The sequence below is a fragment of the Lutra lutra genome, chromosome 13 (assembly GCF_902655055.1).
Source record: "Lutra lutra chromosome 13, mLutLut1.2, whole genome shotgun sequence".
Classification (NCBI taxonomy): Eukaryota; Metazoa; Chordata; class Mammalia; order Carnivora; family Mustelidae; genus Lutra; species Lutra lutra.
Window position 1 is genome coordinate 23,032,349 of NC_062290.1, and position 144,179 is coordinate 23,176,527.

The 144,179-nt window shown below is 39.0% G+C and overlaps 2 protein-coding genes and 1 pseudogene across 2 annotated transcripts; all 3 read right to left on the bottom strand.

Annotated features, from left to right (window-relative positions):
- Positions 1–57,982: 57,982 nt before the first annotated feature.
- LOC125082942 (spermatogenesis-associated protein 31D1-like) lies at positions 57,983–59,459 on the bottom strand (annotated as a pseudogene).
- An 18,020-nt stretch (positions 59,460–77,479) lies between these two features.
- LOC125082943 (spermatogenesis-associated protein 31D1-like) lies at positions 77,480–79,061 on the bottom strand. The gene is given in 2 exon segments (XM_047698872.1): positions 77,480–78,375; positions 78,378–79,061. Coding segments are annotated over 2 exon segments (1,368 nt in total). The 5' UTR covers positions 78,850–79,061.
- Positions 79,062–79,200: 139 nt separating this feature from the next.
- On the bottom strand, positions 79,201–94,100 carry LOC125082944 (spermatogenesis-associated protein 31D3-like). Its single transcript, XM_047698873.1, has 2 exons — positions 94,053–94,100; positions 79,201–79,785 (listed from the first exon to the last, which is right to left on the bottom strand). Exons 1-2 carry the CDS (start codon positions 94,098–94,100, stop codon positions 79,201–79,203), a joined length of 633 nt encoding a protein of 210 aa, XP_047554829.1.
- Positions 94,101–144,179: the final 50,079 nt, after the last annotated feature.

Below are 144,179 nucleotides of genomic sequence, written 5' to 3' on the forward strand. Positions count from 1 at the left end.
AGGGCACTCCAGAAGTCCCAGGCAAGAGGGGTGCTGGGAATGGCTGGGTTTGGCTGATGATGTAGCTGCTAAGGAGCCTAGGAGAGCCATTTTGGGATGAGATTAGATTCTTGACAAGAGGCATCAGCTGTGGGAAATGATGCAGAAAGCGCTTATGTAAAATCCCTGCTGATAGAGGTTGCTACCACCCAAAACAGATATCACGCTGCTGGACTCTGTGGCAAGCACTTTATTATATAAGCTCTAAGGGAGGTCTTATCATCTGCATTTAACATTTGAGGAAGTGAAGTCTCCAAGAGGTCAAATGGTCTATGCCCAGTTGAACCAGAGTCAAATTTGAATCCAGGTCTCCCTGGCTCCAAAGTCCATGCTTCTTTTTTGCACTGCAGAACCTCCCTGGTTAGGTGGGTTTTGCCAACCAGAATCAAGGCAGGGCTTTGCAGGAGTCCTTAGTTGCTCAGAACCTTACAATGGGAGAACAGGTAAGAATGCTGGCTGGTGGAATTTTCCTGTTCCAAGCTCTGCAGCCTATCCTATTCATAGCCTACAGAGAGCATTATACTTTCCACGAACATCCATTCCTCCCTGCCCTGCCAGGCATTACAGCTCTTGGGAGAGAAGGAGCATTAACCTAGCCAGGGAAGTTTGATGGGCTGCAGCAAGGTCAGCTTCAAGGGTAGGCGATCACTGCAGCCACACAGTGCCCCTTGCCCATAAGAGCCCTGCACCTAGGGTTTAATGCTCTGCCATCACTGTCTTAAAATTCTTAATAATTTTATCTTTGAATTTATGTGGTGTAAGTGAAATCTAGTGGGACAGCAGAGCATGTGCTCAGGGGTTGGAGCCTTGGCAAAAATCCAGTGTCTCCTCAAGCTTCCTCGTGCCTCCCTACAGTGGGTTGTCTTCTGCTTGCTCCCTGCGCTCAGACTGCCCAGGCCTTGCCCAGCCTCCCTTCTCCATAGTGCTCTCCACCTAGGGAGTCAGGTATTTATCTTGTCCTGTTTGGAGATGGCAGGCCCTTGTGGGTTGCCCATATGCCATGGGTTGGGGCAGTGGGCCTGTGGGAGGTAGATACTGACTTTTCTACCTCTGGCTGGGGCCCTACATTTTCCTTTTGCACTGGGCCCTCCAAAATATGTAGCCAGTCTCGAGCCACTGTTTTCTATGGCTGGAATTCAAAATGATTAGAAATTGAACACATTTGGGCAGGGTGTCTCTCCTTTCCTTCCCAGAGGCCCAGGGGAAGCAGTCTCAGCCATCTTCTGCTCTTCTTTGTCCTCCCATGTGGCTCCCAACACTAGAACTACTGCCCTGTTACAGCCTAGGGTCAACCTGACCCCAGGCATTGGGAGCAAACTTTCTCTTCCTCTTTTTTCTCTCCCTAGTTCTAGTTTCTCAGGATCTGGCAGGTGAAATTTGGATCAGCCTTTTGGTGTAGTGGTGTGATGTGAGACTAGGGTTTATGCCTTAGAGGTGAAATAAATGTAGCAGTTCTCTAGGAGTGCTTTGTTTCAAGAGTACTTCAGCCTATTTAATTAAAAGTAGCCTTAAGTAAAAGGAGGCTTCCACAGGGTCCAACTTAATGGAGTTTGGGGTCAGATTCTCCAAATAATGAATTGTTGCTTTGCTTTAGCTTTCTTTGTACTTAGGGTACTTGTTGACAGGACAAAGCCCTGAGCCAAGGCAGTATATTTATACTGTTGATCTCTGGCCAAACATCAAATTAAGGCCATTCTGGTATTACCTAATGTCACCTCAAGCCCAGTGATAAGATGGGTGAAGATAGAAATTTGTGATCTTCCAATAAGGTTTCTTTAGTGACAAAGCAATACATTTTTTTCTTTCAAGGACACTTTAGAGGCCAAGAATATGGTCTAGAAACTGAAGCAGCTTTAGCAACCTTGGGTTATAATCCAATCACAAATCCCAACATGGTAGAATAAATGGTAAAGAAAGAATTAGGAGGTCATGCAAACAGTATTCAGGTGAGGTCACAGTGTCAGTAATGACTAAGTCACGTTTTTCATACAGGTGACAAATTATAATACCATAGCTCTTGAGACCTTGAAGCAGTTCAGAGATTATACATTTCAAAGCCCTCAATTTTCAAATTAAGAAACTGAGAGTCTAAAAGGTGGGAAGACATATATTGTCACTCAGGAAACCATTGTAATAATTGGTATCTGAAAAATGCGTGTCTAGCCCTGAGGGCCTATTCTTCCCATTATTACATATCCATAGATGTTTATTAGCCATGGTGGATAATTATGTCTAACAAAGGTAAAATTGTGTCTAATGTGAGATGACATTTCTTATAAAGCTTTCTAAATTAGGACTAATCTCTGAACACAGTATAAACGGAGAGGAGTATATATGTATGTGTGTGTGTACTCACACAGATTTGTGCCCTGCTTTGTTACATGAGCATTCTTTATTAGTAGGTAGAATTAGGTGATAGGCCTCGTGGAAAGTTTAGGGATTCTGGAAGGACTTCATATTGCCTTCTCAAACTTTTCACCACATGTTAGAAAATGTTTAATATCCTAAAATTAGAAATTCAATTCCCTAAACTAAAGAAAAGGGAGCTCTGGCCTGGTAAAGTGTAATCAATTCAAGCTTGAGACCCACAAACCAGAGGGTTCAAAAGGGCTTTTCCAGTCTTTGCCTGACATTGGGCTCTGTTATATCAGTCTCTGGAGAGTAGCAGCCTATTTTGTGAGAAAATATCCCTGTATCACTCCCTTCTTCCCTCCCTCCATTCTTCTCTTCAATTATTCATTTATTAATTTATCAAATATGCTTTAAGTCCCTCTAACTCTCCCTGTATGACAAACACTATTTCTTGTCTCTGAGTAACAAACCCAGCTGATTTATTCTGTTTAAGTTTTCCTACCAAGAGCATTTCTGTGAGATTTAGAAGGCAGGAGAGAAAGAGAAGGCATCACTATGGCAGTAGCAATGGGAAAGTAGGCTCTGGCAGATGGCACAGGGACACTGGGTTTCACCAACATTCTCCTGATGATCATCCATTTTTGTGTCACAAGCAACTGAGATCTTTGGTGGCAGCTTACCTGCATTTCTGGTACTTCTAGACTTCCTCAAAGACAGCAGAGATCTCTCTGACCTTAACTCACCAGCCATCCTACTCATTGGGCAACCTTCTAATTCCCTGTATTAAATTCATTGCTGCTCAGAATGCCTATAGTGTTTTCTATTTTCCTGAAAAATTCTGAGAGAAATAGCCAAGCACCAGGCAAGGAACAAAAGATACAAACCTGTCGACCTGCTCTGTTCTCAGAAGCCTTCCCTTAAATTGAATAGAGCATCTTGCCTGTCTTATATGTACATCGGTCATTGTCTTGCCCTAGGTAGTCACACATAATAAATCTTGTTCATTTGTTAATGGCTCAGCTCAAGTTAGCCTTCCTGAGAGCAAATATCCGTAGGGAGGAGAGAAAAAGGTAAGGAAATTGGCACACGATTGATGGGGAGGAAATACTCTTAAGAATAGAAAGACAAAATTTGGTCCTGTGTAGTTTTTCTGATTTTTAGAACATAGAGGTTGGATTCTATCCTCAGAGGGCTTGGATGAACCCTACTGATTTTAGTCAGAACAGGACAAGGGAGCAGGATAGAAGATCTTAGGAAGCCTGGTATCTCAATATGAGGTCTTTCAGGAAGTCTCCTAATGTGATGGGCTTGCAAAGCCCCTCACTTTTACCTCTATTAGTTACTCAGGTGATGACTACACCCTCTTTCACCTTTCACCTTCTAAAATCGCCTCTCTTTTTAGTAGTTGGCTAATAAGAAAAGATGCTATGAAGTCAAAAAAGAGGTCTTGGCATTCCATGTGCACTGTCACACAACTGAGCCTTGAGCTTGACTCCTCTGTCCTTCACAAACCACTAGAAAACTCTGTGGCCATGACTCTCTGGGTCATCTTTCATTTGGACAACTTTTGGCAGTATACTGAATGAGAGGAGGAGTAGAATTAAGTGGACAATATTTGATAAAAATTAAAAAATCCTTTGAAGTATAGAGTTAGTCTTTTTAAATATTTACTCTTCCAGAGAAAAACAACATTTCTCTAACAGTTCCTCAATTTTTATCAGGTTTTATAGATTTTTCAGTATTATTATTGTTGTTGTTAGCTATAGATATGGAGTTTCTAAAGAATTTGATACCCAAGAAATAACTCCAGTATGTGTACATATGGTAGCCATTTTAAATGCCTTAGTTGAGTTTAGAACCTGGGGGAATTGAAGAACAATGGATCTAGCTGTAGAAGTAAACAGTATTGCAATTTAAGAGTCTCAGTCTAATCAGGCAATAAATGTTGTAAAGAGTGTGTAGCTTTATGTCTCTCCTGTTCCTCAAACTTCTAATGTAAAGGAAGAGAACATAGAAACCATAGTTGGGGGAAATGACTTGCAGGAAAATCCATGAAGCCGGTTAAGTAACAAGAGAGTCTTATCTTTGATAGTGTCTGGAATGTTAAATCTTTTCTATTAACTGGGTCTGACTTTCATGCATGTTTCTAAGGAGGCTGCCTCATTACTGCCCAGAAAAAAAAAAAAAAAAGATTTCACTTTTTTGTTTATCTAGGCTAGTTAATCTTTCTTTCCCCACTACTTACTTAGTGCTGATTCTGGGCACAGTGTTTCTCTGTGCAGTGTGAGGAAACTCTCAATAGATTTATAATTAAGTGAGAAAGTGAAAACATCACACCTGAAATATAAAATAATGATACAAATATTTTTGTCATTAAGTACATTGATTAATTTAAAAATATTTCCTGAGCTTTTACTCTGTACAAGGCAGGCATTTCTTTTTGTTACCTCCCATTTTTCTCCCGATTCACTCTTCTCTGCTGCTTCTGGATGCACACAGATTATATCCATGCAAGTTTCTTTCCTTCTGGCTTCCTGTTAGATTGAGCCAATGGACAACACTGGCATGAGATCAGGATGGGAAAAGAATAAATATACAGTAGGTATCTTCCTGGCTCCTTTCTTCCTGGGTCACCCTAGTTGGGCTGCTTTACTCATGAAGCTACCCTATTTATGTTCTAGTAAATACCCTGACCCTTTAAGGTAATAATGGCTCCCCACTATTGCCAGTCCTAGAGTACTACACTATCTTCTATTAAGGAGAACATAAACCCTGCCTACAACTTTGTGAATAGTCCCTTAAATTAAATATAAATGACCAATTTTAATGTTCTGTCTTTCCTTTCTGGACCTGAGCTCATACAAAGACAAATCAGACAGATATCTGGCCTTCAAGGAAAAGACAAGCCATATTTCAACATAAATATGACAAGATAGAATTTGTTAAGTATGACAAGGTAGAGATTGTTAATATAACAGCAAGAACAATAAACTTGAAATTAGGTTATATAGATTGTCACCCTTGCACTTCTAATTACTTGTGAACACTTGAGCAAGACATGTTACTTTTTGGATGTCAGTTTCCTTAGGTGTGTAATGAAAAGGATAAACTAGATGTGTTCAAAAATTCTGTCCAATGTCGAGGTTCTGTGCTCTCTTTGAGTGCTGTAAGGGAGTACCAACTAAATGCTACAGGGAGTGGTAGCTACAGTGCCATGGGAACCTGGAGGGGATATTTATAAACTGGCACTAGGACCACTGAGAACTATGAGATTTCTGCAGAAGAAGAGTGCTATGATGAAGGAAAGCTTCATAGAGTAGCTAGTAGACAGATGAGATTAGAAAATCATTAAACTGGTGAGTAAGTGTTGACAAATCATCCTATGTTAAAGCAAAGTCTATGGAATTTTTGCCATTCCATATAGACAGAATCTGACTTACCTATGGGGGTTATATGTATATGATACCTGGTGTCCCCTGAGTCATCTCTGCAGAGACCTCTGTGTCCACTTTAAGATATCTAACATCAGCACTCTTCCTGCAAAGCATGTACTTCTGTTGCTTCTAGATTTCCCATATAATCCCCTCTCCATCCCATCTCACATGTTACTGGATTTCCCCAAACCTCCTAGACAGTGTAAAGATTTCTTTGCTGATAATGACTCAGATTCTTCCAGAAGTGAATTTGAGACTCTCAGAGAGCTTCACTGTGTTTGGCAGAAAGAGAGGAAGAGAGTGTGCTAGAGGTAGACTCCTGGAGACTATACTTGTGTGACTGCCAATTAAGTTGCCATTTAAGAAAACATATAGAGCAACTACCACTTCTTGGGCACAATGATAACCAATAATTTAAATCTAGTAAATCAAAGAAAAGGCTAATAATAGCATCTTAATCTACTGTTGTAAGCACTGTAGTATGGCACTGACACTGCATCTGCCTGGGTTATGATGGGAAACCAGAGAACCCACATAACTCTACTGGGTGGTGGATAGGCTAGGAAGGAATCAGAGAAAGCTTTCTACAAGAGACAATGCCTAAGCTCAATCACAAATGTCTCAGAGTTACTTTCACAAAGGAAAAGAAAGATGTCTGCTTCAATGAGAATAGGATGACTGTAGCCTTCAAAGTATAAAATAACAAGAGTTGGGTCTGAATTGTATGTGTACAGGTATATCAGGTGAACAGTGTGGCTTGGTGAATTAGGAGTATAAAATAAAAGTGGAGGAGTATCCTATTTAGGGTTAATTGAGCCTTCATGGTCTGCCATAGAAACCTAACCATCCAAAATGATTTATTTGCTGTGAAATGCATCTTAATATATACCAAGTCAATCTACGCAAGAGAGTGTCAGTGTAGCAGGTGGGTAAATTGAGGTTCCCTGTGCAGCATTATTTCCCACACATTGTCTGGCAAGGGGCCCTGATAAATGACAATATAAAAACTCCACATCTTTTTTTTTTTTTTTTTTTTTTTTTTTTTTTTTTTTTTTAAGATTTTATTTATTTATTTGACAGAGAGAGATCATAAGTAGACAGAGAGGCAGGCAGAGAGAGAGAGGGAAGCAGGCTCCCCGCTGAGCAGAGAGCCCGATGCGGGACTCGATCCCAGGACCCTGAGATCATGACCTGAGCCGAAGGCAGCGGCTTAACCCACTGAGCCACCCAGGCGCCCCAAAACTCCACATCTTTTAACCAATGTATGATGAAATGATGTAATCCATCCATGGATGACTTGGGAATCATACTGTCTTGCCAAAGATGGGGAGATTGATTCCTTAGTCCAAAAAAAAAAAAAAAAAAAAAGTCTGCATGTAGAGGAGGCTTGGTAACATGCTATTGCAATTTTCTCTGGGTTGTAGAATTGTTGCTGTTTTTACTCCCCTCTTGTTTTTAATGAGCACCTGAGAAATCCTCTGCCTCCCAGGGCTTTGTAGGAAGGGGAGGGGGGAAACAGACTTAATGCTATTCTGAGTCTTTAGACACATTTACACATCCTCCATCTGCTTGGGAGGGAAAAAATTCAGATTCCAATAACAAAAATTGTACAGGTCTTCCTTGAGGCAACAGAAAATGCATGTGATAAGGGAATAGCCATGAAATGCAAAGGCGTATTTAGGTCTTAACGCGTATTGACTGGAGCTGCAAAGAAGATGTGAAGGGTGTGTGAAAAACCCCAAATAAAAGAGCTCGAGTAACATACAATATGGATAAGAAAATGTGCTTTAAAGGAAATGCAACTGTCACAAACGAATGTGGTGGGTGGAAAAGAAGGGGGGCCAAGGGAGGAGACGTGTATGACAAGAATGAAGATAAGTAAGTCTCTTACAAGCTTGGCTCAGGGAAACAATACTCTGCAATTATTGGTGTGTATTACATCATCCAAAATATAATCTAAAATGCAAGAATCCTGAATTAGATCTTCCTTCTACCCTGCCAACAATGAGGCAGATTTCAGTCTTATATCAACTAAAACCCATAATCAGGGTGAAAGGTGATGAGGACAGCTGCCATACGCACTCCTGAGAGGAGGCTGGAGACCGCAAAACCTTGCAGTTCCCTGTCAGGCTGGTACAGCGCATGTTGTGCCAACAATCACATTCAGGGTAGACATTTGGTGGGAAGTATAGGAAATGTGTGTTACCGCTCATGAAGACCTTCTGGGAGGAAGTATTGGATGAGTTTTGGGTTGGTTTACAGCCAATCTGGTGGACTTGTGCAGCACATTGTGAAATGTCACTTTTCTATTTAAACTCTGAAAGGGCATTGGTTTCACATGTTTACCAGTTGTCATTTTTCACTCTATTCTACAGCGCAAGCCCATCTGATTCATAGCGTATACCTGTGTGCTGGCTATATAAAACAATCCTTAAAATGGTACCCGCCCAAGTGTTTAGGATCTTAAAGACATTTTTAAAGTCCCTCCTCTCCCTACCCTCTCTCCATACACAGCATTTACGCCATAGGTCTAGAAGATGTAAGGAATGACCACTCATGTGTTCCATCCTTTTGGGGATGTGGGTTTTTATGATACTTTAGCAGTTGAGATTCATGTCATACCAGAGAAATTTCCATCAGTCCACCCCTTGGCTTGGTGAAACACAGCAGGGCCAGTACAGAAGGAATATTTTGGCCAACAACCAGCCTCCACAAACAAAGGCCATGCCTCACCTCCTCACATCATAGGTATCTCTCTGGAACTCCCTTGCTCATGACTCCCACTTGCTTTCTGCCATGCATCCTGCCAACACCACCAGCACAACTCAGCCACTATCTAACCTTCAGCCCCGACATGCTGAGTGTTCTTGTTTCTTACACAGCTTATAAGGGACAAATTTAGGCGCACATGTTCTAGTTTACTTGGCTTCTAAGAGCTCCAGTAACTGGATACTGTCTACACTGACAGGTTGGTACTACATTTCTCTCTGCTATTTGGGTGGAACTAAGGAATTTTCCTGACATTAAATGTATGTTTTCCGTGTAGGCATGGGGAGGGTTTTGTTGTTGTTGTTTTGTTTTGTTTTTTAGTAGCATTCAATAACAAAACATTTATAGTATTCTTGATATGTACCAGCACTATAGTTTATAATTATAGCACTAGTTTATAATTATAAACTATTTCTGAGGAGCCAAGAGTATGTTAGGGAAGATGGATACAGGTGGTTATAATTCAAAGAAGATTGCTCTCAGGTCAACCGTAAGAGACAAAGCATTAATGGAGACAGCATAGAAAAGGAAGCCATGATTTCTGGCTGGGGTATCAGAGGAAGCTCTTGGGGACACCTATTTTGAGATAGACCTTGGGGGATAGATGGAATTTCAGGAGGAAAAACTGATAAGAATGTGTATCCAGGTGGAACATGTAGGCACCAGGATAGGCAAGAGCATGAAGACAGGATATATTTAGTTTACAACAACTGGGATAAATTTGCTGGAAACAGAGGATGCAAAGAGAAGAAATGGAGTAAAAAGGATAAGTTGGGAACATTTGTCTTGAAACATACTGAGTCAGAGAGTAACACTATCAAGACATGGAAGCTTAATTATTGGTGATTAAGATGTATGGTGGTTCTCAACTGAAGATGATTTTGTCCCCCAGGGACATTGCTCAACATCTGGATACACTATTGGTTGTCACAACCACATGAGAAAAGGGAGAAGAATCTAGTGGATAGAATCTATGATGCTGCTACAACAAAAAAAGCCTCCTACAATAAAGAATTATCTGTTCCCATATGTCAGTGGTGCTGAGGTTGAGGAAATGTGAAATGGAATAAAAGGGAAGTTGATAGCTTAAAGGGGAAACAAGAGTTAATGCACTATTGAAAGGGTCCAGCTGAGAGGAAGAAGGATCTCAACAAGATAGTGGCAGTAAAAATAGAAAAAGGGAGAAGGCTGAATCAAATATTTAGAGGTAGAATCAGGAAAAATTTGCCAATAAATTGCCTCTGGTGAGGAAGAAGAAAAGAATAAAAAGAGAATTCAAAACTTTAAACTATTTCTTTGGGGGGTGGGGAACATGTTTAGGAGCTTCACAGAAGTAAAGCAATCAGCAAGAACTATCTGGCAGGAGAAAGCAATATATCCTTCTGTTTTATAACAGAAATTTGGAATCATAAAAATCTGGGTTTAAATCCCCACTTTTCCACTTACTAGTTGTAGGCTTTGCACAAGTTTTCTTAGTTCTCTGGGGTATTTTCACATTAGTAAAATAATAATAATACATTTCTCTCACAGATCACCATGAAAATAGAATCAGATCATGTCTATAGAATACATTGCCAAGTACATAGTTTTGCTATAAAGAAGTAGCTATTTTTCTGCCACTGCTGATGTTGTTATTTGACCAACATTAATGCCCCCAAAAGTGGAAGCCACCAGATTCAGTGATTTGGAAGACATTTTGACAGATAACTTGGGCTACATGAAAGTTCTACCCTGTTTTTAGACTGGAGGAACTACAAGGAAGTGATCTTTAGTGTTGTGTCTATGGCCTCAAGTATAACTCTTGGCAATGACAACTCTAACTGAAGAAATGAAGACCAGAGTTGTTGGAGAGACTTGAGACTGCTCACATGACCTAATGATGGGAGAAGACTGACCAAATGAATGTGCTGAGTACCTACTCTATATAAACCCTGGGAGAAACAAAACACCCGGCTACATTATTTGCATGATGAATACAAAGGAATAACAAATTAATCATAAATATCTTGTTATGGTCAATGAGAGGCAAAGATAGCACTTTAAATTACTTAAAAAGTAACTGGACTTGACTTTACTTTTTGAAAATCTAATGGACTCCAAAGTTTTTCTTCGGTATAGAAATGTTGCTGTGTGGGGCACCTGGGTGGCTCAGTGGGTTGAGCCTCTGCCCTCGGCTCAGGTCATGATCTCAGGGTTCTGGGATCGAGCCCCGCATCAGGCTCTTTGCTCAGTGGGGAGCCTGCTTCCTCCTCTCTCTCTGCCTGCCTCTCTGCCTACTTGTGATCTCTATCTGTCATATAAATAAATAAAATATTTTCAAAAAAAAAAAGAAATGTTGCTGTGTTAAAATATATTGCTATATTAAAATTATTTGTTATTTGGAATATGTAATATATTCTACTTTTTTGTCTTTCTGGTTGACTATTTTTATTTCTCAAGAAAAATAGCTTCTCATTTGCTATTCTATCACACATACATATGTTTTCATGTGTTTGAGAGGAAGAGTACATCTTGCCAAAGGAAACTACTAGACCCACCCTTGAGAGTTTTATAGGTGCCCCATCACATTGACCTGTGAGTAGTGGATATATTTTCAACAGATATAACGATTAGGGTGACATGTGGACTTCTAAATGTGTTTGGATTAGCTGGCTCTTTTTCAAACTCTGCATTTGTTGCCTTCATATTGACGTCTTCCTTCTGCCAACATTCTCCAAGATTTCATGCATTTATTGGTTGTATTATAGACTGCCTTTATAGTGATAGATTTTTAGGTACTTCACAGAAAATGGATATTTAGTAAAAGAAAATAGAAAAGTTAACAAGCAAGGAAAAGACCTAAAGAAAAGAAATGGGGAAGGGCTGGGAGAAGGACATGCTATGTAGATGAAAAGGGAAACATAAGTAAGAGGGAAAACAGAGCTAGGTGCTTGGGTGTAAGGTCCTGTTATCTCCAAAATGGACCAGGTGGGTTCTGAAGGTGTTGAGGATACTCCACAGATACTTTCAGTTCTTCTAAGAGCAGTGTTCCCTCTTTAATTTGATCATCTCTTAGTTATTGTGGGGGGTGTGTGTGTGTGTAACTGTTTAATTCTTTAAGGTTTAATTGGGTACCTTTGTGTTAGCATGTAGTTGGAAAGTTATGGCTCAAAGTAATAACTGAATTAGTAGGAGTTTTTTCATCTTTTTACATTTACATAAAAATGTATAAACAAAATAAATACATTTTCCCCTGGTTAAAAATCCTTAGCCATGGAACTAACATTTGCCAAGGGAGACTTACTGAGAATGTGGAAAATGTTCAGCCAGCCCATTTCTTCCTAAAAATCTTCTGCAGAAGGTGACAAATTCTCTTTGTTACAAAACATCATTTTCTTTGCAATGCCTATGATGCCATTCAATAGTTCAATATTGGCATATAATAGGATTTTCAATAAGTATTTTTGAACAAATAAATGAATCAGCTTAAAATTAAGCTTGTAAAATTGTTAAGGTGGGCATCTCCCAATATTTTAAACACCCCATGAAAAAAATTCTTTGTTGTACACTCACATATCTGAGAGTGTACATATGCATATATATGCACATTTATGCATAAGTATTCCTATAATTATATGCATGCACACACATATTCTGGACTTCTTTTGAAAGGTTTATGTGTGATGATACACTGTATATAAAGTGTGTCTTTATGTTGCTACCCATTCAAGGCATGTATATCAACTGTACATATGTTGTACCATATGGCATACCTTCAATGCCCATCTCTCAGCTTTATCCTGAGAGTCACTAAAGAAATGCCTCCTGAGATAAGACAGTCTTAAAATAGGTCAGAGACCTCAGGAGTCATTTTTTTTTTCAATGATAAATCACATCATAAGGAAAAAGCTGCAAGTGGGAAATACTCTTGCTAAATAAGCCAGCTTTCATAAGCAAAATTCAAGCTACTGAGACTTCTCTTTCTTGACATACTGCTTTCATAAATACCTTTCCTATAGCTTCTTACTTCAGTTGGTATGACCTAAGGATTGATAAATTTATATCTCCCAGAATCATAGAAGATGTAAATTTGAAGGGCCCACAGAGCCTGCATAATGTTAAGCAAATACATTGAGCAGATACCATATTTTGTCTTCAATACAAGTACATTTAGAGGAAAATGTATTTATAGATATATTAATATTATTCTAGTTCAGACTCCAAGAAAACCAAGTTAAAAAAAATGCTATGTGACCACTTAATAATTCATTTCTTTAATCATTTAACATTATATATTTCTCAGTGACAATCTACTACAGTTTTTTGTTTCCTTCCATTTCTCAACCACCTTGCTATGTAGATATTCTTATTTTGATTTTATAGATGAGTAGACTAAGAGATAATGAGGGACATTTAGTGATTTACCTAAGATCACTCAGCTAGTAAAAGGCAGAGATGATGTTCAACAAATATTTTTAAATTTATAAATAAATGAAATAATAAAGTTGCTTGGGAAACATCTTCCGGTTTATCTGATTCTTAGGCCTAATGTCTGCTGGGTACATTGTACTGATAATTAATACTATAACCATCCTTTCAGATGCTAATTAGCAGAGAAGGGACTGCTAATTTGAAAAGCCCATTACAAATTTTAAGAGTCTGGCTTTTGATAGGCATTTAGCACATGTGACCTCATTAAATATTAAAAACTGCCGAACAATAAAGAGACTCGATATCCCCAGGTTGTACATGAGAAAAGTATACTCACTGAAGTTTAGATTTTTGTCTAGGCTCACATAGCTGGTAAATGAATTGTATTTTTTAAAAAATGTCAAACTAATGGCTGTCTCATTCTTTTTTTTTTTATTTTTTATAAACATATATTTTTAACCCCAGGGGTACAGGTCTGTGAATCGCCAGGTTTACACACTTCACAGCACTCACCATAGCACATACCCTCCCCAATGTCCATAATCCCACCCCCCTTATCCCAACCCCCTCCCCCCAGCAACCCTCAGTTTGTTTTGTGAGATTAAGAGTCACAATGGCTATCTCATTCTAATCAGTTTTGTAGTATATCATTCATAAATATAAACAACTAAGGAGCATCAAACACTTAAGGAAACTTCTTCTGAAACAGAAGAGACCAAAACAAATAAATAAAACAAGGGAACTAAGAAGAAACACAGGCAAAGAAAAAAAATTTGATTAAAAATATCTAACATGATATGTCATCTGTAAACATCAGGGATGTTTTTCATTGGAATCCTTGTTTGTACGATAGGTGTTATCCAAGGTTATACTCCTCTAGGGAGGTCCAAGGAAGGATCCAGGAACCATACCTCCATTCAGTGTTACTGCCTGCTTTGTGCAAATCAGTTCCGTAAGCTACCAGATCAAAGAACTTTACATCCTCTAGTAGTATTTCTTTGTATATTTGTATCCATTACTTCATCACCTATTGTAACTTCCATGCTGGTTGAAAGATAAAGTCCTAAAACTCTCTTCAAAAATAGAACTAAGGCATATGCTGAACATTCACTATGTGCCAGGCATTGAGCCAGGTGGTAGGGAAAAGGAGAAGCAAAATCCCTATCTCTGTTCTGGAGAAACACCCTTGAAAATGTTAGGGGTTTGTTTTATTTGTTTTGTTACTATCAATTTTATTATAAAACTTCATGTTTCATAAAAGATAAATATTGAAATAAAAAAAAGCAAGATGCTCAGCTGGGAAAGAGGAAGAGAAAAGGTAAGATGAATTATGGCGGTCCTGACTGGAAGGAATTTTGGAAAGGAAAATAATTTTGAACATAATTCACCAAAATTATTCCAAATATATTCCCATGAATGATACACATTTCAATGTTGAAAGGATCCATTGAGTCTTTAATACATTGATGAAAACAAAAAACAACAAAATGTTTTATCATATAATTTCTGAATATTGAAGAAAAAGAGAAGAATTCTAAGTTTGCCAGCAAGAATGAAATAAGTCACACCAATAAGACCAGGAATCAAAATAAAGTTGTATCTCTCAATGATAATTGGAAATTTCAAGAAAACGATAGGGTTAAAAATGCTGAGAGGAAAATTATTTCTAATATAGAATTCTAAACCCAGTAAAGATAGCAAAGATGTGTGTGGGTATAAGAAAGACATTTGAGGAACCAATGCAATCGGAAAATTTACCTGCCATGCCCTTTTTCTAGGCAAGCTATGGAAAGGATGATATAAAGAAGGAAAAGAGGATTCAGGAAAGGAAGAATTCAGCCTAAGAGAGAGGGATGGGGAAATGTCAGGACAATGACTGTCCAGTATGTGTGGAAAGAATCAAGTCTAGGTGAAGCGAGAGGGCCAAAACATCTAGAAAGAATATCTCTGGGAAAATGAAAGGAACTCATAGATCACCTGATGTAAGAGCAAGGTCCGCAAACTATGGCTAGAGCCAAATCCTGCCCCCTACTTGTTTTGTAAATAAAGGTCCTTTCCCATACTCAGGCTCATGCATTTATATTGCTGCAATGTCAGAGTCAAGTAGTTCCAATATGGACCATAGAGTCCACAAAGTCAAAACTGTTTACTGTCTGGCCTTTTACAGAAAAAAAATATTCTCTGGCCTTGTATTAGATTTTTGAAAGATGATTCACACTCTTGGGATGTACGAACGCTAGATATTTGAAAAAACAAAACCAAAACCTAACAAAACTCAGGACAATTATTAACACTGGAAAATAAAATGTTAAACAAGAAAGTTACTAGCTTTGGGTGTTATTGAAAATTGTGGCATATTTGTCATGAAAAGATGGTATCGAGGTGGTAGTGAGGTAGTAAAAAAGGTGTAGATGTGTCTTGGGGGTGGATATGTAAGGACACTGAAGACACTGAAGTCCTTATGTCCCACAGTAGGAAGTTGAACAATACCTAAAGCAGCAAAAACAAACAAACAAACAAAAACAAACCCAAAAACCCAGTAGGGATACTATGTAGCAATATGCAGGTAGATTTCAGGAGCAAATACTGAAAGTGGTTGCTTTTAGAAAACAAGAATCAAGGGTGAGTAGGTAAGGTGACTGCTGTTTTGCAGTCTTTTTATGTAAATCATGCACATATACAACTTTGCTAAAAATACAAATTAAATTAGAAGTCTGGCAAATGGCATTAGAGAATCATGAAAATGCACCAAACCTGGATAGTGGTGAATTATTTGGATCTTGGTATGAGGCACTGCGCTTTTGCAAACATCTGTATTTGAAGGGCTCCTCTCATAGAAAGAAAACAAAGGACAGAGAGCATTGCTGAGGGCTTTAGGTGTGGATGAAATGACACAGTTAAGCTGAAGAATCCCCAGGTTGACAGCATTCAATCCAAGGCAACTTCCGCTGTACACATGTTCTAACATATGGTAAATTTTCAATCTCTCATCTCTCTATTAGTTTTCATCCTCAGAGTCACTGAGGGGCCATTTTGCAGAAGGAGAATCTACCAAAATGGATCAGGGACTTGGTGGCAAGGAATCAATCCATTTTTTTTTTAACATGGAGAAAGCATATGATTCACTTTCTGTAAACAGAACAAACACAGCTCCCGTACCCTTTGAATATATGAGACAATTATTTAAGTAACTTGTCACTTTTTATATTTTGAGAATATTGCATCTGTATTTTTATCTGTATATTTCTATATTTTTGGTTTATGCAGCCAATATTCTTGATCAGAGAACAAGATCACTCATTTTAGTTTATGTGGTTTTAAAAAATAAAAGTGGCTACATTATAGCATAAATACATTAGTCTCATCACAAGTGAAAATGAGGCACCGTCATATGCCAGGTTTGTGATTTTTCACAAAGAGCCAGGTCATGAGGAAATTAGCTGTGAGTAGCTGCGAATCATTCTGTGTGAACAATTTATATTTGGAAATGTGTGAGTAAACCTGCATGTATGTATATACACATAAGTATACACATGTGTGAACATACGTACAGACACACATAAATAGTGTGTGTGAGACTCTAGGAACAAGATGTGAATAAATGGCTTCTTTTACTATAAGATGAGGCCATCCTTAGTATTTCTATAAGGAAAAAATTAAATTTAAGCAATAAATCAGTGGGCAGAAAAAACATTACAAGTGAGACTGGCTTTCCTTTTTTAAACCCTACATGAAGCTGCTCTAGGGCTGTGAGCTTCCAGAATAGAAAAGGAGTCTATACTGGTGTCCCCAGAGGGCATTCAAGAGGTCAGAACAATAACTGGCTTTTCATGTGTATTGTGCCTGGACTTTGTTACTCTGGTAAAATGTCTCTGTAGCCCAACAAAGTCTGGCCGTTTATCTTAAAATCTGTGGAGTGGACCGCAATGCTGTTGACTAGAGTGAATGCTCATCCTGCTTTCATCTTGTTTCACACTCCCAAGGGCTCGTCCAAGCATTGATTTCCAAGGACGATTTGCTACAGGTTAGCCTTTTTTCTTTTTTCTCCTTTGAGGGAGTGAACCAAAAGAGAGCCCGTGTATAATATCCTGCACCCACGTCCCCAGTTTGGAGAGGGAGAGCCACCCATAAACTGGGGCACTGGTTGTCCGCTTTGAGAAACTGCGTGTGTCTCCTGCATGTGCATATGGATGGCAAATTCTGAGGCATTCTCTGCCTTTTCGACTCACAGTTGATGGCAGGGAAGAGTTTGTGTGTGTGTCCAGCAAAAATTCCTCTGCGTGGTTTGCTGTCATTGTTTCAGTGCTAAAGTGAAGTAAATGTGTCACCTAGTCACTGCTTATGTAAGGGAGTCATGAACTCAAAGAGCCTGGCAGTGAACAGTCAGGCAGGATTGCGGTTTTGCCTTGTCATAGGGAGACTCATTCAAAAGTGGGAGGAATGTATTTGCCAATACAATGTGCACCTTCAAATACCCATTGTTGACCTAAACTTCGTAGGCCTATGCTCAGTGGAGGGCATAAAAAAGACATTTACAGAGCTCATTGAAAACTGGCTTTAGGCAGCTTTTGCCACAGCAAAAGCAGCATATTAATCACATCGGTGATCACAATGCCTTCTGCACAGGGACAGTGGATGTGTTTGACTGAACTGCAGGGTAAATAGCAGAAAATATTAAGCTTGCTGGGGACTTAGCTTCAAGGCTGTTCCCTCCTCCAGTGTAGGAGTTTCTGAATCCTACCTGAATTTCTGTTTACCTGGAGTACATAATTGAAATCGCAGTTCAATAACTTGTTGATTCAATCAAGCGACAGACTTGATATTCTAATCAACTAATTATGCATTGGGTATTCATAGTGTCTGAGAATGGGTGAGTATGTAGTAGCTCAAAACACATCTCCATTCTAACGTTTTAAGTCCTTTGTACCTTGTAGCAATCAGGACATCAGAGCAGTTACTGAAATAGTGGTGTGTCCACACAAGGCAGGTGTTCTATTTTAACGAGATATGTATCTTTTAAATTTGGAAATTTAGGAGAGCAGCAAAAGGACACATGGAGAATTAAGCCCTCCTTATGAATGACCTACATACACTTTACTAATAGGAAACTTAGATGTAAATATTTGCCATCAATTCCAATTACACGCAATGTGGTTCATGTTAATTATGCATCCTCCATGTGAGGGAGTCGGAGAAGACTAATGAAGCCAGGGTGATAAGAGAATGTGTGGTCCTGGGGCCCATCCCAGCGTGGTCTGAACCCACCTCTTGAAACACCCCAGCTCCTGATGGCTCTGCATTTGACCACCTTACCCGCTTCTGCATCACCCTCTAGACAGTGCTGCACAGTGCCACTGCCATTGGTAAAGTTCCTAAGGAGCTTACCCCCTCTGTCAGCAACTGCTCAGAGCAAAGAACTTTCTGCCTCATTTGTACCGCATTTCTGCTGCAGTGACTAGTTTTATTCCTGAGAATCCATATAAAATAGAACAAAGGAAAAGTGGCTTATGAATACCTTCACATGCCTTGTATTTTTGCTGCTGTGGGAATAAAATCATTTTGTGTGTGTGTGCGTGTGTGTGCGTGTGTGTGTGGTATTGGCGGACGGACTCTGGGCTGTTACACGTGCTCGTTAGGTCATTGGTGAATGAGTGAGTGAATGAATGTTTCTTAGTAGATGATTCACTTTTTCTTTTACTATTCAGATACCTCCTTTGGCTTCTAAGGTTGAAACAAAAGGCCTCATCGTGGGGCTGCCTGTTTCTTTTAGGCCTCTAATCTTCATATAGCCCATGATGACTTCTTTTTGTTTATGTAAATATTGCGCTGGATAATTTGAAGGGTATGAGGAAATAGTCTAAACTGTGACCTTGTCAGCATTCAGGATATTTAAAATGTGTCAGAAAAGCAAATCTTACATGATGAAGCAATGAAAACAAAGCCGGAGGCATTATACCTCACAATTTCAACTATATTACAAGGCTATAGCAATTAAAACAGTATGGTGGTAGCATAAAAACAGGCACATACATCGGTGGAACCAAAATGAGAGCCCAGATATAAACCTGTGCACACATGGTCAACTAATCATTGACAAGAGTGTCAGGATCGTAGAATAGGGAAAGGAGAGTCTCTTTAATAAGTGGTGTGGGGAAAACTGAACATTTGCTGAGAGTAGATCATAAGTGTTCTCACAACCAAAAAAGGAGAGAAAAAATAACTATGTGAAGTGTGAAGGATATATGAATTAACTTGAACGTGGTCATCATTTCATAATGTACACTTTATATACATACCAATTTTATTTGTCAGTTACTCCTCAGTAAATCTGAACAAAAGTACTGAGGAACAGGGCCCTGGCAGACACTGGAATAGAAGTCAAAGTACAATCAGTGAGATTGGGTACTTTAGGGGAAGTCACATGACATCTAAGTAGAGTATTGATGTATAGGCAGGATTCAGATAACCAGGCAGGAGATAAAAAAACTTGTCAAGGTGAGAAACAGCATAGAAATGCCTGCCAAAGGAGTAGTATTGCTCACTAACTCTTGCAAAGACTTCTCTGACCTCCTCCCATTCCAAGTACCTTGCCTTCCAAGTTGGATGAGATTCCTGGGGAAGTTGGATGAGATTTCCAGAACTTTCTGTAAATGCTTCTATGATAACATTTACGTACCATATTCTCTTTGTTGTCTTAAGTTCTTCACCTTTGTGTGCCCAGTACCTGCCTTGGTATCCAGCATAACGTTGGTAGTCAATATACTTTATGATGGGATGAAAAGAAGATTGAGTAATAATGCATGGGAGGTCAAAACTAAAGGGCTTATAATGAGATAAAAGTTTAGAGATTAAACTTCATGAATTCAAAGCTTACCATAATTTCTCATTTGGACAGAATAAAACAGAAAGTCTATAATATTGACTGTAAGGATGAATATATGATAGCAATATAGCCTCCTTCTCTAAAGTTGCTACCTGTCATTCTACATAGTACTGTCTCCATTCCCAACACAATGGCCTTCCAGATGTCTCTTGAACTCACTAGTCATCCTCCCTACCTGGGGCTTTTAGAATTCATAATTCTGGGGCTCCTGGGTCTCTTAGTCAGTTGAGCAGCTGCCTTTGGGTCAGGTCATGATCTCAGGGTCTTGAGATCGAGTCCCAATGTGGTCGGACTTCCTGCTTAGTGGGGAGTCTTCTTCTCCCTCTCCCTCTGCCTCTGCCCCCTCCGCCACTGCTCATTTTCTCTCTCTCTCTCAAATAAATAAATGAAATCTTTAAAAAAATTTTAAAAAATGGAATTCTTAACCCTTTGCCTAGAATGCTGTTCTTTGTTATTGGCATGGCTTGCAGCTTTATTTCATTCAGTATTGCTCAAGCACCCGCTTATTAGAGAGTCCTTTTCTGACCACCCTATCTGAAATAGCTTCTGCTGATCACCCTGTTCTTTTGCCATGTTTTTTGTTTTTCCCTAGTTTTTCTATTTATTGTCTGTCTTCTCTCCCTAAAATGTAACTTGTATGACAGCAGACTTAATGCCTAGCACATCATAGGCACTCAGTAAATATTTCTTAAGTGAATAAATGAAAGAAAAATAAAGAAGCAGGGCTAGATATGATACGAGAGCATCGTCATGAAAGCATGAAGTTTTGAGAACATCTTCATGAAAAGTGGTGGTTTATAAAGTTCTATCTTGCAGTGGCATACAGAGTGGTTGGAATAGGAGGCCCTAAAAAGCAGTATGGCTAATTAGGACCCTTAAATCAAAGGAAAGACAAATACTATACAGTATCACTTACATGTGGAATCTTTAAAAAGAGAGAGAGAGAGAGAGAGAAAGCCAAACTCACAGAAACACAAAATAGTAAGATGGTTGCTGGGGACTGGGGTTCAGGGAAAAAGGGAGATGTAAGTCAAAGGGTGCTAAATTTCATTTATAAGATGAATAACTTCTGAGCCTCTAGCAGGGCCTGGCCCAGCAGGGAAGCTTTGGAGCAGAAGGGGAGTGTTTGGTCCACTCAGGTAGGTGACGACTAGTAGGTCTGATCCCCTTGGCATTTTGGATATACACCCTATCAATCTTTTTCCTACTAAACAGGTTGGGGACCTTTCAACAGTCCCAATTATCAGAAGGTAGTCCCCTCTTCTCCAATGTCTTTATGTGCCATAGAGCTACAGAATTGTCCCATTAAATGCCTATCCCCAAGCATGAAATTTGCATGCAGGAAGCACTTAGCTCATTTGGAAGGAACTCTGAGGGCTAGAGTGGACACTTAGCAGGTTAGGCAATCATGAGCTTAAAGAATTATGTTCAGTTGCAGTAGGCAGATTTGAGTGCACTTCTGGAAAATAATTTAAATCTTCCCTCTCACACTAAGATGTACACTCCTCAAACCTTCTTTCTAGCAATCAGTCTCAGATCTGAGATTCCCTGGATGATAATAAGCCCAAGAATCTAACAGGTAGTCAGAGGATGTGGAAGGAGGTGCCGGAAAGTCCTTTTATTTTAGGTACGTTAAGCTAGCTCAACTCACAGCCCCTTTGACCACTGAGCCTGAAGAGAGATTTTGAGTCTCTTGTACAGTAATTCCAGTTTGGCCCTTATAAAATACTTTGTTTTAAGCCAGCTTGAAAGCAGTACAGGGCAAGTAGATTACGCATTTACTATCTGTACCTCACTGAATTTTCTTTTAAAAAGAGTCCTGGTTTGGCCTTCTGTGGGGTGTTTCTTTTTTCATAAATAAAAGACACACGGAAAGAAATGTGACTACCTGACAATGTGAAAAGCACCCCAAGTGGATTCTGCCGAAGAGCTAGAAATGACAGGTGAGCACTGTGTCTTAAAGTCACCCCAGGGGATTCTCTCTCTGATGTGAAGGAAACAGCAGGGTCCCTCCTTTCTGATTTAGTCTTTGACAGGCTGCTTTTCTGACAGTGGCTGCAATGTACTAAGTGCTGGATTGGGAAAAGGATAACGGCTGAAGGGCGCCAATTGCCAACTGTGGGGAAAGAAGGGGTCCGGGGAGCTACTGAGATGAAATATGCAAGAGGTCGAAGCTGGAAAAAACCTCTCAGAAAGCTGTCTTGCATTTAACTTTGCCAATGTCAGAACCTTTACTTGGATGGTAATGTTTTTGGAATAAATGGAGAGACTGAATTATAATGCATCTCTTCGTAGATGTAGTTTAGTTAAAGACTAACACTCTCACGGATATAAACTTAGGAGATTTAACAATGGGAGCTAATATGCCTTTAGTAGGTTGACAAACAATAAAAGCAATTATTTACCGCATGACGTGTGTGTGTGTGTGTGTGTGTGTGTGTGTGTTAACTATTTAATTCTGTCTGTGGAGAAATAAGAAGATAAGAATCAAGATTCTTCTCCAAATGGTCAGGGAATATATCATAGCTCATACCAAGAAAATGTAGGAATGGAATTTTCCACAGTTGTCAGAAACACATATACACAGACTACTTACTTCAACCACAAAAATTTTCAGAACAGAAATATAGACATCAGAGTTGCAACGGAATGATAGCTATAACTCTAATTTGTATCTAATATCTTTTTAAGGGCAGTCTAGAGAGAACAAATGAATAGATTTGCACCCTTGAGTGTCTTAGGTCAACACTTTGAGACACCGCTCTGGTTCCATTTCTTTTTATAGATTTAAGGCATTTTTTTCCCCCTCCAAACTACTTACCTTGATACTGCGAATGAATTTATTTACCCTAGAGTGCACAGCTTATTCTTAGAAAACAGTGTGCTTAGGTTTCTTCAACATAGCTATTAGCTAACTATTTTACTGGATATATCAGGGTTTTTTACCCCATAGGTTTCCTTCAAATGGGAATCAGTGAACTAGATGATATATTTAAGTGCACAGCCAACAGATGGTCAGGCTGAGATGAGAACATATGGTTGAATATATTGTTTGGTTCAATCTTCCATTGGCACAGAAGGCATATCCATCTTAATATTCCCCTTTAGCACCTGGGTAAAGAGGGTAAAAGATTTCCCTCGATTCTAGGAAATTTCTATGGTCATCATTGAAAGAACTTAACTATTTCACATCCAAAAAATAGATTTGAGTTGGGCATTTTAAAACACCAACCACAAAGAAAGCCTAGTATAAAGGCTTTTTTTCCTTCTTTTAAAAATCAACTTACTGATTTAGACTTTACATATAATAAAATTCACTAATTTTAGATATTTCAATGACTTTTGACAAGTGAGTAGTCATATAACCACCACTAAAATCAAAATATGAAATAGTTCTATTATCCCAAATTCTCTTATTCCCCTTTCCAGTCAATTCCTTCTCGTTACTTTAGCCCCTGTCAACCTGTGAAGTGTTTTCTGTCATTATGGTTTTGTCTTTTTTAGAATTTTATGTAAATAGATACTATACCATATGCAGTCTTTTGAATCTGGCATCTTTCACAAAACAAAATGTTTCTGAGATCCATCCATGTTGTTGTTTGTCTTTTTTTATTGCTGGGTACTTTTCCATTGTATAGATATACAGCAGCTTGTTTATATATTCAGCAGTTGGTGGGTACTTGGGTTGTTTCCAGTGTGGGTCTATAATGAATAAAGCTGCTAGGAACATTCATGTACAAGTATTTGTGATGATAGATGGAGAAACATGTTTTGTTTTGTTTTTTTCCAGCTCCCTTGAGTAAATACATTAAGAGTGGACTTGCTGGGTTGAATTAATTTTCTTTTTTTCTTTTTGGTCTTAAGGATTTTTAAAATGTGCTATGGTGAGTGCTGTGAAATGTGTAAGGCTGATGATTCACAGACCTGTACCCCTGGGGCAAATCATACATTATATGTTAATAAAAATAATTTTAAAAAATAATAAAATTGTTATGAGAATAATCAAAAAATAAAAAATTAAGTTGTAGGATAATGTGAAAAAAATTGAGGTGAAATTCACATAACACAAAATTAACCATTTTCAAGTAAGCGAGTCAGAAGCATTTAGTATATTTACAATACTATGCAACCACCAGCTCCAGCCAGTTCCAAAATATTTTCATCACTCCATATTATTCATGAGTCACTTCCCATGAACTCAACAACCACTAGCCGCCTCCTACCTGTTTTCTATCTCTATGGACTTAACCTAATCTGGTTATTTCATATAAATGGAATCATTAAAATATGTGACCTTTTGTGTCTGGCTTTTCTCAACATGATTTTGAGAATCGTCTCTGTTATAGATGTATCAGCATTTTACTCCTTTCTGTGGTTGAATAATATTCCATTATATGTTTATCCATTTATCTGTTGATGGACATTTGGGTTAATTCTGCTTTGAGGATACTGTGAATCTTACTGCATTAATGTTCATGCACAAGTATTTGTTTGAGTACCTATCTTCAGTTCCTTTGGTTATATACCTAAAAGCAGAAATGCCAAGCCATACGGCAATTCTGTTTAACTTTTTTAAGAACCACCAAATTCTTCTGTACTTTATTTTCCAACTTTATGTTCCCATAAACAATGTAAGAGGGTTTCAGTTTCTCCATATTCTTATCGATATTGTTGTTTTCTTTCTTTTTTTTTTTTAATTTTTACCTTTCTAATAGGTATGAAGTAGTGTCTCATTGTGGTTTTGATTTGCATTCTTTCAATATTTCCTTCATGTATTTTTTATTGTTCGGTGTACATGGTCATAATTTTTATATCTTCTTTATAGTTTTACCCTATTATCAATATATGACTTTCTGAGTATCCTGTAACAATTTTGACTTGAAGTTGGTTTTGTCTGGTAGTAATGTAGACACTCCAGCTTTCTTTTGGTTACTGCTATGGAATGTTTTTTCCATTCTTTCACATTCAACCTATGTTTTGGTTTGAGGCCTAAATTGAGTTTCTTATAGACTGTTTGTGGGTGGATCATGTTTTTGTATACCCTCTACCAGCCTCAATTTTTTAGTTGGTGATTTTAATGCATTTACATTTAAGGAGATTACTGTTAAGAAGTCTTTCTTTCGGACACCTGGGTGACTCAATCAATTAAGCCTCTGCTTTCTGCTCAGGTCATGATCCTAGAGTACAGGGACTGAGCCCTGAATTAGGGCTTCTCCCTCTGCCCCTCACCCCACTCTTGTGCTTGCATATTTCTCTGTCTCTCTAAAATAAATAAAAAAGCTAAAAAAAAAAAAAGGTTTTCTTTTACCATCTTACTCTTCGTTTTTATATGTCATATCTTCTTTTTTTCTTCATTTCTTCAATACTACCTTTTTTGTGTATGTTTGGTTAATTTTTTCTAGTCTGTCATTTTGATTTTCTTCTTATTTCCTTCTATGTGTATTTGTTAGTTATTTTTAAAGTAGTTACCAAGATAATTTAAATTAATATCCTAAATTTAAATAGTCTAGTTTTGAATTGATAACAACTTTTCTTCAATAGCATATAAAAACTGCTCCTTTGCACCTCCATTTCCCCACCCTTTGTATTGTTATTGTCACAGATTGCATCTTTGTACCTATGTGCCCATTAACATTGACTTATAATTATTGTTTTATGCATTTGTCTTTTAAATTGTATAGGAAACAAAAAGAATTCTAAAGCAAAAATATTACTAGCTTTTATGTTTACCTATGAACTTATCTTTACCAGAGCTCCTTATTTCTTCATATAACTTCAAGTTATTGTTTAATATTCTTATATTTCAAATTGAAGACCCCCATTAGCATTTCTTGTAGGACAGGTAGCTAGGAACAAACTCCCTTAGTTTCATATATTCAGCAAGAAACAAATGTTTATTATTACAAAGCACTAAGTTTTAGGAATATTTTTAAAGAGGTGGAAGCAATAAGGGTCCATCAATAGATGAATGGATAGGGAAGATATGGTGTATACACACACACACACACACACACACACACACACACGATGGGGAGTACTACACAGCTATAAAAAAGGGTGAGATTGTGCCATTTGAGACAACATGGATGGTCCTACAGGGTATTATGCTAAGTGATATAAGTCATACAGAGAAGACAAATACTGTATGATTTCAATCATCGATGGAATCTATAAAAACAACAAATGAATAAAGGGGTTTCAAGAGGTAGGGGTCTGAGAAAAATGGGTGAAGGAGACAGGACGTGATAGGCTTCCAGTTATGGAATGACTAAGTCAGGGGAATAAAAGACACAGCATAAAGAATACAGTCATGTAATAGGACAGGTGGTATCTACACTTATGGTGAACATAGCATAATGTATGAACTTGTCAAATTACTAAGTTATACACCTGAAACTAATGTAATATTGTATGTCAACTGTACTAAAAAAAAAAAAAAAAAAAAAAAAAAAAACAACCAAAAACACATTATGCAAAAATTGGTAGTAAAAATGAAATACAGCCATGACATCAACCTAAAATATGAAGCACTGTTTTTGGAATGAGGGAACTGTTTAAAGTGGCCTGGGAATGGCAACCCAGGTTACTTGGGGTAAGACATTTAGTAAATGTTCCTTCTAATTAATTTGTGACATTAGGCATGGAAGTTTTGAGGCAGGTTGTTGATAGGATGACTTGATTGTTACTAGTTTTATTTGATATGGTGCCAAAAGAAAAAGAGGATCTCAGGAAAAAAAAAATTGAAAAAGAATAGAGAATGCTCAGAAAATCTAGAATTTTTCAGGTTGAGTAATGAAACTCTTTCAAGTCTCCACCAGTTAAAGATAAGATTAAAAAATATTTTGAGAACAAGAGGCAGTACCAAAGGCTAGGGACCTAATCAATACAGACATTGGTAATATGTCAGATATAGAGTTCAGAATGACGATTCTCAAGGTTCTAGCCGGGCTTGAAAAAGGCATGGAAGATATTAAAGCAACCCTCTCGGGAGATATAAAAGCCCTTTCTGGAGAAATAAAAGAACTAAAATCTAACCAAGTTGAAATCAAAAAAGCTATTAATGAGGTGCAATAAAAAATGGAGGCTCTCACTGCTAGGATAAATGAGGCAGAAGAAAGAATTAGCGATATAGAAGACCAAATGACAGAGAATAAAGAAGCTGAGCAAAAGAGGGACAAACAGCTACTGGACCACGAGGGGAGAATTTGAGAGATAAGTGACACCATAAGACGAAACAACATTAGAATAATTGGGATTCCAGAAGAAGAGGAAACAGAGAGGGGAGCAGAAGGTATATTGGAGAGAATTATTGGAGAGAATTTCCCCAATATGGCAAAGGGAACAAGCATCAAAATTCAAGAGGTTCAGAGAACCCCCCTCAAAATCAATAAGAATAGGTCCACACCCCTTCACCTAATAGTAAAATTGACAAGTCTTAGTGACAAAGAAAAGATCCTGAAAGCAGCCCGGGAAAAGAAGTCTGTAACGTACAATGGTAAAAATATTAGATTGGCAGCAGACTTATCCACAGAGACCTGGCAGGCCAAAAAGAGCTGGCATGATATATTCAGAGTACTAAATGAGAAAAACATGCAGCCAAGAATACTATATCCAGCTAGGCTATCATTGAAAATAGAAGGAGAGATTAAAAGCTTCCAGGACAAACAAAAACTGAAAGAATTTGCAAATACCAAACCAGCTCTGCAGGAAATATTGAAAGGGGTCCTCTAAGCAAAGAGAGACCCTAAAAGTAGTAGATCAGAAAGAAACAGAGACAATATACAATACCAGTCACCTTACAGGCAATACAATGGCACTAAATTCATATCTCTCAATAGTTACCCTGAATGTTAATGGGCTAAATGCCCCAATCAAAAGACACAGGGTATCCGAATGGATAAAAAAATAAAACCCATCTATATGTTGCCTACAAGAAACTCATCTTAAACCCGAAGACACCTCCAGGTTTAAAGTGAGGGGGTAGAAAAGAATTTACCATGCTAATGGACATGAGAAGAAAGCAGGAGTGGCAATCCTTATATCAGATCAATTAGATTTTAAGCCAAAGACTATAATAAGAGATGAGGAAGGACACTCTATCATACTCAAAGGAACTGTCCAACAAGAAGATCTAACAATTTTAAATATCTATGCCCCTAACGTGGGAGCAGCCAACTATATAAACCAATTAATAACAAAATCAAAGAAACACATCGACAAGAATACAATAATAGCAGGGGATTTTAACACTCCCCTCACTGAAACGGACAGATCATCCAAGCAAAAGATCAACAAGGAAATCAAGGCCTTAAATGACACACTGGACCAGATGGACATCACAGATATATTCAGAACATTTCATCCCAAAGCAACAGAATACACTTTCTTCTCTAGTGCACATGGAACATTCTTCAGGATAGATCACATTCTTGGTCCTAAATCAAGTCTCAACCGGTATCAAAAGATTGGGATCATACCCTGCATATTTTCAACCACAATGCTCTAAAGCTAGAACTCAAAAACAAGAGGAAATTTGGGAAGAACCCAAATACATGGAGACTAAACAGCATCCTTCTAAAGAATGAATGGGTCAACCAGGAAATTAAAGAAGAATTGAAAAAATTTATAGAAACAAATGATAATGAAAACACAACGGTTCAGAATCTGTGGGACACAACAAAGGCAGTCCTGAGAGGAAAATATATAGCGGTACAAGCCTTTCTCAAGAAACTAGAAAGGTCTCAGGTACACAACCTAACCCTACACCTAAAGGAGCTGGAGAAAGAACAAGAAAGAAACCCTAAACCCAGCAGGAGAAGAGAAATCATAAAGATTAGAGCAGAAATCAATGAAATAGAAACCGAAAAAAAAAAAAAAAAAAACAATAGAACAAATCAACGAAACTAGGAGCTGGTTCTTTGAAAGAATTAATAAGATTGATAAACCCCTGGCCAGACTTATCAAAAAGAAAAGAGAAAGGACCCAAATAAATAAAATCATGAATGAAAGAGGAGAGATCACAACGAACACCAAAGAAATACAGACAATTATAAGAACATACCATGAGCAACTCTACGCCAACAAATTTGACAATCTGGAAGAAATGGATGCATTCCTAGAGACATATAAACTACCACAACTGAACCAGGAAGAAATAGAAAGCCTGAAAAGACCCATAAGCAGAAAGGAGATTGAAACAGTCATCAAAAATCTCCAAACAAACAAAAGCCCAGGGCCAGATGGCTTCCCGGGGGAATTGTACCAAACATTTAAAGAAGAACTAATTCCTATTCTCCTGAAACTGTTCCAAAAAATAGAAATAGAAGGAAAACTTCCAAACTCATTTTATGAGGCCAGCATCACCTTGATCCCAAAACCAGACAAGGATCCCAACAAAAAAGAGAACTACAGACCAATATCCTTGATGAACACAGATGCAAAAATTCTCGCCAAAATACTAGCCAATAGGATTCAAAAGTACATTAAAAGGATTTTTCACCACGACCAAGTGGGATTTATTCCAGGGCTGCAAGGTTGGTTCAACATCCGCAAATCAATCAATGTGATACAACACATTAATAAAAGAAAGAACAAGAACCATATGATACTCTCCATAGATGCTGAAAAAGCATTTGACAAAGTACGGCATCCCTTCCTGATCAAAACTCTTCAAAGTGTAGGGATAGACGGCACATACCTCAATATTATCAAAGCCATCTATGAAAAACCCACCGCAAATATCATTCTCAATGGAGAAAAACTGAAAGCTTTTCCGCTAAGGTCAGGAACACGGCAGGGATGTCCGTTATCACCACTGCTATTCAACATAGTACTAGAAGTCCTAGCCTCAGCAATCAGACAACAAAAGGAAATTAAAGGCATCCAAATCGGCAAAGAAGAAGTCAAACTATCACTCTTCGCAGATGATATGATACTCTATGTGGAAAACCCAAAATACTCCACTCCAAAACTGCTAGAACTTGTACAGGAATTCAGTAAAGTGTCAGGATATAAAATCAATGCACAGAAATCAGTTGCACTTCTCTACACCAACAACAAGACAGAAGAAAGAGAAATTAAGGAGTCCATCCCATTTACAATTGCACCCAAAACTATAAGATACCTAGGAATAAACCTAACCAAAGAGAATAAGAATCTATACTCAGAAAACTATAAAGTACTCATGAAAGAAATTGAGGAAGACACAAAGAAATGGAAAAATGTTCCATGCTCCTGGATTGGAAGAATAAATATTGTGAAAATGTCTATGCTACCTAAAGCAATCTACACATTTAATGCAATTCCTATCAAAGTACCATCCATTTTTTTCAAAGAAATGGAACAAATAATCCTAAAATTTATATGGAACCAGAAAAGACCTCGAATAGCCAAAGGAATATTGAAAAAGAAAGCCAAAGTTGGTGGCATCACAATTCCGGACTTCAAGCTCTATTACAAAGCTGTCATCCTCAAGACAGCATGGTACTGGCACAAAAACAGACACATAGATCAATGGAACAGAATAGAGAGCCCAGAAATGGACCCTCAACTCTATGGTCAACTCATCTTCGACAAAGCAGGAAAGAATGTCCAATGGAACAAAGACAGCCTCTTCAATAAATGGTGTTGGGAAAATTGGACAGCCACATGCAGAAAAATGAAATTGGATCATTTCCTTACACCACACACGAAAATAGACTCAAAATGGATGAAGGATCTCAATGTGAGAAAGGAATCCATCAAAATCCTTGAGGAGAACACAGGCAGCAACCTCTTCGACCTCAGCCGCAGCAACATCTTCCTAGGAACATCGCCAAAGGCAAGGGAAGCAAGGGCAAAAATGAACTTTTGGGATTTTATCAAGATCAAAAGCTTTTGCACAGCAAAGGAAACACTTAACAAAACCAAAAGACAACTGACAGAATGGGAGAAGATATTTGCAAATGACATATCAGATAAAGGGCTAGTGTCCAAAATCTATAAAGAACTTAGCAAACTCAACACCCAAAGAACAAATAATCCAATCAAGAAATGGGCAGAGGACATGAACAGACATTTCTGCCAAGAAGACATCCAGATGGCCAACAGACACATGAAAAAGTGCTCCATATCACTCGGCATCAGGGAAATACAAATCAAAACCACCATGAGATATCACCTCACACCAGTCAGAATGGCTAAAATGAACAAGTCAGGAAATGACAGATGCTGGCGAGGATGCGGAGAAAGGGGAACCCTCCTACACTGTTGGTGGGAATGCAAGCTGGTGCAACCACTCTGGAAAACAGCATGGAGGTTCCTCAAAATGTTGAAAATAGAACTACCCTATGACCCTGCAATTGCACTGCTGGGTATTTACCCTAAAGATACAAACGTAGTGATCCGAAGGGGCACGTGCACCCGAATGTTTATAGCAGCAATGTCTACAATAGCCAAACTATGGAAAGAACCTCGATGTCCATCTACAGACGAACGGGTAAAGAAGAGGTGGTATATATACACAATGGAATACTATGCAGCCATCAAAAGAAATGAAATCTTGCCATTTGCGACGACGTGGATGGAACTAGAGGGTATCATGCTTAGCGAAATAAGTCAATCGGAGAAAGACAACTATCATATGATCTCCCTGATATGAGGGAGAGGAGATGCAACAGGGGGGTTGAGGGGGTAGGAGAAGAGTAAATGAAACAAGATGGGATTGGGAGGGAGACAAACCATAAGTGACTCTTAATCTCACAAAACAAACTGAGGGTTGATGTGGGGAGGGGTTTGGGAGAGGGGGGTGGGGTTATGGATATTGGGGAGGGTATGTGCTATGGTGAGTGCTGTGAAGTGTGTAAACCTGGCGATTCGCAGACCTGTACCCCTGGGGATAAAAATATATGTTTATAAAGCTGTAAAAAAAAAAAAAAGAAAAAGAAAAAAGAAAGGATGAATACCCAAGTTTTGTAGCAACATGGACGGGACTGGAAGAGATTATGCTGAGTGAAATAAGTCAAGCAGAGAGAGTCAATTATCATATGGTTTCACTTACTTGTGGAGCATAACAAATAGCATGGAGGACAAGGGGAGATGGAGAGGAGAAGGGAGTTGAGGGAAATTGGAAGGGGAGGTGAACCATGAGAGACTATCGACTCCAAAAAACGATCTGAGAATTTTGAAGGGGTGGGGGGTGGGAGGTTGGGGGCACCAGGTGGTGGGTATTGTAGAGGGCACGGATTGCATGGAGCACTGGGTGTGGTGCAAAAATAATGAATACTGTTATGCTGAAAAAATAAAAAATTAATTAAAAAAATATTTTGAGGGTGCCTGGGTGGCTCAGTAGTCTGCCTTTGGCTCAGGTCATGATCCCAGGGTCCTGGGATCGAGCCCCGTGTCAGGCTCCCCACTAGACGGAAAGCCTGCTTCCCATCCATAATTTGCTTGTGTTCCTTCTTTCACTGTGTCTCTTTCTGTCAAATATTAAAATCTTTTAAGAAAATATTTTTAGTTTAAAAGGCCTTCTAAGCCCTGCTTCGGCCTCCCTCTCAGTAGAGAGGCTGTTTTTCCCTCTCCCTCTGCCACACCTCCTGCATGTGCTCTCTCTCTCTCTCAAATGAATGAATAAAATCTTTAAAAAAATAAAATAAAAAATAAATGGCCTTCTAAGACTCAGACTCATGGGAAAAACCCAACCGGAACTTTGGTTTTAAAGACACAGCCTCAGAGCAAAGACAAAATATGGATGTGGCTATGAAAACCTTTGGTTAAGAACTCTCCACAACTTAAGATAGGGGTCAGTAGATCATTACAGTTGGGCAAGATGGTATCTATAAAGGAGACTAAGAGTGTAATTTCAGTGAAGGTAGATATGGTCAAAGGAGATGAAATTAAGTCAAGAAAGAGAAAGAGACATTCCCCCCCCCAAATTATGGGTCTGACTTTTGGCATATAGGACTGATCAAATTGAGAGATTAAAAAAAGAGGGGAGGGAGAAGGGATTCAGAGAGCTGTTATTGACGAAAGTACATCACCCTCAATTTAAAAATGAACAATGAAAGAGAACATAGGGATTTCAACTTTAAACAGGTAAGAAACAAGCTAAGAAAGAAAGGAATGTTCTCTGATGGTCTTTTTATATGTGATCTTAGCCAAAAGGCCAAGAAGCTATCTGATGGTCTTTTCAAATGTGGCCAAGGCTAACAAAAGATATCACAGCGGGTAGATTCAAGAATTACTAGGAATTGGATCTGGGGCCTAATTATGACATATTTACCACCTTCTGTAGGATTTTGGTTACTCCTATGTGCCTCCAATTCTTTTCTTTTCCAAATGGGGATATTAACTGTAGTTATCCTGCCTCTTTTCATCACTGTGTATGTGCATGTATATATAGAGAGAGCAGATGGTTTGACATTTTAATTCTTAAGTCTCTGGATCATGAGTTGCCACATTTTGGCCTGATACAGATATTGTCTTGAGATCCTGGATGTTGACTCTGATTGAATATGACTCTTGGGGCATTCATAATTTGCATTTGGGAGGGAAAATTGTGATAATAGGAAAGACTGTGTTTTATTGCAGGAGTCAGCAAATGCTAGCTAGAACATAGGCAAGCATTTTGTGATGCTTTTTACTATCTGCCCCTTTGAAAAAACATTTGAAGACCCCTAGTAGTATATTATGTTATTTGTCAAAATTTCTCCTGTACTACTCCTTCCCTGCAACTAATATCATATGAGCAGATTTACTTCCTGTCTCATTGACTTTGGATTTGACCATGTGTCTTGCTTTAGTCAACTGAATGTGGTGGTGGGGGCAGGGGTGGCAAAAGCATGTATGGATGCTTTTAGGATGTTCTAGGATGAAGTATTAAGAGACATTGCCCATTTCTGTTCACACCTCTCATGTTTTGACCATCCACCAAGACAAAACATACACTGCGTAAATGCTGGGCCCAAAATAAAAAAATACATGGAGTATATCTCAAACCAAACCACAACCTAGAGCAAGCTGAAATGATCCCAGGTAAGCTTAGCAGAGACCCAACCTACCTATAGAAATCTCCATGAGAGACAATGTTTGTTTTTGTAAACTACTATGTGGTATAGTAAAAATAAACATTTGGTCTTTGTTCCCAGTTCCTGGCACAGAGCTCCCAAAAAGGTTGGAATTTGCTGTCTTTTACATGTTAATATGATCCATGGTGGTAGGGGCTAGATAACTTTAGAATGGGGACTGATCAACAGAAAAAACAATCGGGAAATTAAATCAACCTCCAGGGAAGGGAGAGAGGCTGGAAATTGAATTCAGTCACCAATGGCCAGTGATTTAGTAAATCATGCCTACGTGGTGAAACCTCTCTAGAAACTCTTGAACAATGAGATTTTGAGAGTTTCCAGGTTGGTGAACACATTGGTATGCCAGGCAGGCAGAACACCCAAAAGGGCATGGAAGCTTTTTCTCCCTCCCTTCCCCCATATCTTGCCCTGTGCATTTCTTCCACTTGGCTATTCCTGAATTATATCCTTTGTAGTAAACTGGAAATCATAAATAAAGCACTTTCCTAATTTCTGTGATCCACTGTAGCAAATTACCAAACCTATGGAGGGGAGTTGTAAGAACCACTGAATTTGTAGTCTTCTGATCAAAAGTTGGGGTCGCTTGGGCACCCCACTTGTGGCTGACAGCTGAAGTGAGGGCAGTTTTGCAGTCCTTGACCTGTGAAGTCTGTGCTACCTCCAGAAGTTTGTCTAAAGTGAATTGAATTGCTAGACCTCCAGTTGGTATTAGAAATTGATGTGGAGAAACAGCATGTAGTTGGTAGTTGTAGAAAGAGTACACACACTGAATTTTGCAAATCTTTGTGACATGTTATTACTGCAACATAAACCTAACAAATATAAAAGTATCTTCCATACCGAATTTTTTAAAAAGCTGCTTATTGAAATAAAACATTTGGCTAGCTTATCATAAATTTAGGCATAAATTTCCAGTGTTTTTAATGTGACCTCAATAAACATAGATTTATGTAAATTTAGCTGGCTGCTTCATCACAAAAAAACCCAAAAAACAAAACAAGACTCCAAATTTCAGGAGCTCTGAAGTTTTATTTTATTAATACGACCAAGATTTAGTGATGTAATTGCTGTGTAGGGATAATGAAATAATACTTAAAGCTATTCTGTTATTTAGATTTTAGAATGAGTAAACTTACAAGAGTCTTTTTAAAGGCTTTTGTTTTTTAACAAGAACAAAGGGACGTGAGAGCACTAGATATGAAACCAGAAGAAGCTTGTTAAATGGGTGTTTTATACGGAACTCCACTATGTTTAGTAGAGAATCCCTCTTGCTTTCTTTACATTTTATGTTTTTTAAATTATTTTCCTCCTCATTTTTCCTAAAATATCGTAAGCTTTCATTGAATCTTAGGGGCATTTTTATAGGTAACTGCTAGTGTCTGAAACAAGATATAGCGGACGGCCGGCCGGACGGGAGAAGATTCTAAGTGCAAGTGACTTTGGGCTATGAATATGCAATCCCAGGTATACTTTTCTGTGGCATGGCCTTTTTATCTCTATGGTAAGGGGTTCTAGAGAATTATCAACACAAAGGAAGCTCCTTTAAGGTCAATATTCTCAGCAGAAACTGAAAATTCCATACAATTTCCAAAAATCCATTGGAAAAAACAGGAATGATGGAGTCAAATCTAGTCTATCCAGGGACTTCAAGATAACAGTTTTTTCAATATAGAATGGAATTTGCTATAAGTTTGGTTGGCCATGGACTCTATTTGACACATTATAATTAATGAAAAACCAGAATGGCCTTTGAAAAAAGTGGTTTCTACCAAATGATTGTAATATGTCCTAATAGCGTTATGGGGCTGAAGGAGAAGAATGTAACATACATTTGTTGAATGTCTGGGCCAGATATTATATGTCTTTGGAATGAAGTTTTTGAATATTTCATTTATTCTTTATGATGTAACATCATATCCGATATGAAAATACACTGAAATATAAAGATTAGTGACAAGTAACAAGTGCCTCTTGGTTTTGGAAACAAATCCTATCTATTTAGTACCTGAGTTAGATGTACTAAGAGGTCTGAATGAAGATGATTCACATCTAAACATACTTCCATAGTTCAAATTTTGAGTGTATTGTGATTCCAAAAGATACTTAAGGATGAATTCATGAATAATCTTTTTATTCTTCAAATTCTTGGAAACTTCTTTGCTCCACTAATTAGGTCTTAGTCTTTTGTTTTAATGGCCTGCCAATGGTTTTCTTAGTCTTTATTCTACTCTTTGAAATGGTTCTCTTAATCTCATATAAGCGTCTTTGCCTTGGGTCAACCCATTTGGTCTCCTTTGGAGAATAAATTTCAGTCCGCAATGCAGAGGCTGCTCATTCTTAGAAGAGTCAGGCCCCAGTTTAGACACCTGGATCCTTCCTGACAAGTACTGCTAAGTGGCATCTGCCATGGACATCCTACCCAATAGCTACTCTTCTGATCTCTAGAAATTCATTTTTCTCAAGAAGCTTGTGAGAACCAAAACCAAAATTGAAATCAGGTTATTTTCTTCTTTAGAAATCTAGAGATTTCTGCAGATCAAATCTAATACATGCTTCTTCTTTCCTTGACACAATCAGATTTGGTTGCCTTCTCTGCTATAATCTTTGAGTCTTGTTTCAAGCAGCCCCTCTAGGTTCTATGCAGGGGGCAGGCAATCAGCTGTCTCTCTATTCCTCTGAAGGGAGGGAGATCATTTATTCTTGTTTCCAGAAACACATTTGTATCTCAAAGACCCTAAGGTGAGGGCCACAGAGAACCTCTTCTGTCTTCTGAATCTCAGTGGTTCTGCTGCATATACCCACCTGTGTGCAAAAGGAAGTCCCGAGATCTTTATCTTTTTCTGTCTCAATAGCCGTTTTCTCCACCCACTAGAGATACCCCCAAGATATCAGAAGAGAGGCAAAATCCAGCTAGTTTTGCCAATTTTAAGCAGGTAAGAGGTGACTTCTTACCTTAAATAAAGTTTTAATTTAATAGTTTAAAACTGGCATGCAGTCTCCATGGCTGGAGGCTACTTTATTCCTCTGACATAGATGACTGAGAAGCCTTGGAACATAAATATATGCAATAAGCCAATAATTCTGCCTGCCTTTCTGCTGCTCCTACAGGCTACCTCAGAGCTGGCAAACAGAAGGGTAATGGGAATTAGGAGGAGGGGGGAAACAGCAATAAAAATATAAATCAAAGAAAGAAGGAAATCCATTTGCTCCTTGGCAGTGCTCGGCTAATCCACGCTGAGTGCAATCCAATACTCCTTTATATAATCCTGTACTGGTGGAAGAAAATTAAAGTTTAATGCAATAACGGCTGACACAAATCACTTTTGTTGCCCAGAAGCAGATTAAAGAATAGTTAAAATCATACAAATCTAATTTCTTTTTTTGTTGTTGTTGCTTTATTCTGTAACATCTTGATGCTTTAATCCCTAGCATCAGTTTTCGATTATTAAACATATATTGCCAACATAAGAGAGATTGTGGGAAAAACAGTGACAGCTAGGAAATGATTTGTGCTCAAATGGTACATGTTAAAGCTCTTTCAAAATCCATAAATTTTTCATAGGTTCATAGAGGTCCATGCCTTTAATCAATCTGTGTCAAGGGAACTTTAAAATAAGCATAAAGGTAATGGAATGCTATCAATCATAATTGGGGCTGGAAAGAACCATCACAGTCCATCAGCTATCACTGTTGTGTTGTGCGTGTGTGTGTGCATGTGTGTATGTGTGGTGTGTACACATGTATGTCAGAATGGTATATTATCATTCTCTATTTTTGATTACTGCTATTAATGGGACAATTTGAGGACCTTGTATAAAGGTAGACATGAATTAAAAAACCAAACAATTTCCTTGTGGCTATAATTTCTACCTTCCCCTGCTTCTTTTACAGGAATTACTATCTCTGAAGAGACAGTGACTTGCTTCATCTGTGAAATAGACTTCTTCATCAGAACAGAAGCATTTTTAAAAATTAAGTCCCCCTAACTTTTAAACTATATAAATGTCCCTTACTACATACAAATGCTACAGAGGGGTTGGAATTTCCCTACCCTATCCAAATACACAGAACCAACACACCAAAAGGAAAATTCACACAGGTTTCTCCATAACAAAATTTGATGAGGCAGAGACATTTTTGCAGAAACTCTTGCTGGAATTAAGTCAAACTTTTGTTTTAATGCCATGGATTTCAAGCAACACTCTCTAGGGGTTTTCCATAAAAGGTTCTGAAATCATCTCTGTCCCATTTCATGGGAACTTTGCGGTTAATGGGTATTATCCATATTTAGTCATAGTGTCAGCAAAAGATTTCCAAGGAAGAACATTCTGGATGCAGGCTCCACTTGTATTATTAGTAGGACTGCTCTCTCCTTGAGCCGAATCTTAGTATATTTGTGTATATGTGTATATATGTTTTCACTTTTATGATGGAAAGTTGCAAACATAAAAGTAGAAAGTATGGGCCATGTGGGTGGCTCAGTGGGTTAAGCCCCTGACTTTGGCTCAGGTCGTGATCCCAGAGTCCTGGGATCGAGTCCCACATCAGGCTCCCAGCTCCATGGGAAGTCTGCTTCTCCCTCTGACCTCCACTCTCATGCTCTCTCACTCTGTCTGTCTCTTTCTCTCAAAAAAAAAAAAATAAATGAAATCTTTTTTAAAAAGCATAAAGTATAGTATCATTCAGTTTGAGTAATTATCCATTGATGTCCAATTATGTGTCATGTATACTTTTACCCCATTCTTCACAACCCCATTTGGAGCAAATCTCTGATTAATATCATTTAATACATAAATATTTCAGCATATATCTCTAAAGATAAGGATTCTTTTTTAAAACCAACTTAAAAATTATTGATACTTTCTAAATGTCATTAAATATCCAGTCACTGTCCTAGTTTCCATGATTATCTCATAAATGTCAATTTTTTATGTTTACTGGTTCATATAAGGATTGAAACAATTTTCTAATTATGATTGGCTACTATGCCTTTAAATACTTTTTATCTTAAAGCTTCCCCTTCCTCATATTTTCATCTCCCTCTTTCTGTCTTCCTTTTCTTGCACAGAATTTTTCAGTTTCTCATTACCTGAGTTTTACTGACTGAATCCCCTAATGTCATTTATTCTCCTTGGTCTGTCTCATAACTTGCCAGTTAGTCTAGAAACTTGATCTGTTCCAGAACAGGTCTTCCTGGTTCAGTACACTTACTCATTCAGATGTTGACAGGGCTTGGTGGGAAATACTTTTGGGCCAATCCAAGGTTGGTTTCAGACACAATCATTTAGTGACCATGCCAAAATAACCACAAATATTGGAGCCTTTTATACCAGGGGTTTGTTGTTGTTGTTTTGTTTTGTTTTGTTTTGTTTTGTTTTTTTCCCAGAAGGGCCCATGTGTTACTGGGTTTCAGTACTCGGTGGTTACCCCATATTATTTCCTTTCTCACTCCACTCACCTAAGAGCACTGTGAGCACATTGTTCAGTGAATTTGTAGGCACTTAGAATTTTGGATCTGGATATAATCATAGAAATTTTAACCCACATTACTAAACATGTATGTTTTGAAGGACACTGAGACCAAGAGAGAATATGTAACTTCTTCAAGATTGTATGACTTTAAAAATCTAATTTTTAAAAATTCAAAAACAATTTTATGTTTTTACCACCCATTTGTGGATGACTTGGATTTAAAACTTTGAGAGCAGACCATTTCTGGTGGTAATGTTGGTGATTTATGTTCAGTCAGTTCACAAACACAAATGAAATGTGACTTCGACAAATATAAAAGAAGAACTTCAATTGATTAAATGCCTATTGTATGCCATGCATTATACTTAATTCTTTATACACTTCACTTAAATTAACACATATAAGGACTGTAAGAAGTGTGTTGTTGTTGTTACACTTTATGTGTGAAGAATTAAGCCTTACGGTGTTTAGACAAAGTTGCCCAAGCTTATACAGCTAATAAATGGAAATCCTGGGGTATAACCACGGTTGACTGAGTCCAAATCACAAATCACATGGTATCTCTGCCATGATAGGTTGCATTCGTAATGGTGGGGCTTGGAGTCGGAAGATCACAGCTCTGCCTCTAATTATCTATGAACACTCAGCAAATCACTTGTCCTTTCAAACTTAAGTTGATCATTTCTAACAATGGATTATAAAAAGAAGTTAAGTTTGTCATTAGAATCAAAGGGCTGATATATGTGAATAACATTTTATAAATAGTAATATGTTATACAAATCCCTATTGTTATAATTTACCTGTTTATCTCAAGCACACACATGACAATTTTGTCTCTGTGGGCCACTAAAGGATTAGAGAAAAAAGAAAATCTCTGTCTCAAAATCTGGGCTGACTTCATACATCAGTAAACCCTTGTAAATCTGATGCATGAAGACTGGAATGGTTTTGTATAGGATGTGTGACAGACGTGGAGAATCATGGCCCAGATTCCCATTTAAAGAAGGACTTGTTGGCCAGCTCCTGGGAATGCTGTAGACAGTCAACCTCCAGCTCTCATCCCGTTCACAATTGCCTCAGCTGCAGAAAGCTGCGTCACCCAAGAGAAGAACCTTTCTGGAGCAGTCCAAATGCGATGACTGACCACATCAGAGATATAAAGCCCATGTAGCCCACTGCAGGATACTTTTTATGAATGTACACTGCAGAACCTCCCACGGGATTGAAGAAGGGTTTGTGGGCTACAACATAGTTTGACCCCCCACTTTGATCAGTTCTCCTCCCTTTTCCTTCCTTCTGCGGTATGGATCCCTAATCATACCTAATCAATATACCATTTTCCATTTCATTGTCTGTTTCCACAGAACCTAACCTGTGACAGATGTGTTTCCAGAGTTATTTTCTTCTCATGTTCCATTCAAGGGAAACAAACTATTACAAAGTTAGAGTCTCTTTCAAATGTAACTCCTTCAGACTTCTAATACAATGCAATGTGTTTGAAAAATGGCAGATATTTTCTGATTTAGGTAGGGCATTTGGGGGCTCTTTCCTTGGATGACTTGAATAGGAATAAAAAAAGCTTTTCTACTCTGTACTGCAATGCTTGCATATATCAACTTGATATCATCAATACAATGCCCATACAAAGTCAGCATGTCAGCATTCAGTTCTTCCTTTCTTGAGAAGACAGAAAAGAGTTTCTGTTGGTAGATTCGATATTTTGTTTGCTCTGTGTTGGATTTAACTTTAAGAATATGGTATTGTGACTAAGAACTGAACAGTGAAGGGTGATGATTTCAAAATATAGTAGAGGAAATGAAGCATAGGAAAACAATGGAATTAGAACCAGGCTAGATCATCGCCAGTGCTGTAAAATGTGCTAAAATCAGGTAAATGGGACAGAAGAGAAAGAACTCATTGTAAAAAATAAGGAAAAAGATTGTTGTAAGAAAGTATGGTTAGAAAGTGTGCATTCTCTTTTTTTCTTTCAGTCCCACAGATTAATTTTAGTTTTCATAAAATGTGTTAGTTTTTTTTTTTTGAAGATTTTTTTTTTTTTTTGGACAGACAGATCATGAGTAGGCAGAGAGGCAGGCAGAGAGAGAGAGGAGGAGGAGGCAGGCTCCCCGCTGAGCAGAGAGCCTGATGTGGGGCTCGATCCCAGGACCCTGAGATCATGACCTGAGCTGAAGGCAGAGGCTTTAACCACTGAGCCACCCAGGTGCCCCAATGTGTTAGTTTTTTTTAAAGATTTATTTATTTGACAGAGATCACAAGTAGGCAGAGAGGCAGGCAGAGAGAGAGGAGGGGAAGCAGGCTCCCTGCTGAGCAGAGATTCCCGACTTGGGTCTTGATCCCAGGACCCCGAGACCTCTGAGCCAAAGGCAGAGGCTTTAACCCACTGAGATACCCAGGCACCCCTAAAATGTGTTAGTTTTTTAAATACAGAAAACATGTAAGGAAGAGACAGCTTTTCATTTCACCACCCAGATAAGCCTTCCAGCAAGAAAAGAAAAAGAAAAAAGAAAAAATATATAAAAGTGCAATTACAAAAAGCAAAGTTCAAAAAAATTTAAAGAGTAAAGATAGCCATATTGTGAAAAGGAGAAGCTTTCCTTTATTTTAAGTTTCTGTCCCTTAAGAAGTCACTATTTTTTAAAAAGATTTTATTTATTTATTGGAGAGAGAGACAGTGAGAGAGAGCAGAAAAGAGCAGGTCAGAGGGAGAAACAGACTCCCCGTCTAGCCAGGAGCCCGATGCGGGACTTGATCCCAGTACTCCAGGATCATGACCTGAGCCAAAGGCAGTTGCTCAACCAACTGAGCCACCCAGGCACCCAAGAAGTCACTATTAATAGTTACTTATTAATCTTTTTAGGGAAAAAAAAAACTGGACATATATTACTGTGTGTGTTTGGGTGCATTCACATATTTAGCTATCTGTGTGTGTGTGAATGTGCATATATTATTCTGTTCTGATTATATTACTCAAACAAACTACCCCAAAATGTAGTGGCTTAAAACAAATAATACTTTTACTGTATCTTATGATTTTGTGAATTAAGAATTTGAGCAGGGCTCAGCCAGGCAATTCTTCTGCTCCTGGTGGCATTGATTGGTTCTCTAGGAAATATTCAGCAGGCAGCTGGTCTGGTCTACAGTGTCCTTTTACATTGTAGCTCAGGAATCTCAAAGAGCAAGAGAGAAACCAGAATTGGCATAGGGTTATTATATGTTCTTTATCAGGTAATAGTCAGCCTAGCCCAAATTCAAGGGGAGGGCAGTAAGACCTCACAGTGTCTAAGTGGCCATGTGAATTTATTTTAACAGAATATTATGTATACTGTGTACATATTTATACATATGCATATGCAGTATGCATATTCATTGATACCTTTATCTCTATTCTATAGGAAATGCACAAAAAAAATCAGACATTCAGTATTCCTTTTTTTTTTAATTTTTTTATTTTTTCAGCATAACAGTATTCATTATTTTTGCACCACACCCAGTGCTCCATGCAATCCGTGCCCTCTACAATACCCACCACCTGGTGCCCCCAACCTCCCACCCTCCACCCCTTCAAAATTCTCAGATCGTTTTTCAGAGTCCATAGTCTCTCATGGTTCACCTCCCCTTCCAATTTCCCTCAACTCCCTTCTCCTCTCCATCTCCCCTTGTCCTCCATGCTATTTGTTATGCTCCACAAATAAGTGAAACCATATGATAATTGACTCTCTCTGCTTGACTTATTTCACTCAGCATAATCTCTTCCAGTCCCGTCCATGTTGCTACAAAACTTGGGTATTCATCCTTTCTTTTTTCTTTTTCTTTTTTTTTTTTTTTACAGCTTTATAAACATATATTTTTATCCCCAGGGGTACAGGTCTGAGAATCGCCAGGTTTACACGCTTCACAGCACTCACCATAGCACATACTCTCCCCAATATCCATAACCCCACCCCCCTCTCCCAAACCCCTATCCCACATCAACCCTCAGTTTGTTTTGTGAGATTAAGAGTCACTTATGGTTTGTCTTCCTCCCAATCCCATCTTGTTTCATTTACTCTTCTCCTACCCCCTCAACCCCCCTGTTGCATCTCCTCTCCCTCATATCAGGGAGATCATATGATAGTTGTCTTTCTCCGATTGACTTATTTCGCTAAGCATGATACCCTCTAGTTCCATCCACGTCGTCGCAAATGGCAAGATTTCATTTCTTTTGATGGCTGCATAGTATTCCATTGTGTATATATACCACCTCTTCTTTATCCGTTCGTCTGTAGATGGACATCGAGGTTCTTTCCATAGTTTGGCTATTGTAGACATTGCTGCTATAAACATTCGGGTGCACGTGCCCCTTCGGATCACTACGTTTGTATCTTTAGGGTAAATACCCAGCAGTGCAATTGCAGGGTCATAGGGTAGTTCTATTTTCAACATTTTGAGGAACCTCCATGCTGTTTTCCAGAGTGGTTGCACCAGCTTGCATTCCCACAAACAGTGTAGGAGGGTTCCCCTTTCTCCGCATCCTCGCCAGCATCTGTCATTTCCTGACTTGTTCATTTTAGCCATTCTGACTGGTGTGAGGTGATATCTCATGGTGGTTTTGATTTGTATTTGCCTGATGCCGAGTGATATGGAGCACTTTTTCAGTGTCTGTTGGCCATCTGGATGTCTTCTTTGCAGAAATGTCTGTTCATGTCCTCTGCCCATTTCTTGATTGGATTATTTGTTCTTTGGGTGTTGAGTTTGCTAAGTTCTTTATAGATTTTGGACACTAGCCCTTTATCTGATATGTCATTTGCAAATATCTTCTCCCATTCTGTCAGTTGTCTTTTGGTTTTGTTAAGTGTTTCCGTTGCTGTGCAAAAGCTTTTGATCTTGATAAAATCCCAAAAGTTCATTTTTGCCCTTGCTTCCCTTGCCTTTGGCGATGTTCCTAGGAAGATGTTGCTGCGGCTGAGGTCGAAGAGGTTGCTGCCTGTGTTCTCCTCGAGGATTTTGATGGATTCCTTTCTCACATTGAGATCCTTCATCCATTTTGAGTCTATTTTCGTGTGTGGTGTAAGGAAATGATCCAATTTCATTTTTGTGCATGTGGCTGTCCAATTTTCCCAACACCATTTATTGAAGAGGCTGTCTTTTTTCCATTGGACATTCTTTCCTGCTTTGTCGAAGATGAGTTGACCATAGAGTTGAGGGTCCATTTCTGGGCTCTCTATTCTGTTCCATTGATCTATGTGTCTGTTTTTGTGCCAGTACCATGCTGTCTTGAGGATGACAGCTTTGTAATAGAGCTTGAAGTCCGGAATTGTGATGCCACCAACTTTGGCTTTCTTTTTCAATATTCCTTTGGTTATTCGAGGTCTTTTCTGGTTCCATATGAATTTTAGGATTATTTGTTCCATTTCTTTGAAAAAAATGGATGGTACTTTGATAGGAATTGCATTAAATGTGTAGATTGCTTTAGGTAGCATAGACATTTTCACAATATTTATTCTTCCAATCCAGGAGCATGGAACATTTTTCCATTTCTTTGTGTCTTCCTCAATTTCTTTCATGAGTACTTTATAGTTTTCTGAGTATAGATTCTTATTCTCTTTGGTTAGGTTTATTCCTAGGTATCTTATAGTTTTGGGTGCAATTGTAAATGGGATGGACTCCTTAATTTCTCTTTCTTCTGTCTTGTTGTTGGTGTAGAGAAGTGCAACTGATTTCTGTGCATTGATTTTATATCCTGACACTTTACTGAATTCCTGTACAAGTTCTAGCAGTTTTGGAGTGGAGTCTTTTGGGTTTTCCACATAGAGTATCATATCATCTGCAAAGAGTGATAGTTTGACTTCTTCTTTGCCGATTTGGATGCCTTTAATTTCCTTTTGTTGTCTGATTGCTGAGGCTAGGACTTCTAGTACTATGTTGAATAGCAGTGGTGATAACGGACATCCCTGCCGTGTTCCTGACCTTAGCGGAAAAGCTTTCAGTTTTTCTCCATTGAGAATGATATTTGCGGTGGGTTTTTCGTAGATGGCTTTGATAATATTGAGGTATGTGCCGTCTATCCCTACACTTTGAAGAGTTTTGATCAGGAAGGGATGCCGTACTTTGTCAAATGCTTTTTCAGCATCTATGGAGAGTATCATATGGTTCTTGTTCTTTCTTTTATTAATGTGTTGTATCACATTGATTGATTTGCGGATGTTGAACCAACCTTGCAGCCCTGGAATAAATCCCACTTGGTCGTGGTGAATAATCCTTTTAATGTACTTTTGAATCCTATTGGCTAGTATTTTGGCGAGAATTTTTGCATCTGTGTTCATCAAGGATATTGGTCTGTAGTTCTCTTTTTTGTGGGGATCCTTGTCTGGTTTTGGGATCAAGGTGATGCTGGCCTCATAAAATGAGTTTGGAAGTTTTCCTTCAATTTCTATTTTTTGGAACAGTTTCAGGAGAATAGGAATTAGTTCTTCTTTAAATGTTTGGTACAATTCCCCTGGGAAGCCGTCTGGCCCTGGGCTTTTGTTTGTTTGGAGATTTTTGATGACTGTTTCAATCTCCTTACTGCTTATGGGTCTTTTCAGGCTTTCTATTTCTTCCTGGTTCAGTTGTGGTAGTTTATATGTCTCTAGGAATGCATCCATTTCTTCCAGATTGTCAAATTTGTTGGCGTAGAGTTGCTCATGGTATGTTCTTATAATTGTCTGTATTTCTTTGGTGTTCGTTGTGATCTCTCCTCTTTCATTCATGATTTTATTTATTTGGGTCCTTTCTCTTTTCTTTTTGATAAGTCTGGCCAGGGGTTTATCAATCTTATTAATTCTTTCAAAGAACCAGCTCCGAGTTTCGTTGATTTGTTCTATTGTTTTTTTTTTTTTGTTTCTATTTCATTGATTTCTGCTCTAATCTTTATGATTTCTCTTCTCCTGCTGGGTTTAGGGTTTCTTTCTTGTTCTTCCTCCAGCTCCTTTAGGTGTAGGGTTAGGTTGTGTACCTGAGACCTTTCTTGTTTCTTGAGAAAGGCTTGTACCGCTATATATTTTCCTCTCAGGACTGCCTTTGTTGTGTCCCACAGATTCTGAACCGTTGTGTTTTCATTATCATTTATTTCCATAAATTTTTTCAATTCTTCTTTAATTTCCTGGTTGACCCATTCATTCTTTAGAAGGATGCTGTTTAGTCTCCATGTATTTGGGTTCTTTCCAAATTTCCTCTTGTTTTTGAGTTCTAGCTTTAGAGCATTGTGGTCTGAAAATATGCAGGGAATGATCCCAATCTTTTGATACCGGTTGAGACTTGATTTAGGACCAAGAATGTGATCTATTCTGGAGAATGTTCCTTGTGCACTGGAGAAGAATGTGTATTCTGTTGCTTTGGGATGAAATGTTCTGAATATATCTGTGATGTCCATCTGGTCCAGTGTGTCATTTAAGGCCTTGATTTCCTTGTTGATCTTTTGCTTGGATGATCTGTCCATTTCAGTGAGGGGAGTGTTAAAATCCTCTACTATTATTGTATTCTTGTCGATGTGTTTCTTTGATTTTGTTATTAATTGGTTCATATAGTTGGCTGCTCCCACGTTAGGGGCATAGATATTTAAAATTGTTAGATCTTCTTGTTGGACAGATCCTTTGAGTATGATAGAGTGTCCTTCCTCATCTCTTATTATAGTCTTTGGCTTAAAATCTAATTGATCTGATATAAGGATTGCCACTCCTGCTTTCTTCTGATGTCCATTAGCATGGTAAATTCTTTTCCACCCCCTCACTTTAAACCTGGAGGTGTCTTCGGTTTTAAGATGAGTTTCTTGTAGGCAACATATAGATGGGTTTTGTTTTTTTATCCATTCTGATACCCTGTGTCTTTTGATTGGGGCATTTAGCCCATTAACATTCAGGGTAAGTATTGAGAGATATGAATTTAGTGCCATTGTATTGCCTGTAAGGTGACTGTTATTGTATATTGTCTCTGTTTCTTTCTAATCTACTACTTTTAGGGTCTCTCTTTGCTTAGAGGACCCCTTTCAATATTTCCTGTAGAGCTGGTTTGGTATTTGCAAATTCTTTCAGTTTTTGTTTGTCCTGGAAGCTTTTAATCTCTCCTTCTATTTTCAATGATAGCCTAGCTGGATATAGTATTCTTGGCTGCATGTTTTTCTCATTTAGTACTCTGAATATATCATGCCAGCTCTTTCTGGCCTGCCAGGTCTCTGTGGATAAGTCTGCTGCCAATCTAATATTTTTACCATTGTACGTTACAGACTTCTTTTCCCAGGCTCCTTTCAGGATCTTTTCTTTGTCACTAAGACTTGTCAATTTTACTATTAGGTGACGGGGTGTGGACCTATTCTTATTGATTTTGAGGGGGGTTCTCTGAACCTCCTGAATTTTGATGCTTGTTCCCTTTGCCATATTGGGGAAATTCTCTCCAATAATTCTCTCCAATATACCTTCTGCTCCCCTCTCCATTTCCTCTTCTTCTGGAATCCCAATTATTCTAATGTTGTTTCGTCTCATGGTGTCACTTATCTCTCGAATTCTCCCCTCGTGGTCCAGTAGCTGTTTGTCCCTCTTTTGCTCAGCTTCTTTATTCTCTGTCATTTGGTCTTCTATATCGCTAATTCTTTCTTCTGCCTCATTTATCCTAGCAGTGAGAGCCTCCATTTTTTGATTGCACCTCATTAATAGCTTTTTTGATTTCAACTTGGTTAGATTTTAGTTCTTTTATTTCTCCAGAAAGGGCTTTTATCTCTCCCGAGAGGGTTGCTTTAATATCTTCCATGCCTTTTTCAAGCCCGGCTAGAACCTTGAGAATCGTCATTCTGAACTCTATATCTGACATATTACCAATGTCTGTATTGATTAGGTCCCTAGCCTTTGGTACTGCCTCTTGTTCTTTTTTTTGTTGTGAATTTTTCCGCCTTGTCATTTTGTCCAGATAGGAGTTTATGAAGGAGTAAGTAAAATACTAAAAGGGTGGCAACAACCCCAGGAACATATGCTTTAGCCAAATCAGAAGAGATCCCAAATTGTGAGGGGGGAGAAAGGGGATAAAAAGCGGTTCAAAAAGAAAAAAAAAAAACTATTTAAAAAAAGAAAGCCGATAAAGAAAAAATATAAAAAGAGGAAAAATATATATATATATATTAGATAAGCTATTTAAAAAACGTTAAAAAAGAAAACGGTAAAAGTTAAAAAAATTTACAGGAGAAAAAAAAAATTGAAAAAGAAAAAAAATTAAATTAACTGTAAGGCTAAAAATCATGGGGAGAAAGCCATGAGTTCCGTGCTTTGCTTTCTTCTCCTCTGGAATTCCGCCGCTCTCCTTGGTATTGAAACTACACTCCTTGGTAGGTTAACTTGGTCCTGGCTGGGTTTCCCGTTGATCTTCTGGGGGAGGGGCCTGTTGTAGTGATTCTCAAGCGTCTTTGCCCCAGGCGGAGTTGCACCGCCCTTACCCGGGGCCGCGCTGAGTAATCCGCTCGGGTTTGCTTTCAGGAGCTTTTGTTCCCTGAGCGCTTTCGGTAGAGTTCCAGAGGACGGGAATGAAGATGGCGGCCTCCCGGTCTCCGGCCCGGAGGAGCCGAGAGCCCGGGGCCCCACTCCTCAGTGCACCCTCAGAGAACAGTGCCCAATGACTCCCGTCACCCTGGCCTCCGGCCGTGCTCCGAGCTGACCGAGCCTGCAACCGGTTCAAGGCAACCCCAAGCTGAGAGTCACTCCTCAGCTCTGTCTCTGTAGCCGGCTTCCCCGTTCTAATACCGGTAAGCTCTGCGACACTCAGACACCCCCGATCCTTCTGCGACCCTGTGGGACCTGAGGCCGCACTGACCCCACCTGGGCTTCACCCCAGTTAAGCCTCTGGAGCGATGTCCCTCAGCGGAACAGACTTTTAAAAGTCCTGATTTTGCTCCGTTGCTCTGCCACTTTCCGGGAGCCGGCCCCTCCCCCCGCGGTCTATCTTCCCGTCGCTTTGGATTCACTTCTCCGCCAGTCCTACCTTTCAGATAGTGGTTGATTTTCTGTTTCTAGAATTGCTGTTCTTCTTCTCTTCAATCTCCTGTTGGATTTGTAGGTGTTTGCAATCTTTAGATAAGCTATTTAGCTGATCTCCTGCTACCCGAAGTAGTCTCAGCTGCTACTTCTCCGCCATCTTGACTCCTCCTCCAACATTCAGTATTCTTAAAACCAGAGTATGTATATATGGTGTAGGATAAAAATAAATTAATCTCTTAAATTTATAATATATTATTGAACTATAACTTCGTATTTTATTTATTTTTTAAAAAATATTTATTTATTTATTTTAAAGATTTTATTTATTTATTTGTTAGAGAGAGAGAGAGAGTGCACAAACAGGCAGAGTGGCAGGCAGAGGCAGGGAGAGAAGCAGGCTACCTGCCAAGCAAGGAGCCTGATTTGGGTCTTGATCCCAGAACCCTGGGATCATGACCTGAGCTGAAGGCAGCAGCTTAACTGACTGAGCCACCCAGGCATCTATTTGAGAGATAGCACACATGTGCATGAGTTGAGGGGGACAGAGGAAGAGAATCTTCAATCAGACTCCCCACTTGAGGGTGGAGCCCAATGCAGGGCTCCATCCCACCGCCTCTGAGAACATGACCTGACCTGACACTAAGAGTTGGGTGCTTAACTCAACAGAAATCAATGAAATAGAAACCAAAAGAACAGTAGAACAGATCAGTAAAACTAGGAGCTGGTTCTTTGAGAGAATTAATAAGGTTGATAAACCCCTGGCCAGACTTACCAAAAAGGAAAGAGAAAGGACCCAAATAAATAAAATCATGAGTGGAAGAGGAGAGATCACAACCAAAGAAATGCAAGCAATTTTAAGAACATATTATGAGCAAATATATGCCAACAAATTAGGGAATCTGGAAGAAATGGATGCATTCCTAGAAATATATAAACTACCAAACTGAACAGGAAGAACTAGAAAACCAGAACAGATCCATAACCAGCAAGGAAATTGAAGCAGTAATCAGAAATTTCCCAAAAAACAAGAACTCGGGCTGGATGGCTTCCCAGGGAAATTCTATCAAACATTTATTTATTTTTTTTTAAGATTTTATTTATTTATTTGACAGAGAGAAATCACAAGTAGGCAGAGAGGCAGGCAGAGAGAGAGGAGGAAGCAGGCTCCCTGCTGAGCAGAAAGCCCGATGTGGGGCTCGAACCCAGGACCTGGGATCATGACCTGAGCCGAAGGCAGCGGCTTAACCCACTGAGCCACCCAGGCACCCCCTATCAAACATTTAAAGAAGAATTATACCGATTCTTTGGAAGCTGTTTCAAAAAATAGAAAAGAAACGAAAACTTCCAAACTCTATCTATGAGACCAGAATTACTTTGATACCCAAACCAGACAAAACCCTACCAAAAAGGAGAATTATGGACCAATATATCTGATGAACATGTATGCCAAAATTCTCATCAAAATACTAGCCAACAGGATCCCACAGTACATTAAAAGGATTATTCATCATGACCAAGCTGGATTTATTCCTGGGCTATAAGGTTGGTTCAATATCCACAAATCAATCAATTTGATACCTACATAAATAAAAGAAAAGATGAGAACCATATGATCCTCTCAATAGATGCAGAAAAAGCATTTGACAAAGTACAGCATCCTTTCTTGATTAGAAGTCTTCACATTATAGGGATAGAGGGAACATACCTCGATATCATAAAAGCCATATACAAAAAGCCCATAGTGAATATAATTCTCAATGGGGAAAAATTGAGAGCTTTGCCCCTAAGATCAGGAACACAGCAGGGATGGCCACTATCACACTGCTGTTCAACATAGTGCTAGAAGTCCTAGCCTCAGCAATCACACAACAAAAAGGTATAAAAGACATCTGATTTTGCAAAGAAGGCAAACACCCACTCTTTGCAGATTACATGATACTCTATGTGGAAAACCCAAAAGACTCCATCCCGGAATTGCTAGGCCTTGTACAGGAATTCAGCAAAGTGGCAGGATAGAAAATCATTGCCCAGAAATCAGTTGCATTTCTATACACTACCAAGAAGACAGAAGAAAAAAAATTTAAGGAGTTAATCCCATTTATAATTGCACCAAAAACCATAAGATACCTAGGAATAAACCTAGCCAAAGAGACAAAGGATCTCTACTCTGAAAACTATAGAACACTCATGAAAAAAATTGAGGAAGACACAGGAAATGGAAAAAAAAAAAAAAAAACCATGCTCATGGTTTGGAAGAACAATTACTGTTAAAATGTCTCTGCTACTTAGAGCAATCTACACATTCAATGCAATCCCTATCAGAACACCATCATTTTTTTTCACAGAGGAGGAGCAAATAATCCTAAAATTTGTATGGAACCAGAAAAGACCCTGAATAGCCAACAGAATGTTGAAAAAGAAAACCAAAACTTGTGGCATTACAATTCCAGACTTCAAGCTCTATTACAAAGCTGTCATCATCAGGAAAGTATGGTACTGGCACAAAACCAGACACATAGATCAGTGGAACAGAACAGAGAACCCAGAAATGGACCTTCAACTCTATGGTCAACTAATCTTTGATGAAGCAGGAAAGACTATCCAAGAGAAAAAAGATAGTCTCTTCAACAAATGGTGTTGGGAAAATCGGACAGCCACATGCAGAAGAATGAAACTGGGCCATTTCCTTACACCACATACAAGATAGACTCAAAGTGGATGAAAGACCTAAATGTGAGAGAGGAATCCATCAAAATCTACAGGAGAACCAGGCAGCAACCTCTGGGATCTCAGCCACAGCAACTTCTTGACAAAACTCCACATGGCTACACACATCTCCAAAGGCAAGGAAAACAAAGGCAAAAATGAACTGTTCGGACTGCTTCAAGATAAAAAGCTTTTGCAAAGCAAAGGAAACAGTCAACAAAACCAAAAGACAACTGATAGATTGGGAAAAGATATTTACAAATGACATATCAGATAAAGGGCTAGTATCTAAAATCTATAAAGAAGTTATCAAACTCATCACCCAAAAAAAAAAACAACCAAATAATCCAATCAAGAAAGGCAGAAGACATGAACAGACATTTCTCCAAAGAAGACATACAAATGGCCAAAAGACACATGAAAAAAAATGCTCCACATCACTTGTCATCAGGGAAATATAAATCAAAACCTCAATGAAGTACCATCTCACACCAGTCAGAATGGCTGAAATTAACAAATCGGGAAGTGACAGATGTTGGTGAGGATGCAGAAAAAGGGGAATCTCATACACTGTTGGTGGGAATGCAAGCTGGTGCAGCCACTCTGGAAAACAATATGGAGCTTCCTCAAAAATTTAAAAATAGAACTACCCTTTGACTTAGCAATTGCACTACTGGGTATTTACCCCAAACATGTGAATGTAGTGATCTGAAGGGGCACTTGCATCCCAGTGTTTATACCAGTAGTGTCCCCAATAGCCAAACTATGTAAGGAGCCCAGATGTCCATTGACAGATGAATGTATAAAGAAGATGTGGTACAGACAGACAGACAGACACACACACATACACACACACACACTGGAATACTACTCAGCCATCAAAAAAATTAAATCTTTCAATTCGTAATGACATGGATGGAACTAGAGTGTATTATGCTAAGTGAAATAAGTCAATCAGTAAAGACAATTATCATATGATATCACTCATATATGGAACTTAAAAATCGAAACAGAGGATCATAGGGGAAGAGAGGAAAAAATAAAACAATGAAATCCGAGAGGTAGACAAACCATAAGAGACTCTTAATCACAGGAAACAAACTGACAGTGGCTGGAGGGGAGAGGGAGATGAGAGGATGGGGTAACTGCATGAGGGACATTAAGGAGGGCATGGGATGTAATGAGCACTGGGTATTATATAAGACTGATGAATCACCAAACTCTACATCTGAAACCAATAATACATTATATGTTAATTATTTTAATTTAAGTAAGAAAAATTGAAAAGTAATCTACTTTGAAGGATTGTAAATATTAAATAGGATAATATACATAAAAGCATGTTTTGCAAAATTGAAGTATAGCAAGCAGTACCTAATTTTTCTAAATTAAAATAAATCTGGCTCAGAGACCCTGTGTTAAAGGAAGGTATCCAATATTAGTCATTACTGACAATGGGGATGTGGGAGAGGCTTTTGCTATTAGGTAAATATTCACTATCAGGCAAATATGTAAGAAAGAGACTCTGCCCTTGATTCCATCGTGGTTGCCATTGGGATGTTGATTGCGCAAGCTCCTTTGGCCCATTGAAAGGCCAGTGTTTGTATAACCTCTATGCCAACTGTGGGCAATGCAATATTTTGTTGCAGCTCCCAAGGTAATGCAGCTTGATGATCATTCATCTCAGCAAACATCATTTCATCCCTTAGAAAAATTGTGCTATTACTGAGTATTTACCCTAAAGATATAGATGTAGTGAAAAGAAGGGCCATATGCACCCCAATGTTCATAGCAGCAATGTCAACAATAGCCAAACTGTGGAAAGAGCTGAGATGCCCTTCAACAGACAAATGGATAAAGAAGATGTGGTCCATATATACAATGGAATATCACTCAGTCATCAGAAAAGATGAATACCCAACTTTTGCATCAACATGGATGGGACTGGAGAAGATTATGCTGAGTGAAATACGTCAAACAGAGAAAGTCAGTTATCATATGGTTTCACTTACTTTTGGAACATAAGGAATAACATGGAGGACATTAGGAGAAGGAAAGGAAAAGTGAATGGGGTGGGGGAATAGAAGGGGAAGGCGAACCATGAGAGACTAGGGACTCTGAGAAACAAACTGAGGGTTTTAGGGGGGAAGGAAGTGGAGGAATGGGTGAGCCTGGTGGTGAGTATTAAGGAGGGCATGTATTGCATGGAGCAGCAGAGCAACAATGTTACATATAACAGCAATGTTATATGTAAACAATGAATCTTGGAACACTACCTCAAAAACTAATGATATATAGTCACAAACAAAACACAATAAAAATTTAGAAAAAACTCACACACAAAAAAAAGAAAGAAAAAGAAAAGAAAAATTGTGCTATCTCCTAGAGACTTCCATACAGAACACACTTAGGAACCCATCTTTTACACCATTAGTATCAAATCACTAGAGCCCCTGGTACCTTTAGGTAACTCTCCTTTCAACCCAGCACCTATGTCAACCCCTGTCTCCTCTCTCCTGGGAACACCTGATAAAAATTTTCCTCTCATGTAAGAGTCTGGACAGGACTATACAACTGGAGCCTCACAACTTCTCTTTGGGGTCAGGAAACATGAAAACGATTAATAACCCATGAGACCAGAAGCTCAGAACTTCCTCTAAGACAAAAGGGAAAGTTAACTTTTATTCCTTCTGGAGTCCCCTCTGGCAGAAGCAGCTATCAATAGCTTGGTAAATTATCCTACCTCAAATGAAGGCTGCTTAAAGTTGGGAAAGAATCCCTACAGAGGAAAATTACCCACTCTTGTCATTGCCTGCCCAACCTCCTCTCCACAAGGAAGCACTCTTACTCTTATAAGAATCAGTTCTGGGGTGCCTGAGTAGCTCAGTCGGTTAGGCATCTGCCTTGAGCTCAGGTCATGATCCCAAGGTCCTGGATTGAACCCCGCGTCGGGCTCCCTGCTCAGAGGGCCTGCTTCTCCCTCTCCCTCTGCTGCTTCCCTGCTTGTGTGTGCTTTCTCTATCTCTCTATGTCAAATAAATCTTAAAAAAAAAAAAAAAGAATCAGTTCTTTCCCTGCTTCCCCATCCCCACCAATGAAGGAAAGAACAGACCGTGAGTCTCCTGGGAGAAATAAGGAGGCAGCCTCTACAAGTCTCTGAACTTGCCACTTGACCTTCTTAATAAAAACCAAATGTAGCCTTGTGACCCCAGTAAAATAGCCTAGTTTAGGCTCTGATCCAGGGCCAGTGGAAGTTCTAGGCGAAAAGCCTCAAGAGAAGAGCCCCCTCAGATAGCCTGGGCTCCTTCACTGCATCTGCCGATTGGGGCACAAATCTGTGTTAATCCTTCTCGTGGCTGCCTCAAGGAACCCAATTGCCTTAGGCACCACCTGGCACCAGAGAAATTCACAATGCCTGAGGCTAGGATCTGGGGTCCCCATGCCCGGTCAACATCAAGGTACCAATCCATGCATTTTTGTCCACCCTGACATTAGGTTTAGAGTTTAAGCTTGAGGTTGAAAAAGTCAGGTAACCAATTCCCATTGCATTATATGTCAGGGACAATTCTTTGGGCACCAGACTATATCACTAATGTATAAATGACACTCTCCTGAAATTTCATAACACTGTGATCCTGAGTGTGGGCACAAAGCACATCTTTTTCTAGAGAAATTGATCCTCATCTCTCCAATCATTTTTCAGCTAATATAATTCTTACTTTTTATGATCATGATGATTTCTCATTGGAGCAGGAATCTGGAAGAAAGGAAAACAATCCTAGAAGCAGAACAGAAGTATGAGATCACTCGTGGATGGTATTACCATGTAATTTGGACAGATGACTTCCTATACATTCTAAGTGTGCAAAGTCTGTCTCATTACATCATCCAATGTTTCTCTGAATGGAAGCAATACACATTAGATATGACTTGTTATGTGACCCAAGGCCATTAACTCAGCCCATTTGAGCCTTCACATCTCTCTTGGTTAGAAGTCTTCAAGCCATAAAAACAAGGAAAATATCTCAAAATTGGAGTTACATACTCTGAGATCCCTAGTACTTGCTTTTCCATCAATTGGGTGACCCATTCTCTCTGATGTTCAAGCTATGAGAATTTAATTTGAAATGATGGATGTACTATATTAAATATATTAATAAGAACAGAACTTAAACCTTGCAAACTGTAGGGTTTCCTTCCTCTATAAGTGTGGCTAGGTCTACAGAAGCTGAAGGTTACTTATTTAGACCTATGGTCTGCAACCTAGGGCAAAGTGGAGAGACTGTGATAGAGCCAGGATGAGCCATATTACACCTAGTTTTTCCTCCCCTCTAAATCTGAATACTGGTAAGTCAGGTGGTTCTGAGGGCTTATTTTATTTTACCATTCAGGATGAACCCATACTAACTTTACCTCTCTGCACCACCTTTTCTTCCTTCTTTGGATGCTCCAGTCTCTTTGTTGTTTACTTGCCAGCTGCCACTCCATTTAGCCATTAAACAGTTTTGACCTTGATGACTTGGATATGAATGAGGACAAAGATCCACATGGCACCTTTGGCCACTTTTGCTTCAGCAAACTGACTAGGGTGTCCAAGAAGAAGCCCTTGCATTAGGAAGACTTCTAAGAAGATTCCAATCATCCCCACTCCCTGATGTTCACACTCTTATGTAATTACCCCTCCCCTTGAGCATAAGCTGGACTTAGTGATTTGCCTCTGACTAATAGAAAAAAGGAAAAGTAATGGGATGTCATTTCCATTAGTTTACAAAAGATCGTAACTTCTGTCTTGTTTGCAGACTCTCTCCTTGCTTTGATGAAGTAAGCTGCCATGCTGGAGAAGTCCACATGACAAGGAACCATCGAGCTACAGCCAAGAGCCAGCAAGGTACTGATGATCTCATTCCAACAGACTTTGAAGAACTGCATCTTGCCAGCAACTGTGTGAATGAGGATAGGAGTTGGTCCTTCCCCAGTCAAGCCTCCAGATGAGAATGTAGCCTCAGCTGACATCTTAATTGCAGCCTTGAAGCAGAGACTCCAGGTAGGCCTTGCCCGAAATTCTGACCCACAAAAGCCATGACATAATAAGTATGTATTTTTTAAGCCACTAAATTTTGGAATATCCATTACACAGCAAATAGATAATTAATGCACCTCTCAATTACTGTAACCTTGGTATAAAATGTTGCATGTCTGGGAAGGCAGGCACCATACAGGATGACAGTTTCCCTGGAAACATCCCTGGAAGTACTCTCTTCATGCTCAAAGACTATACCATACACTCATATGATGTTGAAATGGTATCATTGGGCTGTAATAAGCCTGAGTATCCTCCAGGAGGTGAAGCCTAGATGACAGTAACTCATCCCACCCGACAGATAATTTGGGAGCAGATGAAAAGAGTTTGAGTCAAGTTCTACACTGTAAAGGTTTTTCTCACTATTTGTAAAGTCCTGAAGGTTTTCAGAGTAAGCTCTTTGTATTTTTTATGAAAAACAAAAAACAAAACAAAACAAACAAAAACTGTAAATGTTTTAAATATAGGATTTTCAGAGCAGGATCAAATAAACAACCCCAGGATAAAACTGAGAAGCTACTGTTTGGCTTCTTACAAGGACTGGTGCACTTGTAGAAGCCAAAAGAGTTAATCATTAGGAGTTGAACGCACTGCTTCCTTTCCCTGAGTGCAAGCACCAGCCCAGTCTCAGTGCAGGACACAGAGAACACCACTCTCTATTAGAAGAAATGTTTTTTGAGGAGGATTAATATTCTTGGTTGGACTGAAGGTTGTTCTTATCAGAGATATACTGTCATGAAAACTGGGAGGCTTTCTCGACAAGGACTGAATGATTTCTTTAGGGAAATTTTTCTCCCTGGAAGTGCTGGAGAAGCATTTTCTGCTTGAGTAGAAGAGTCAAATCGCTAAACACAGTACTTTCATCAGGGTCACCCCTGGTGATGCACTTGATACATACAGGTGGGGCTTGGATGAGGCACAGACTTCCCAGAGGCCAGAGAAGAAGGGGGTTGACTCTGGCATAACAGCTGATCCTTGAAGACCTCAGCTTTCTGGGGATGGCTGACCCTGTCTCTGTTCTGTCTGACACTTGTAAGACGGTTCTGGTCAGCACAGACAGCTTCTTGGCTGCAGGACTTGATACTTACCCATTTCTCTTGCTGTGGGTCAGAGAGAGTCTGATAGTTGGAGGGATGTCACTTGTCAGGCCCTATTTGGGCCTGTACACCTTCCTGCTGCTGGCTTAACTCTGAGGCCTCAGATCCATACATATGTGCCAGCTTCTCTTCTAGGACCTTCCCAAGTGAGCTTGTGAGTTTCAGGAAGCTGATCACTCCCAAAAGTAGCCACATTTTCAATTGGGTCTTGGTGCTGCGCTAAGGTGGACATGAACTTGGCTTTTTTGCTGGGGACTTTCTTGATGCCCTGTGATTTTTTTCTTGGAATTGATCCACTGAGAAAATTGCCTCATCTTTTTTCTGAAGTAACTTTCAAGAGGAAACTGTTCCTTCTGTGACAGAGTTGGGGAAGCACTCTCTCATTATCAGTCCTCAGTGCAGTGACTCTTCTCTCTGCCTACAGATGTCCCTACTCCTGAGTCCTTACTTCTGCATTTTCTTGCTTTGGGATCCTGAGGTCTCACTTTCTTTGCACTTCTTCTTTGTGGGAAGTTCATAGGCTGGACCTTATAGAAGGTCAGCTTCGAGTCTCAGGATTCCTGCTGCTCCTCCGTGCTAATTCTGCTGTCCTTCAGTTGGATGTGCAGCACCTAGGATGCTTCTATGTCCCCACTGCACACACTCTGGGACTGAATCAGTAAAGCCTTGGAAGTCAAGCTATTTGAAGGAAGGGGCATGTCAGTGGGGCATCCTTGAGCCTGGTTATGCTCCTCACTCTCTAGTTTAAACTTTAACTCACTCAGGATCTGTCCTTTCAGGTCTGATAGTTTAGAATCTTGGGGAACCAGTATTTTTGGTGAGGGTTGTTCTGTGATCAGGGAATCTACTTCTGTGATCAGGATCTACTTTACTCATATTGACATTTATCATTTTGGAGCTTCCCAACTCACTGGTTGTCAAGGTGTCCCAAGATTGGGATTGAAGGGTACACAGCTTCTTGGTGTCGAATATATCCCTAGACAGGTTGGGCATGGCAAAATGTTCTAAATTATTTTCCACCATCACTTTGCCCTGTTGCATTTCTACTCTGTTACTGGAACTCAGATTCTCATGCACTGGCTCATGTCCAGCCCCAGCTTGCCTTGTGAGCACCTCTGGGCCACATGTGTTGTCTTGTACAGTCTCACTGGGTTGCATAGCAGGGAGAGGATGATCCACAATGGGGACTGACTTTGTTGTTCTCACCCCGATGAGTGTGATAATGTGGGGAGGAACATGTTCTTGGCATGAGCCTTTCAGGAGGAGAACTCTGAACTTGACAGACTTAAAGAGTCACTACCTCTGATTATTGGGACATCAGTGGACAACCCACCAGGGCTATCTAGAGATGACTTCTCAGGAACATGGTTCAATGAGATGGAAATCAATTTGGATTGAGTTACAGTGAAAGGGCAGTCTGGCAGTGGTGAAACAGTTGGTGGAGCATGATGACAAGCAAATGAATCAGTGGGATTCCTTGTCCAAGACAGATTTGGTAAGAGGTTGATATCTTGTGAAATGGTTGGGTTAAGAGCAGAGATGGTATTTAGAGGTAAAGTAGCCTCTGGTTGGACAATAGGATCTCCTTTCTGAATGTCATGTAGTTTGGAAGGGGGAATGGCAAGGGGATGGGATATGGAATGGCTCACTGGAAACTGAGAATCCAAGGCTTTTGACTCTAGTAGCAGAGAGTGACCAGGGGGTGAGGGTAAGAAAAAATCAGCTAAAGGGGTCATTGGGTTAGGTGAGAAGATGGTGGGGAATGGTAGAGAAGGCTCAGGCAAAGGGGCTGATATTAGGTCTCCTGGACAGACTGCTGAGGTCAGGGGATGAAGTTAATGATGAGTCAGTCATAGGAGGTGTGGAAGCCAAGGGGATAACAGAGGGAGTAGCATCTTCCAGAGCCTCTGGGAATAGCAGCTGATCCATCTCAGCAGTTTGGTATTACACACATCAAAGAAGGGGTCTCAACATAACAGTTGACAAAAGTGGATGGTATCATGATGCCACCTAGGGGGCTCTGGGAGACAGGAGGTACAAAGCTGCAGCCAGGACCAGAACAAATATAAGTGACCCTGGCAAAGGTAGGCTCCCCATTCACATCCCCAGGACTTTCAAATTCTAACTCTGAGGAGTTTCCATCCCATGTCAATTCCAGGCTTCCCTGAGGCTCTAGAAGTTCAAAGATTCTGCTTAAAAGGGGGGTACAGGAAAAAAGGTAATGTTTAGTTACCTTTGTAGAAGAGAAAGCACATTTCTTGCCTCTTCTACTTGACTCTGGCAAGTTCTCCAATCCAGGAAACCAGGAGATAGATGAAGATAGAAGCAAAAGATCTTAAAAGAAGCTAAGTAGGGGCGCCTGGGTGGTTCAGTGGGTTAAGCCTCTGCCTGCGGCTCAGGTCATGATCTCAGGGTCCTGGGATCGAGTCCCGCATCGGGCTCTCTGCTCAGCACTGAGCCTGCTTCCTCCTCTCTCTGCCTGCCTCTCTGCCTACTTGTGATCTCTCTCTCTCTCTGTCAAATAAATAAAATCTTTAAAAAAAAAAAAAAAAAAGAAGCTAAGTAGAGTGTCCTTTACATGATACTCTTGGTAGATTGGACTTGGAGAGCTCCAAGAATTAGGATATAAGGTCATGTGATCAATGCTAATAATAATAAGACTTATATTGTTCTATCATTCACAATGGGCTTTTCTACATATTATTTATGCTATGTAATACTGAAAACCATCCTATGTGGATCATAGGTCAACGGTCATCTCAAAGAGGAAATTGAGTATCCATGATGTCACAAGTCTTTCACAAAGTCAGGAGATAGAGATTCTGACTCATGACATCTCACATGGCCACCTAATGGGCAACACCCATTGTCAAGATCCATCACTGCTTCATGCTCAGTAATGGTCAGAGCAGGGAATCTGAGAAGGGTTTTGCACTCTGGCTACCTTTCCATGAGCCTCTCTTCTGGGGCCTCTGTTTTCTGAGAGGGAATGTATCTAGCAGCTGGCATCCTCAGAGATCATGGACCTGAGCCCTTATGGAGAGAACAGCAGGGGTCACCCTTGGAGAGCTCAGGTGGAATAGGCAGAACCTTACCTTTCAGAGTCCCACCTTTCCTCCTCCTCTTGGCTCTTCCCTGATGCTAGAACAAAAATAAAAAGAATGAGGGGGGTTGGGACCCATGTCTAAATCTTTTCTCAGAAATGGAGACATTCTTTATGCAAGAATAGTAGGACTTTAATTAATAGAACTTTGTGTTCTTTGCTTTTTTCAGTTTTTAAGGTGATAAAGTATTGTCAATATTTACTTCTTTGAAAAACTCAGAGGAGGATTTTGTCTGGAAGGTCCACACTTGATATTCTCAGTCAGAAGTCCTTTGTTCAATGAGGACATAGAAAATGAAACCCAACAGTCACATCTATGCTGCCTCAGGTAGGACCCTGTATCCTAGGTCATAGCTCAGACCCCACTGTCTTCTTAGAGGCTTAGCAGTGTTCTCCTGATCAGCCCAGCATGAAGGAAGGCTTGATCGAGTGATGCTAGACATGGGAATGTGACTCATGATCACGTGCTGGGAAACTATTCTCTTACACAGACCTCATACTCTCAAAATAACCCAATTCAGGACTACAGAATCCCTGTATTTGGGATTTTAACCAAGACCCGCCACCATACCCAGATAGACTGTGAGTTTCAAGTAGAAACCTTAGTCCTTCCTTAACCCTTACCCCTGCTAGACCTCTTTTCCTAGAAGAACGAATGTCTGTTCTCTTAAGACTTCCCGTTTTAGGTATTTCTCTAACCCTATCAAAAGCATTTAGAAATCTGGGAAAAGAAACAGGAAAACAAAAAATCCATTCTCTGAAGGGCAACCTCTGGATTGAACAGACTGAAAAACTGAACAGACTAAAAATCAATGACTTTTCTTGGAACGATAGTGACAAACCACTACCTCAAATCTCCAGAGAGTATCAATGCAGAAAATCATACCTTAGATTAGCTTACCTGAAACAGAAAGCACTGGAGGCTCAACACTCCTCTCCTGGTAGGAACACTTAGACACTTTGACAAATTGCTGGAGGATGCATATGGCCTAGCATGAGAGTGAGAAATTCCTGGAGTCACAATCTGATGGGAGCCCCCCACTTATATGGGTTTTATTACCAGGAACCCAACCTTGTTCTCATAATAAAGAGCTACACACCCCCCAAATGCTTGATGGCTTTTCTGGCCAGGAAGCGTAGGGTTAGGGAGATAGGTAACCATTTTGAAAACATTGTGAAATATTCCCAGAGTGTTTTCCATAACAGAAGCCTACTCAGAGGGGAAAAGCCTACCACAGCATTATGCCCCATGGGAGAAGGTAAATTACCGAACTACAGCAGCTACCTCTAGGTTTCCTCTCTCATCCAAAGAGTGGAACAAAACAAAACAAAAATCTCTGAAACACTAGTGAACACCACAATCCAGGAACATAAGGCCATCATTAAAAGACAAATGATTAATCATATCCCCTCCACTCACATCTTACTACAGTATTGACAGCTCTGGTGTAGGAACAGGGTCACAGCTAAAAAGAGCTGCAAGGTATAGGTTTTATTTAGGGAGATTTAGGGAAACCTAAAGACACTAGGGAGACAAAAACAAGGATACTAGAGGAAACGGCAGCCTCTGATATGTATAGCTACAGTAAATATTAAACACACCCCAACACCTAACCGGATTAACATAAGACTTCACATTAACGGTCTCTTTATTTCAGTTCCGATTACCCAGTACATCATGTTTGGCTTTCAAAGAAAAATTACAAGACATGCTAAAAGGCAGGAAAAAGCAAACTGTTAAGACAAACCAAGCATCAGGTGTACAGATTCAGAAATGACACATTTCAGAATTCTCATATGTGGAAGCTAAAGTAACCATGATTATTATGTTAAGGGCTCTAATGGAAAAGGTAGACGACAGAGGAAAGCAGATGATGCATGTAAGCCGAGAGAAGGAAATTCTACAAAAGAATCAAAGGAAATGTTAGAAAACAAAAGCAATATGACAAATGAACAAAGCCTTTGATTGAATTATCTGTAGGTTGCATACAGTCAAGGGAAGATATATGAGTCTGCATAAATGTCAGTAGAAACTTGCCAAACTGAAATACAAAGAGAAAAAGAATTTTCTTAATCCTAAAATCTAGAATATCTAAGAATTGAGTTTCAAACTGTGTAATATACATGTAATTGGAATACCAGAAGAAGAACAGAAAAAAATGTTTGAGGTATTAATGGCCAAATATTTTCCAAGATTAATAACAGATTCATGATACACTGTGAAAATTCAGAGTATACCAAGCAGGGAAGTACTAAAAAGTCTATACCTGGACATATCATATTCAAACTGTAGGAAAACAAAAGATAAACTTTGAAAGAATCCAGAGGGGAAATAGAAACACTACTTCTAGAGGAAAAAAACCATAAGAATCATGACCTATTATCATAAACCATGAAAGTAAGAGATTGGAGTGTTGAAAGAAACAACCCCCAATCCAAAATTTTATATCTATTGATATTATCCTGCAAAAGTAAAAGAGAAATAAAAACTTAGACAAATAAAACAGGGAATTCATCACCAACAGACCTGCCCTGCATAAATGTTAAAAGAAGTTCTTTGGCAAGAAGGGAAATAACTCAGACCTACATAAAGGAAAGGAAGAGAAGGAATGAATGAAGGTCAAATAAAACTTTCATTCATCTTATTCTCATTTGACCTAATAATTATAATGATAATGTGTTGGGAGATTATAGTATGTGGATAAGTGAAATGAATGGCATCAATGTTACAAGGGACAGGAGGAATTGGAGACTCCTGCACTATTTATGAAGTGATATAACATTATATGAAAGTGGGCTTAGAGTTGTTGTAAATGTATATTACAAAATCTAGGACAACCACTAAAATATTTTTAAACACAATAATTGATAGACTAACAAAAGCGAGACAACAGAATTATATATAATGCTTGTTTAAAACCAGAAAAAAAAAAAAAACAGAGAAAGAGGGGAAGGATAGGTATAATGAATAGCAAATAGTATGGACAAGGGAGAGATTTTAATCCAACTATATTTAAAAATCACTCAATGGAAGTGGTCTAAATTCACCAATTAAAAGAGGAGACTGTCAGAGCAGATTAAAAACAAAACAAAACAAAAAACAAGACCCAATTATATGTTGTCTATAAAATACCCACATTAAATACAAAGATACAGATAGATTAAAAGCAAAGGGACAGAGAAAAATGTACCATGCTAACACTAATGAAAAGAAAACAGGAGTCACTCTATTACTTTTGGACAAAGCAAACTTCACAACAAGGAAAATTATCAAGGGTAAAAGAAGAGCATTACACAACAACAAAGAGGTCAATCCTCCAAGAAGACAGAACACTCTTTAACAGGTACACATGTAACAACATAGTCTCAAAATATGTGAGGCAAAAACTGGTACAATTGCAAGAAAAAATGGATGAATCCACTGTTATTGCTGGAGATTTCAACAGCCCTTATCAGAAATTGGCAGATTCAGCAGGCAGAAAACCAGTAAAGATATAGTTGCCTCAAACAACATCCTCAATCAACTTGCTCTAATTGACATTTATAGAATACCTCATCCAACCACAGAATACACATACTTCTCAAGCTCACAGGGAACATTCACTAAGATGGACCATATTCAAGGCCACAAAACACACCTTAACAAATATAAAATAGAAATCACACACAGTATGTTTTCAGAACATAATAGACCTAAACTAGGAATCAATTATAGAAAGATAGCTGGAAATCCCAACTTATTTAGATTAGATTCAATGACACACTACTAATTCACAGGCCAAGAAAGACTCAAAAGAAAAGAAATATTTTAAACCAAATGAGAATTAAAATACAACTGAAGGGGTGCTTTGGTGGCTCAATTGGTTAAGCATCTGGCTCTTGGTCTCAGCTCAGGTCTTAATCTCAGGGTCATGAGTTCAAGCCCTGTCTTGGGCTCTACACTAAGCATAGAGACTCATAAAATAAAATAGAATAGAATAAAAAAACAAACTACTTAGTATTTGTAAGATTCAGCAAAAGCATCATTTGGAAGTTGTTTTGAATTCATCTATTTGGAAAGAAAGATTTAGTATCTCTGAGGGGCTTTACCTACCTGATTGAATTTCTATTTCCAAAATACTGGTAAACACAGTTTCCTCTTTCGGTAGCACAGCACCAGGAGGAGGAGCCCCACCCGACCCAGGAAGGCAAGGATGGGAAGACTGAGCAAGTATAATTGGAGTTCAGCCATGGTGCAGTTAGGCTTCTCAGACAAAGATGATTCACATCATTGCAAATGCACTCCTGCCTCAGGCAGGAGAATCCATGCGCTAGACTAGAGTTCCAGGCCCACATCACAGGGCTTTAGTTCAGACACCAAAGATTCCTGAGTGTTGGGGAGGAGACAGCACAGGAGAGAGAAACTCATATGCAACCCTTCCCCTACTATCCAGCCCCGCAGATATGTCCATCCTTCCTGGCCTGTTAGATGCCTCCAGCCTACCTTCCTGCTCCACCTAGTCACATATCATATATTTACCTTAGTGAAATGTTCTCAGTCCCCTGTTACCCTGATATTACCTGAGACCCTTCTCACTGCTTGGTGATCTCACTTTGGACCTCAATTCATCTCTGAAGGTTTGCTCTACCCCGGGATTTACATTCTCAAGATCTACTCTGCCTTCAGCTGCAGCTCTCCCTCAAGCATTTTAACCTGTATGAAGCCAGAAATAGATTCAACAGCAGCCCCTCCCCATAGCTCCTCAAAAGTATTCAAAAGGTTCACTGAAAAGCATGAGAAAGCAGAATAGCCTGTACCAAGGAACAAAAAGCTTGACAAAGAGGGAGACAAGGGCACAACATATCCATGGAACTGAGAAAAAAAACTTAAAAACCTTTAGTAATTCTTTCATTTCCCCAAATCCATCTTAGGCTATTCACGCCCTATAGGTTCTCTTCCACACGTATAGTGTCTCTCCCTGATGCTCCCTCTTTCCTCTCTGTCAAGTCCCCCTTTCCTCCCAACATTTTTAAAGGTTCCTTTATTTTACAGAGCAAGGGTGCTACATCACAGCAGACCAAACTCACCTTGATTTAGGAAGTGAGCTCCTCATCATAATGTCTAATGAGCACAACTATAACTATACCTAGCAATACCTTTCAGTTTTTTGAATGACACCTATGTTTATTTCTTCCATGAAACGTGTTTTTCCCACATACCTTCTACCTTACCTTTTCACCAAAATGCCTTATTATCATCTCTACCAATTTTAAATGATAATGTCATTTTTGTTGATGGTTCTATGTATTTATTTCTTCTCCCCATGCTACCTAGTCATTTAATAGTTGAAACCATTACGGCTTCATTATTTAGATTATAAACAGTTGAAATTAAGCCCTGTATCATTTCCTTACTTGACTTGCCTACATTCCCTCCCTGATGAATCAGTCTTAGCCCAAGACACCCAATCCTTTCCCTCCCATATGAGGAGGGTTTGCCAGTAATGACAGCCTTCTTTTCCTCTCTTAACCTGCGTCCACAGCTTCACCATTGTCTCTCCCAAAGGAAAGTACACTTCTAGGCGGCCCACTTCACATACCCTCCCGTGACTGCAGGACGTAAGTCCGTTAAGAAAAATCCCTCCACATATCTTTGAATTTCTGGAATTGTTTTTAAATAGGCCCCTAGGACTCACAACTATATGAACATACTTCAAAGTCTGAGCAAGAGAAGTTCCACCCAAAAAAATTTCCAGGTGAGAAGGGGTTATAAATATGGCACATCGAATAGATTTTTCAAACCTAGCCTTGTTCTAAAAGAGGCTGAGAAACTGATCCCAGTGAAAGGAAACTAATGATACACAGCAACTGGATGTAGTATGTGATTCTAGCCTAAATCCTGTAAGGAGGTTTACACAAACACACACACACACACACACACACACACACAGAGGACATTAGTTGATGAATTGATAAAAATGGAATTTGAGTGGGGCAATGGTTAAAAGTTTTACATCAATGTGAAATTTACCAAAGGAGATTACTGTGCTGTCAGAGAATATTCTTTTTAACAAGAAATACACTATGAAATATTCAGGGAGAAAGTGCATGATGCATGAAATGTATTCTCAAATATTCAAGAATGTATGCATAGTTTTCATAGGCATATATATATGTCTTCCTATAGAGAGAGAAGGGGAAGGAGGAAAGTAGAGAGAAATTGTAAACAGGTCAAAATCTTAATAGGTTAATCTGGATAAAGGGTATATGGCTTTACCACCTATGGCTTTTCAATCTATGCAACTTTTCTACAACTTTATTTTCAAATACATTTAAAAAATAAATTTAACCCAACATTTGAGACTTCTGGCTTTGATTCCAGAAGCTACTGCCTCCACCATACCCCAACCTCAGATGTGTGCAATGCCAACTTGAAAACAGTTGTCTCAAGTTCTGTCCAATGCAAGAAACGTGGGATCTTCTCTGCACATTTGAAACATGCTAACATTTCAACAAGGTTTTACAAATTTGGCAAAGAGCACCCCACTCAAAAAAAAAAAAAAAGATTTTAGAAATTATATGCAATATAAAACAAACAAAAAAGAACAAAAATTCAACATCAACATTGTTTACTAACATGGAACACCTAATTTCCTTTTTCTCTGGTGCCACCAGGTTGCTTCTCTCCTGGGTTTTGCAGTGTGAATTGATTTGCCAGCACCTTTTTTTTTTAATTTTTTATTTTTTTCAGCATAACAGTATTCATTATTTTTGCACCACACCCAGTGCTCAATTCAATCCGTGCCCTCTACAATACCCACCACCTGGTGCCCCCAACCTCCCACCCCCCACCCCTTCAAAATACTCAGATCGTTTTTCAGAGTCCATAGTCTCTCATGGTTCACCTCCCCTTCCAATTTCCCTCAACTCCCTTCTCCTCTCCATCTCCCCTTGTCCTCCATGCTATTTGTTATGCTCCACAAATAAGTGAAACCATATGATAATTGACTCTCTCTGCTTGACTTATTTCACTCAGCATAATCTCTTCCAGTCCCGTCCATGTTGCTACAAAACTTGGGTATTCATCCTTTCTTTTTTCTTTTCTTTTCTTTTTTTTTTTACAGCTTTATAAACATATATTTTTATCCCCAGGGGTACAGGTCTGCGAATCGCCAGGTTTACACACTTCACAGCACTCACCATAGCACATACCCTCCCCAATATCCATAACCCCAACCCCCTCTCCCAAACCCCTCCCCACATCAACCCTCAGTTTGTTTTGTGAGATTAAGAGTCACTTATGGTTTGTCTCCCTCCCAATCCCATCTTGTTTCATTTACTCTTCTCCTACCCCCTCAACCCCCATGTTGCATCTCCTCTCCCTCATATCAGGGAGATCATATGATAGTTGTCTTTCTCCGATTGACTTATTTCGCTAAGCATGATACCCTCTAGTTCCATCCACGTCGTCGCAAATGGCAAGATTTCATTTCTTTTGATGGCTGCATAGTATTCCATTGTGTATATATACCACATCTTCTTTATCCATTCATCTGTAGATGGACATCTAGGTTCTTTCCATAGTTTGGCTATTGTAGACATTGCTGCTATAAATATTCGGGTGCACGTGCCCCTTCGGATCACTACGTTTGTATCTTTAGGGTAAAGACCCAGCAGTGCAATTGCAGGGTCATAGGGTAGTTCTATTTTCAACATTTTGAGGAACCTCCATGCTATTTTCCAGAGTGGTTGCACCAGCTTGCATTCCCACCAACAGTGTAGGAGGGTTCCCCTTTCTCCGCATCCTCGCCAGCATCTGTCATTTCCTGACTTGTTCATTTTAGCCATTCTGACTGGAGTGAGGTGATATCTCATGGTGGTTTTGATTTGTATTTCCCTGATGCCGAGTGATATGGAGCACTTTTTCAGTGTCTGTTGGCCATCTGGATGTCTTCTTTGCAGAAATGTCTGTTCATGTCCTCTGCCCATTTCTTGATTGGATTATTTGTTCTTTGGGTGTTGAGTTTGCTAAGTTCTTTATAGATTTTGGACACTAGCCCTTTATCTGATATGTCATTTGCAAATATCTTCTCCCATTCTGTCAGTTGTCTTTTGGTTTTGTTCACTGTTTCCTTTGCTGTGCAAAAGCTTTTGATCTTGATAAAATCCCAAAAGTTCATTTTTGCCCTTGCTTCCCTTGCCTTTGGTGATGTTCCTAGGAAGATGTTGCTGGGGCTGAGGTCGAAGAGGTTGCTGCCTGTGTTCTCCTCGAGGATTTTGATGGATTCCTTTCTCACATTGAGATCCTTCATCCATTTTGAGTCTATTTTCATGTGTGGTGTAAGGAAATGATCCAATTTCATTTTTCTGCATGTGGCTGTCCAATTTTCCCAACACCATTTATTGAAGAGGCTGTCTTTTTTCCATTGGACATTCTTTCCTGCTTTGTCGAAGATGAGTTGACCATAGAGTTGAGGGTCCATTTCTGGGCTCTCTATTCTGTTCCATTGATCTATGTGTCTGTTTTTGTGCCAGTACCATGCTGTCTTGATGATGACAGCTTTGTAATAGAGCTTGAAGTCTGGAATTGTGATGCCACCAACTTTGGCTTTCTTTTTCAATATTCCTTTGGCTATTCGAGGTCTTTTCTGGTTCCATATAAATTTTAGGATTATTTGTTCCATTTCCTTGAAAAAAATGGATGGCACTTTGATAGGAATTGCATTAAATGTGTAGATTGCTTTAGGTAGCATAGACATTTTCACAATATTTATTCTTCCAATCCAGGAGCATGGAATATTTTTCCATTTCTTTGTGTCTTCCTCAATTTCTTTCATGAGTACTTTAGAGTTTTCTGAGTATAGATTCTTAGTCTCTTTGGTTAGGTTTATTCCTAGGTATTTTATAGTTTTGGGTGCAATTGTAAATGGGATGGACTCCTTAATTTCTCTTTCTTCTGTCTTCTTGTTAGTGTAGAGAAAAGCGACTGATTTCTGTGCATTGATTTTATATCCTGAAACTTTACTGAATTCCTGTACAAGTTCTAGCAGTTTTGGAGTGGAGTATTTTGGGTTTTCCACATATAGTATCATATCATCTGCGAAGAGTGATAGTTTGACTTCTTCTTTGCCGATTTGGATGCCTTTAATTTCCTTTTGTTGTCTGATTGCTGAGGCTAGGACTTCTAGTACTATGTTGAATAGCAGTGGTGATAACGGACATCCCTGCCGTGTTCCTGACCTTAGCGGAAAAGCTTTCAGTTTTTCTCCATTGAGAATGATATTTGCGGTGGGTTTTTCGTAGATGGCTTTGATAATATTGAGGTATGTGCCGTCTATCCCTACACTTTGAAGAGTTTTGATCAGGAAGGGATGCTGTACTTTGTCAAATGCTTCTTGAGCATCTATGGAGAGTATCATATGGTTCTTGTTCTTTCTTTTATTAATGTGTTGTATCACATTGATTGATTTGCGGATGTTGAACCAACCTTGCAGCCCTGGAGTAAATCCCACTTGGTCGTGGTGAATAATCCTTTTAATGTACTGTTGAATCCTATTGGCTAGTATTTTGGCGAGAATTTTTGCATCTGTGTTCATCAAGGATATTGGTCTGTAGTTCTCTTTTTTGATGGGATCCTCGTCTGGTTTTGGGATCAAGGTGATGCTGGCCTCATAAAATGAGTTTGGAAGTTTTCCTTCCATTTCTATTTTTTGGAACAGTTTCAGGAGAATAGGAATTAGTTCTTCTTTAAATGTTTGGTAGAATTCCCCCGGGAAGCCGTCTGGCCCTGAGCTTTTGTTTGTTTGGAGATTTTGATGACTGTTTCAATCTCCTTACTGCTTATGGGTCTGTTCAGGCTTTCTATTTCTTCCTGGTTCAGTTGTGGTAGTTTATATGTCTCTAGGAATGCATCCATTTCTTCCAGATTGTCAAATTTGTTGGCGTAGAGTTGCTCATAGTATGTTCTTATAATTGTCTGTATTTCTTTGGTGTTCGTTGTGATCTCTCCTCTTTCATTCATGATTTTATTTATTTGGGTCCTTTCTCTTTTCTTTTTGATAAGTCTGGCCAGGGGTTTATCAATCTTATTAATTCTTTCAAAGAACCAGCTCTGAGTTTCGTTGATTTGTTCTATTGTTTTTTTTGTTTCTATTTCATTGATTTCTGCTCTAATCTTTATGATTTCTCTTCTCCTGCTGGGTTTAGGGTTTCTTTCTTGTTCTTTCTCCAGCTCCTTTAGGTGTAGGGTTAGGTTGTGTACCTGAGACCTTTCTTGTTTCTTGAGAAAGGCTTGTACCGCTATATATTTTCCTCTCAGGACTGCCTTTGTTGCGTCCCACAGATTCTGAACCGTTGTGTTTTCATTATCATTTGTTTCCATAAATTTTTTCAATTCTTCTTTAATTTCCTGGTTGACCCATTCATTCTTTAGAAGGATGCTGTTTAGTCTCCATGTATTTGGGTTCTTTCCAAATTTCCTCTTGTGATTGAGTTCTAGCTTTAGAGCATTGTGGTCTGAAAATATGCAGGGAATGATCCCAATCTTTTGATACCGGTTGAGACTTGATTTAGGACCGAGAATGTGATCTATTCTGGAGAATGTTCCATGTGCACTGGAGAAGAATGTGTATTCTGTTGCTTTGGGATGAAATGTTCTGAATATATCTGTGATGTCCATCTGGTCCAGTGTGTCATTTAAGGCCTTGATTTCCTTGTTGATCTTTTGCTTGGATGACCTGTCCATTTCAGTGAGGGGAGTGTTAAAATCCTCTACTATTATTGTATTCTTGTCGATGTGTTTCTTTGATTTTGTTATTAATTGGTTCATATAGTTGGCTGCTCCCACGTTAGGGGCATAGATATTTAAAATTGTTAGATCTTCTTGTTGGACAGATCCTTTGAGTATGATAGAGTGTCCTTCCTCATCTCTTATTATAGTCTTTGGCTTAAAATCTAATTGATCTGATATAAGGATTGCCACTCCTGCTTTCTTATGATGTCCATTAGCATGGTAAATTCTTTTCCACCCCCTCACTTTAAACCTGGAGGTGTCTTCGGTTTTAAGATGAGTTTCTTGTAGGCAACATATAGATGGGTTTTGTTTTTTTATCCATTCGGATACCCTGTGTCTTTTGATTGGGGCATTTAGCCCATTAACATTCAGGGTAAGTATTGAGAGATATGAATTTAGTGCCATTGTATTGCCTGTAAGGTGACTGTTATTGTATATTGTCTCTGTTTCTTTCTAATCTACTACTTTTAGGGTCTCTCTTTGCTTAGAGGACCCCTTTCAATATTTCCTGTAGAGCTGGTTTGGTATTTGCAAATTCTTTCAGTTTTTGTTTGTCCTGGAAGCTTTTAATCTCTCCTTCTATTTTCAATGATAGCCTAGCTGGATATAGTATTCTTGGCTGCATGTTTTTCTCATTTAGTACTCTGAATATATCATGCCAGCTCTTTCTGGCCTGCCAGGTCTCTGTGGATAAGTCTGCTGCCAATCTAATATTTTTACCATTGTACGTTACAGACTTCTTTTCCCGGGCTGCTTTCAGGATCTTTTCTTTGTCACTAAGACTTGTCAATTTTACTATTAGGTGACGGGGTGTGGACCTATTCTTATTGATTTTGAGGGGGGTTCTCTGAGCCTCCTGGATTTTGATGCTTGTTCCCTTTGCCATATTGGGGAAATTCTCTCCAATAATTCTCTCCAATATACCTTCTGCTCCCCCCCTCTCCGTTTCCTCTTCTTCTGGAATCCCAATTATTCTAATGTTGTTTCGTCTTATGGTGTCACTTATCTCTCGAATTCTCCCCTCGTGGTCCAGTAGCTGTTTGTCCCTCTTTTGCTCAGCTTCTTTATTCTCTGTCATTTGGTCTTCTATATCGCTAATTCTTTCTTCTGCCTCATTTATCCTAGCAGTGAGAGCCTCCATTTTTGATCGCACCTCATTAATAGCTTTTTTTATTTCAACTTGGTTAGATTTTAGTTCTTTTATTTCTCCAGAAGGGCTTTTATATCTCCCGAGAGGATTGCTTTAATATCTTCCATGCCTTTTTCAAGCCCGGCTAGAACCTTGAGAATCATCATTCTGAACTCTAGATCTGACATATTACCAATGTCTGTATTGATTAGGTCCCTAGCTTTTGGTACTGCTTCTTGTTCTTTTTTTGTTGTTGTGAATTTTTCCGCCTTGTCATTTTGTCCAGATAAGAGTATATGAAGGAGCAAGTAAAATACTAAAAGGGTGGCAACAACCCCAGGAAAATATGCTTTAGCCAAATCAGAAGAGATCCCAAATCGTGAGGGGGGAGAAAGGGGATAAAAAGGGGTTCAGAAAAAAAAAGAAAAAAAAAAGAAACTATTAAAAAAAGAAAACCGGTAAAAAATATGAAAAGGAAAAATATATATATATATATATATTAGATAAACTATTTAAAAAGTGTTAAAAAAGAAAACGGTAAAAGTTAAAAAATTTAGCCAAAGAAGAGAAAAAGAAAAAAAATTTGAAAAAGAAAAAAAAGTTAAATTAATTGCAAGGCTAAAAAATCATGGGGAGAAAGCCATGAGTTCCGTGCTTTGCTTACTTCTCCTCTGGAATTCCTCCGCTCTCCTTGGTATTGAAACTGCACTCCTTGGTAGGTGAACTTGTTCCTGGCTGGGTTTCCCGTTGATCTTCTGGGGGAGGGGCCTGTTGTAGTGATTCTCAAGCGTCTTTGCCCCAGGCGGAGTTGCACCGCCCTTACCCGGGGCCGCGATGAGTAATCCGCTCAGGTTTGCTTTCGGGAGCTTTTGTTCCCTGAGCGCTTTCCGTAGAGTTCCGGAGGATGGGAATGAAGATGGCGGCCTCCCGGTCTCTGGCCCGGAGGAGCCGAGAGCCCGGGGCCCCACTCCTCAGTGCGCCCTCAGAGAACAGCGCCCAACGACTCCCGTCACCCTGGCCTCCGGCCACACTCCGAGCTGACCGAGCCTGCGACCGGTTCAAGGTAACCCCGAGTTTAGAGCTCACTCCTCGGCTCTGTCTCTGTAGCCAGTTTCCCTGTTCTAATACTGGTAAGCTCTGCGACACTCAGACACCCTCGATCCTTCTGTGACCCTGTGGGACCTGAGGCCACGCTGACCCCGTCCGGGCTTCACCCCAGTTAAGCCTCTGGAGTGATGTCCCTCAGCAGAACAGACTTTTAAAAGTCCCAATTTTGTGCTCCATTGCTCCGCCGCTTGCCGGGAGCCGGCCCCTACCCCTGCGGTCTATCTTCCCGTCGCTTTGGATTCACTTCTCCGCCAGTCCTACCTTGCAGAAAGTGGTTGATTTTCTGTTTCTGGAATTGCTGTTCTTCTTCTCTTCAATCTCCCATTGGATTTATAGGTGTTTGCAGTCTTTAGATAAGCTATTTAGCTGATCTCCCGCTACCTGAAGTAGTCTCAGCTGCTACTTCTCCGCCATCTTGACTCCTCCTCCCTGGACTGGTGCTTTTTAAATGTTGGTTACCCGACAAGCCATCAGCGAGGAAAGGAAGAATAAGGCCTTGCTGGATAGGCAAGAAGTGGAAAGTGAATGATGTGGAATAGAAAAATTAACAGGGACACATAAGCTGGAAGGACAGGGGCATGAAGCAAAGGGACAGAATGTCAAACTATAGTATTCCTGATGGCAGAAGTATTCCCGGTAATTAACTCTACAGGGTGACACGAAGTGCACTGCATTGGCCATAATGGACTCTAAAATGAAATTATGTAGGAACTGGCAGGTGGGGTTACTGGCTGGTCTGTCCGCATAGATGTTAGAGCCTCCTGTACCCCCTCCTCACCTCTTCAGGCTCCCTGCCCGGAGCCCCTTCCCACCTATTGGCCCCCTCAGGGCCTCCACAGCATCAAATCTGCATTCTTTCTGAAGGAAGCTACAAGTGTGGTAGTGAGAGAGGTCATGGACATCTGGTTTTATGTTTTAGCACTGAGCAGTCCTGAGACTGTCCAGAAGACTACTTCAGGTGTTCTCTAGCACACTCACCCCATTTTGAGTCCCAGTCTGAGGTGGACTTGCCTTCCCTCCAGAGCCCTGTTTTAAGTGTGGAAATGTGTGTCGTCTTGCCCCCCCCCCCCCCGAAAAGCATTCCATGGAGTTCCATGGTAAGCCCCCAAACATCTGTATCCTGGTATACAGTCTAGAACTCACCTCTGGTTCATAAGTTGCACGTCTTCTGGGGAAGAGCTACCATGGCTCCACTAAGGTCTTGAATATTGAAGGTGGCATACCGCCTTCCTAGCCATAGTAAAGGCAGTATCTTATATATTGTCATTGAGTGTGGATGGAAGGCAGGCACCAAGATCACCTTCCCCCAAAAGGGATGCCATGCCTGACAGCCTGCAGGTATTGCTTGCATACTCAAGGAACAGAACCATGCCTTTTTGGTATAAGGCATCGGTAGGCTGTGCCAGATTCCAGTCTGCCTCAAAGTGGTGGTGCCTGGATCAGACTGAGGAAGGAGGGGAGCATGACAGGGTCCTGAGAAGGGGATGATTAGACATAAACTTTGTTCCACCAGCAAGGTCTCTCTTTCACCTTTTCATTTCTTTAAGGGTATCTTATCCTGGAAGGTGGTTGCTGCCTTGTCAACATTCCTACCAACAACAGCCAAGTGATGCTTTTTTTCTGCAAAAAACATCCTCAGTCCAGTAGCCTGAAGAAACACCCAGGGAAGGGAAGCACTTCCAGTGGAAACCTCAGTGTCAAGTTTAACGTGACTCTCAGGACAGATTCTTCAGCATCATCTAGGCTATTCTTCAACCCTACCCCAACCAGCCCAAGATCAACCTGAACAACACCCCACCCCCCAAAAACATTCCCATTCGGAGTTCATCCACCTGTGGGATCCTCTGATCACTGACTTCTAAGTAATGATTAAGCTACTATAACACAATAACAGTGAAGAAACAGTGGCTTAATCATTATTTTCCGAAAACTATACCTGTCTTTGATCGTCCTCAGATATAGAAGACTTGTTGTAAAGGGTGTAAAACATTCAATGAGGGGAGAGGTGTGAGCTGCTATACATTTTCAGTAAGGCTAAGCCATGGGACAGTAGAGATATCCTATCTCCTCAAACTTCATCAGAGAGGGAATGGGCATTTGGGGGCTTTTGGGGGCACATAATACATATTTCCCAAGAGGTCCAGGAGATTGGTCACCTTTTAGAAGCTGAAGGAAGCAATTAGTAATAGCTGAACTGAGTTACCCAAAACCCATGCTCCCAAGTTAGTACACAGAACAAACATCACTTTATTAGAGAAATATTTATTCCTCACAAAGAATTATTTGGGGTAGGAAATGCCCCCCCAAACCCTCTCACTGGAAATTCTGGAGAAGGTTTTTCTATCTAAATAGTAGAGACACATCTCTGCACACAATGCCTTCAGGAGTCGTGAGAGTGGCCAGAGGCCTGATGCCCACAGGTGGCTTTTGGGTGGGGCGCAGGCTCCCTGTGGGGCATGGAGAGGGGATACTTCGGATGTGGTAGCTAGTCCTTAAATGCCACAACTTTCTGGGGCTGTCTGTCCTTGTTTCTGAGCTGTCTGTTACTTCCAGGAAGGCCTTGGCCAGGACCTGGTATTTGTCTCCTTACGGGCGAGAACCCTGTAGTTGAACAGATACCCTGTGCCTGCACTTGTGCTTTGTGCTGAGTTTTCCCCAGCTTGGTTGGGGAGGGAATGGGCTGCTGAGGGCAGCTGCTGCCTATTGCACGCCGACACCCCATTCTCTCCTCTTGGAACTTCCCAACAGCTGTCATGATTTTCTGAGCTTCGGGTGTCCCACTAAAGGCAGCTCTACCGTTAAGTAGGCCTCTGCTTTCCACAGATAGGGGACTATGCTTCTCCTGAGAGCTTTCTTGCCTTTGTTTGTTTGTTTGTTTTTGTTTTTTTGTTGTTTTCTTGCCTTTTGCATTTTATCCCAGGAGTAAGCCATTGCAAAAAAATCCTTCATTTTTTTTACTGAAAAGGCTTTCAGTAAAAAAAAAAAAAGACCCTTCTGTGAAAGGCTTTCAGGAGGCAGCTGACCCTTCTGTGATAGGGTCTGGGAAGGCTAGCTTCCCAGTTTTATCTTCAATACTGCATCCTGAGTAGGGAACCTCTTCTTCGATGCCACATCTTCAGTAGGGAACCTGTTCTCGTTGGGATGTTCCCAGTCCTGCATCCCCCTCCACCATGCTCTTGTGCCTTGGAACCCAGAGGCCTCATGGTCTTTGCAGCCAGTGGGGGATTCTTATTCTGGCACTTCCTTAAGACATGCTTAGGGACCCAGGACTCCTGCTGTTGTTCCATAGTAATTCCTGTGTCCTCTGGATGGACATGCAGCACCTGGGACACTCTCGTGTCCCCACAGGAGACACCCTGAGTCAGTGAGGCCTTATAAGTCAAATGATCTGAGGCAGGGGGCAGGTCAGTGTATGGGGCTTGGGCCTGGCTACACTCCCTGTCCTCCAGCGTAAGCTTTAACTCATGAAAGAGCTGTTCTTTGAGATTCAGTGATTTAGGATCATGCAGAATTGGTATGTTTGGTGGGATGGTGGTTTTGACTTGATGCTCATTCCCCTGTATAATTTGGGAGCTAACTGGCTTGTTGGTTGTCAAGATGCTAGGTTGTGATTGATGTGTATGAAATTCCTTGGGCCTGAATATCTCCCTGGACTCTGTGGGCACAAGAATAGGTTCTGGATTATTCATCTTTATGCCTTGTTGCCTTCCTCTTTCAGCACTGGAATTTGCACTCTTACCCTTTGGCTCATGTCTGAACACACCTTGCCTTGTAGGCAGCCTTGGGGGCCGTCTGCTTCCTATGGTGTCATGTCTGACAGATGTAAGAGTCTGGCTGCCATCCTTAGTTTTCAGAACATCCTCTTCCAAATGGTGGTTGATATTACAGGGTGATGGCCTCAGAATTCTATGTTCTTCCTTGCCCACAGTTGAGATGGCAGGGAGAGGACAATCCGGGATGGGGCTGAATTTGTTGTTCCTGCTTTGTCTCCATGGAGAGATTTCAAGCTTCCATCAAGGGAGTATGTGGACTCTTTTGATTTAAAGTGCTGTATGGATTCAAGGACTCTAGGGGGAAGGCCCCAAGTCACCCTCTTATTAAACCTTTTAATATGGTCTTCCAGCTTCTGTTCTGCACTAGGTTCAACAAAGGGAAGCTCCTGGAAGGTATTCAGGGTGTAGTCCTCAACCTCTGATGGTGGCAAACTTCTCTGTTTTATTTCAGTCTGGGATTTCTCAGAAAGAAGTGACGTCTGCTTCATAGTATGCCATGACTTATATACAGTCCCAGGCAACTGACCCTCACTGATTTCCTCAGACTTTCTGCGTAAATGTATCTTCAGGGCATTTTCAAGTTGTCTCTGACCCATAGTCTCCACAGACACCCTGGAGTTTTTCACTGCTGGGCTCCTAAGTTCTTTCTCAGAATCATACCCCATATTTCATTATCTGAAGAGCTAACTGGGTCACTCAACAGATAATCTTTTGGGCCATTCTCGGGGTTGTGTCCCTGATCCTTCTCCAGGTCATCGTCGTACTTTGCCAGGTCACTGTCCTCTAGCAGAAGAATTTCTGGGTCCTCCACATACATGCTTTTGACACACTCCATCTGATCTGACTCTTATTAGAGATCCCTGAGCATCCACGATGGCACTGAGACTCAGGTAGCTGTGGAAGACTACTCTGGAAGAATCTTCCAGAGCCTGCAGGAACAGCATCAGACCGCTCATCAGTGTGAGGGGCTCAAAGATCCTGAGGGGCAGGCCCCACCTGTGTTGGATGAGCCTCTTTCAAAGGTGACTCTCTAGTTTTCTCTGAAGCTCTTCATTCAGAGGAAACTGTCCAGGAGAGACAGAGATTACAACTTGGGCCTTGGTGGCCTTGTGGCTGAGAGAAGTGTTAGGAGCTGAAGGACAATAGTCCTCCTGGGATCTTTGGACTACAGTGGGTAAACCCCACACACGTTCCTGTACCTTCTGCAACATGTTCCATTCCAGATGTTGCATTTCTGTTGATGTGAGACTCTTAGATTCATTCTGAGTTCTGTGAAAACACATTCCACAGATCTTGATGTCGAGTAGAAGACCAGATGCCCAGATTGGGAGTGGGGATTGAAGGTGGGCCTGGGGCTGCATATGAGGGATGGGTTGGGGCTGGGGTTGAGGCAGGAGTTGAGGCGGGTTCTCAGGCAAGGATGGAGGAAGCGGATGGGGAACTACTGGGGATTCCTGCTCTGGGGAGGCATTCGAGATGTTATCTGAGGCATCAGCAGCAGGGAAGAAGGACTCACTATGCAGAGTTTGGAGACCCCAGAAGAACTGGATGGGGGTTTGCTGTGAATGGCCCTCCTCCAAGGTTGCAGGATATGGGCGCTGCTGCTGCGTATGCAGCTCCTTTGATTGGTCTTTGCTGCTCCAGAAAGGGAGGGAGGATGCCGAATCATGCTTATCAGCAATTCTTTGCTTTGGAAAAGAACCCTTTGTTTCCTTCTACCTGAGGAAGTCCCACCTCTTTTGGACTTGTTTCTCTAGAAGTGCCAGGGCATCAGGGCTGAGAAGTGAGAGGTTACCAGGCTCTAAAAGGTTGGCTGCAGGGTTTCCCCTGGAGGAAGCCTCTGAAGAATGGAGGGCCAGAAACTATTGATGGAAATCACATGGAGCCAGGGTTGAAGGGAAGAAGTCTTTGGCATGAGTTTGCCACCAAGGGAGGTCTAAAATTGATAAGCTGGAGGAGTCAATGCCTGTGATTGCTGGGACATAAGTAGACAACCCACCAGAGCTCTGTGGGGTTGAGTGCTCTGGAACAGGCTTCCTTGATATGGAAATCGGTTTAGATTGAGTCACAAATAAATTGCAGTCTGGCGGTGGTGAAGCAGACTGGGTTGGTGTTATGTGATGACAAGCAAAGTTCTTAGTGGGATTCATCCTCTGGGACAACTCCAGTAAGGGACTGACATCTTGGGAAAGGGTAGGGTCTGGAGAGAAGATGGTATTTAGAGACACTGTCTCTGTTTGGACAATATGGTCCACTCTATGGGCATGATGTAGTGGGATGGGAGGAAAGGCAAGGGGCTGGGATGGGTAATAGTCCCTTGGGAATTTGGAATCCACGGGAGGAAAAGGCTTTGGTGGCAAAGAATCACCTGGTGGTGAGGGTGGAAAAAAGTCTGCCACAGGGATCACTGGGTTAGGTGAGAAGATGGAGGCAGGTGGCAGGGAAGGCTCGGGCAAAGAAGCTGATATTAGGTCCCCTTGAGGGACTGCTGAGAAGTCAGGGGAGAGAGTAAACGATGAAGAAGTCACAGGAGCTATGGACGCCAAGGGAGTAGAATCTTCCAGAGCCTGCAGGAATAGCAGCCGATTGATCTCAGCAGTTGTGCTATTACATACCTCACAGGAGGGGTCTTGACATAACAGCTGATGAAAATGGATGATATCATGATGCCATCAAGGGGGCTGCAGGAGACAGGAGGTACAAAGCTGCAGCAGGACCAGAACAAGGGGAGGAGGACATGCAGGCCTGACAACAGAGGGGCCACCTGAAGCATGATGCCCCTTCACAATGCCCCACCTTTATGACTGGACAGTGTACTCAGTAGCCTTCACCCCAATATCTGTTCCTATGGCAACCCCCTCCCATGGTATGACAGACTGCAGTGAATCCTGCAATTGCATAAAACATGCTCTAAGAGGCAACAGGATAGAGGGGAAAGACTGGTCGCCTTCTTAAACAGAGATCAGCTTCCGGGTCTCCTCCACTTCCCGTTGGTACCATCTGTCATCTGGGGAAACAGGAGAATGAGTTATATAGTGAAAGTAGAAACATAGGTAATAATACAGGATTCCCCTTATGGGACAGCCTTGGCATGTTGGACTCTGAAAGCCCCAATAATCAATAGATGAGGGCAAATGGCCAATGATGTGAAGCCGGTTAGTAATCTTTCTTCATGTATAATGTACTTTCATGTAAATTTTCCCATGTGATGATCAGACCACCTCCATGAAGCACAAAGGTCAGTGGTTACCTCAGGGAAAAATCCTGAGTATCCATGATGTCACAGAGCTTTCACAAAGTTAGGAGACAGAAGTTCTGACCCTTGACATCTCACATGGCCACCTAATGGGCAACAATCATTGTCCAGATCCATCACTGCTTCATGCTCAATAATGGTCAGAGCAGGGAATCTGAGAAGGGTTTTGCACTCTGGCTACCTTTCCATGAGCCTCTCCTCTGAGGCCTCTGTTTTCTGAGAGGGAATGTATCCAGGAGCTGCATCCTCAGAGATCATGGACCTGAGCCCTTATGGAGAGAACAGCAAGGGTCACCCTTGGAGAGCTCAGGTGGAATAGGCAGAACCTTACCTTTCAGAGTCCCACCTTTTCTCCTCCTCTTGGCTCTGCCCTGACGCTAGAACAAAAATAAAAAGAATGAGGGAGGTCTTACTCTTATCCCAGAAACGGAAACATTCTTTATCTAAGAATACTATGACTTTAATTAATAGAACTTTGTGTTCCTTGCTTTTTTCAGTTTTTAAGATTATAAAATGTTCTCAATATTTACTTCTTTGAAACACTCAGAGGAGGATTGTCCGGGAGGTCCACACTTGATATTCTCAGTCAGAAGTCCTTTGTTCTATGAGAACATAGAAAATGAAGTCCAACAATCACATCTGTGCTGCCTCAGGTAGGACCCTGTATCCTACTCATAGCTCAGACCCTACTCTCTTCTCAAAGGCTCAGCACTGATCAGCCCAGCATGAAGGAAGGCTTGATCGAGTGATGCTGGACATGGGAATGTGACTCATGATGAGCTGCTGGGAAATCGTTCTCTTACACAGACCTCATACTCTCAAAATAACCCAGTTCTGGACTAAAGAATCTCTGTGTTTGGGATTTTACCCAAGACCCACCACCATACCCAGATAGACTGTGAGTTTCAAGTAGAAACCTAAGTCCTTCCTTAACCCTTACCTCTGCCAGGCCTCTTTTCCAAGAGGAACGAATGTCTGTTCTCTTAAGACTTCCTGTTTTAGGTGTTTCTCTGACTCTACCAAACTCATTTTAAAACTTGGGATTAGGGAGCCTGATTGGCTCAGTTGGTTAAGCGTCTGCCTTGGGCTCAGGTCAGGATTCCAGGATCTTGGGATCTAGCCCCACATGGCACTCCCTGTTTAGCTCTCCATCTGTCCCTCTACCCCACTTGTGCTGTCTTGCTTTCTCTTAAATAAAATCTCTCTTAAAAAAAAAAGAATTTTAAAATTTGGGATTAGGAATGGAAACTATAATAATCGGTGTTGAGCACCATCCCCCTGCCCCCACAAGGATTTCTTACCTTTTGGGTGGTTTTGGTTTTCCAAGTTGGAAATGGAATCCCCACTATGTAGCACAGGAATAGAAGGAGCAATCCCAACCCACACAGGAAGGTGAAGTTGGGATCAGCCTCCAAGCATGTTGAGTCAAAGCTCAGACATGGTTTAGTATTGCTATTCAGAAATGAGAGAACATTCCAGTGTTTGAACTCCATTGTCTGAATCACAAGACAGCCTATACTGTACACACGCTGAATATATATCCTCCCCAGTCGTACATCACAGAGCACTGTCACAAAGAGTTTCTGAGGATGGGGGAGGTGACAATCAAAGAGGATGTGTCCATAGCCCCTCCCCTCCACCCACCAGCCCAGAAGACCCCTCCACCTTTCCTAGGTCCTTCAAGTCTAACCTACTCTGGCATCCTATTTTTCTACATATTTTCATTATATCATACACTTACCTTTATGAAATTTTCAGTTTGTTCCATCCATAACCCATATATTAATTACCTGGGTCCCTCTTTACCATTAAGAGACCTTAACTTGGGTCTTACCAGTTCCATTGCCTTGAAAGTCTGCAAAACTGCCTGGAATTTTTGCTTGTACCCTGACATTTACACTCAGGATGACATATGTTCTCAAATCCATCTTTCCTATAGAATGTATTTGCCTTACCTGACCGCAGATATAGACCTTAAAGTTCTTTCTTATTTAGTTTTGAACATGTTGCATAGCAAATTTTATTATTTTAACCTTTAGGATCTCAGTCAGAGAGGCTAACAATTAAAATCAATAATTCACCATTAAATATTCCCAAAACTAAAATCAGTATAAAACAAAATAAATAATTAAACTTTCAAATGATCTTGGAGTGTTAAGTCTGTAGCACTTTTCTGAAGTTAAGGGAGAAACTGCATAGAACCTTTTGGGATGTGCCACACACACACACACACGCACACGCATGCATGAGTGGGGCAGAGGGTCAGAGGGAGAGAATCTTCAGGCAGATGTCCCACTGAGCATGGAGTCCAATGCAGAGCTCTATCCCACAACCTTTGAAATCATGACCTGAGCCGAAGCCAAGAGGTGGCCACTTAACCGACTGAGCCACCCAGGCAGACTTGTAACTTCATATTTTAGATAACCTTCAACTACTCTTTATGGATATTAAATGAATATAGATTTTAGAACTTGAGATTTTACTCTGCCTACGTGCAGCAGTATTTCCCGACTACTGCTGTAGAAGATACCTATTAAAGGTACTTATCTTCTTTGATTAGGTATATTGATCTTAATTCAAAGCAAACAACACAACAAAAGAAAAGCCTCATTGCTTTTAAGGATTCTTTCCCTTTTCCATTTGCTCCTCACTTAGTTGGCATGTTGTTATACACCATTCCTACAATTGGCTCCTGGGAAACTGTGGTAAATTACAAACAGTAAATCCTGAGTTGGTATTTACTGATTTGGCAGTAAGTTGGCATCTCTAAACCAACTGTGAGTAAATTAGCTGAGGTGAGAATACAAGAGAATACATTCTGTATAAAAGGGAATTGAGTTTTTTCTCCTTGTGCTGTCAATCTCCTCTCAGGGTTAAGAACTGCCCCCCCCCACACCACTCAGAGCATTCTACAGGATAACCAGGCTCTTGGGACCATGGAACCACCTGACTGCAGTTTAGGGAACTGTCTCTTCTTTATTGTGCCTTTTCTTCCCCATGGTCATCTTTTATTTCTTCAGAGGAGGGTTATGTATACTTGAAACTTCCCTACTTGTCTGTAACCTTGACGACTTACTTCTTTAATCTCACACAGACTGATACTGTGGTTTTGTCCCTCCCCTTCCACGTTCACCCCTTTCCACTGTCTTAGTTCCATCTGTTCATAAACATAGCAAAAATAGAGAAAATTTTCAATGTTTGTATTAAAGAAAATAAAATAAATAAATAAATAAAAATAAATAAAAAATAAAAAAATAAATAAAATAAAATAAATAAAATAAAGAAAAGAAAATAAAATGCAAGAAAAATATATGTATTCAAAGAATTCCCTCTTTTTTTTTTAAAGATTTTATTTATTTATTTGACAGACAGAGATCACAAGTAGGCAGAGAGGCAGGCAGAGAGAGAGGAGGAAGCAGGTTCCCTGCCGAGCAGAGAGCCCAATGTGGGGCTCGATCCCGGGATCCTGGGATCATGACCTGAGCTGAAGGCAGAGGCCTTAACCCGCTGACCCACCCAGGCGCCCCAAGAATTCCCTCTTTTTAAACTCTGAAGAGCTGTAGAGCAAAATGGAAGTTCCAGGCTGTATTTCACATACTTTCTGATTTAATCAGATGAACTTCCTTCTATCGTGATTTAATCAGAAAAATGTATGTTGCCGCCAATATCCTTGAAAAGTAATGAGGGGAACCTCATCCATCCCTTTGTCAGTAAATATTGAATGTCTCTTATATGCTGGGTGCTGTTTTAGGAACTTGAGGATATAGCAATGAATAAGACAGACGTAGTTCTCAAAAAAGTTATATTCTATTGTTTATGTGCATGGAGTTGGTAGTTGATGAGGGCATTAAAATTCTTTCTTATTCTTTGTCCAGGGTGTTTAGGTTCCAATCACTATGACAGATCAGCACTCAGCAGGCCTCAAATGTCATCATTTGGACTGACTGTGGGCTGGGATGCTAACTGAAGTACAATCTGGAAGCCTCTGTATTATCTTTTGTTTCCAAAAACTTTTTAGATTGTATATTTTTCTCAACAACATTTGGAAAACAAACGCATCTGTTGTGTTTCTGCACGTCTTATCAGTGAGGCATTTCCTGACCTTTGTTTCAGGCTGTCTTTTCAAGGATATTTATATCTAGAAGAGTCTTAGTAGATAGAGATAGTGTCTCCCTCAGGAGTAAAGGGCAGGCATGCTTCTTGTCCAAAATAATAAAGATGATGTCTCCCTCTGGAATAAAGGGAAGGCATGCCTAGTGCTCATTATAAAAGATTCAAGTTCCCTAAGCTCCAGGTTCCTCTCTTGTAATGCAACCCTCTGTGTGCACAGGTATCTTCTTGCTTTCTTCACGTCACCCTGTGGGAATTGGGCTTCATGGAACTACCACAAAAATGCCAATACTCTAGCTACTGCTGTTGCTGTGAGTTATAAACTGGCCTTCATCTATGACCCAGGAGTTTTGGGTCTTCTGCCCTCATCCATGAAACTTGGCAGGATAACCTGTTAGCTTGCAAACAGGAAAAATCTCACACCCTTTCCAGCTCTTGAAGCTAATTTTGTGAAGGAAACCATATTGAACTGAATGTTATTCCAAAGGTCTTACTGGTAAATGATTATTCACTACCCTGGATCTTAAAAGGGAATGAGGTAGGGTTAGGAAGGGGTGATGTTTCCTACATTCCAGTTCTTGAGGAACACGGCTATATAATCTCCACATTTGGAGGGGACAGTGGAGTCAGAGCTGTGAGAACAAAAGTGAAATGTTGATATATCTCCTTCAGCACTAATCTTTTTTGAAGTGACTATTTTTATGTGAATTTTAATAAAATATGTTCCCTAATTTGATACCTTTTTAAACACAAATTATTAAACAGGATTCCTGCCTTTTGCAGGAGGCAAGCTCCTCACTGTGAACATAATTTAGTGTATGAAACTACAGTTGTGTTTTTGCTGCTCTGCAGACGCCTTAGGCTGACAACTAACTATGCTGTCTTCTTTCTAGGTGTTGAGGGCCAATTCACCAGAACACAACCTTGTTCTCTTGTTACTTCTTATCTGCAGACCCACATTTTTAGATCAGAATACTGCATTTCACACAACTTCTGGGCCCCATTCTACCATAAAGAGGAGGGCAAACTCTCCTACGTAGTAAGTTAGCAGCTCCCTGAGATTTTTACATTTTGGGCTGTGACTTACAGATATATGTGGTGGATGTAATGTGTTATCATCTTCATTTTCTAGATGTTTCTCTTTTCCAAGTTTTAAAAATTCTCTTGTGTATCATTTTTGAATTAATTGTACAGTGAGTCACTTTTCTGTGTTTGCTCTGATGTCTGTTTTGCAATGGGTGTGATGATCGTGTATTACTAATTTACTTGCTTTCTAACTAGTGATAGTCCTGATTTAAGACAGTGCTTATTTTAAGTTAATTTAATTATTTATTTTATTAATATTAATGATATTGATTTTATTAGTGTAATGTATTATATTTTATGTAATACTATTTATTATATAAAACATTCAGTTTTTATATAATGTGTATAACTTATTCCTACCACATATGGAACACATAACTAAAGGTAATAAGTATATATTTATATGAATTCATATAATAAATATCTATATACAAAATATATATAAATATTCGCCTAGATAGAATGCTAGATGGATAGGAAGGTAGGTTTTGCTGTGGTGACAAATTAACCTCTAAGTCTCAGTGGCTTAAATTACAAAGATTTATTTCTTGTGCACACACTATGTCTTTCATGGCTGGTGAGGGATCCTATTCCACATAGTTGCTTGGGGTTCCAGGCTGAGCCACCTTGTGATCCTGCCATCTTAGCATGTGGACTTCTGAGTGGCCAGTGAAAGAGAATAGAGTACAGAGAGTTCATACCTTCTCTTAGTGGCCTCTGACCATATATGGCACATGGACTTTCTACTTAGACCTTTGGTCAAATCTAGGCAGATGTCCTCCCTAACTCCAGAAGGGACTGGGAAATAAAGGGAAGCATATGGAATATTAGGTGAATATTATTACATCTGCCACAATAACAACCAATCGAGCTAGGTGAGCAGGAGAGTCGTCTGCACTCCTACCCTTGGCATGGCAAGGATACCTGTGCTCCCTCTGGCATTGCACAAAGTAGCTCGGCTTGAGTCTCCTTCCTATAGCCATCTGAGGAGAGATGCTTACCACACAAAATGACCCCAGAAGCCAAAAGGCTATGCATTACCGTTGAGAGTAGGAGGAAAAGGGAATGAAAATGGAATCATGTAGGGTGCCTGGGTGGCTCAGTGGGTTAAAGCCTCTGCCTTCGGCTCAGGTCATGATCTCATGGTCCTGGGATCCTGTTCTCTGCTCAGCAGGGAGCCTGCTTCCTCCTCTCTCTCTGCCTGTTTCTCTGCCCACTTGTGATCTCTGCCTGTCAAATAAATAAATAAAATCTTAAAAAAAAAAAAAGAAAATGGAATCATGCAATGGGGAGGACGTCGTAGAACCAATAGATGTGTCTCATGAGAGAGCCAGCGTTTGAACACCTATCATTCAGATGGCATTGAGGCCAGGCAGTGTTAGAGAAGCAGGGGAAAATAGCAACAGAATTTCAGTCACATGCACAGTTAACATTTGTTCCTTTGCTCCCTATTCTTTCTCTTGGCACCTGACATGAGTGAAGGTAGGTTTTGTGAAGGAAGGAAAACAGATGACCTCCAGAAAACCTGCTAGCCAGTCCTAACTTGAAGATGGAGGTAGGGAGGAGGAGCAAAAGACCACATGTATTCATGCATGTGTGTGCATGCATATACATAGAAATACAGACACACGTTCATGCACACACACACATGCACACACTCACACTTTAGTGTCCTAGAACTAAAGCCTCATTGGTGATGCATATAGGATCACTTTAAATCAGATATGAGATTGGAGCTTTAAAGTGAACTAGATAGGACTCTTGTTATGGTCACTTGCAAAGGCTCTTGGACTCCCTCCCACCTCTATTAGTTGTGATGTCAAGTGATGACACCAAATACACACACCAAGAAGGTATAAAAATATTCATTACTTACGTTATTGAAGTTCAGAATTCCTTGAGGGAGACAGAAAAGGGGACTGGCCTGAGTTTTTATTGTAGTTGGGAGTGGGGTTGGGCCCACCTATGTACATGTAGGGCCTTGTGTAATATTAATCTCCCTTCAGAGTGCCAAAGGAGAAAGTACCTAGGGTTCTTTATCAGCTAACCCAGTTGTGGGGCACAAAGGGTAGAGTGAAGCTAGGCTTAAAAGTTATCAACATCAAACATCAAAAAATGGAGTCAGAATCCTCATTGCAACTCAGTAACTGAAAATGGTGAGATATAGTGGAATCTCCCTGAGGCATTCATTGGTTGAGGGACAGAGGAAAGGTGGCATTTTGCAGTAGAAGAAAAAAAGGTTGAGAGAACTCATGTCAAGTCCCTTTTATGGCAGAATGGCCTCCCTCTGAAACAGGTTGAGACACAAAGGACTGACTCTCAGTTCTTATTGTAGACTTAAAACATGGGGTAATATGTGCCTTTGTTCTTGTTGCTACTTAAGTGACCTCACAGAGGTGAAGAGATTCTAAAAAGTACTATAGTTTTATTAAAGTTCTATTTAATAGAGCACCACTATATTAGTGTCTATCCGACTAAGCTGGGACAGGAAAGTTCAGTTCTTAGGAGTGAGTATAAGGTCTAGATCCACCAGCTCTGAGATGAGACCCACCCACTAAAGCATAGATTGTGATGTGATAAGGGGCCTTGTAGAGAGTTGGCCCACTAGACCAGTGGTACCTGCAAGACACCATCAGGGTATCTGCAAGTGTATTATGAAATGATGGCACATATCTCGAGAAGTATTAGTATCTTCCCCCAATACACTATTTCATTTAACATTTAATTAGCCATGTAAAATAGTTAAAAGGCTCACAGTAGAATTATTTTAAAAAGGAAACCTAGGTTGGGAGAGAAGAGACACTTTGGATAGGAAAAATCATGACTATTATAGAAGAAAATGTCCTCTATTTTCCACTGCATTTGAAAGTTATTCCTCATAACTTTAAGGCCTTTGAGGCCTTAGGGGTTTGGGATTAAACTGAAGTTTATAAAAGCACTGTGTTAAAGAAGGAATTATATACCCTCTCCCTGCCTTTTCATGTTATATATAGAAATTACCATAAATCCTAAAGTTATTTAGGGCTATTTCCCCAAATCTAGCTAATAAATGTAATTAACTGGGACCCATGTTAAAAATATGGATTCCCAGACCAACTTCCTCAGAATATCCAGCAGGGAAGTTTATGGATTTGTATTTTTGACAATTCCATTTCCTCCAGATGATTCTGACAGCAGCCAATAGCTGATGCTCCTTCAACATGAGGCATGGTATCTACTCTATTTTGAGTCATAAGAGCTCTCCTGTCAGCTGAGGAAAGCCTGGAGCAGTATGATAGGAAAACAATGGTTTTTAGAATATATGAACTGTACAAAAGAACTCTTCTGGGTTTAATTACACTTAGTTGATTCTATTTTGGGCATGCTGGGTAAAGAGCATATTTTGTTGGCTAATACACAGCTCATTTTTGTTGTTTGGTGGTTTGGTGAGAGTATTAGTGGCATTTAGGTGGCCTTTCCTCTTTGGTCTAACACTCAGTCCCACACCACCATTAGGGCACCTTTCACATGCTAATGCCTCTTCAGAAATCCATCTGCCCCCTCCCAGAAGACTGAGCTTCTTGAAAGCAGAGAGCAAGAATTTTCTAAGGTGGAGCTTTGGCAGTTAGGATAAGGATTATTTGTTAAATAAATGTAAGAATTAATGAATGGATTAATGCGTGAATATGTAAATGCATGAGTGTGATAATTACATTAATTAGAGGGGTTCAAAATAATTATGAACAGTCAGAGGACAAAAATCAATCAGTAGTACTTTTTCAAAGAGAGCTTATATTACCATTATTCCCAAAGAGTTACTTACCCACCCTATGTCATAAAAATTAGAGCACTAAAACTTATGTATAATGAAAGGGCAGTAAAACCTTCTCAAGGTCTTTAGTAAAAAGCAGCTGCTAAAATTTCTTAACAGGGAGAACATCCTGAAAGTGGAATGGTAAAACGCGCCCATATATATAACCTAAAAACATGCATGTGTCATGCAGGAAAGCTTTACAAGTAGGAACTTGTTAAACATTTTTACTATACTTTTTATTCATTTATTAGCTTGGGTTCTTGCCTGGCATTGCCACACTTCTCTTTGTTGAAGAATTTTATGCTTGCTTGTCTATCTATTTATATGAACATCTATGTGCCAATTTTCTTAACTCTATATAGTATCTATACAACACACATCTATACTTCACACACTGGTACTTAATAAAGATTATTTAAGCATGAAGATTTGATTACTGGCAAATGGCAGTTGAGTATTTAATAGAAGACATCTTTGCATTTAAATGTACACTCATTCTAAAATGTTAACCAGAAATACTTGGGGGGAGAACCTTAAAGAATCAGCTATCATGTTTCTGGATTATGTTAGCAATAATTCTCCACTATATTAGTTCCTTCAAAGGTGAATGATTTTTTTATTATGATATAACCTTAACTTGCCATCTGTTATGAAACAGTGTATGAAGCTTAAACTTGGGATTTTCAGCTTCACAAATTCTCCAACAATTATGGACTCTTACTGACTTCATAATTAAGTCTAGACAAGGTTAACCTGCCATTCTGTTAATGTGATTGTTCAGCTGTGAACCTTGCAAATTCTTGTAACTAATTGTGATCTTTGCTGTGAAAAACAAATATTTTTATAAAACTTTCAGGGAGTGAAAAATCCTATGACAAATCAGAAGGACTCTTGAGGCTTAAGAGACTTTCAAATCCAACTCTCTGTCCACTTCCTGGGACGGAATCCCAAATTGAAGAGCAAACGAAGTACGGAACTTATTCAACATCAACTCTGCCAAGGGCAGAGTTAGAACTAGAACTCATTTCTTTCTAGTCCAAAATTTGGGGCAGTATCCCACACAAGTTGAGTGGGAAAATAGTGTATAAACAGAAATGAAATTTATCCATGGCAGAGCATTCAGGAGCTGCCCTTTAATGAAACAACATTCCTTTTTTTTTTTTTTTTAGATTTTATTTATTTATTTGACAGACAGAGATCACAAGTAGGCAGAGAGGCAGGCAGAGAGAGAGGAAAGGAAGCAGGCTCCCCGCTGAGCAGAGAGCCCGATGCAGGGCTCGATCCCAGGACCCTGGGATCATGACCTGAGCTGAAGGCAGAGGCTTTAACCCACTGAGCCACCCAGGTGCCCCGAAACAACATTCTTATGATTATGCTGCTATAAGACTCTTACATGGTCAGATAATTTACAGAAACTTGCTGCTGTGGGCGGCATCTGCTTTTGCTGTATATGACTTGCTGAGTGTTCCTCTCAGTAGAATATATACTTTGATTACTGGATAAATAGTCAGCATTTTATGAACTATATGTTCGTATATAGTTCTTATGAACTATAACTTACTTGCCACATAGTTCTCAGTAATGATCAGAAGTTTAATAACAGTCACAGGTGTTTGCCTCTGATATGAAAAGATTTCCTAAAATGATGTTAGGCCTACTACCATTAAGATGGAAGCCCTTCTTAGTTCAGCCCAGCTCAGTGCTTGCTCGTTCTCTCTCTTTCTCTCTCTTTCAGTGGAGCCTCAACTAGTAAGAGATAGAGAAAGAATACTAACACAGGAATGATTGACCCCAAACTCTGTGTTCCTAGCCATTATTCTATATTGCCATTCATGTGCTTTGCTCCTCCGTCCTTGCTGGGTCAGCTTGAGCTAATGGCCACCTCCAGGACAGTGGTGCAGATAATTCAGGGTCCTTGCTCAAATGCACCATAACCTAGGACTCTCTCTGATTCTGTCATACACAGCAGGAGACAAAGAAAGCTGCTTTAGTCATGAATGTTCAACATTTCATTGTATTTAAGATTATTTTCCCCTTGAATGGAATCAAATTTTCATAGTTGCCAGCAACTGTGGTCCTCTAAAATATGTTCTTTCATGATGAAAAGCACCCTTTAACCACTTAGACCTACCCTTCCCACATATACTAAATGCAGTCCAATTTAATGAGAACATGTCTAGCCAATCCAGGTCATAAATGAATAAGTCTTTTACTGTGGGTGCATTTGACATAATAGAAATTATTCTCAGAGGAGGATTATCAATTTAAAATATACAATTTGGGTAGACATACCACTGATTTTACTGCTGAGCTGTTCTTTCCAACACAGTCAAATGTGTCTTTTCAAAAAGCAGAGCTTCACACTGCAGTCAGGGCGTGGATATATGAGGTCCTAGAATAATCAGAAAGCCACCTGTATGTATAACATACAGCTTTTCAATTCTCTCATTCGGTCATTGTCTTCCCTTCAACCTTTCAGAAGAAGAAAAATATTATTCCCCATGGCAACGTCTAAAAAAATTACATTGGCCCCATTTAGACAGGAATTCCAGAATGAAAGCAGTATCTTTTTTTTTAAGTAGTGGCAAGATAACTCTGAAGTGCTCTGTCACGGAAAAAATGTAAGGGTAGAAAGAGTTGTAGGCCTAAGGTTTGCAAGAGACAAATTGTTATCATTCCTTCCTACCCATCCTGTTCTCCTCATCTCTTTCTTGTCTACTGTTTATTCTTTTTACCCTTTGTTTCCTCACTCATTCCTTCCTTTCATAAACTTTTACTGTGTCTCTCCCATATTCTAGACCCTAAGGAGATGGGGGGAGTACATGCCCACCTTCACATGGGATTGCATGTATGAAACACACAGCATTGCTGGATAGAAAAGGGAAAGCAGGGAGCTCCACACCAGTGGTTCTCAACCGCAGCTATAATTAGAATCACCTGGAAATTTTTAAAAACAAAACCCAAAAAACCAATGCTAGGGATACACCCCCAGAACAATTGAATCAAAATTTCTGGAGAATGGTGGATGGGGTTTTTTGAGGATTCAGAACCATTGCTTTCTATGGAGAATACGAAAGGAAAGAGGAGTTCCGGGTGGGGTTAGGGAGCCTTTTGATGTTTTTAACTTGCCTGTTTTTTGCAGGTAGCCTAATAGACCCTGGCAGATCAAGAGAAGTTAGCCACACAAATATCAGTGGCTTTCCTTAAATTAACAAGGAAAAAATACTGTTAATTCTTCTACCAGTTGACATCATGGAGATTACAAAGCAATCTCCCAGCCTTTGGAATTGTATTGACAGTGCCTGAGCTTGCTGACTTCTAGTGGCTGCCTCTAGATGAAGAAGCAAGGCTTACCCACCATCTCCTCTCAGCGTGGACAGCCCACTTGCTTTATACAACCCCAACTTTTGCCTTATGAAGTTCAAGTTGTAAGGAGTGAGCCTCAGAGAGAAAAGCAAAGGGAATTAAGGGAAGAGCAGGTTTCCCTTCTATGGATAGTGGAATTTCAGGTATCAGTCAGAAAATAGTGGCACAACAAAGAGTATCCCAGCCCATTTTGTGGTGGAGGAAACTGAAGCAGAGTTTAAGTGACTTACAGTACTCCCACTGTTCTTGTCTAAGACTTCCCAAAACTCAGTTCTCCAGGCTCTATGTCCCTCTTTCAGTACCATGATGCCTAGTTGTAGGGCAAACTATGTTTTGAGCAAATGACAAGTATCAATCATGAAAATAAAGAAGGAAATCTCTCCATGAACAAGAAAGACCACATTTATGGAGTAGAGACACTATTTTTTTTTAATATTTTATTTATTCATTTGACAGAAAGAGAGAGAGAGATTACAAGTAGGCAGAGGCAGGCAGAGAGAGGAGGAAGCAGGCTCACCGCTGAGCAGAGAGCCCGATGCGGGCCTCAATCCCAGGACCCGAAGATCATGACCTGAGCTGAAGGCAGAGGCTTAACCCACTGAGCCACCCAGGCGCCCGAGTAGAGACACTATTAATAACAGGCCCTCATGCTGAAGGCATGAGTTTGGATTCAGGGAAGCATAATATTTGCTTGGCAACCTCCCTTCCATCCCCAGCCCAAAAGAAAAGATAGGGGAGAAGGGGAGAGCAGTGGTCATAGTTTTGTGGACTGTCAACAACCCCAAGGTGGTTTTGTGGAGCTATGTTGTTTGTGAAAATGACCACAGGTCTCAAATCATAGCATGGCAAATGACAGCACAGTAGAGCCATGTTTAAACAGGAACCACAAGTAAAGGCAGATACCATTCCTTACAGAATACATGAGGTGTTAGCTGAGAAACTGCACTTCATTCAGTAATAGAAATGGTTGGATATGGCTGAGCTGGAGTCAAGACTATGAAATTTCCTTGCTATTTTGGGGCAGGGCAGTGGGAGGGAAAGATAAGGGAAGAGATGTGAAAGAGTGGCTTGTGTAGAGAACTGTCTCTTGGTTCCTATAAATTTATAGTGCTAGTTTTTGTGGAGTTGGTTTTGTTCTTTGTTGAACAGGTAATTACAGGAGATGAGACAGATAAGGACTAGAGGAAGATGCTGCTGACATAATTTTTATGTCTTGCTTGGAAGGCAGACTGTTAAAAGTCTTGGATTTCTAGTCTAACTTGGGTTGATCTTATGATATTTAAGAGAAACTAATCTGGAACATATTGGTGTTGAACTATGTTGGTCTATGTCAATGTCTTAGTGGGGCTATAAAGCAAGATCACACTTCATTTGGCACAGGGGGAGTTTTACTCCAGAAAGTTACTCTTCCCCTCTCTAGAATATGACATGGATGGTCTTGGACTCTAAAGCCTAGGTACTCAAAATATTCCTAGTGAAATGGGTGAGTTTATCTCTACTGGGTGGGAAGAAATTATAGGTTAGAAAGGAAATGACCCTTTGGATGAACAAGAATATTTCCTTTCCATCATCCTTGCTGTTTAATGAAATCATTTAAAATATTACAATCTGGATTTAAAGATACTGCAGAGAATTAAGGAAAGAGCATGCTTCTTCATACATGGGACAGTGGAGTCAAATGGAGGTTTGCAGCACCCTCTCTCAAGACACAGTGGTATAGGAGAAACAGACACTCTTAAAGGATGTCCATATCCAACATGGGGGTCCTGTCACAAGGGGCCAGTGAGAGCAGAATTAGAGGACATAAGCCAAAGAACATGAGAGTCCCGATTCTGAATATCAGTGAAGCAGCAGTGGTAACTCTCAGAAAGAACTGTAGGCAATGTGCAAGTGGGGGCACGGGGTAATTATAAATTAGAGAATAAATGGAAATATAACTTCAATTAGAGCCAAATCAGTGAAGTTGGTATTCTGACTGGCAAATATCCTTATGAGATTATCCAGAAACCAACAAGTATTCTGTTAAACTGCCAAACATTATCATCTGTTGTCCTTACAAGCCAGGCCTGACAGTAGAAACTGCAAACAAACTTGTATTGCATGTTTCTTCTGTGCCATATACAGTGCTAACACTTTAAAATTCTTAGGATAACATTTTGGGTTTCATGTCACAAGCTTTCTTTTGTCAATGAGGAATGTGTGCCTTTAAAAGTTTAAAAAATTGCCCCAAATCAACAGATAGTAAGTGGTGGAGGTGGGAATCAAACAGAGATCACTTCTAAAGCCTGAGCTCTTGACCACCCCACTATAGTGTCCATTAGGAACCAAAGATGAAAGCGTGGCAGTGGTGGGGAGGGGGAAGAGCAAGATGAATGGAACTAATATAATTACACAATTTTAGGACATGTCAATGTAATCAGTTTTTCAGGAAAAGAAAGAATAAAACATTTATTTTTTATTATTTTTTTACATTTATTTTTATTAACATATAATGTATTATTTTTTTCAGGGGTACATGTCTGTGAATCATCACTCTTACATAATTCACAGCACTCACCATAGCACATACCCTCCCTTATGTCCATAACCCAGCCACCCTATACCTCCGCCTCCCCCAGCAACCCTCAGTTTGTTTCCTGAGATTAAGAGTCTCTTATGATTTGTCTTCCTCCCCAGTCCCAGCTTGTTTAATTTTTTCCCTCCCTTCACCCCACAACCCCCCACCCTGACTCTCAAATTTCTCGTATCATAGAGATCATATGATAATTGTATCTCTCTGGTTGGCTTATTTTGCTTAGCATAATACACTCTAAAGTTCTGTCCACGCCATTGCAAATGGCAAGATTTCAGGTTTTTTTGATGGCTGCATAGTATTCTGTTATATATATCACACATCTTATTTATCCATTCATCTGTTGACAGACATCTACATTCTTTCCATAGTTTGGCTATTGTGGACATTGTTGCTATACAGATTCGGGTACACATGCCCCTTCAGATCACTACATTTGTATCCTTAGGGTAAATACCCAAGAGTGCAATTGCTGGGTCATAGGGTAGCTAGCTCTATTTTCAACTTTTGGAGGAACCTCCATACTATTTACCAGAATGGCTGCAACAACTTACATCCCCACCAACGGTGTAAGAGAGATCCCCTTTCTCTGCATCCTTGCCAACATCTGTCATTTCCTGATTTGTTAATTTCAGCCATTCTGACTGGTGTGAGGTGGTATCTCACTGTGGTTTTGATTTGTATTCCCCTGATGGAGAGTGATGTTGAGCAATTTTTCAGGTGCCTGTTGGCCATTTGGATGTCTTCTTTACAGAAATGTCTGTTCATATCTTCTGCTCATTTCTTGATTAGATTATCTGTTCTTTGGCTTTTGAGTTTGCTAAGTTCCTTATAGATTTTGGATACTAGCCCTTTATCTGATATGTCATTTGCAAATATCTTCTCCCATTCTGTCATTTGCCATTTGGTTTTGTTGACTGTTTCCTTTGATATGCAAAAGCTTTTGATCTTGAGGAAGTCCCAATAGTTCATTTTTGCCCTTGCTTCCCTTAGCTTTGGTGATGTTTCTAGGAAGAAATTGCTGCAGCTGAGGTTGAAGAGGTTGCTGCCTATGTTCTCCTCAAGGATTTTGATGGATTCCTGTCTTACATTAAGGTCTTCATCCATGTAGAGTCTATTTTTGTGTGTGGTGTAAGGAAATGATCCAGTTTCATTCTTCTGCATATGACTGTCCAATTTTCCTAACACCACTTGTGAAGAGGCTGTTTTTTTTCCATTGGACATTCTTTCCTGCTTTGTTGAAGAACATAGAGTTGAGGGTTTTTATTTTTGGGCTCTCTATTCTGTTCCATTGATTTACGTGTTTCTTTTTGTGCCAATATCATACTGACTTGATGATTACAGCTTTGTAACAGAGCTTGAAGTCCAGAATTGTGATGCCACCAACTTTGGCTTTCTTTTTCAACATTCCTCTGGGTTTTCAAGGACTTTTCTTGTTCCATGTAAATTTCAGGATTATTTGTTCCATTTCTTTGAAAAAAATGGATGGTATTTTGATAGGGATTGCATTAAATGTGTAGATTGCTTTAGGTAGCATAGCATAGACATTTTCACAGTATTTGTTCTTCCAATCCATGAGCATGGAGCATTTTTCCATTTGTGTCTTCCTCAAATTCTTTCATGAGTACTTTATAGTTTTCTGAGTACAGATTCTTTGCCTCTTCGGTTAGGTTTATTCCTAGGTATCTTATGGTTTTGGGTGCAATTGTAGATGGGATCAACTCCTTAATTTCTCTTTCTTCTCTCTTACTATTGGTGTATAGAAATGCAACTGATTTTGGTGCATTGATTTTGTATTCTGACACTTTACTGAATTCCTGTACAAGTTGTAGCAGTTTTGGAGTGGAGTCTTTTGGGTTTTCCACATAAAGTATCATATCATCTGTAAAGAGTGAGAGTTTCACTTCTTTGCTGAATCAGATGAATTTTACTTCTTTTTGTTGTCTTATTGCTGAGGCTAGGACTTCTAGTACTATGTTGAATAGCAGTGGTGATAGTGGACAGCCCTGCTGTATTCCCACCTTAGGGGAAAAGCTCTCAGTTTTTTCCCCATTGAGAACGATATTCACTGTGGGGTTTTCATAGATGGCTTTCATGATATTGAGGTATGTACCCTCTATCCCTACACTGTGAAGAGTTTTGATCAAGGAAGAATGCTATTCTTTGTCAAATGGTTTCTTCAGCATCTATTGAGAGTATCATATGGTTCTTGTTCTTTCTTTTATTAATGTATTATATCACAGTGATTGATTTGTAGATGTTGAACCAGTCTTGCAGCCCAGGAATAAAACCCTCTTGGTTGTGGTGAATAATACTTTTAATGGGGGATGCCTGGGTGGCTTCGTTGATTAAGCGTCTCCCTTCAGCTCAGGTCATGATGCCAGGGTCCTGGGATCAAGTCCCACATCGGGCTCCTTGCTCAGTGGGGAGCCTGCTTCTCTCTCTGCCTCTTCCTGCCACTCTGCCTGCTTGTGCACACTCTCTCTCTGACAAATAAATAAAATAAAATCTTTTAAAAAATAATAATACTTTTAATGGACTGTTGGATACTATTTGCTAGTATTTTAGTGATCATTTTTACATCCATGTTCATCAAGGATATTGGTCTGTAATTCTTTTTGATGTGGTCTTTGTCTAGTTTTGGGATCAAGGTAATCCTGACCTCATAAGATGAGTTTGGAAGTTTTCCTTCCATTTCTATTTTTTGGAACAGTTTCAGGAGAATAGGTATTAATTCTTCTTCAAATGTTTGGTAGAGGGACGCCTGGGTGGCTCAGTTGGTTGGACGACTGCCTTCGGCTCAGGTCATGATCCTGGAGTCCCGGGATCGAGTCCCGCATCGGGCTCCCAGCTCCACGGGGAGTCTGCTTCTCTCTCTGACCTTCTCCTAGCTCATGCTCTCTCTCACTGTCTCTCTCTCAAATAAATAAATAGAATCTTTAAAAAAAAAACAAAAAACAAAAAAAAACAAAAAAAAAACAAATGTTTGGTAGAATTCCCCTGGGAAGCCATCTGGCCCTAGGCTCTTGTTTGTTAGGAGATTTTTGATGACTGCTTCAATCTCCTTACTGGTAATGGGTCTGTTCAGTTTTCTATTTCTTCCTGATTCTGCTTTGGTAGTTTATATGTCTCTAGGAATGCATCCATTTCTTCCAGATTGTCAAATTTGCTGGTGGATATTTGCTCACAATATATTTTTATAATTCTTTGTATTTCTTTGGTGTTGGTTGTGATTTCTCCTCTTCCATTTGTGATTTTATTAATTTGGGTCCTTTCTCTTTTCTTTTTGATAAGTCTGGCCAACGTTTTACCAATCTTGTTAATTCTTTGAAAGAACCAGCTCCTAGTGTCATTGATCTGTTCTACTGTTCCTTTGGTTTCTAGTTCATTGATTTCTGCTCTGATCTTTATTATTTCTCTTCTTCTGCTGGGTTTAGGCTTCTTTGCTGTTCTTTCTTCAGCTCCTTTAGGTATAGGGTTAGGTTGTTTACTTGAGACCTTTCTTGTCTCTTGAGAAAGGCTTGTATCACTATATACTTTCCTCTCAGGACCGCCTTTGCTGTGTCCCACAGATTTTGAACAATTGTGTTTTCATTTTCATTTATTTCCATGAATTTTTTCAATTCTTCTTTAATTTTCTGGTTAGAGAAGCATGTGTATTCTGTTGCCTTGGAAAGGAATGTTCTGAATATATCTGTGATGTCCATCTGGTCCAGTGTGTCATTTAAGGCCTTTATTTCCTTGTTGATCTTTTGCTTGGATGATCTGTCCACTTCAGTGAGGGGGGTATTAAAGTCCCCTACTATTATCATGTTATCTTTGATGTGTTTCTTTGATTTTGTTATTAATTGGGTTATGTAGTTGGCTGCTCCCATAATAGGGGCATAGATATTTAAAATTATTAGACTTTCTTGTTGGCCAGACACTTTAAGTATGTTATAATGACCTTCCTCCTCTCTTATTATAGTCTTTGGCTTACAATCTAATTTATCTGATATATGGATTGCCACCCAGCTTCCTTTTGATGTCCATTATCATGGTAAATTGTTTTCCACCCCCTCACTTTATATCTGGAGGTGTCTTTGGGTCTAAAATAAGTTTCTTGCAGACAGCATATTGATGGGTCTTATTTTTTATCCATTCTTATACCCTTTTTTGCCTTTTTGATCGGGGCATTTAGCCCATTTACATTCAGGGTAACTATTGAAACATAAGAATTTAGTGTTGTTGTATTGCCTGTAAGGCAAATGCTACGGTCTATTGTCTCTGTTCCTTTCTGGTCTGTTACTTTTAGGCTCTCTCTTTGCTTAGAGGACCCTTTCAGTATTTCCTGTAGGACTGATTTGGTATTTGCAAATTCTTTTATTTTTTGTTTGTCCTGTAAGCTTTTTATCTCTCCTTCTATTTTCTGTGACATCCTAGCTGGATATAGTATTCTTGGCTGCATATTTTTCATGTTTGGTGCTCTGAATATCTCATACCAGTTCTTTCTGGCCTGCCAGGTCTCTGTGGATAAGTCTGCTGCCAATCTAATATTTCTACTGTTGTATGTTACAGACCTCTTGTCCCAAGTTGCTTTCAGGGTTTTCTCTTTGTCACTGAGACTTGTAAATTTTACTATTAGATGATGAGGTGTGGGCCTATTTTTATTAATTTTGAGGGGCATTCTCTATGCCTCCTGGATTTTGAAGCTTGATCCCTTTGCCAAATAAGGAAATTCTCTGCTATAATTGCTCCAATATACCTTCTGTTCCTCTCTCTTTATTCTTCTCCTGGAATCCCAATTATTCTAATATTATTTTGTCTTATGGTATCACTTATCTCTCAGATTCTCACCTCCTGATCCAGTAGTTATTTATCTCTTTTTTATTCTCAGCTTCTTTATTCTCCATCATTTGGTCTTCTATATCACTAATTCTCTCTTCTGCCTCATTTATTCTAGCTGTAAGAGCCTCCACTTTTTAATTGTACCTCATTAATAGCTTTTTAATTTCAACTTAGTTAGATTTTAGTTCTTTCATTTCTCCAGAAAGGGATTTCATTTCTCCAGAAAGGGATTCTCTAATATCTTCCATGTTTTTTCAAGCCCAGCTAGCATCTTGATAATCTTCATTCTGAATGCTAGTTCTGACATCTCACTAATGTCCATATTGATTAGGTCTCCTCTCTGAGGAGAATAGAGGGAGTCTCCCCAGATCTGCCACTTGTGTAGTCCCTTCTGGAAGAGCAGTGGCCCAACTGTGCCTTGGATCATGGTTTAAGGTAACCCCAAGCTGAGATCCTCTCCTTGGCTCTGTCTCTGCATCCAGCTTCCCCACTCTGATACCTGGGAGCTCTGCCACACTAACACCTCTGGTCCTTTTGTGACCTCATGAGTCATGAGATCATGCTGTCCCTATGAGGGCTCTACCCCCCGCTTAGCTCTGGAGTGACGTCCCTCAGTGGAGCAGACTTCTAAATGTTCCAATTTTGTGCTCCACTGCTCAACCACTTGCCGGGAGCCGGCTCCTCTCCCCGCAGTTTCTCTTCCCGTATATTGCCTCAGATTCACTTCTCTGCACACCCTACCTTCCAGAAAGTGGTCACTTTTCTGTCCCTAGAATTGCTGTTCTTCTTCTCTTCAATCTCCTATTCAGTTTGTAGGTGTTCAGAATGGTTTGATAACTATCTAGCTGAACTCCTGGGACCCCACGAAATTTAGGTCTCCTACTCCCCTGCCATCTTGCTCTTCCCCCTGGAATAAAACACTTAAACTGTATCAATTGTAAGATACTCTTGCTTTCAGGAATATTAAAGTAATGAACAAATATTATGGAATATGGGAAACATGGTACATCAAGTGAGTCCCATGTTCCAAGGCCCTTGTGTATTATCTTATTTAATGTGCACAACGATCCTCAGAGAAGTAAATGACTTGTTCAAAGGTATGTAACAGGTCAGCAACATCACCAGAATTTAAACCCATAATTTCCTGTGTATTAACTCAATATTTAGTGGGGTACAAATACCTCCATTCCTAGTTTTTTCTCCCAAGACAGGATCCCATGATTGAAAGAATGGCCTTAGATGTGGTTTCCATAATTGCTTCTCCTGAAAACAATGTAGATGAGAGTTCTACAATCACTTTCACTCATTTTGGATGCATTAGAGAAAATGGTAATGGCTTTTGCCCTTTACCTAGTAACCACCACTTTCAGGAGCTTCACTTTAGAGCCAAGTTACTTATGTGATTTTGAACCAGTTTTCTTTGGAATCTAACACTGAGGTGGTTCCAGCATCATACATGAAGAGCTATTATTATTTCTTATCCAGAAAAAATATAAGTATATTTCAATATGTCAGCTTCTTTCAGTGTGCAGTACTCTTTGTGCTATATACACATTTGGAAACTGCAACAAATGTTTTTGGAAAAATTAATTCAATTTAAGCTGACATTTATTACCCTCTGGTTAAAAGAATTAAATATAACTTCTTAAAAGTTTCTTGCTTGTAATTGAAGATAATAGAAGAATATTTGTCTCACCGAGTAAAGGAATTCTGGAAAATTGAAGTCCAACTGGATTGTTGGAAAATATATGACTAAATCATCATATACACACACCATACACACACACACACACACTATATACATGTCTACATGTATATAGATGTGTACATTACCCATGTACACGTATGCCCTTGGAGGAATCATTTGACCTCTAAAAAGGTAATGGATATAAAAATATCTCTAGATAAATACATTCACACATCACAGGCATAAAAGCATGTACTCAAATATATACATTTTCATATACAGGCACTCCTCATAGAGACTAGTCCTGAAAACTTGATTTGGGAATTAAATTTTTCTTTAAATAAATTTTAACTAACTTGATGAGCCAATATTTAATTGAATACTTTTTAGTAAAATTGTTCTTTCTCTTTTGTTTTATATATTTAATTTTTTTTTTAAATTTGCATTTATTTTAATTTTTTAATTGAGGTATAATTGACAAAATCACTTCTTTTTCAAAAGTTAAAATTCCCTGGGCAGTTTATATGATTTACAAAAGAGAGGTATATACTTCTCAAACAAGTCATCCATATTTTAAATATATTCATATATTACATTTATTTCATCAATGTCAGTCACTCAATGAATATTTATTTAGCACCTACTGTGGACATAGCATTCTGCCAGGTATGGAAGAAGCCATTATGCTTCCCCTCCCCCCCCCACAGAATTAGGGTATAAATTTGTAACCAGAAACTTACTGAAATAATAAAAATTCTTTGGTCTTCCCTCAGTCTGTTGGTCCTTGGGAAGCTATTAACTACATATGGAACCGAGCTCTCCTGGGCACTATTAGCAACACAGTCCGTCCTTAATCTCAGTCTTTTAGTCTAGACCAGACATTTGCACTTGATTCCCATATGCAAATGCAAGTCCACAGCCAGCTAGTTCAGTATATTCATTTTAAAATCCATTCTACAACTTCAAAGTCAACAACAGATTGAGAACATTAGTCTAAGCAGAAAAATACATGTTCAGATCTTTAAACTCTTCACTACTACTTGTAGGCTGCATGGAAAAGGGAGGGATAATTGAAGCAAGGACACCTGATGGAGACCATTTTGGTGTAGTTTAGCAATCTCTTGTCTATGAGTCTGGGATTGCATGCTGTTGAAAATCCTTCAACAGTTAAGTAATACCAAAAAATTGGCCCCCTCAAGCAATAAATTACTTTGATATTCACCACAACACAACAACAAACTGGCTCTCAAGTTTGGCAACCATTTGAAAAGAGGCGGGCCTCCTCTCTGAACTCTGAATGGAAACATTATTTTTCCTCCACTAGAAGCCATCATCACTCTTTCACCATAGGGAAGGTCACACCATCTTTCACAAAAGATTTGCCTGCTTGTAATTACTGCCTGCAGCACACAGACAAACGCAATCTTTTAAAATGCTAACTGTGTTATACTTAGACCCAAGGGATCCGGGGTACAAATGTAACGCGGCCTTACCAGTTTGTCTTAGCGAGACCTTACAGTGCTGATTGAAAACAGCTGAACTAAATCAACAGTTACCTTGAGCCAGGGGCCTTTGGAGAGCAATTAGAGTCAAGGCTTGGGTTTTGAACCCAATATGCTCTGTCAGTCTCAATGATTTGTGTTTGTTGTACTCAGTCTCATTTCCTGCATGAAATATGAGGCTGTATAAAGAGGAAAAATTCCCAAGATTAAAAAATATTTGACCTCAGTGCATTTGTGAGCCTAGAAGTACACATGTCTAAATGACCATTTGGGTTTGTAGTACAAAGTTCTATTGATGTTGGCAGCCTGAGCTTCCCAGTCTCAAAGCCACATGAATGGTTTCGAGTTTCAGCCAAAAAATGTTTTCCACATGCTTTAGTGTGGGCCAATTTACACAGTAGATTTTGTGGAGACTGCAGCCAAGTGCTTCATAAAGGGCTGCCTTCTCTGGGATCAGGGAAACCACAACAGACACATTGCTAATGCAATCTAATTATCTGCTTGAATATTTTTCCAGATGTATCCAATGTCTAAAAATACTGCAATAAAAAAGGTATTATTTGGCTCCCTCGACTGAAACAGTGGCATAAAGAACCTGTTTGTCTAGAGGGAAAGTTATGACATTGTACCGCTCTGACTGCATTTAAATCAGTCAAACAAAACAGTACCCACAGGGTGGGCCATGCTTTCTGTTTGAATGAGTCTTCCAAACTGAGACCCTCGTATGAGAGATCTTCTTTGTATAAAGGGATGACCCTTTCACTTATAAGTTAATTCCTCTCATTTGTGGTTTCCTAATTTGATTGAGGTTGGTTAGTGTAATTCATGACAAAAAGAACCCATGCTTTTTCCACTAAGCTCACAGTATGCCTCACACAACGGGACAGCAGACCATTTCCTTCCTGTCAGCGGAGAAAAATCTTTTGACTAATAAGCTGAGATTTTTACCCTGTCCCCATAGAAAAACTGGCTATTCTGAAGGTCTTAATGTTTCCCTTTTGTTTTCCTTCAGCAGGATTTATTTTTGTACAGCAAGCCCCATACTTCAGCCTAGTTTCCTTTGTGTCATTTGGATCTCAGCAAGCCCAGCAGATACACGATGTTATGCCAGGTTATTGTTCAGGTTGTTGGCAAGAAGGCTCATTCCTAACACATCCAGCTGCCTAGGAGAACACAAGAGCATTCAGTAGGAATTTGTTGAACTAAAATGAGAGGTCAGTTTTACCAACCTGTCTTTTAACAAAGACTTTAGAAGGAACTCTAAAATTCCAAATAAATAAGGCTAGGCAGAACATACACCACGCACACATGCACACACACAGTTTCCCAAGAAACTGAAACACTTTATGAAAAATTTGTACCCCGCCCCCGCCAATCCTCCCTCAAGCAGCAAGGGTGGGAAAGGTGTGCCTTCTGTATTACACCTTTCAGGAAGTAATAAATCAGAGGCAAGACATCACCTTCACTATTTTAATTATTCTCCGTCACAACCACAAAACCACTGTGCCAGCTCCTCTAATTTCCCTACTGCACCACTGGAGTGAGAGAACTGCCCAACATGAGGATAACTTAAACAGTTGTATACTGAAGTTGTGGCTGAAACTAACAAAAAAAGGAAACAGAGTGCCAAGGACTCCTGTGAGCTAATGATGAGAAAAGGAGTCCCCCCAGGCTGGTTCATTCCATCTTTCTTAATTGAGCTATTTCCTTGCAAGGCGAGTTCTTACTGATTGATTTGACTCTATTTTCTTGTGAAATCTTGAAACCGTATTTTTATTCACTCCATTGTTCATTTGTGGTTTTTTTTTTTTTTTTTTTTTTTTCCCCTCAGCTGGGATATGGTGTCAAAATCTGTTCATGTTGCCTAGAAGATATCCATAGGGAATGAGGTCACCTGGGTTTTACAATTTGAAGAAAATAAACGGTTAATTCCTCTGGCAATCCTTTTTCATTACATAATCTCCCCCCTTCCCCCAGCAATGTATGATTATACTGTTTCCATGTATCATTAAGATATTCTCAGGGAAGTGGAAGCAGATAAGGCATGCGATGAGATGCTATTCACTTTGGCAAATAGAGGTTATATTTAAAAGTACATTGTGTTTGGTATCATCAGAAGGAATGCCTTGTGATCAAAGTAATTAGTGCTAAGTTATGAATAACCTCATAATCATCTCAGGCTATTTATGTTTTAAGGAATCATGTAAACTAATCCCAAATAATATTTAATTTGTTTATTTCAGGCAATGTGAAAAATTGAAGAAAAAAAAAAAAACAAACAAAGCTTGGGGAAAACAAGATTTGGCATCTGGATCTCAACTCACAAGCCGGCCTGCCCAGGTTACAGCTTTGCTCTTGATGTAAGTGTTTTGAGTTTTTACATACGATTCTCTCTCTAAAGCTCTAGAGAGAATGTACTTTTTTAGGGATTTCCCCCTTTTACGGAAGCTGGTTCTCTTTACTAACTTCCTTTGTCTGACAGTATTGTTAGTACACAGGGTAACTGTAAGTCCAAGAGTTACTGTAGCACAAATAAAGTGGAGCTCTGAGATCTAAATTTGAGTTTTGAAAATGTTATCCATAACCTTCATAATTGTTTTGGGCAAATAAAGCCAAAATACATTTTTTTTTAATTTGTCAAAGAGCAAGTTAAGAAATGAGCCACTTTGAACTGAATTGCTAGGAATTAGACTTTCATGGTTCCTAAAGTTGGCTACTTTGGTTTTGAAAGTTTTGGTTTTGAAGATCACAGCATGACATAAAGCAGTGTTTCTCAAAGTATAGTCCATAAATCATTTGTTTCCCCTTGTGGTTTTTTTAGCAGAGTTTAGAACATTCTGAGGAAAAAGAAATTAAAGCAAACTTTGTTTCCAGGTATTTAACAAATTTAAAATGGAAGATTAAATAGAATTCTCACTGAGCTCTCCCATGTTCTTAAGTCATTAACATCTTAAAGGTAACCCATTCGTTGAAAGGACTCTGATGATCAGACTTCAGCTTCCAGTCAGTTAACTGGGTGCAATGCATTTAGGTTAACTTATTTTCACATTACTAGCATGTTACTTGTTTGTATTTGAACATTTGCCTTTTTAAAGATTGTTATTATTGGGGTCTATTATTAGATTTCTAATTTTATTAAAGAAGCAATTGCATACACAAGTAGTTTATGCAAACATAAAATGGTTATAAAAGTAGAGACAGAAATACACTACCACCATAATCATTTTTGGTAACCGGGTTTCAGAGTGAATGTAGAATGTGATTGCATATATACTGAAACAGGGGAAAGCAGCTAGAAGCAGCCAGATATAAAAAGTGGAAATGGGAAATCTAAAAATAAACAATGGAAAATTTTACTTAGAAGGCTAACAATCATTTTGACCCTTGTGTGTAGTAAACTGCCTTTTATAAAATTTGGCTAATTAGTGGCATAAAGCCATCAAATTTTGCATATAAGTGCTATGTACCTCTTTGGTTTAAAAAATGGTATTTTTCTATAGAACTATTTTCCAGTTTTAAATTGCTGGATTCTATCGCTGAAGGAAATGGAGATATCAAAACTATAAAGGCATAATTCAGAAGTTACCCTTCTTGTAGCAAAAAAACACAAGTCATACTTTTTCAACTTGACTGTAAAACTAGCTACAAAGCTAATAACAAATAATGAGCTCAAAGTGAAAGCATAATAAGAATTGGCAAAACTTTCCTATCATATGAAAATTGCATATCATGGAACGTCAATGGCATGTAATGTGTGCGGTCTAGGAGATATTTTGCTCTCAGTTGGTAGGGCATGTGTAAGGTGTGGATCAGGTCTTGGCTAATATGTGATGTGTGCACAGAGAATAAGTGTTTAGTGTGTTGGTTTTTGTTTGTTTGTTTGTTTTTGTTTTGTTTTGTTTTGGTTCTGTTAGCCGTTAAAGTTTTTGTGGTGGAGAACACTATTAATATCACTGTTTTTCTGAAGCATGATGTGCATTGGGAAAAGAGTATTGGTACTGTTCCTAACAAGGCATCATGCATGTGTACCACAAGGAACAGGAGTGCTACACGATACAAAATGTGACAAATTGCCAATGTGCTTGCATTACTATTCACAGTGAATGGCTGATAATCAACAATATGCCTCCCAGTCTTGGTTCTGTGTTGAAGGAAATACAGAAATTTGTGGATATAATCAGATGGCAATATATGTCTGTTAGGATAGTCTGGGATGAGATTTTTATTTTCCATGCTGAAGTATGCTAGCTCCCAAGATGAAATTTCCATAACTTTTAAAATGATGAAATATAACACACACAGAAGAAAAGGTACAAAACACGTAAATGTACAATATAAGAATCATTAGAAAGTGAACATCTTTTTACCTACCACTTAAAGAAATAGAATTGTCTACACTGAAGAAGTACCCTTCTCCATCACATTTCCTTCATTCTCTCTGATAGGTATAATGATTTCTCCTTTGAAATCCTCTGTATTTCTGTTACTTTCATACGTAGCCATAAATAAAATGGCTAATATTGACTGGTTTTAAACTTTATATAAAGGCATAGTTTAAAAGAATTTCTTTTGATAATATGTAAGATTAAAGTAGGTTGTTTGTACAAAGCTCTAGTTAGTTCACTTCAATTATGGCACAAAATTCCATTATATTAACAACCATGAGTTATTTATCTATCCTATCATCCTTATTTCCTGATGGATATTACAGTTGTTTTCAGCTGTATCAAAAATTGTTGCCATGAACTTTTATTTACATGTTTCCTTACACACATGTGGTTGTACTTCTCTAAGAATATACCCAGGAATGGAATTCTTGGTATTATTTGGTCACAGAATATTGTTTTGTTTTGTCACAGATAAGTATGGGAAAGGACAGTATTAAAGTGGTTGAAACAATTTTCACTCACATTAACTCTGTATGACAGTTTCTTGTTCATTTTTTCACTGGCACTTGGTATGGTCAGACTTTTAAATTTGTCCAAGCTCATGGATGTATAGAAAGACATCATTATGGCTTGAATTTGCATACGAAGGAGGGAATTATTTAGAAGCATCTTTGACATAATAAATGAAATTTTAAAATAGCTTCATAAAATTAGTAATACCAGTAAAGATCTTTTTCTATTATTTGAAATGATTCATTTAAATGATGTGCCTCAGTATATTCTCTAATAGCTAAAATGTCATCACTCTTAATGTTAATTGTAGCATACTAATATTTATTACAAAACCAATCTATGTTTGAAATGCAATATCTGCTATTTTTTTAAAGATTTTATTTATTTATTTGACAGAGAGAGATCACAAGTAGACAGAGAGGCAGGCAGAGAGAGAGGAGGAAGCAGGCTCCCTGCCGAGCAGAGAGCCCGATGTGGGGCTCGATCCCAGGACCCTGGGATCATGACCTGAGCCGAAGGCAGAGGCTTTAACCCACTGAGCCACCCAGGTGCCCCAATATCTGCTATTTTTATACTTTCCCAATACTAGATATTTTGCTTCACTTGTTAGATAAATAAGTTAATGATTAATTCGCTTCATTTGAAAATTACACTCAGATAATGAATAGAATATAAGCAAATACTTTTCAGATGTTAATATAACTAAAGAATACTGGTAATAATCCATTTGCCATATCTTCCAACTTGAAACTTTGAAGCCTCCCGCTTTTGTTTCCATTCTGCTCACTGACCTCATTGGTGAAAGAGAGCTTAATGTTATAGTCAAAGGATATCTCCATCATTTTTGGTTGAATGTACAATAGAAATATCTCAAAATTCTCTGACAGAAGGCTCCAGAATGAGAATGCTAGCAGTCTCAATGGAGTATAATATTGTAAAAGAATAGTTAGTATAGTTGATATAATACTAAAAAAAGAAAATTGGTTATAAGTCTTAGTTTGAACTAATAGAGCAACCTTTATTTTTGTTGAGGATGCCAAACAAAACCATCTTAATCTTTGATAAGAAATGATATATTAACTGTGATTGTATTGTATATGTCTTATGTATGTTATTCAAATTATTATGATAATTTTTCAGAAAAAGCAATGATCACACTTATTCTAAAACACTATTGTGTGGTCTATCAATGATCACAATTTGATAAACACTGGTATAAAGTACCAGTGACTAAGAGTTAATGACAAAGACTAGGACTGACTTGGCATTGCAGCTTTGACAATCTGGAAGAATTATTAATACTTCTGAGTTTCTATTCCTTCATCTGGAAACTACATATCATACAGCTGCATTGATTTGCTCATACTGTTTTGTCTAAATGAGATAATATGAAATATATCTTAAAGACCATTCTGCTCCCTGTTATGATGGGGTGGCTGGTATCAGACTCACTGTTCTGTAAGAAAAACTTTGAAAGTCAGGTGCAATGCAACAACAAAAATGAAAACAACAACAAAAAATGTCCTTGAAGATACTAGAGAACAAGATTCTAGATGAATTTATATTTTGCAATTTCCCTTCAAGGCATTTTCTGACCACTAATCAGTATTTGAACAGGGAATGGTGCTGAGAAAATAAGTATAAAGCAAAAACTGAGCTAAGCAGAGATTATCACAGCATCAGGATTGTTTAAAGAAGAGGGGTTTTAATAAATATCCTAGAAATTATTTAGTAGAACCCTGAACACCCACTCTCTAGGAGCAGTAGCAAGCCAGAAGTAGACTAGTCTTTACTGAATGAAGGTGATGTGTATATTCTATATACGCCTGACAGATGAAACCTAAATCCTCTTTGGAGGAGATAACATCATTCAGCAGCACTAGCTTAATTCATATATATTATTTAGCATTTATTCAGAAATTACCAGTCATGCCAAAAAACATAACCAAAGCTGGAAAAATCAAGAGAAAAATAGAAACAAATCCATAAGTGATCCAGCATTAGAACTCACAGACATGAACTGGAAGATTATTGTGACATGTTAAAAAAAAATGGAATAGGGAAAAAAAATGGAATGACAGAGGGTAGAAAATTTCATAGCAAATTAAGAAACTATAAAAATAATGAAATATAAATGTTTATAGTTAATGCATTTAATAGTTGATTAGACAAATACAAACAGGATTAATAAACTAGAAGATAGCTTAGTAGAAAATATCTAGATTCAAGCAATAAGAGAGAGAAGAAAAGATACTTTAAAAACCATAAGAGATATATGGGACACAGTGAAAGGATTGAATTTATGTGTAATTGGAGTCCAGAAGAAGTGAGACAGAATGGGATAGAAGCTTTTTTTAAAAATATCATGGCTGGAATTATCTATAATTGTTGAAAGGCCCATTGATTCAAAAATATCTCTAAATCAAAACCAGGGCAAAATCAAAGAACATCACACCTAGACATATCATAGTAAATCTGCTGAAAGACAAAGACAAAGAGCAAATCCTAAAAGTATCCATAGGATAAAAAGAAAGGTTACCTTCAAAGGAACATTAAAGCAATGGCTGAATTTTCAATAGTATGATTTCTTTCTTAAATGTTTTTAAGAATTCTCCAAAGGATCTCTCTAGGCATAAAATATTCTTTGCAGGAAAGTTTTAAACTTATATTTGATTCACTATATATATAAGAAAATCACATTTTCTGTTCCCTCTCTTAATTTGGATTGTTAATTTTTAAAAAGGAATTTGTCTATTTCTTCTAAATTTTAAATTATTAAGATAGTATTTTAAAATCATATGCTTTTTTTGAAGTGTACTTTCTAGGAATATCTTCTTTTGTTTGCATGCTATTAGCAATTTGTGATTTCTTTCTTTTTTCTCTTTTTCTTTTTCTGTTGCTTTTCCTAAGGGTGTATCACTTTTATTAATACTTTTAAAGAAGAAACCTTGGGCTTTGTTTATTTTTCTTTACTGCATCCTGTTTTTTTGTTTTATTGACCACATCTATCATACATTTTTATTTCTTCTATTTCTTTGATTTTATAATGGGTTTCATCTTTCAGGTTCTTTAGATGGTTGCTTACATCTTCGATTTTCAGGCTTTTTTCTTTTCTAATATACTCATTTTAACATATAAATATTGCTCTGATAATTATATTAACTCATTTGACAATGCCAGCATAATCTTAACACTAGAGGACAATATAAGAATTTTCCTATATGTCATAATGGCCAACTTCTGTCATTAAAATAAATGCAGTTTTTTTTTCCCAAAGAAAATATTAGTAGAACCTATCTAGAAATATAAAAATGAATAATACATTATATCCAAGTAAGCTTTCTTCCAGTAATAAAAAATTGATTCAACAATCAAAAAATAAATACCATTATTCACCACATAAAAATTAACTTTTTAAAAAAGTACAATTTGATCATCATAAACTTTTTGTTAAAAAAAGCATTTAGTAAGATTCCACAACCTTCAGAATAAAAACCTTTGATATCCTTAATCTGACAAAAAATGTCCACCAAAATATCTACAATAAAAACATATTTAATTGTACAATTACCAAAGCTTTCCTCCTGAGACTGGAAGTGACAAGCATGTCCTGCTTTGTCTCCAATATCATACTGGAGGTTCTACCCAGTGTAATAAGATAAGAAAAAGTAACAAAGGGGCACCTGGGTGGCTCAGTGGGTTAGGGCCTCTGCCTTTGGCTCAGGTCATGATCTCAGCGTCCTGGGATCGAGCTCCGCATCGGGCTTTCTGCTCGGTGGGGAGCCTGCTTCCTCTTCTCTCTCTGCCTGCCTCTCTACCTACTTGTGATCTCTCTCTCTGTCAAATTAATAAATAAAATCTTTAAAAAAAAAAAAAAAGAAAAAGTAAAAGTAACAAAAAAGACATAAGAAGCAGAAAGGTACAAATGAAATTGCCATTATTTGTAGATAACATGATGGTGTTCATAGAGAATTAGCAGAAGAATCGATATATGAATCTCTGAAATTACTAAATAAATTTCGTAAGTTAATTGGCTATAAAATCACTATATCAGTTAATTATGGTCCTACCCACTAACCACAGGAAAAGTTTAATGAAATTTTAAAACATCATTTACTCTAATAGCAAAACAGAAATTATTTAGCAAAAAATACATGAAGAAAGCTATATAAGAGCTCTAAAAATTAAAAAAAAATAAATAAAACCCTAGGAAACATTGCTATGAGAAATTAAAGTCTAAACAAATGGACTCTATATCTTGTTCATGGATTAGAAGACTCAAAAGTGAAGAATGTTTTTCTGTAGATTCAATAAATTACAATTAATATGCAAGCCATCCAATGGAAGGAGTAGTGAAACTGATATGCTGATTTTTAAACAGTTTTCACAGAATGAGAACAAAGTGGGTGTACTTGTATTTCCAAATATCAAGGTTTAATATAAAGTAACTACAACAGTGGTATTGATGTCAGATTAGACAAACAGAACACAGCAGAGGAACCAGAGAGAGAACCATATGTTTATAGTCACCTGGTTCCTCTTTGCAATGCAATGGAGAAGGAATTCTCTTTTCAGTAGATGCAGTTGGATCAATTGATTATCCATAGAGATTTTTTAAAAGGACCTTTACTTCACACTTCACACTTTACATAAAACCATTTTCTAGTGGGTCAAAGACTTACACACAAAACATAAAACAATAAAGATTCAAAATATAATAGAATACTTCATTATCTTGGGGTATGCAAAAAATTCTCTTAAACACTAACTGAATAGAAGTACAGAAACAGCACAATACAGAAGATTGATAAATTCTTCTTCATTGAATTTAAGAACTTCTTTTAATAAACTTAACAGGTACCACTAAAAATTTAAGTCACAGAGTAGAATTATGTTCACAATAATAGAGCCAAAAATAAGGAAATCCTGAAAATTAATAAGAAAAAAAAAAAAGAACAGAAGATCTTATGTAAGAAAAGACAAATGACTGGGTGCCTGGGTGGCTCAGTCATTAAGCGTGTGCCTTCAGCTTAGGTCATGATCCCAGGGTCCTGGCATCGAATTCTGCATCAGGCTCCCTGAGTCTGCTTCTCCCTCTGCCCCTCTCCCCCACTCGTTCTCTCTCAAGTAAATACATAAAATCTTTTAATAAACGGACAGACATTTCATAAACAGGTAATAAGCCCATGAAAGGGTGATCAGCATCATTAGCCACTACGATAATACAAATTTAAACTACAATAAGATTATCATGAATGTATAATGTATACTAGAATGTATAAATATATACTAGAATGTATAAAATTTAAGGGGAAGAAAAGGTAAAACCAAGTGTAGAAAATTCAGAGCAACAGAAAATCTCATTCCCTGCTAATGGGAGTAAAAACTATAAGAATCACTTTGGAATTCTGTTTCGCAGTGTGATCACATGGCCATATGCTACAGCAATTCCATTTCTAGGTACCAATGAAAAAGCATACATATATGCAGCAAAGTGTACAAAAGAGTTCATAACAATATTATCCAGCATAAAAATGAAAATCAATCTGAATGCTCAATAACAATAAAATGAATAATAAATTATGCTATATTGTACAACAGAATGCTACCAGGAATGTAAAAGAACAAACTAGTGCTACATGCAACATGGGTGAACATCACAGGGATAGTGTTGAAAGATAGAGTAGAGATAAAAGAGTACATTTGTTTAATTTTATTTATATAAAATTCTAATACAGGCAAAACTGGTATGTGGTGATAGAAGTCAAAATAGCAGTTGTATTTGGTGAGAAAGTCATGATTGGGAGGGTCCATGAAAGACTTCTGGAAATTGGTAAATTTGATCTGAGTCATAGTTAACAAGTGTATATGTAAGTTAAATTTATTGAGTTGGATTTGTGTACCTTATAGTGTATATGTTATACCTCACTACTAAAGTAAACAAACCAACAAGTAAATGAATAACTTAAAAGAGAAAATTTAGGAATGCTTATTCATTCTTCTCCTGTCTCAGCTGATGATAGGAACATCTTGGCTGATTATAGGGACATTACAATTTTATGTCTTATACTAAATGTTTTCATGAGGTTCCTAAAATAAGAAAATGAAACTCTCCAATCCAGACCAAAGAGCATGGTGGGGCAAAGGAGAACTCAGTAGGTTGCTAAAGGAGAAAACAATGATCTCTGAGTGGAACTTATAGAGGAGGATTATCTCTTACACTGTGTTGCATGATCCTTAATGGTAGTGAGAGTAAAATACTCATCTCAGCACACCCAAGTGTGTACATAGCAAAGTGCCTGGAACATAGTAATAATTTAAGCTGATATTTATTCAGGGCTTACTCTGGGTTCTGTGCTAGGATTCTTACAAGTATGATCTCAATTAATTCTCACAAAAACCTGTGAGATAACTAAGATTTTGTCCCCATTTTAAAGTTGATAAAACTGAGACTTATGGAAACTATTTCACATGCCAAATCATCCAGTTTTTTTTTTTTTAATGATTTTATTTGTTTATTTGACAGAGATCACAAGTAGGCAGAGAGGCAGGCGGGGGGCGGATCGGGGGGTGGGAAGCAGGCTCCCTGCTTAGCAGAGAGCCCAATGCGGGGCTCGATCCCAGGACCCTGAGATCATGACCTGAGCGAAGGCAGAGGCTTAACCCACTGAGCCACCCAGGAGCCCCAAATCATCCAGTTTTTGAGTGGTGTGCCTAGGTGGCTCAGATGGCTGGGTGTCTGCCTTCGGCTGGGGTCATGATCTCCAGGTCCTGGGATCAAGCCCCACCTCAGGTGCCCTGCTTAGCAGGGAGCCTGCTTCTCCCTTACCCTCTGCCTGTTGTTTCTCTTTCTCTCTCTTTCAAAATAATAAATAAAATATTAAATAAATAAATAAATAAGAAAATCCAAGGCACTGCAAATCTTGAGACTATGTGTATAACCATCATATTTCTAAGAAAGCAGTTGGGTATATGAAGCAGGAATTTTCTCTATATCTCCATTATAGAATTAAAAACAATCCATTTATTTATTAAGGTTAAACTTAGTAATTCCTCCTCCCTAGGCTATGAGATCCTTGAAGCAGGGATAATATTTTATTTGTCAATAAGTCCCCATTTTGTACCACAGTGCCTGGCTCATAATAAATGATGAATTTAAAAAAGATTTGTTTGGTGAGGTGGCTTGATTTGCCATGGTTCTAGGGTTACTGTAGAATCTGTCCATTCCTGTATACGTGTTCGTAAGTAAAATGGAAATTACCTCTCACAGCGAGCTTCACAAGGGTAGTATGAGTATCCACAGAGTCATGATGCAAATTGTGGGAACTTGGTGATATCTGCTAAATCCAAAATTAACCACTGCTCCAGGAAGAAAAGAAACAAAAAGAAGTGAAAAGAAAAAGAAAAAAAAAAGAATAAAAGTGACCTAGTGATTGCTTGAGAATGTAATTGAAAGTATTTTTATAGTCTGTGGAGTAAAAGCAACCTTTAAGATTCTGAACAAAATTTCTTCACTCTGTTACCACATTTTCCACTTTCTCATTGGAGTGATGATTTCTTAATGCAATATTTTTGTGTTTCCTGGACACTCTTTGTGTTCAGAAGATAAGCTGTCAACACAATCTCAGAGAGTCTTTTGGAAGGGAAAGAATGCTTGGGGATTCTACCTCTGCCTAGAACCCTGCCAGGAGACACATGCCCTAAAAAAAATGTCCCTTTTCCACCAACTTGTCCTTGGAGAGGAACCAATTTTCCTTGCTTTTAGAATGCATAAGTTATACAGAGATGCCTGGTTGAAGTCTTTAGCACATCATCCCTGGAATACCTTGGTCTTTGGTTTGGCAAAACATCAATACCGGAGGTGGTAACAGCTGTGCAACAATTTATGGGAGGGGCAAGGGGACTGGCAGCTGCTTTTATTTTTCCCTGTTCTTGAAGCTTGTTTCCTTTGAGTCATTTTTTGATTGTGATGGATTTATTTTCTGTTATGTATTATTTCAAAGATCTTGGGCAATCTTTTTTCAAGATTCATGAAAACAAAGATTCACGGTTCTGATGAGAAAGGGTGTTTAAATTTGTTGGAACCTATGTTCCTATGCATTTTTATGGCACATATTTGGCATTCTAAAAAGTTATGTAGTATCTGTGATGACACATAGAAATCTCTAAATTATAGCATTCAATGGCTGATCATTCATAAGTAAAATTTTAATGTATTAGAGGTTCAGATTATCTTCTCCTGTATTGATATGATTATTTTAAATGAAACCTATGTTACTTCTTCAGTATGAAGAAGTACTGCAAAAAGAGGAATATATTAAGGAATAATTATTTATTTTCTAATGTTAACAAATATGGAACATGATTTCAGGTGACATTTAAGACCTTCTTCATCTCAAGCAGCCAGTAAGACTTCAAGATAGGACATGTCTTGTTTACTTCTACCTGTGAGTTTATTGTAGGAGAGTCATATTTTTAAATAATAGTTGTTTCTAAGTAGGTTACTGAATTTTTCCTTTTCTGAAATTCTATATAAAAAAATTTAAAATATTTTTACCTCAATAGATCTGTTTATTAATAGCAATTTCTAAGAATAAATTCACAGAATTCCTCTCTCTTTATCATGAAAAATGTAGATGTAATGTGAGAAAGGTACTAGGAAAACATAGCTAATGACTTACCCCCCACCCACACCCACCATGTTGTGAGTTAGGTCAAGTTTGCTTTTAACACCATTTCATTTTCCCTTTGATTCCCTTAGTAATAAGTAAGTTTTTTCGTTGCAAGCAATAGAGAAGACACTAACTTAAATAGCAAAGAGCTTATTAGGATATAAACATAAGGCATAACATAGGGAGTGATACTAAAAAACCCCCATTAGAAGGATATGAAGAATGGGCAAAGCATGAGGTAAGTCTGATGAACCAGCAAGTAAAGGACAAAACTAGGTAAGTCCAAGTTGTCTCTGTATCAGGAACTAAGAATGTCTAGGAAACACCGGACTGCTAAGGCTGAGGACAGTTTCAGCTATTCATCAGTGGTTTGTGATTTGGGGGAAGAGATATGATTGGTCTAGATTGGGCCACATGCCACCCATTGACCAGGGTAAGGCAGAAGATCTTGACTGACATAAAGAATCCAACAGCTGTTACAAAGGTCGCAGACCACTCCAAAATTCAGTAGTTTGAATTCATAGTCATTTATTTCCCTAGGCATCTACAGATAGGCTGGGGATCAGCTGATCTAAGTTGGGCCTAGCTGTGTGACTTTGTTTAAAGATCGGGTCAGATGGCAAAGATATATGTCACATATATTCCTTCAGGGGCCCAGATAAGGGCCAGGAGCTATATGGGAGAGGTTCCTGTCATGGGAAAGTACAAAAGTGCAAGTCCTATCATATAAGCAGTGTTGAAGTCTCCACTCATCACATCTGCTAACATCCATTGGACAAAGCAAGTCATGTGGCCAAACCCAATGTCAAATGATGGAAAAGTACACTCTGCTTTTTGTGGGAGTGACAGCCAAACCAACTGACAACAGGGATGCAAAACAGGGGTACAAAAATGAGTCAATAATTAAATTGGGCTAATTACCTAAGAATCAAAAAAATAATAATTATAATAAAAGAAATCAACATTATTACCAAAAACAAAAAGGATGCTTGATAGCAAAAAGAAATGAGCCCAACAAATGACTAATTCCTGAAAGGTCTTGTTTTCACTTGGTTCTTACAAATTTTAGTTTTAGGTAGTTCTTCTATTTTACCTTCATACCCCAATAAGACTCCAAGAACTAACACAATCATTTTATGTCAGTGATGTGACCAGTACTTCAAGCTATAAGTAGAAGTGGTCAAATCATTGTTAGATAATGTGCCTCCTTTTAGGAACAAACTTGCAAGTAATTGTAATTCCAATACATTGTGAAAAAAAGTCATACAGAAGAAGGAATTGTCACTTACTATATAGAACCTGTGAACATCCAAGCACCTGGTAAACTAGGCTGAAGCAACAAGTTCAGCTATTTGGGATCTCTGTGTTGCTCACTTCAGCACTAGCCACTTCTAAAGGATGGTTGGGTAGCAGTGGCTGTTACTATTCTGTGCTTTGCCTTGCCTGGGGAGTGCTAATGGAATTTGGACATCAGATTTTAATGAATCAAAGGGTCCCCTAATGCTGGTCCTCAAATCTAGGCTGGGGTGGCTACATCAAATCATATCTTCAGATTCTAGGGCTCCATTCATAAGGACCCCAATTGAGTATGTCTTGTGTCAAAGCCCTAATATTGATTTTTCTTCTGACATTCCAGAACTCTCTCAAGTGATTCCAAGGTTTATCCAGGTTGAGAATCTACTTAGTCCAGTGGTTTAAGCATGAAAAAGTCTACTTAGTCCAATGCTTTAAGTATGAAAAAACAGAGTGGTTGTCAGTTATGACTTTCTTTCCTGTGTCACACAAGCTTGTTTGGTGTCAGAACTTAGACTAGTACCTGCTCTACTGTCCTATCTCCCAGTCCAGTGCTCATTCCTCTATACCCTGCTCTTTCCTTCACAGAACACCCAGAAGGTATCATGCTGATCTGAACTTCTGGAGAGTGAACCCCATCCCCTCCCCATTCTCAGGTACATCAGTTTCACTCTGAAGCACATGTAGATGTAGATATACTTGCATACTTATATAGACTTCATCGGTCATGGTTGCTAGAGAGGTGAGCTAAGACCATTTTTAAATGAAACCTCCAAATCTTTTTTGCCCCAGAGGCACAGTGTATAAGCCAAAGGTCACTGTGATAAGGGAGACAGCCCAGGTCTGTGGAAAAAACCTCCAGAGCAAAATCATCAACTCTTAATGGAATGTGAATTGAAAGCCAAGAACTGCTAGTGGGGAAAAAAAAAAAAAAGATGGAAAATAGAGGAAAGAAGAACAGAGAGGAGTGAGCATGAGGTGACAGTGCAGAAGGCTTGCGATGGGCTTGGGCAGACTGTCAGGCAGCAGGTCAGCTGGCATGCAGGATAAGATAGGGGTGAGAGACAGCCACCCCAAAGGAAGAAAGATGGTCTTCAGGAAGGGAAGATAAGTTTAAAATTAAACACAGGGGAGGAAAAGGGTGTTTACAGTTTTCTGAGATGAGATTCAAGGCTGAAGTCATCGTTTGGCAGCCAAGCCAAAGAAATTTGATTTCCCTCTGAAAGATTTATGTCTTCTAGGGTTGAGAAATATGTCTGGCTGCCAATATTTCATAAAGCAACATAGAAAAAATACCACCTACTTTGGTATTTGGTTTGGGACTTTTCACCTTTGTTTGGCAAGATATTTTTCATTCTGAAAGAGAGAACAATTCATGTCAGCTTCCTATGAAGATCTCACTGCTCTTTGCCTAAATTATCTTGTGGTTCATAATGTTGTACTTTGTAACTACATACAAATATTTTAAATGGTGAATTAAACTTGTTGATTTGCATTCACAGAATCTGTGAAACTCATAACCTCTCTGTTCCAAAACCCTTTGAGATAATATCACCTTCAAAGGGAATGAAAACAAATGTAATCAAACTCTTTGGGAATTTTGCATAGTAGTTGGGGGAAGCAAAACTCAGAGCCAGCTCTGCCATTTGCTATTTGTGTTACCTTGAGAAGTTACTCAACCCCACTATGCCACAGATTCCTTATCTGGCAAATGGAAATAATAAAAGAATCTGCTTTATAGGGTTGTTGAGGGGATGAAATGACTTCAGTGCTTAGAACAATGCTTGGCACTCAAAAAGGATTCTTTGTTATTATTACATAATCTGGAATTTCTGAGATCTCCCAATTTCAAATATTCTCTATCACTGCAGTCATGTATCATGGAAAAATCCTAAAAATGCCAACTAACTACATTTTTAGATTACCTTTTTTCGTTTAGTGGCAGACTCTTAAAACAATGGGGAGAGGAAAATTTTCTTCAGTCTTTTCCAGCTCTAAACCATGTCACCCCTATTGTAATCATTGAACTACCACCAACTCTTTGTATATAGCCACCCAAAATTTTATATACTTCCCCTCCCCTTTATTTAATCAGGGACATTTTTCCCTGGCATAGTCATCTGCATGTTGTAGCTACAATATCCCCCACAGCCTGTCTTCCAGCTTATCTTCCCTTCTCCTCTGTCTCTTTCTACTTTCCTTTCCCAACCCCTCTCTTCTCTTTGTTTCTTTTCCATCCTTCCTGTCTCTCTCCTCTCCTTAATTCCAGAAGGCTTTGGGTCCCTGGTCTCCCCCAGGCACTATGTCATTTTCTTTCCAATTTCCCCAATGTTAACCTATATTCAGGTATTATCCAGACAGATGTTAATTTCTCTTCCCCACCTGCTCCTTAAATATCCATTCATGCTCTCAATGTCCTTGCCATTCAGCCCTTCTGCCTCTAGTTCTTTCTCAAAAGTTTTCTCTATTTCCCAGGGCACACAGACAAGTCATGTAGTCAATAGATGGTACTTGAACAACAGACAAGCAATCTAGGTTCTTCTCTTGGTTCTTTTATTTGCCATCTGAGTGACCTTGGCCAAGGCACTTAAACCACCTGAGCTTCATTCTCCACGTAGGTGCATTCTGTGCTGAGTACGCATGGAGATGCTACAGGCTCATATGAGGCAAAATAAGTCAAGCAATATGTTCAAGTGCCATATATTGTTATTTATTTAATGTCATTATTGTCCCAGCCCTCCTGGCAGTCTAGATATCCTATTCACTTCCAACTGATAGAAGTGGTAGTTTCTACTTTTAGCCCTATTATCATTCCTGATGGTAATGATGGCACCCCTGATCCTTTTCCCCCAACCTCAACATCTGTTTCTTCCCCCACATATTGTTCACACCAGTACATTCAAATCACTCACCTCACCACGTTATGACAAGCTGCTGCTTATTCTTATGCTTATGACCCCTCCTCATGTGCTATTTTTGCTGTTTCCCATCTGTCTGGTGATCATTTATTATACTTCAGAACCCAGCTGAGGTATCTTATGTAAAATCATCTCTGTGAGTGACCTGTATCTATTGTCATCTATGTCATTTTGGTTTGAAATTGTTTACCTTCATATCTGTCACTCTTACTAAACTTTGCACTTCTCAGAAGAGGCCTCTTATCCTGCAGTCCCAGCACAGTGTCTGGCACATTACAGTATGTCTCTTGCTTTGTTGAACTGAAGTATAAGTTCAAGTTCTCTTTTCATGGTCACGTGAATATGGACTTACACTACTTGGATTCAGGCTCTGGCCAATCATGGATATTGGCTGCCTGACCATGACCAAGTCATTTAGCCTTTAAGAAAGCCAGTTTTCTTTTGTGTAAATGGGAGACAATGACATCCCTATTTATTAAATACTCACCATCTGCTGGAACTGTGTGTTTGCTCATTTATCTTATCTCATTCAATTCTTAAAATTGCCCTGTCATTTACCTATTGTTCCCACTTTACAAATAAGAAAGCTGAGCCTGGACAACTAAAATAATCACGTAACTAGAATCCTTGCTTCCATTCATTGTTCTTCAATATAATTTGTTATAGTATCAAGGGTGATCTTTTAAAATCATCAAAAAAATAATGTTATGCTCCTTGGGAAACAAACAAACAAACAAACCCTCCTATGGCTTAATTGCATTTAGAGGGAAAAAATAAAAAAGAAATCTCTATGTCCTCTTAGGTTCTCTAAGTCTCACAAATGATCTAACTCCTAATTACCTCTCAGATTTCACCATGCTCTACTTTCCCTCTCATAGCACTCAATACACTAGCTGAATTGCTTTTCCTGGAACACGTAAGCTCTTTCCCACCATGGAGCCGTTGCATGTGCTGTTTCTTCTGCCCTAGCAGAAGATCTCTGCTCCCTTCCAGAAGACCTTTACATGGCTGACTCCTTCTTCTTATTCTAGTCTTAGTTCAAATGGCACTTTCTTAGAGTAATTTTTCCTAAAACCCAATCCCATTTAGCTCCACCCCCAGTACTCTCCATTTCATTACCCGATTTGGTTTTCCACAGAGCACTCACAAAATCTAAAAATCATCATTTACTTTATTGCCTGCCTCCTACTGAAAAGTAGCTAGCATAGCAGATTCAAAATGTATTTGTTAAAAGAATGAACTTCGCAAAGTCAACTCAGCCAAGAGCAGTAGAACTGGGATTTGAACACAAGACTGTCTGACTCTGAAGTTCATGTGCTTAACCAGTGTATTCTTTCCCTGCCTCAGCCATAAGGTTATTGGGAAGAAACAGCAGGCCAATATAGGAGACGTGCTTTGTAAATTCCGAGAGTTATACGATCGTGAAGTGGCAGAGTTATGGCATTCTGTCCTTCGGTGTCCTTTGTTGGATGCCACACACATTCAGACTTCATTCTCAAGAGTCATCACCAATGTTAGGGAAAAAGAGCTAGGCTATAAGAAGTCCTTCTACTGATATCCCTTTAAGAATTTCAGGCGACATCTATGGGAAATGTTTTCTTCTTTTACTTTCACTCGTGGCCAGACCCTTGCTAATCCTACCCTTGTCTTCTACACTCTTGACCTTGCCTTCCTTGATGCCATTAAGGGAAAATTTACTGAAACATCTTCCATTTATTCTTCAATACCCATATTTAACACATTCAATTTTCATAGATATTTTAGGCCTTTGTTCAATCCCTAACTATGCCATATCCCTGCAGAGGGCTTAAAGAAACAAATTCAAGTTAGAGCTAGAGTAGACAGTGGGGAGTCCTAATTCTTAAGGCCCCCCCATCATTATAAAAGGGATAGAAAACTGAAGCATATAGGTCAATTCATCTGAAATCAACAACACAGCTGTTTAATGGCAAAGCCAGAATAAAAACCTGGTCCCCAAGATCTCCTTCCCTGAAACTTGTTTAGTTTATTTATTTATTTTAGTAGAATATCATTTTATAAATTTCCATTTTGATTATGGTTTATTGAAGAAAAATTATTTTACATACAAATTATTATAATAATAATTTATAAAATACAGTAGCAACCTATATATTTTATCTTTGTATTTATAAAAGCCTCCAAATTTCAAAGGCAAATAATTTGTTTTGATATCAGTGGCATGAATTAATGTCTCTTCACCATATTCCTTTGAATTCTTAAGCTACAATCATTGTCATTTTAGGATTTGCTGAGATCAAAAGTTTTTAGAATAACCTAAAATTAGATACTTCAATAATTCTGTTGTTTTCCAAGCAAAATATGGAGTATGCCCTTTAAAACCTACCGATTGCAAATTTATATTATTATTTATTTTTAAGTTGTGAATATTTTTGGAAATAAGCCATAGCTTCCTCGTGCTTTGAAACTTTGGGCTCTGCCCTGCTAGTGACTGTCTTTAAAGGATGAAAATACTGGGAAGAAATTAGAGAGAGAGATAAATCATGAGAGGCTCTGAACTCCAGGAAACAAACTGAGGGTTAGAGAAGGGAGGGGAGTCGGGGGATGGGGTAACCTAATGATGGGTATTAAGGAGGGCACGTGTTGTGAAGAGCACGGGGTATTATATGCAACTGATGAATCACTTAACACTACATCAAAAACTAATGATGTATGTGGCGCCTGGGTGGTTCAGTGGGTTAAGCCTCTGCCTTGGGCTCAGGTCATGAACTCAGGGTCCTGGGATCGAGCCCAGCATCTGGCTCTGTGTTCAGCAGAGAGCCTGCTTCCCCCTCTCTGTCTGCCTCTCTGCCTCCTTGTGATCTCTCTCTCTGTCAAATAAATAGATAAAATCTTTTTAAAAAAAAAACAACTTGGAGCGCCTGGGTCGCTCAGTGGGTTAAAGCCTCTGCCTTCAGCTCAGGTCGTGATCCCAGGGTCCTGGGATCCAGCCCCACATCTGGCTCTCTGCTTGGTGAGGAGCCAGCTTCCTCCTCTCTCTCTGCCTGCCTCTCTGCCTACTTGTGATCTCTGTCTGTCAAATAAATAAATAAAATCTTTTAAAAAAAACAACTAATGATGTATTATATGTTGGCTAACTGAAAATAACAAAAGGATGAAAACACTGAAACAAGGATAACATAGGTAGTCAGAGCATAAAGTATTACTCTTTAGAAATACAGTTATTTCAGCAATTATATCATAGAACTTAAAAATAAAATTTGTGGGTTGCCTGGGTGGCTCAATCAGTTAATCATCTGCCTTAGGTGCAGGTCATGATCCCAGTGCCCTGAGATCAAGCATGGCTTCCTGGGATTGAGCCCCAGGAAGAGCCCCAGTAGAGAGTGTGCCTCTCCCTCTCTGGGCTCTTGCACTCTTGCTCACACTGTCTCTCTTTCCCTCTCAAATAAATAAATAAAATCTTAAAAAAAGAAAAAAAATTGTGATGTTTTCCTTATCAGACTGTCCAAATCATTTTTCTCTCATTCAGAAAAAAACAAGTTCTTGTCCATATAGCAAATATAATGGATGGAGAAGACTGGAAAGGGGAGAGAAAAAATTTGCTGGCCTTCCAATCTCCTTTCAAAGCATTCCTTTCTGGCATAGGTATAGCATATTAGCCTGCACACACCCACCAAACTTTCCTCAAGTACTGATAAGGAAGTTTTGAACTTCACCAAGCTCTTTCCTTATATTGAAAAAAAAATGTATTTTTACATTTTTCCCCATCATTTTTAGTCATTGAAACTACTTTCCTCTCTCTATAGGAAGTAGGTTATTATGTTTGAGTCATAGATCATTGCTATTACTAATACATAATGTCATTTGGAGGATACTCACACCCTAGAAAGTTTCCAAGTTTACAATGTCTACTCGAATTCTTCCAGAGAACATTTGTCATTTCATTCAAGAGCAGGCCTATGGGTAATCATTTAATCAAAACTGCTGCAGTGATTGCTACTTGTGCAGAAAATTATAAAGCTACAGCAGGAGTAAAGCCCAGATTGCCAAGTTTAAATGGGCACTGCTTTTTTGTTAAGTGTTGGGTTAGAGTGAATACCACATCCTTAAATTTGGAGGAAATTGAAGAAAGAGATTCATTCTTTGGTCAGAACCACATTTCCTAATTTTCATTTCCTCTTTTATTTACACAAAAATACATAATGAAAATTCATAGAAGGAACATACAGAGAACATCTAATTATGAGTCATGCATTTAAAGAAAAGTCTTATTCTAGCCTTGAGGCCTTTGATACATCCTTTTTTTTAAGCCACGATGCAAAAAAAAAAAAAAAAATGAAAAACATTGAATAGGTTTTTTTTATGCCTCATTATGATTTCATATATACCAACCATTGAGTGAAAAAAATAAATTGAGATGATAGTTTATGAGATAGTCAATCCTAATATGTGAACAAGAGCTTATTAGGAAGCAGGTTAGTATGGAAATAACTGCTCTTCTGGAAGGAAGCTTTGTTTGGTGTCCTAAACTCTATAACTTATGCTTTTGTGTATGTAATTCTTTCTTTCATTGTCTCTAATGGACATAAAGTTTAATATATTGTTAACTCAGAGCATAGCTGTTTATGTATACTAGAGAAAGTAAACAAAGTTCCTTAAAGGATAATACAGTGAGGTCATACTCTCTGTAAAGAAATTTTAACAAAGACAGTTTGGACCTACTATTTATTTTCTTTCCCAATAGCATTCCTTAAAAAGTGAACTCAACTTTTAAGTTAGAAAGTGTCTTTCTCAAATGCTGATATAAAAAGCAGGTCAAGGGGACACTTGGGTGGCTCAGTCAGTTAAGCATCTGCCTTCAGCAAGATGATCCCAGGATCCTGGGATCTAGACCCACATCGGGCTCCTTGCTCAGCAGAGAACCTGCTTCTCTCTCTGCCTGCTGCTCTGCCTGCTTGTGTGTGTGCTTGCTCTCTGACAAAATATAAAATCTTAAAAAAAATAAAAATAAAAGCAGGTCAAAATTGGTAACTTCAAAAGAGGAATTCAGCTCTCATTTATGGTTAATGAAATGATGGGTAATATATGATTGACACTGGGTCTTATAACATCAAAACATATTTTCTGTGTGGAAATAAAGCATGTAAGATTTTATTGCTATCTCACATTGGCAGAAGAAATGGGAAGCTTTAAATCTATGGCTTCTCTTGATGAGTGATGAAAGACAACATGAATGGGTAGATTTTAGAGGAGCTAACCCACTCTGGGAAGATGCAAGCATGTTGATAAAACCTCACTAGCCCACTGCACCAAGACTAGCAATAAATAAGACTTCCCATGGAGCACATTTCACCACCACAAGAATTTGTTTCTGACAACAAATTGTCCTAACAAGTTTCTTATCCAAGTTTAAATATAGTTCTTCAGGATTTCAGGCCATGTTGCTAAAATTTAGTCCCTGTGAATTTTGATATAGCATTAAGGAAACTCTCTGTATCCATCATCTGGACGGATACTTGATCTGTGTAGCTAAAAGCTGGAGATAGACTCAGACTTATCCTGGCCACAGGCAGCAGGAGAACAAAGCTGATCAGAGGGCAGAGACCTGTAGTTCAGCAAAGTTGAAGACCTATTTGCCAGGAATATGATTCACTCAAGCCAGAAATCATATTCAGGAGAACAGCTAAATCAGGGAAGAGTAGGTAAGAACTGTGGAGCTAAACAAACTAGGGGTTAAGTACTCAAAATCAGCAAAAAGAGAAAAGAAAATGGAAGTACCATTGCACAATGGTTGAAAGTCAAACAGAGCTGGATTCAAAACTTTAGCTCTGCCTCTCTCTGGCTGAGAGAATTTGGATAGGTATGAGTACATTATTTGCTGAAAATATTAGCTGTCCTTTATTAGGTACCACCACCTCAGAGCCCCTCCTAGTAGGAGGAGTCCCCTCTACACCCATTGATAACCAGGGCTGGCCTCGTGACTTGCTTCACAATAGAATAGGAACAGAAGTGATGAAAATCATGTCCAAATAGAAGATTTAGGTTCCATTGCATACTTTTTCTTCACTGTTCTTTTCCCTCTACCATGCAAAGGGTATGTTGCAGATAGGGTCTGCCTGTTCCTTCATCCTGGATCCCAGAATGGCTTGTATGGAGAGACACAGCCAAATTAGAGACCTACAGCTGACATTTATTGTGAATCTGTGCTGTTAGCCCCTGAAATTTGAAGTAGTTTGTTACTGAAGCATAACCTGGCAAAAACTGACTAGCATAGGAAATCAGGGTGCTCATCTGTAAAATCAGGACATGGTTATTGTAAAGAGAAAATGGTATGATATTTGGATATTTTGTGGGATTTTTTTGGCAGCCTCTCACAAGTAGTGGTTATTATTCCGGGAGGCCCAGCCCAGGAATCTGGAACAAAGAATCAGGAATCCAGAAGAGCTAGGCAGGAATTGATGAAGACCACAGGCCCAGGGTCTATGTTAGATGTTGGAACTTATTTGGAGGTATAAGTAACAAACTCTAGAGGGTGGAGTAGAGGGATATTGGAGCATAAAGTGTAACACTTGAAGATGGCCAACTCCCCTCTGAGGCATACACTTTGTAAGGGGTTCCCATAAAGACCAATGCCACCTGAGAGCATAGTCAAATCGAGGCTGTCAGATGCGGACAAATATGGGATAGCAGGTACTTCCTGACATGAGATTTACATGAGGCATATCTTTACAAAATAAACTTTCTATTTGTTCCCAAATATGTTTTTTCACTCAGTGTTATTTGGGTATATTATGGTTATGTCTGAAGTTCTTCTCCTTATGGACTGAGTTATCATTTCTATGAAAGCTACATCATTTATATATCTAAAGTTATGTTTAAAATAGTAACTTTTTTTAAAATACATTAACACAGAAACATATACTTACAATTATTAATAGGGTTGGTTTTGATGATAATGATGCAAAAGTATACATGAGTTTCTTCCCATAAATTGTTTAGAGGGAAAAACTGATCTGCTCTTTTCCCTTGATGCAAGACAACTGATACAGGACAAATGAGCCTCAACTAGGCCTAATATGTTTTTTGGGTAGGGCATATTTTGCCACTAGAATGGTTTTGTGGGGCCAGAGGGCAAAATCCAGGAGTCTAAATCAATCATCCATTGGAAGTGTTTCAGTTGGTTTTCAGTACTGGCCTCACATTAGAATCACCTGGGGCACTTAAAACTGATACTCAGACTACTCCCAATTAATTAAAAAAAAAAACAAAGACAAAGACAAAAACCTCTTGGTGGGGTGGGAACTAGCCATCACAAATACAAAGCAAAATTCCCCAGGTGATTCTAGTATGCACCCAAGGTTGAGAACCATTGAGTTAGAGGTGGAGAAGTCCAAAGGTAGTTGAGAAATAAGGATGAATAGAGGAATAGAGAGAGAAACAAGACTACTGACTGGTGCTTCCCAAACTTCAACATGCATAAGAATCACCTGGGTATCTTGTTAGAATGCAGATTCTGATTCAATAGGACTGAGGTAGGGTCTGAGCATCTGCAGTTCCTAATAAGCAACCAGAAGAAGCTGCCAGCCTCCTGACCATACATGGAGTAACAAGAAATTAGAGGAGACAGGTAGGAATTGTTTTGACCAAATCCTAGGCAACTAAAGCCGAGTGACTCCTTCAGAGCTGTATGGGCAAGCTAGGGTTGGGTAAAGCCTGTTGGCAGGTGCCAATAGAAAGACTATAGGGATTTCTCATAAATAAAAGGATGGTTGCTTGAATTTATTTTAAGAATTTTGTCTGGGATGCCTGGCTTGCTAAATTGGAAGAGCATGTGGCTCCTGATCTCAGGTAATGTGTTCAAGCCCCATGTTGGGTATAAAGATTACTAAAAACAATGAACTCTCAAAAAAAAAAAAGAATTTTGTTCTTGTAGCCAATGATACACTTGGAATTAGAAATTAAACATCAATAGGAACCTTGCATATAACGTGGGTGCTTGTTAAAAACCATTCTCTCTAAGAGTTAAAGTCAAGGCAGCATAGTGGTATTGATAGACAACCATAACAAGAGCCAACTCAGAAAGCAAAATTAAATGATTTTAAATGGCATTTCCAAAACACTGTTGTCACTGAGGTCATTTTAGTTGATCAGACCAAAATGAGAAAGACATGGTGATAAATTATACCGTATCACAGAATAATAAATATTATTTCCCTTTTAACTTTCTTTCAATCCTTTTTTAGTTTTAGGGGGAAAAGTATTAGCTCAGGTTGTACACCTTTAGTAATTTTCTCACAACTGCTAATTACCCATTTAAATACCCAAACTCAAAACTACAGCACGCAAAGAAATATGGTTGGTTTATTTTCGTTATAATTATATGTCTAGTTACTTTCTACTTTCAGCAAATGATAGTTTTTGTTTTGTTTCTGGTAGTGATAGTTTTCTTTCAATATAAATTTTAGTAAATAAAGTTAAATATTAGTTAAATTTCTAAAATATTAGTACTACTACAACAGTGTACAGATAGGACAAAAATCATAAAGGTGCTACTTAAATAGTTGAAATTTGGAAAATCGGGCTTGGAATAAACATGAAACTACATAGAAATCTGTGTTGTTTACAAACTTAGATCCTCACAAAATATTTGCATTGATTTATTAAGCAAAAACTGCACATAGAATAGGCTTATGAAGACCATATTTAATTAAGAAATATTTATGGAAACAAAAGAGCAAATTTTAAAATTCGAAATGTTTCCCTGGTTTTATCTATTTATTTTTTTCTGAATATAGACAGTTTTGTGGGTTCAGTTGAATATATCAAACAATTGATTAATTAAAAGATTCAGCAAATATGATTCAGCTGTTTTCTAAAAGTATTTTTCCTAATTAAAAAAAAAATTTAAGGTTTTTATTTATTTATTTGACAGAGACACAGTGAGAGAGAGGGATCACAAGCAGGGGGAGTGGGAGAGGAAGAAGCAGGCTTCCTGCCGAGCAAGGAGCCTGATATGGGATGTGGGGCTCGATCCCAGGACCCTGGGATCATGACCTAAGTCAAAGGCAGATGCTTAATGACTGAGCCACCCAAGCGCCCCTATTTTTTCTACATTGAGTCCCTGCGTATGTTTAAAGAAAAAGTAGGAACTTTTTTTTTTAAGATTTTATTTATTCAGACAGAGAGATACAGAGGAGAGAGTGCATGAACAGAGGAGAGGCAGAGGGAGGGAGAAGTCGACTCCCTGCTGAGCAGAGAGCCCGACTTGGGGCTCCATCTCTGGACCCACAGATCACAACTTGAGCTGAAGGCAGATGTTCAACCTGCTGAGCCACCCAGGTGCCCCAGAATTTATTTTTCTTTATTATACTGTTCAAAATAGTTTCTGAGGTGCCTAGGTGTCTCGGTCAGTTAAGCATCTGACTCTTGATTTTGGCTCAGGGTGTGATCTCAGGGTCATGAGATCCACCCCTGAGTTGTGCTCCACACTGGGCATGAAGCCTACTTAAGACTCTTTCTCTCCCTGTCCGTCTCCCCTTCCCCCTCACCGCCACTCATGTTCACTCTTTCTCTCTCTGTCCAAAAAAAAAAAAAAAAAAAGTAGTTTTCATCTCAATTATTTTGTGTCTAGCCATCAGGTAACACAATCATTTTCTTGGTACACAGTTATGATGTTGGAAATACGTCCCCACCCAGTAACCAACCTAGCAAGCTATGTTTGGTTTCAGGGAACCCACATGGTCTTCATAAAATTAATACAGATAAATAGATAACAGATTCATTAGACAGAATAGTCCCTAAGAAATGAGTTTCTGCTTACATTCCATTGGACAGTTTTTTGTCTGTTTTTACTTATAGTTCCTTATTACCCTATGTACCACACCACAAAATCCACACAATTATACAGTTCTCCAGCTTCCCAATCTTTACCTCTTGCCTTGATCTGAATGTTTGTGTCCCCCACAAAATTCATGTGTTGAAATCCTAATTCCCAATGTGATAGTATTAGGTCCTTCATGAATCAGATTAATGTTCTCATAAAAGAATCCCCCCAGTGATCTCTGTCCCTTTCACCACGTGAGGATACAGTGAGAAACTGGCAGCACCGTGGAAGAGGGCCTTTACCAGATCATGCTTGCACTCTGAACCTGGACTTCTAGCCTCCAGAACTGTGAGAAATAAATTTCTATTGCTTATAAGCCATTTGGTTTATTGTATTTTTGTAATAGCTGCCTAAATGGACAAAGAAATTTCTGAAGACTCATTCTAGATCATCAGAATTGTATCTGGAGTACTTTGAGAAATGAGTCCTCTAGGGTGTCATGTCTATCCCCTCAGCTGATGCTAATGAATATATGGATTGGAAAAGATGGAACTGTGACAAGATGGGAACCTAATCCCCTAAAGGTTTCTGGAATCCGAATATGTCTGAACACATTCGGCAGGCTGGTGGGTGGGCCCACCAGATCCATTTGCATGAGTTAACTCACCCGAAGATGTTCTGATAGGAGTAGAAAAGAGCTGGAGTCAGAGTGCACTAGTTTCCTCTTGTTGCTGTAACTGTCACAAACTTAGTGGTTTAAAACGAGGCAAAGTTAGTATTTTATAGTTTCAGATGTCAGAAGTCTAAAATGGGTCTCACTGGGGTAAAATTAAGGTGATGGCAGGAATGCATTCTTTCTGGAGATTCTAGAAGAGAATTTATTTCCTTGCCTTTTCTAGTTTCTACAGGCTGCCCACAGCCCTAGGTTCATGGCCCTCTGCTATCTCCAAAGCCAGGAATTGTATCACTCCAGCTTCTGCTTTCATCCTCATCTCTCCTTATCTGTTCTCTTTTCTTTCTCCTTCCATGTATAACAGCTCATCAACATCATCCAGGATAATCTCCCTATGTTAAAATCAGCCAATCAGCAACCTTCATTCCATTCCCAACCTTAATATCCCTTTGCCATGTAACATAACATATTCATGGGTTCTGAGAGTTAGGGCGTAGACTTTTGATTTTTCATTTTTCTTTTTTTAAAGATTTTAGTTATTTATTTGAGAGAGAGAGGGAGGGGGAAAGAGAGAGATCAGGAGCAGGGGGCAGGGTAGAGGCAGAAACAGTCTCCCCACTGAGCAGGGAGCCCGACATGGGACTCCATTCCAGGACTCTGAGATCATGACCTGAGCCAAAAGCAGACACTTAACTGACTGAGCCACCTAGGTGCCCCTGGACATGGACATTTTGGAGGGCAATTATTTTGCCTACCACACAGAGGTAGAGAAAGGATGGGAAGGGACTTAGGATTGGTCTTAAGAGTTTATTCCCTTCTAAGTGGCCGTGAGTGACCTCTCAGTGGTCATAAGTGATAGTGGGAAGAAAAGGAAGGCAAAGCACTGTGTTTTGAGATGTATGGATGCAGTAGTAACACTATTTTCATTCCAATTATATGGGAGGCCACCAATATACCTTGTTTCTCCTGCAGGGAATGTAGTGGGAAGCATGAAGACCTCCAAAGACCAGATCGCCATCTCTGATTGATGCATCACTGGTATAGGGCCTCAGAAGCAGTGATAAGAGACTTTTCACAATTGCTGGGAAGGCTTAGCCATAGACCACACCAGGACACACTAGAAAATAAAGCAAGAATACAGTCTAGATTTATTTATGAGATACTTCTGGAACCTATTTCAAGGAACTCAAAGACAAAAGACAAAAACAAAACATTGACAACAACAACAAAAAATAGGCAGTAGGAAAACTATAAATTAGTACTTATTATATTAATATCATCCCATTTTTCACAGCATCTTGGGGCATCTAGAGGGAGCCTCAAACAGATGGCTGGAGAAAAGAAACATCTTGCATTTTAGCAGAGTCATCATGTCAGTCGGTGAATCAAGGGCCATGCCTGTTAATCTGCACCTCTGATTATGGTTTTATTTTAATTTAATGTCAATTGACCTGACAATTTAACTCTTACCTCCCTGTCCAGGTGCTTGATTTACTGACTTATACAACTCTCTTTTTTTTTTTTTCCCCCAAAACTGTGGCATTATACCCATGGTCCTGTGCTTAGGACATTTCAAGAAGTTCAGCTATCCTAGTGGGCCCTGTTGTGGCTTTCCCATGTGCCCCCTGGCATTCATTTTACCAGTTTCCTGGTTGACTGCTAACAGCTCACAGTTGAGTTGCCCTCTGTGGAAAGGATCTGCTTCACAAGGTTATGTTTCCTCCCTGGAAACAGCCCATATTCACTGTCTGGTCACTATGGAGGTACAAAAGCCTTCCACCTGCTCCTGTGAGGAGATCTGTGAAGGGCCATCGCAGCTGCAGAACATCCCTTGGCTCTGGTTGAGGTCTCTGCTGTGACTCTATCTTGGTTCAGTATCTCCCTCTGCCCAGTCCTTATTCCCTCAGAGGGGTTGTTCCTAGGAGCAGACATTTCTTGCATGCGGATCTCCATCTCTGAGAATCTGTTTCCCAGAGACTTAAATTAAGACACTTGATGTGAAAATTGGCCTAAGAGGACAGATTCTAAAATGAGACTTAGGAGCTGGATCACTTATTGGCCAATTGGCAGTGAGAACCCTTGGTTGGTCATACATAGGTGGAGTCCCGGGAGCGCTGGCTTGGAGTAGTTGTATAAGTATTAAACCTTTCACTGGTGATGAACTGAGACAGGATATGAATATAAGGAAATGCTCTATGGGCTCAGTGTCCTCAGGCATTTGAGAGGTTCAGAGGAAATGATAATTAGAAGGACAATGAAATTGGATGGCTCTCACTAATTACCATGCAGCTGGGAAAGACAATGAAAGATGGAGGTGATTGAGCACTAATTTAAGGCAAAGTGTGAAAAGTTAGTCTCCATGGCAGTGTTTTAAAAAGGCTCTCCTGGGGGCACCTGGGTGGCTCAGTGGGTTAAGCCTCTGCCTTCACCTCAGGTCATGATCTCAGGGTCTGGGATCGAGCCCCACATTGGGCTCTCTGCTCAGCAGGGAGCCTGCTTCCCCCCCACTCTGCCTGCCTCTCTGCCTACTTGTGATCTCTGTCTGTCGAATAAATAAATAATTTTTTTAAAGGGCTCTCTTGTAGCTGGAGAATGGAAAAGGTGAAGTCTGGGCTCAGGGCTTAGTTGTAAGGATAGCAGACAGAATTCCAGGGAAGACTGAATTCCCAGGACCTGAAAGACTTCAGCACAAAGGTCAGGGACCTCGTAGAGAAGAAATAGGATTCTAAGGCTTCAGTTGGGACATCTGGGTCAACGCACTACAAAACCTTGAAACCCCAACCCCTGAACCCCCTGGGCCCACAGAAGCAGCCTACTGCTCTCTGTTAAGGTCCAGCACCCCCCATCCTGAGGATTTACCTCTACTTCCTCTTCCCATCATCAGACATTGGAGTCTTGGAAAGAAACAAGACACACGAACACTAGTAGGTGGGAGATATTCCATATAAAAATACAGGGATTCATCATATGAAGTTTGGGGAGATATCAAGTTCTTAAGGGCATGCTGCAACTCTTCCTTCACTGTAAAGGATAAATTATTACATCTTCTACTACTAATGAGGAGTAACTCCCTGCTAGACCTCCTCCAGTTCTGGAAGCAGTATATTTTACATTAGCAATTACAGTTTTTACTCAGGTACTAGAAACATGAAAGCCTGCCAGTTTTGAGTAGGACTCAGAACAGGAAGACCTTTGCAGCAGGTCCATGCTATGATCCAAGCAGCCCTACTTCTTAGGCCCCAGGACCTGGTAAATCCGATGGAAATAAAAACATTTTGGGTAGAAAAGAAACTATGTGGAATTTATGGCAAGTCTCAGTGGGAGAATCATAACATAGCTAAGATTCTGGAACAAGATCATGCCACATGAAACATGGAATTACATATATAACTCAAAAAACAGCTCTTAGGGTTCCGTAGGACTCTGGTAGAAATAGAGCATCTGACTCTGAGATATCAATCAAAAATGTGTCTAAAACTGCTCATTATGAGCTGAATTTTGTCAGACCAATAAGTTCGTAGTATTAGGCATGTCTAGTAGTAATGCTTTAAAAAACAATATTATATATCTGAGACTGGGCCACAGTAGGGCTCAAGTAGGCCACATAGCAGGTGGTCCATAACCCTATGTAATATACTGGTTTCATTGCTGCCTTTATATCAGCTGATATCTATGACCACATTAGGGGAGGGTCACTTATAAGTAGTTGCTGGGCGAGAAAAATGGTCAAGATTGTTCTAAGGTGGGTGGTTTTACCAAATGAATGGAACTGCTCTTGCACTACAGCCCCACTCAGGGGTGGCCCTGAAAGGCAGTGGTGAGAGAAGATCCTCGCAACGGGCAGAATTCTGAGTAATTTACTGGGTTATCTACTTGGTGTTTCCTATTTAAATTGATTTCTATTCATTATTTCTTTGTGTTTGCTTACTTCTGATTTAACTTGCTCATCTTTTCTGTTTCTTAGGATGGAAGTGTATATATCATTGATTTGAGAACTTCCTTTTTTTTAAAGATTTTTTTTAATTAATTTATTTATTTGACAGACAGAGATCACAAGTAGGCAGAGTGGCAGGCAGAGAGAGAGAGGAGGAAGCAGGCTCCCCACCAGGCAGAGAGCCCGATGCGGAACTCGATCCCAGGACCCCAAGACCATGACCTGAGCCGAAGGCAGAGACTCAACCCACTGAGCCACCCAGGCGCCCCTTTTAAGATTTTATTTATTAATTTGATAGTGAGAGAGAGAATGACAGGGAAGAAGGTCAGAGGGAGAAGCAGACTCCTCATGGAGCTGGGAGCCCGATGTGGGACTTGATCCCTGGACTCTGGGATCATGACCCGAGCAGAAGGCAGTCACTTAACCAACTGAGCCACCCAGGCGCCTGAGAACTTCCTTTTAAAAAATATAAATATCTAATACTATTTTAAATGTCCCTTTAAGCAATACTTAAACTGCTTCCTATAAATTTGGATATATATGTTTATATTTTCATTCAGTTCAAAATTTTGAATTTTCTTTATGATTTCTTTTTTGACCCATGACTTAAAAGTATGTTCTGTAGTTTCCAAATATTTGGGAATTTTCCAGATATCTTTCTGTAATTGATTTCTAGTTTAACTCACTGAAGACAGATAATATACATTGTATGCTCTCAATTCTCTTAAATTTAATGAGACTTACTTTATGACTCACAATATAGTCTGCTCTGATGAATGTTCCATGTATATTCAATTGTTAATGGGATTTTAAATAAATGTTAAGTCATTTTATAATTGTTTAAAGTCTACTATATTGATCTTATTTCTCCTGGTTTTATCAGTTATGCAAGAGGAGTATTGAAATCTCCAATTATTATTGTGGATTTGTTTATTTTTCTTTTCCATTCTCATCTTTTATTTCATGTATTTTGAGAATTCATAGGTCCTCCTGATAAAGTTATCCTTTTGTCCTATATGTAATACCATCTTAAATCTGGCAATATTCCTTTCTGTAAAATCTATTTTGTTAATATTAATATAGCCCCTTTCTTCCTGTTAGCATTAACATGGAATATCTTTTCTGTCCCTTTACTTTGAATCTGTTCAGGTCTTTATATTGAAAGTGGGTATCTTTTAGATGGCATGTAGTTGGGTATTGATTTTAATCCAATATGATAGGTTTTTTTTCTAAGTGATGTTTTTAACGATGTAATTTAATTGTTGATGTGGATTGATATAATACTACCATATTGCTATTTGTCTTCAATTATTCTCATCTGCTCTTTGTTCCTTTTTGTCTCCTTTTCTGACTAATTTTGGATTAGTTGAAATTTTTCTTTAATGATTTTATTTTATCTCTACTCTTGACTTACTAGTTATCTCTTTGGATTTTATTATTGTTATTGTTTTTAATTTTGTTTTATTTTTACTCTGGGTTCCCCTTTTTAAGTTATCACATTTTACCCTCAAACTACAGCACATCATAATTTCAGAAATCTGTAACAATAAACTCTCACTCCCCAAATCATGTCATCCTAATTATACATTTTACATGTACTCGTATATTAAATCCCACAATTCATTGTTACTACTTTTGCTTTCAACCACCATTACCTCTTAAAATGAGAACAAATATCTCTTATATTTATCCACATATTTACCATTTTTGGCACTCTTCATTTCCTTATCTAAATTTCTTTGCAGTATCATTTTCTTCTGCCTAAAGAACTAACCGTTAACATTTTTTGTAGTGAAAATATAATGGCGATGAATTCTTTCAGATTTGTCTGGAACAGTATTTTGCCCTCAATTTTGAAGATATTTACACTGGGTAAAGAATTTCAGATTGACTTTTTTTTTTTTCTTCAGTGCTTATGGATATCACTCCACTGTTTTCTGACTTACATGGTTGTAATAAGAATATGATACAATTTTTATATTCATTTCTCTGTATGTAATGTATATATATATATATATATATATATTTTAAGATTTTATTTATTTATTTGACAGAGAGAGAGATCACAAGTAGGCAGAGAGGCAGGCAGAGAGAGAGGGGGAAGCAGGCTCCCTGCCAAGCAGAGAGCCTGATGTGGGGCTCGATCCCAGGACCCTGAGATCATGACCCGAGCTGAAGGCAGAGGCTTAACCCACTGAGCCACCCAGGCACCCTGTAATGTATATTTTTGAACAAGATACTTTTCTAAATGAACTTTTTAAAAATTAGTTTTAGATATACAGAATAGTTACATATAGTACAGAGAGTTCCCATACACACCTTATACACAATTTCTCTTTATCATTAACATTACTCTGGTACTTCTATCACAACTAATGAACCAATATTGTTTCATAATTATTTTTTTTAAGATTTTATTTATTTATTTGACAGAGAGATCACAAGTAGGCAGAGAGGCAGGCAGAGAGAGAGAGGAGGAAGCAGGCTCCCTGCCGAGCAGAGAGCCCAATGCGGGGCTCGATCCCAGGACTCTGAGATCATGACCTGAGCCGAAGGCAGCGGCTTAACCCCCTGAGCCACCCAGGCACCCCTGTTTCATAATTATTAACTAAACTTCATACTTACTCAGATTTGATTACTTTTTCCCTAATGTCTTATGTTCCAGAATATCCATAATACTAATTTATGTACTGTCACTATGTTTCTTTAGCTTTCTCTGTATTGTAACAATTTCATAAACTTCCCTTGTTTTTAGTTATCTTAAATAGTACTTGTTAGGACCTTTTGTAGAATGTCCCTCAATTTGGATTTGTCTGATGAGCTTATTATTGTTAGGCTGGAATTATGGTTTTGTTTTTTTTTTTAAAGATTTTATTTATTTATTTGACAGAGAGAGAGAGATGGCAAGTAGGCAGAGAGAGAGGCAGAGAGAGAGGAAGGGAAACAGGCTCCCCGCCGAGCAGAGAGCCCGATGTGGGGCTCGATCCCAGGACCCTGGGACCATGACCTGAGCCGAAGGCAGAGGCTTTAACCCACTGAGCCACCCAGGTGCCCCGGAATTATGGGTTTTTAAGAGAAAGATAGCAGAAGTACATGCCATTGTCACCACATCATACCAAGGTTATATGCTATGAACATGACTTATCCCTAATGATGTTAATCTTCATTGTTTGGCTGAAGTACTGTTTGCCTGTTTATCTAGTATAAAGCTACTCCCTCCCCTAATACTCTATTCTTTAGAAGCAAGTCACTAAGTCACTTAAGTCAATACTTAAGGCATAGATAATTAAATGCCACCCCCCTTGTGGGGGCAGTAGCTATGTAAATTATTTGGAATTCTTCTTTATATGAGATTTGTCTATTCTCCAACATTTATTTATTCAATCATTTATTTATATCAGTAGCAACTCATGGATATATAATTTATAATTTTGGTTATAACCCAAAACTACATTATTTTTTGGTTCAAATAATTCCAGCTTGGAACTTTGGAAGCTTTTTTCAGCTTGGCTCCCATGTCCCTTCAGCACACATCTATTTTTTTAAATTCTTAAGACAGCCCTCAGATGATTTTTTAAACTGTTTATTTTTAATGGGGTTTATTGAGATTCTTGGGCCTTTGGGTATATGAATTTCCTAGGGCTGCAATAACAAATTACCACAATCTGAGTGTCTTAAAACAACAGAAATTCATTCTCTCACAGTTATGAAGGCTAGAAATCCAGAATCAAGGTATGACAGGGCCCTGATCTCTCCAAAGGAGAAGAATTCTTTCTTGACTCTTCTAGGTTCTTGTGGTGGCCACAACACTTCGTGTTCTTTGGCTTATACATGCATCACCCCAATCTCTACCTCTATCTTCACATGGCCTTCCCGCCTGTGTCAGTGTACAAATTTCCTTCTGCTTATAGGGACATAAATCATTGGGCTACATCCTAATCCAGTATGACGTCATCTTGATTACATCTGTAAAGACTTGATTTCCAAAATAGGTGACATTCATAGGTTCTGGGTAGACGTGAGTTTGGGTGTGGGGGAATTGAACACTATTCAACCTTGTACAGTGGGACTTATAGTTTCCATCAAGTTTGGAAAATGGCCATTATTCTTCTAGTATTTTTTTAACTCCCTTTTCCTCCCAAAACTCCAATTATAGAAATGTTAGACTATTTGATATTCTCTCAGGTTACTGAATCTCTGTTCATTTTTTTGTTCTTTTATACTATGTACTTCATTTTATTTTTTTTATCTTTCAATTAACTGATCTTTTCTTTTATACTGTCTGATTTACTTTTAATTCCAACCAGGTTTTTCTCCACATATATCAAATATCTATTATTTCATGATATGTATTTTTCATCGACTTTCTTAAACACATTGAATATACTTCAAGTGGTTTTTTTTTGAAAATCTTTATCTCCCAATTCCATCATCTCTGACCCTTAAGGTCTATTTCTGTTATGTGATTTTTTTTTTCTTCTGGTATTCCTCCTTTGAAAAACAGATCATTCTTGGCTAGCCTCCAGATATTGTGAATTTTTTATTGCTATTTGCTAGATTTGGTTGTTTTCTCTTAAATCATGTTGGATTTTATTCTGACTTGAAGTGAAGTTACTTGGGATCAGTTGGAGCCTTCCAACTCTTTGTTTTGAATTTTGTTAGGGCAGATCCAGAGCAGCCTTAGTTTAGAGCTAATGTAGCTTCAGCACTAAGGCAATATTCTTCTGACTCTACTTGATGCCTAAATATTACAAGACCTTTCATTATGACTGATGGAAACACAAACTCTTTACAGCACCTACTTGAACTCCTAGAACTGTTCTCAAATTAAATATCAGCCAACACTTTAATATGTTTCATCCTTGACCTTTTTTTTTAAGCACTTATTACTATCTCATAAACTATATACTTACCTAAATTTTATTATTATTTCTTTCTGTTTTAGGGGAAAGTATTTTATTTTGTTATTCATTGCTATTTAACTAGCTTCCAGAAAAAGCTTGACTCATTATAGTCACTTGATAAAAATTTGCAATATTAGTGAATTAATCAATGAATTATCTTTTAATTAGACATACTTTTTAAATTTCCATTTCTTCCAGTCCCTAATATCTAATTTAATAAATTACTATTGATAAATAGTGGTAATAGTGTTACTCATGAGGCTTCTATCAAGTGTGATTATCCCAAGATGAGGACTTCTGATCATCATTATAGGTTGCAAATAGTATACTGCACAAAACTATATGGTGACATTCATGTTTGTGGCCATCTTAGATTAATATATTTATTATTTTAATTTTCCAATAGATGGCAATAAATATCTTGGAGACTAATTTTCCCATTTTTTAATAGTGACAGGTCTGTCACCAATGAGGAAACATTCCTATCTTATAAGACCCCCAAATTTCCCTTTCCATTTTGGTGGGTTTCAGGATATTATACTTCTGTATTCTGCCATAACTATTGTTGAAGAATGTTAAAGTAGGTTGAAGACTTTCCATTTATACTTCTGCTTTTGATTCTGTAGCTCGAAGAAGCATTCAATTATGTTGATTCAGTAACTAAAGAGTTCTAGAATACCACAGGGCAGGGCTTCCAAAAGACCTTTCCTTCCATATCCCCATGGAATATACTGTTTTTTTTTTTCACAAGGCCTCCTTTCCTATAGGTCTACCTTGCACGGACAGTACCTGAAAATTACTCCATTAGCCGAGGGCAGAGGTTCAGTTTCCCTGTTCGGGGGATGGTTTACCAAAAAGATCAGGGACTTTGAGGCCATATAGACCTAGTCTCAAATCTTGGATCTAACCTATGCTAGCAAATTATATCTCCTAGTCCGTTTATTTAGTATCCCCAATGCTGTCTCTTCATCTTATAAATGAAGATAAGTGCCTCACAGAATTAAGACCTAAATGAAGTAACACAGAGAACATACAACTCTTGACAAGTGCACAATAAATGCTATTTCCTATTCGTCTTCCATTGTAAGTATCCATACGCTAAATCAGCCATCAAGAAGTTGGTAAAGTCATAGAATTATACAGTATAAAAAAAAATGGTCCCATGTTTTTGGTCCAGTGCGACTTCATTAGTGCTACAGTTTCCTCCACAGCACCCACACCGACTTGTATCCGGTCGTCTCAAGTTAAACACGCCAGTGAGAGAAATGCCCCCTCCCTTCTAAGGGAGGTAACAACCAGAAAATTCTGGACGTAGTAAGGAAGAGTCAAGCACTGGTCGTGGCTCTTGCTTCCTGTGACCTCATGGAACAATATTAATCCCTCATCTAAAGGATCCCTCCACATGTATGAATGAAGTTATTAGGTGAAGCTTTTGAGTCACCTCTTTAATACACAGGCCATTTATACTCCCCTAACCTGCACATGTAACATAATATTGATCCCTATTACCATGGTGTTGGAACTCTCCAATCTGTCTTTGGGGTTCTGTCATCATTTCTGTATATTCAGTGCTGTCTTGTTATTAATTTATTGCCCCTTTATCAAATCTGATCTGTATCATTTCTTATTTCTTCAATCTCTGAAATATTAATATTGACACACTTATAAATATTTGTATCTTGGCAATATTTAGTTTCTTTCTTTTTTTTTAAAGATTTTATTTATTTATTTGACAGACAGAGACCACAAGTAGGCAGAGAGGCAGGCAGAGAGAGAGAGGCAGAAGCAGGCTCCCTGACGAGCAGAGAGCCCGATGCAGGGCTTGATCTCAGGACCTGGGGTCATGACCTGAGCCAAAGGCAGAGGCTTTAACCCACTGAGCCACCCAGGTGCCTCTAGGTTCTTATCTAAGAAAATAAGTAATCTCACTACCTAAGAAAATTTTAGGGACAATGTAAAAGCCAGTAACGGAGGCCCTGCTAGTGATGATACTTCTTGATATCTGTATCTTTTTTTTTTTTTTTTGGCATCTGTATCATAACATGGTGTTCTATGTGTTCAATTTCAATAACCTCTCCCTGGCTGGTAACTATTTCCATGGGTATATCTATGTGTTTGTATTGAAGCACAAACAGGCAAGAGGGAGGCACAGGTGTGTGCTAAGGAAAGAGAGTTAGGCATCATGATTACTTTTGATTAAAGAGGAGCTTTCATATAGGACTGTCTCAGGATATTAATAAAATGGGAAACCAATACCTTTATCCTAAAAGCCTATAAATAGGCATTAGCATTAAAATAACTTCCTAAGTTGAGCTATGATTGTCATCAACATTTCTTCCTAGGATCCAACTAATATATTGTGGGTTAAATAACATTGACCTTTAATACTTTTTAATCCCATTGACTTTCCTCATTCTTGCTTCTGAGTTTACATTTTTAAGTGACATTTAAGGATGCATGTACTTAGCTACATTTAATTTTAAAGAAATATCAGGGGACAATTTTATAATAAAATAGCGCCAAAAGTAAAAAATGAAAGGGAAAAGGTGTTTGGTATTTTAAAACTGAATGACAGTATACGGTAGAGGGCTTCAGGGGTGGTAGGAGTAGTCTGAACATTAAAGACCCCTTAAGCTGTAAACGAAGAGCACAGCCCGAGAGTGAGTCTTGTGACCTTATGCACTCTGATTTGCCAACCT

Bases quoted from the DNA above. Each gene is read 5' to 3' on its own strand.
- LOC125082944 (XM_047698873.1), bottom strand. From the start codon at position 94,100: ATGGTACTGAAAGAGGGACATAGAGCCTGGAGAACTGAGTTTTGGGAA. The intron at 79,786-94,052 runs GTCTTAGACAAG...CATACGCAGCAG, and splicing joins GGAGAACTGAGTTTTGGGAA to CAGCGCCCATATCCTGCAAC.